The sequence below is a fragment of the Denticeps clupeoides genome, chromosome 17, assembly GCF_900700375.1.
Source record: "Denticeps clupeoides chromosome 17, fDenClu1.1, whole genome shotgun sequence".
NCBI lineage: Eukaryota > Metazoa > Chordata > Actinopteri > Clupeiformes > Denticipitidae > Denticeps > Denticeps clupeoides.
In genome coordinates this window covers 13,728,796-13,868,887 of record NC_041723.1, presented here as the reverse complement: position 1 = coordinate 13,868,887, position 140,092 = coordinate 13,728,796, and the positions used below count along the sequence as shown (strand labels likewise).

Here is a 140,092-nt window from a genome sequence, read left to right as displayed (position 1 = left end):
TATTTACACTCAGATCAGTGTTATATGAGAGAACACTTAATCAGGCCTGACAGTCCTTCCACTTAAACACATTTGTTCCTGTAAGAGTCTCATGTTGCCTGACTTCAAACAAAGAATTCACACACTTGAGACCTGATAGTTCCTTGTGATCCCGTTTGAAGTCCCCTATCGCTGCGGTGCAGCAAGTGAAGATATATACAGGTGCGATATCCACAGCGTTCGAGGAGAATGTGAGGAGGAACATGATGAAATAAGAGTGAAGTAGAAAATGGGAAATGATGTACTGTACTGGTAAGTGTGATGGCGCTGAGGACCTTTACGCCTGTAAGGTGGTAAATGTCACACAACAGTCTACATTATTTGAACATGATTGTTTTAAATGTGATTATTTCATCACATTTTGTTGTGAGATAATTAAGAACGGAAAATATAAATAAATGAAAATATCTTAAATGTCCCTTGCGTGAGGTCATGAAACCAAGGCTTGTCAATACGTTTTTTCCAGGGCTTTTAATCAAGCCACAGTGATGAGGACAGGGTGCAGCCATCTGAAATATCTCATAGGTATTGACTGGGAGATGTTCTCTTTCAGCTGCTAAAAGCAGCTCTCTTCTTCATTTCATGATCGGATTTCCTCACAGGAAACAGGGTCATGTAATCTTGCAATGAGGAAGATCTTTGCTTTGCGAGAGAGGATTGTGAATTGTGCACTTGTGATCAGATATATATTTGTATTCTTATCTAGGTTTCTGCTTTGAGGAGCTTTATGAGTGAATGTGAGTTAAGTATATTGGTTATTGCACAATATATATAAAATATATCGTCCATATGTTATAATTTTCTGCTTTGCAATTATGCAGAACTTACGTTTAAATATAACCTTAAACAGCTCTAGTGTGGTATAAAAAAAATGTTAACATATATATATATTTTAAAGTTAGTTGTAGTAATGAAAAATCAATATGGAAAAATGTCCTTGGACAGATAATCAATATAATTCAACAGTATTTTGGTCAAGTATGTTTGTGTATTTGTGTGTGTGTCACTTCCTCTTATTAGACCCATGTTTGAACCAGAAAAAGGAGATCTCACATGACCATGGCCAGGATTTGTGTGTTCCCGCAGGGTAGTGTGTGTGTGTGCGCTCAGTCAGTGGAGTGACCATGTAGGGCATGTGGTCCAGACTGGCAAACACTGCTTTATTCTGAGGTGTGAATTTTTTACTGGGGCGTTTGTCTCAGCAGTCCTGGCTCTGTGCTCTTTATTTTATTCCAGTTGTCTCAACTTCATCCTTGTAATGTTCATCTGTTCTCCCCTCCAATTTTGGCTCATTGCCATGGGAACCAACCATTTTCGCATGCCTCTCAACACATTCTGCAGGTGAGTGACATTCCAAGGGAAATGTCACACATGTACAGTCTTGGACAGAGGTTTTGTGAATGAAACAAATTCTAGTTTTCACAGTAAGTCTGCTGCTTCCATTTTTATTAGGGCAATTTGCATATACTTCAGAATGTCATGAAGAGTGATCAGATGAATGAAGTCCCTCTTTGCCATGAAAATGAACTTAATAATAATAATAAAAAAAATCATACTTATAACAAAATGATCCTTCTCATCACCTAAGGAAGTTCAGCAAGTGCCTGGATGATTCAGCTGCGGGATCGGGGTGCCACCAGTGCAGAGCTTGCTCAGGAATGGCAGCAGGCAGGTGTGAGTGCATCTGCACACACAATGAGGCGAAGAATTATGGAGGATGGCTTGGTGTCAAGAAGGGCAGCAAAGAAGCCACTTCTCTCCAAGAAAAACGACACTGTTATTCTGAAAAAATTACAGGGACTGCTGAGGACTGGGGTAAAGTCATTTTCTCTGATGAAGCCCCTTTCTGATTGTTTGGGGCATGTCTCCTGTCTTCTGCCAACAGCAAAACATCCTGAGACATTCATGTGTGGGACGGCTTCTCATCCAAAGGAGTAGACTCACTCACAATTATGCCTAAAAACACAGCCATTAATAAAGAATGGTACCAAAACTTCTTTCAACTATCCAGGAACAGTTTGGTGAAGAAAAACTGAACTAATATTCATTCCAGCAGATTCTTCACCACATCAGGATCTTGCTATTTACCTAGACAACTCGCAGCTCTCTCCTTCTGCAACAGCCCGCAACCTTGGCGTAACAATAGACAACCAACTCTCCTTCTCAACTCACATCAGCAATCTTTCCCGCTCATGTAGATTCCTTCTCTACAATATCAGACGAATCCGCCCTTACCTGTCAACCCAGGCCACCCAACTACTGGTTCAGTCCTTAGTAATCTCACGACTGGACTACTGCAACTCCCTTCTAGCTGGTCTACCACTATGTACCATCCGACCTCTACAACTACTACAAAATGCAGCAGCACGACTGATCTTCAACCTTCCCAAATTCTCCCACACCACCCCTCTGCTACGTTCCCTCCACTGGCTCCCAGTAGCTGCACGCATCAGGTTCAAAATACTGATGCTGGCCTACAAAGCCAAACATGGAGCAGCACCATCCTACCTCACAGCCCTTATTACACCTCGCACTGCACCTTGTTTACTCCGAGCCTCCAGTACTGCTCGCCTGGTCCCTCCATCTCTGAAGGTAAAAGGAAAACATTCATCTAGACTCTTCTCCGTCTTGGCCCCTCGGTGGTGGAATGAACTTCCCCTCGAGGTCAGAACAGCTCAGTCACTGAGCACCTTCAAACGACAGCTCAAGACCTTCCTCTTTAAAGAATATTTAGATTAAATTGTAATTTTCTTGTCAAACTTTGTGTACAGAATGTACAACAGAGTGAATTAAATAGATGTATTCATAGTTGGGGTCCTAGTGAACCGGAATTGATCTCTTCATCGATGGTAACTTGAAAGCACGTTGTAAGTCGCTCTGGATAAGGGCGTCTGCCAAATGCCGTAAATGTAAATGTAAATGTAAAAATGCCTTTTCCAGAATGATGGAGCACCGTGCCACAAGGCCAAACTGATAACTAAATGGCTCGGGGAACAAAACATTGAAATTTTGGGTCCCTGGTCAGGAAACTCCCTGGGCCTTAATCCAATTGAGAACTTGTGGTCAACCCTCAAGAGGCGGGTGAAAAATTCTGAAGAACTCCAAGCACTGATCATGAAGGAATGGGTCGCCGTCAGTCAGGATTTGGTCCAGAAGTTGATTGACAGCATGCGAATTGCACAGGTCTTGAAAAAAACTGCAACACCGCAAATGCAAATATTGATTCTTTGCATAAACTTGATGTGATTGTCAATAAGACCCTTTGAAACTTACAAAAATGCTTGAAATTTTACTTCAATACACAACTGACAAAAAGGTCTAAAAACACTGAAGCAGCCATTTGTGTCATTCTCAAATTTTTTGGCCATGACTGTACAAGACAGAGCAGTGATGTGCACACACAGCCTTATTCATGTGACTTCCGTGGCCCAGAGCATGCAGTGGCACTGCCACCAGTGTACCACAACACAGGAAACTGACACCACGAACCCCAAGTACCTCAAGGCTGTAAGGCAAGCAGCTTGGGACCTTCAGCGGTGTGGTTAGAGCGCCTGACTCTCCTAAAAAAAAACATAAAACATTTGCCATCGAGTCATGTCAAGTACACAAGTTCAGTTTTTTCTTTTACAGAAGCAAATTAAACGAGTCAAGTAACTTGCAAATCTACTGCTAAGTACCCAACATCAATTTCATTTCCCACTCGCATTTCATCCCAGTAACACAGAAGGTGTGCTGTGTGTATTTGAAGTGGTGTTGACATGTGGCCTGGTAGAATGAAACTTTTTTTCTTCAAATTGTCCCTGAGGAGGCCATCTGTCATCTTTACCATATGGTTCCTTATTTATAACATCTCTTTCTTGTTCTGAAAGTGGGTAGTCCTACTGGGTCAAAGATGGATTAACTATTTTTCCAAAGACTGCAGCACGATCTGCCATCAGACCCTGATGCTCTGCACGTCTGACCTTCCTGTGAGCAGTTTTACATTCTTTAAACCAAAAAAAACTATAATTGATAACTGTATCCACCCATAGTTGCATTCTTGGGAAATAAAATGTTCGATCTCCATCGAGTGTTTTTTAAATCTGCCTTGTCAGGCAACATTTGTCTGATATGATGACCCGGTGTAGTATGTTTAGCATATTTTCTCCGGCCTGGGGGCAGCCTGATATGAGGAGGTCCGAGGACGGGTATATGGGCACGCCTGGCACCTCGTCCAGCCAGATGGATTCTACCACGCCACCCGTCTGGTCCCACTCAAGCCTTGTGCCAGTCAGCCTGACTCAACTAACACACCCATCTGGGTAGCACCAGGCAGACTAACCACATGCAAATCTATGCAAAAAGACCCCCCAAAATAGAACCATGAAATGGGATTATGACGACGGGAGCTTGCTGGGTTCTGGATTTTGGAATATGCTGAAGCAAAGTCAGCATTTCATATGCTTTTCGTCATCTGGAAAGTGTTGTTTACATATAATCTTGAGTTTTCATCATGGAGATGTTTTTTTAAATGGAGGTTGCAGTTATACAGTCTTTCGTTCCTTCGTACTACAGAAAGACCAGCACACAGGGGGCAGTGGTGGCCTAGCGTTCGAATCTCGATCTGCCAAGGTGCCACTGAGAAAAACACCGTCCCCACACACTGCTCCCCACTGTCATAGCTGCCTACTGCTCACTAAGGGTGATGGTTAAAAGCAGGGGACACATTTCGTTGTGTCACCGTGTGCTGTGCTGCAGTGTTTCACAATGACAATCACTTCACTTTCACTTCACAGCCAGACCAGGTCTGCCTGTGGATAATGCAGGGAATCGTCTGCTCTGCTGATGTGGCAGACATCCCACGAGTGTGCCAGCCATCAGCCTAGCAGGGGTTGCCATGACAACGGGGCGTATGGTCCACGACAGGGAGGGGCATGGAGACGGGTGGCAGCTTGGTGCTGCCTCTTAACGCCTCCACCACCCCTACCTTCCCCCTCCTGGCAATGCAGAGTTGGGTGGAGCATTCCCAGGTGCCCCTGCAATGCCCAAGAGTTGCGTTTAATGCAGCTCCACATTAAAGGAGAGACTGGGGTCTTTACAAAGAAGCTGAAATAATAAAGATGCCTTACATTTTAAACCAATGCGTGAGAGCTGTGACTCGACAAAGCTAAGGGAAATCATGGAAATCAGAATAATGAAAACCACCCAAGTGTGCCGGCAAACCGACCAAGATGTTCTGGGGTAAATGCCACAACCCAGGACAGCTCAATGTCTTTAAAAGACCTTTATCACTTGCAATGTATTTTTGGAAGCAGTGACCTGATTTATTTGTGTGACTGTTTGCGTGGTGTGTGCGTCCATGCTTCTGAGTGTGTTATGTTGTGCATCCATCAGAGGATATTGATGAGAATGTGCGGCCATGTGAAGGCTGCTCGGAAAAAGGGCAGCTTTAGAATCGAGGGGGTACAGAAATGACTGCTGTCAGCAGCGGTTTTCAGACGCTGTACGTTTCACGCTGCCGTGACACAAGATTAATCTTCTCCATTCTGAGCAAGGCAGCATCTTAGAACCCTTGAAGCTCAGAAACAGCAGCACCGATTCCTCCCACTGCCTCCACCTACACTGGAGGTGTAGGGCTCCTAGGGTCCTGGGTGGTTTTAGGGCTGTATCAGTTGAGTGGCTGAAAGGTTCACGTTTCATATCTAGCTGACCAAATCTGTCCATTTTATTGTCACAATTTCTAGGTTACATTACATATTACATATTAAGATTTTCCTTTAATGCCTAAATAAATAAAATATTATAGATAAAAAAATCTTCTCCTGCCATATCAGTCAATATATATGCTACTCATTAAGCCATTTTTTTTTATGAATATTGGCCGAATGAATGTGAATATGATCACTGGCATACGGTGCATCTGGATTCTTTAAATTAGAAATGATTTCATTCTGACTGGCTGTTGAAGTGGCAAGACCACCATAATTTTATTCCCTGGCTATTAATTAAAAGTAACTGTTGGAATGACAAAAACAAGTGAAGATGAATACCTTTAGTAGCTCCAGTGTATATTAGAAGAATCCAGTAGAATGTAGTAGAATCCAGTGTATCTTAGCAACCGCTGTGTCCCTGAGGGAGAGGAGTAGCTTTTTTTTTAAAGTGTGTTTTATCATTTTAATTATAGAATTGTTTTCATTCGGTGACCTTAGGTAAACAACATTAGCATATGTTTCTGCTGATGTTCCCTGTCTATGACAAGTCACTTTGGCTTTGATATTCAAGGAGAAAGTTGATGGTAGTCAGTAAGAGAATGAATGCGCATTAATGTTGCATCATCTTATTTCACTCTCAGTATAGTTGATAATTACGTAGGTGTACCTTTTCCGTGTTGTCATTTTCAATGAGCATTGCCATTAAATCACAATCCTTTTTAATCTTTCTTAATGTATGAAATATGTATTTACTGCAGTTCATTGTCAGAGGTTCATCTGCCTAGCTTAGAGTGCATATTTATAGATTTTTTTCTATCATCGGTGTGTGGATGAGTTGGAACAAGGCATCCAAAGCCGACTCCAGAGCTTAACATTACTGTGACTTCAGGATTTTATAGCATAATGCCTGGGACTGGAAGGGGTGGCATTACTATTCTGACCCATGCTCACCAGCTTTGTCTGTATGCAAATCCCCATCCCATGTAAGGTGTCCTGAAATGAGCAGGCCTCATTAATGATATTTCTATTTTTCTTGCCTGTGCAGATCTGCCGTTGAATTGTTTGGAGGTTCACCCTTGTCCAGAGTTAATGGCGACCAGAGACACTGTCTGCGTACAAATGTTTTATAAATGTCAGAAAGGAGGATTGCTCGGCCTCCCTGGCCTGCCCTTGTCCAGACCCGGCGGTCTCCCAGAGATCATCGCCGTGCAGGACTTTAATTGGAGGCCAAAAATAAAGTGATCAGGGGAACAAACAGCATCTCAGCCAGATGGTTCCCCTCAGTGTGCCGGCAAGCCGCTCGCTTCTCACACACCACCAACCATTCATTAGAGCAGAAAACATCACTCATTCTCTCTCTCTCTCTCTCTCTCTCTCTCTCTCTTTCTCTGTGTTAGCGGACAGGTGTTGGATATCTTTACACAGGGAGTGAGAGAGATGGCGAGCGTGTGGACAACGCTCAGTAAAAGCTGCAGATGGCCTCTACCTTAAGTTGTTGCCATATTCCCTCCAGTCATCTCCCTCATCTTTACAGACTTGCCATCACCAGGCAACCACTTCTGCAGTCTTGAGCAGCCAATCAGAGAGGCACCCATAATTCACCTCGGTGCTCTGGGGTTAATGTAGATCCTTTGTGATTGAGTGGATAGCGGCAGAAGTGTTGTAAAAGTTGCATTCATTTCATTTAAAGCAGATCAAAATTTGTGAGGTGGGTTGTGGAGGAATAATTCTGACAACGTGGGGCTATATTCTGGATTCTTTATAAATTTCAAACAAGGGATTGAAAATTGGTAAACAAGACATCTTTTCATATTGTAGATGTATTACATACAGTGAAATCATGTTTTGTGTGTTTGTGTGTGTGTGTGTATATATACAATAATGTGTCTTAGATGCTTGAGAACCTTTTGCCATTACAGGAACACCCACCCGAGGGTGCAGCTGGAGTGGTCCTTTATTAACCTTAACCTTCAAGTGCACAATGAGATCACTCCAGGCGTTTTTCTCTGTTTGCCTGCATGTGCCGGAGCTTTTTCTGTGCCCGTCACCGAGGAGGTGGGCTGTGCTGATTTCAGTGCACCTCTCCAGGAACTGTGGGCTATGGCTCCCCATCCCCCGGCGTCTTGGCTGCTTTGTGCCTTTTAGTTAAAGAGGAACGTGGGCAGCAGCTGTGTGGGGCAGCTGGGCCTGGAAGCAAGAAGCAGGAGCACATTTGCAAATAATATGTGTCAAAAGTCCACTTTTGAAAAGGAACGAAATTTGTTAATCAGAAGAAAAAACAAACATCTGCTGTTCTGGACGTGTTTCAACAGCAATACTTTTTACTATTAGTGCAATAGATAAAGAAATCTCCCCCAATGTTGTCTTGTGATGGAAGAATGCACAGTTTCCAGATGAGATCTAAATTCAGAGCAGCCTCGCTTTTATTTTAAGCACGGGTGTCAGTCCCTGGTGAGCGGCCAGGGGAGGCATGTGGCGCGAGTCTTAGAGCATCACACGCCGTGGGGCAGGAACCCTGCAGGAGCTGCACAAGTTTGTAGGCTTCTTATCACATCCTGTTGGTATCCTCACGAGAGCACTGACTCAGAGACCAATCATCATGTGCTGATAACACTCGTGTTGCTTTTTTCAGAAGAAGGCCTTCACCGTGCTGTCAGCACACTAGCCTCATGTTTGGAGGATGTGCTTCGTTCGGTCACATGCACAGCAGCACGCACCTGCACTGGAGGGGCTGATACGACTATAAAATAGTTCAGACAATCAGCTTTATGCATCAAAACTAGATTAAATGAGGTAATAATCATCACATAGTGAAGCGTAGTGATTGGCCGCCATCGCTCCAGCACAGTGTCAGTTTCAACTGGTGACTCTGGTCCACCAAAGCAATGTGACACGAGTGTTTTGAGAATTCTGAGCTTGATTGTGTCCTTATGACAGTGATGGTCTTCAGATGTATACAATTTTGGAGTCTTAGAGAAATCCTGTGTAAGAGCAGTGGCTTTAGGCTGCACTGAGTTTGATTTAAATAGGCTTAGACTTGTTTTTGAGGATTTTTCCCTTTGTAACTTCCCTCAGAGACATCTTTGTCTTTGTTGCCAAGAATGACCATTTGCATCATGTGATCTGACTAGGAAAAGCACAGGCTTGTCCAGAATGGACATTCCAGCTAAAATAGGACCCATAGTTCCTATTCCCTGTCCCCCTTTGTTAAACAGGCCTAATCATACATTGGCAAGAATAGATGATGCTGAGAGGAGCGCTGGTGAAAGAGGGCGGTAGGTAGATGTGCTCCAAACCTCTCCTCGGTGACAGGAGCACCATGAGTAATATATGAGCAGTAGTTGTAAAAATACTCTTAATGAAACAAAGCAAGATTGGGGTTTCACGCTGTGTAGAAAATGAGCGCGCTTCGCTCCTACGGTGATGGCATTTAGAGCAGAGCCGTCGCCGTGACTTATATGGATGGAGAATTACCTCTCACACTCGCCGCAATAATGGCCAGGTTTGGAGGATTTAATTGCCACGGGCCAGAGATTTCATCCTTCGATTTACCGTTCATTCTGTTTTTTTTGCATATGCATATTCATCACATAGGCAATAAACTCGGCTCACGTCGGCTCAACCGTCCGGCTGCAGAAGCAGCAGATCACTTGGGAAAGCAGCTCCTGTCTTTAAATTAGGTTTCATTGATGATCTGTCATTAAAACTAATGACATTGAGGGGTCCAGTGAAGCACAGGCCTGTTTACAATACTAATCCACTACACATCACTAGTTACTCAAACTACCCGTTCCTTTTTAAGCCAAGTAAGTTATTATGAATTAATGGGTGCGATGTTTTTTAATTAAATTGGCCACCTACAGACAGATTTGATTATAATGATAAATCATAAATACATACATTAACCATATTGAAAGACTGAAATACATGTATGCAGGATAGATATGTATATGCACATGAAAGGTTATGAGAAGTGTCATGTACATGGGACAAATTGCAGAGAGAAATAGTCACGTCCTCATCTACTGGCTGCAATTAGCCCATGATTGAAACACACAAGCCAACGAATAACTGCTCTGAACATATGGAAACACACAGTAAAAGGCTGTAAAAATGTTGAGTGAAAAGCCACTTCACTTCCTGGAAGCAGCAGATGGCCTGATCTCGACCACTGAAACGCTGGTCACAAGCTGCTGAAATTGTCCATCCATCTGCGGGATGATTCTTCATGAAACCGCGAGTCCCCCAAGGCTTTTGGACCAAGACACTGAAAACACTGACAATTAGTCAATTTCTTTCATTCTTAGCCCTTGATTTGAGCTCATTTCTAAAAGCAGATTACTTTCTTTAGATTAGTTAGTTTAGTTACAAATAATTTTAGTGGTTAAAGCACAAAACGAGCCCATACTGCTCTGGGCTCCATTGTCCATCAGTCAGTGCCTGTCTGCTCACCCTCGGCCGCTTTACAGGAAGCGACGAACGCCAGACTTCGCCTTAAAAGGGTGAGAGGTGTGGCGGCCTCTCGCAAAACGAATCTCCCCTGCCGTAAATCAGCTCGCCGGACATAGCAGGAGAGATGGAGGCTGGGCGGCTGTAGGAGGGCTCTGTTTGAGTTTGATGTCAAACAGAAACGAGCGGCTGCTCTGGAAACCGGCCGAGGCCTGCTTTATTTTAACCCCGTTCCGTCTTTCTCATCATGCTTCTCTCATTTACTCCGAGGCGAGGCCAGCCTTAAATACACATTTACCTGAGAAAGTGGAGACGGACGTGGACATTTTACTGCAGACCAGCGGAGGCGTCCTCGCCCTTCCTGTTTCTAGAGGAAGTGAGGTTCCTGCTGAGCTTCTTACATTCGAGCGTTGACTTCTTCCTCATTTTAATCTGTTTTAGATACACCAACAGTCTGTGCGTTTGTGTGTGTGCTTGTGCACACATTCCCGTCATGCCCATCCGGCTCAAAAAGTCACGGGTTGAAACCCCACTTACAAACAGTGTGTCCCGGAGCAAGATGCTTGGTGTCTCCGGGGTGACTTGTCCCTGTAATTACTGATTGTAAGTCCCTCCGGATAAGGGCGCCTGATAAATGTAAATAAATGTAAACGTAAATGGGTTATGCCTCTCCGAGCCCTGGCCGGCGTGCCTGGAGGAAAAAGTCCCGGGCCCTATGAGGGAGGGTCAGAGGGAATTGGTGCGGTGTGCTGAACTGGATTAATCCTTTCAGAAAGCAGCTGAGCCTCCATCCGCTCCACGCCTAAAAAGAGCTCAAAGGACCAGGGGTTTGGGGCGGGGACATCGCCGCGCTCTCTGAACGGATCGGTACACTCTGTGGTCTTGTGTGGCGCCCTGACCTCATCAAAGGATGAAAAACGAGCGGGAGAAAGGGAGAATTCGTTTTGCATGACAGATAATAAAGAGATCTAGAGACAGATAAAAGGAAAGTAGCGTGTGCCCGTGTGATTTTGCCCGGGTACTAGTTGGCCCTGAGTGGGTTGTGTGAGTGTGCATCATGCCTCCCGTTCCCCGTCACTGCCCTGACCAATCAGGGAGGAGAAGAATAAAAAAACGACTTCTCTTCATGAATAATGCAGCGGCCCGTGGCCAGCTTGCACGTTCTAAAAATAAAACAAATGTGTCACTAAACCTCTGGTTTTAATTAACGATGCCTGCAGATAACCTGCTGTGGGATTACAGCATGACAGCCTCGCGTCAGCAGCTGCTTTTCTCGCCGCTTTCAGGCCACAGAAGTGGGTGGGCATGGTTATGAAAGCGGGGCGAAAGGCCCGGCTCCCCTGCTGAAGGCGACATCAGCGATTCCTTGTTTTGGGGGAAGTGGTGGAAGTGTCTGGCTATGAAAGAAGGAATCAAGCAGGAAAGTGGAGTGCGGTGGGGGGGGTGGGATGATGGGATTGCTCCATGCGCATGGAGGAGCATTCTGGCCCTGCTTGCATAGTTGCCCTAGTTTTTTTGTGCACAATACCCCCCTCCTACCCCCCTTTGCCTCAGAGCCGCCCAAGGAAGACCATGTTACTTGCAGCACTAAATAATACACAGTGTACGCATGTATAATTGATGGGCAGGTCTTAAATATAACTTGACTAACAGAATTGGCGTCACGGGCCGGCTCTGAGGGGTGGACTGGGACAGGAAGTGACAGAGGACGGGTGAAGAGGTCAGGCGTCCGCCTGGACAGAGCCACAGTGCGTGTGTGTTCCTGCGGCTCACTGATTCTGAGAACAAGCTAGGGTGACTTGTAATACTACATCTAATACTGTGTGTGTGTGTGTGTGTGTGTGTGTGTCTAGCAGTAGCCATAAGCCCTTCCCCCCTTTGTACCCTTTTTCCGCCTGTGCTTCCCCCAAATTATGCTTGGCTGCCAGCTTCCCCAGTGTGACAGCCCTGTAGAATATTTATGTATACTGCTTTCATTTGTGTGTGAGTGTGTGTGTGTGTGTGTGTGTGTGTGTGTGTATGTGGTTAGCGTGCAAGTCAGAGTTGGGCCGTCTGACTTTAGTTTAGTTCATCGCACTTTGCAAAATGATAGGTGGCAGCATCGTACTTCAATCTTCCTGTTCACACACAGGTTAACACCGCTGTGACCTTCACAGGGAGCATCGACTGATGGATGTGCGCCCTTCTCAAAGGCAAACAGATCCATCTTCGCACCATCACCCGTTCTGAGAGACAGCGTCCTGCTCCTCTTACGTTCCCTTTCCTCTCCGTACATTAGCCTCTACTTTTCCTACGTTTTTATTATTCCGCCACGACACCTCCAGACAGAGATTCTCTGTCTTTAGCTAAATGGCCTGTTCCATTGCCACATCCCCTCTGCAATTTTCTTCCTGCTTTATGGTCCTGCTTGTGTGAATTTTTTCGTATATCCGGTAAGTGCTGTACTTATGCAGAAGCAGGCTTAGGGCCTATGAAGAATTTATGTCCTTATAAGAAAGCATTTTCCTCCGCCCCAATGCTCTCTCAGGGCTGCGGGGGACATATTTCCCCCTGAACGGCCCTGTCTGATGTCAGATAAAGTTTATTCTGTTGACCTTTCACCCCTCTCCTGCACGCCCGCATTTCTAGTTTTAAGGAGAGGCTTTTAGATCGTCTTGGCTAGATTGGCGGCGTTATTAGGCGTTTGCAGCTAATTCAGAGATCCCAAATCATTACGTATCCCGGGTCTGCGCCCGTTTCGCAAGTTTACGTGCTGAGAACAGTGTTGGTCCTGTCGCACTTTGCGAAACCTTGTTTCCAGCGTGTGTCCGTGCGCGGGGGGGGTGGGGGGTGGGGGGGGGGGGTGGTGGGTGGACTTGAGTCTCTGTCTTTAGGGCGAGCGAGGAGTTGATTCAGCAGGATTTGCCGCTCGCCGAATGAACCCACTGACTCAGTGCTTTCCAGATCCCCGCGCTCAGGTCGAAATGAGATACGGCCCCGGCCCCGGCCCCGGCGCGCGTCCGCGGAGATTTACGGCCGTGCCGCTGGAAGCCGCTGCCTCGGACGGGCTGAGGGGGCTGTACCGTACCCGCCCGCATCGATGCGGCTTCAGGGCTCATAGGTCTTCAGATGGGCTTTTTAGTCTCGGTCTGTGTCCGTGTGCGTTCCAGGTAGTCGCCTCTTGTGATTGGCGTCTGCGTAACTAAGCAACGAATAGTGTGACGAGTGGCCGCCTAATTGGTCGTTAAATTTGTAAAGCTCTTCAAATTTCTTTATTAAAGAAAAGTTGCTGAGAGTCGCTGATGGTGTTGTTCGTTTCTTTCATTACACTCGCGTACGAATAAGGGACGAGCGGCGCCATGCGTCCATTTTAAAGCGAAGTGATGATTCCTGAAAGGAAGAACCGGGCGGAGCCGCGCGGGTTCCGTTCCTGCTGCCTCTGCAATTAGCGGCCGGCCTTCAATAATTCAGGTCCCGAGGAATACCCAGAGTGGCGGAGCGCTGGCATTTAGCGCTTAATCAATGCCCCGCGCTGCCTGCCGGCGCTAATTGAAGGTTAAGAGATAACAGCAGCGTGAGCCTGTGCTCGGCGCGGAACAGAGAGGCGCACCGGCATCTGGCCGTGCCCTTTTTAATAAAAAAAACAACAACAGCAGCCTGCTCAAATCGATTTTTTACTGCCCGTCAGACCCTGGCCACCCCGTGTCAGCGGCGTCGGGCGACATCACAGAACATCCGTTTCTGACGGGAGGAGCACCGAGGGCGGCTCTGTGGCCATGGCTGATGCTGGGGGGTGTCAGTGATGGCCTTAGTAGTATTGATGGAATCGGGAGCCATTTTTTTCTCTGGCAGCGGCCTCACCCGGCGACACGCTTCCTCTGATTCGGCTCACCGTTTTTACCCTAAATAAAACCAGCAAATTTAAAAGGATTGGGATTGTCGGGGCGATGAATCTTACTTACTTCGTGCTGGGAGTTGACTGCTAACTCTGCTGTATTTAGGTTTCATGTCACAGGTGGTTAAAGAGGTCCTGAAGCCAAGCGCGAGACGTGGGACAGACACCGCGGCTGAGATCGAGGGGGGGCCGCGCACGGAGCACTTATTTATCCCCGGGTTTCAATCGCAATACAAAAGAGCCACCGCTGGTGCAGGAGAAGCCCCGCCCGCGAACCGCTCATCCGCCCCGCACGACCCCTCCCCCCCTTCCACCGACAGAGTCAACACGCACCCTCCCACCCACGCACACTCGCGTGGCGCTGGCCTGTGTAAATACAATCGGCGCTTTTTACGGCCGGGCGTGGCCCCGACAGCCGTGAGCCCGTCCAGCACCACCGTTGCCATGTCGCCGTCCCGTGTGGGGGGTGCAGCACGAACGTGAAACTGCACAGAGTGGATATTATAGTACGAGCGTAGGTGAGTCATACGGCGCAAAACCCGCTGGGCTGACACACTTACACACACGAACCGAAATACACACACGCTCCAGTCAACATAAAAAAACAAGTGTAGCGTTGTGAAAAACTGATCAGTGACACGCTAGGTGTGGATATTTTAAGCAAGTTGTGTCAGCACATCAGCACAAGTTGATGTGAGCGACGTTGACAAGGACCTCCACACCAGCAGGTCTGTGGGGTCTCTCTCACCGCCGGCCCCCGGTGGCCAAGGATCGCTGCTCTGTGTGGGTCGGACACTGCTGACGAAGACGGGGCAGTATGGGTAACGGGACAGCCAGACAATGGTTTTGAACTGCGAATTCCACCGATTTCAATTCAGTCGATCGTCTGCAGGACGCACCGTCTCCGGACTTGCGGGTCTCATAAGGACCGACGTCTTAATATCAGATTCCACAGACAGCTTATTTTACCTTTCTTGTTGATCAGTGTATTTAATGGAGAGAAATCATGATCCCAGTGCTCGTCAGCTTTTTAATCTGAGTCGGAAGAGCAGAGAAAGCCACCAAGGTACAGAGCGGGCGGAGCCCACCTCGAGAGAGGGCGAGGAGGGGCCTTCTGAATCCAGAGATGGAGGGAGGAGGCGAGGGGTGCCGTTTTGAATTATTAACTCAATAAAAAGCTGCATCTGTCTGCGGATGAATTATTTAATGTTAAATTTGGGCTCCCTCTGGAGAGATGAGAGTGGGCTGGAGTGCGGGGCGTTCCGCAGGGATCAGGCCCACATATGTCTCCATGTGTAAACTCGCTCAGAACGTAGGATGGCGGCAGCCATGTTCCTTCCTTAATTAAGTTGAAGAAAAAAATATTTTGAATGTTTTGTCTTCTCAGCAAAATTCCACTGCTTTGTCCTAAACTGGTTGGGGTGATTAAAACTGTGACATAATAGACTTTATTTTGCGGAAATGTTAATGGCATGTGCTGCATGAGAACATCACGCCCCCCGTCTCCCCACCCTGTCCATTAGAAGTTTAATGACGGGACTCTCTATCTCCCTCTCCCAGCTCTTTGTGCCGGACCGCTAAGTGCTCGGCTATTGATTAGTAGGGAAAGTGCTGGTGGGTGGGGGTGGGGCTCTAGCCGGTGTGAGGTGACATAAGAAGACAACCCCGATGTGTCTGGACTCCTAATGGACTCCTCCTCTATAATCTCTCTCTCTCTCTCTCTCTCTCTCTCGGTCTCTGTCTCCATGTCTTTCTCCTCCCTGTGTTCCTGCTCATCACGTCCTCCTTCCTCCGTTCTCTCTTTCTCACGTTCCGGTCCTGACTCGGCTGCGCTGTGGCCGGTGGTGGGGGTCTGTCCGCCTCTGCCCCCGCCGACCCTGTTTCACTGCTGAGCTCCGTCTACGCAGCGGCCCATTCGCGGTTCAATTAAAAACGCGCTCTTCCTTGATGAAATTCAGACGGAGAAGTGAAGGGGACGTGTGTGGGGGGGGGATGGAGGGCTTTGTGTCTTTAAGCACGCGGCGTGAGGGACCCTGGGAGCCGCCGTTCACGTGGTTGCGGCAGCTGGTGATTTCTTGGCTTGAAAACGCCAGCGGGTGCACATGTACAGGCGCTGTCATGCACACGCTGATGCGCCGCACTTAGCATGCAAGCGCCGCGCCGTTCTTTGTGCGCCTGCAAGATGTCTTTGGCCTCCGCCGCCATTCTTCTAGAGTGTCGCATGTGTGTGTGCGCCTGCGTGCGTTTGTGTTTGCTCTCGCATTTATTGCTGATGAAATGCATGCAGGCGCTGGCCAGTGGCTGTGGGTTAATGTACTCTTCCTTGGCCTGCAGTGGCTGTGAGAGCGTGGAGATGGAGCAGCGCTGGGCCGAATGCCTGCGATGGGCTGCGAGGGGAAGGGGGAGGAGAGGAGGGGAGATGGAGACGTCGAGCGGGGGGGGGGGGGGGGATGGGTTTCAGGGAGCTGCTGCAGAGCGCACCGCTCTCTAACCACTCGCTGCAGAGATGCACTGGCAAGAGGCGCACACACACACACACACACACACACATGAAAATGTCTGTATTAGGCTTGTCACAATACTGACATTTCTAAATTGATACTGATATTTAGGATTGTACTCGATACGTAAAACAATTTGCAATACTACAGGGGGAGATAAAACAAATACAGGAACATTTTTAATACATTTTTTAGATCATTTGTATTATGGTAGATCACCATATGTGTGTGTGTGTGTGTGTGTACTACATAAAGAAATTATTAAATAAGTAAACATAGAGCACTCCTTATATGCACGCTGTTTAATTACATAATTGTAAAATGAGGGGAAAAGCAAAAACTTATTATTAACATTCTTATTAACTTACTTCAACAGTATTCTTGACAGAAGCAATTAAAATATTCATAATACATTTGAACAACTTCACTCCCCTCTCGAAACTCTGATTATTATTCTGAGGGATGTTGGTTCAAGTGATTTGCTAAATTTGTCCCACTGCTTGCTTTGATAATGACAACTTTGAAGCACTTCTTGCAAACGGACTTGTCCACATCTTTTGGTTTTCTCCGTTCATCTGAGGTCCTAAATACTTCCAGAAAGTCCTCTTTACTTTTTCAATTCTCTAGCAAGCTGGAGCGTTATGTCCAGCCATGTTTGAAGTGTCTCTCACGTAAACATTCGGTCCTCCTGGTAGCCGAAGGGCTGCCCACTGCAATGCCTGTTGAAAACTGCTGTAGTCTGCTGGACACTTCTGTCATCCGGCAGATGCAAAACTAGCATTTAAGTATCGATACCAATGCTAATTAATAGTGAAATAAAAGTAGTATCTGAGAATCGATTTTTTCTGAGAATTATTTTTAATTGATCATTTGTAATATTCTAACAGCATTCATGTTCTATCTGTCATAATCAACAAACATTTTTGATGTGTTAGTTGATCCAAACCCACACAAATGCTCGATTATGAATGGTAGTGAGTGGGATTAAAACACCATGCATTTTTAAGTGCAGCATTAGGTTGAATGAAATAATTGGATCCCATTGCTCTGAATGCTCCGGATTTTTGGGGGTGGCTGTGACAGAAATGAGATGGACGCATTAGGATTCAAGCCGATTATATCCTCGGTGGCGCGACTAGTCGGTGGCAGAAAACAGAAATCAGCAATCAATAACATTTGCCCAGATGAAAAGCCCCGAGTTTAAATAGCTTAATCCTGCCGGAATGTACCGACACCACACAGATTAGATTGCGCTCCACTGTTTAGTCTTAAAATAATCACAACTTTGCATAATTGTGATTGTTTACAGATTAAAACAAAACAAAATATCGACAAATATGCTTCACTTTAATCGTCCTAAACCATTAGGATTGGATTTTGAGTGATGTGTGATGATGGTGATGCGAGGAGGGCCTGCAGATGGCAGAGAGATCAGCTCTTCCAGACGAAATGGCCTTGTGCTCTATGTGTGTGTGTGTGTGTGTGTGTAATGCTAAGGAGCACACACACACCCACACTGAGTGGTTATGTTTAATTCAACCAGGTTGAGTGCTGCTCTCTCATTCCACACACTTTCTGCACAGCCACACACAAACACACATAGGCCGTTACACTCAAACACACACTCATTAACACACATTGGTTGATACACAACCCCGGCCCCGTCCAGCTGTTTTTTTCCTTTGGCCGTGTCGAGCGAGTTGTGTAGGCTCAGGCTGTAATCGAGTGCCCAGTTACTAGACTCGAGAGTCTAAATGCTTTACTCTTTTCCTGTGTTTGTGTTATTCTGTGTATCCTTCCCATCTCTGAAAGTTGCTTGTGTTTGTGTTGGGGATGGAGCCGTCTTCCTATGGTGCCATAGGCAGTGTTCACTGCTGTCACAACCAGGATTTACAGAAATAAACTGATACAAACAAGAAAGGACTTCTAGCTCTCTGTATCATGGAGAGGGGAGATTAACTTTCTTTTCATTAGAAATGGCTGCACCCTACTTCCTCATTCTGGATTATTCAAACATCCTCCCATGAACATGTAACACACACAAGTGTGGCGCAGCCTCCGTCTCTTCATTATATATGCTTTTTATACCCCTTGTACATGGAGGACATCATAAAAAATGATAGCTGCTGCAAAACATGCAGATAAACTATCAAGAATTCCCACTGGTGACCTATTAAATGTGACTTTTGCGAAGTCTACTGACACGGTCCTTCTTATATAGCATCTCGCTGTATCTCCTGTTGGGCAGAGGGACAGATCGTATTTCTCAGCTGCCTGAACTTTGCAGACATCTTGCTATTCTCACTTCCTCTGTCTCCCTCTCTCTCGCCCTCTCTCTCTCTGAGTGGATTTTCATTCATTTTTCCATAAGCTGTGTTGCGCTGCTAGGAGACTGTCGGTTGCCACAGAGACGCAGCTCATCGGACACTTGGAGAGCAGCAGTGTCTCAACATCAGAGTGATTTCGGCTTTCATTGGCTGGAGGGTCTCTCTGTGTGGTTTCTTCCTTACTCTCTGGGTTGGCTAATCCTGATGGATGCAGGACTGTTGGATGGGAATACACTGAATGCTAGACCACGCCCTGAGGCTTGAGTGTGTGTGTGTGTGTGTGTTATCTGTCTCGCTCTTCGACTTTGGGAAAGTGATGAATCATGTTGTGAGTCTGTTTGTCCTTTAATGAAACCCCTGCCTGCTCCCTGAGCACCTGAAGGGCGGCGCTGTCCTCCGGCCCCACCCCTCTTCCACCGAGCAGGGTTAATTAACGCGGCTGCCACCACCGCGCCGTCGTGACGCCTCTGCTGTTTGTTATTCGCAGACCTCTTTAATTTGATTTTGCCCTCACATCAGCTCCCCTGAGGGCTCCAGGAGCCGCGGTAGGACACTGAAGAGCGCAGGGAGGGGTACAGGTGCTGGGACTCCCAAATGGGAAGGGGGGACGCCGGCGAACAATAATGTGTTGTTTTCTGGTAAATCTCCTTTCCTGCCCTCTGCAGCACAGGTGGAGGTTTGAGGGCAGACAGGTGGCCGTGTTGCTTGCGTTCCCTGGGCTTCCATCACCCAGAAACAGCTGACCCTTCTGCCCCAGGGCTGCAGACTCCAGTTCCCACATGTGAGGCTGCTCAGACGGGGAGGGATGCTGCCGCGAGCTGGAGGGTGGTGGTGGATGGGGGCGCGGCGGGTGCCACCCTGCCAGAGTGCTGCTAAAAATAAAGGAGCAGATCTGAGGCAGGATGAGTCCAGCCATGCAGAGCTCTTCAGTAAATGCCAGGCCTCAGCAGACACAGCTCAACCTGCAGGCCACCGAGACAGAGAGAGAGAGAGAAGCTGGGTCTCTGGCAGCCCTCCATCAGTGTCGCAGTGTGGGAATCAAAAATATTATAAAATCATAAACCAAAATTAATAATACACTTACAACAAAATTATGTAAACTATTGTTTAGAATTAGACTTTTATTGTGACACTGAACACATTGTAAGAAAGGTCAAGTTTTCGTTGATTTTATCATAACGACTGTGTGTGTATCCATGCACATTAAGATGATCATTTTTTCACATCTGTATACAACATAATAGTAAATAAAATGCATGCATGTGCTGGCATTTATGCCCACCAGCAGCCCATTTCCCTCAGAATCGCTATAATCAAGTAATTGCTCAATGGGGGTGGGCTCATCACAGAAATTTTCTGAACCTTTGATCATCACCCCCCCCCCCAGCTCTGTAAATCCCAATCCTATTGGGATTTGAGGTCAGCCGGTTCGCCCGTGCAGCGTGTAGGGGAGAGACGTCTGACCCGGTTCTCGTGTTCGTCCTTGTCATTGGGGTCAGTGTGGCACTCATCCCCATCCTGACACACCTGTTTTTTTTTACGCTCTCCATGTTTTCACAGGTCAGACTGGCACCGCCAGCGACACACATGAAACCAGAAAACCCGAATTGCTTTATTGATTCAAGGAGAGTAAATACTGACCCACTGTGGTGTTGGCGCTGGGTGTCAGCAGGGTAAATTGTGTGGAATGTTGATTTGTCCTGCTGGGTGATGTAACAGAGGTTGGCCCTGATTGGCTAATATTGTCCTTGGGGCCCCCGGGCTCAGCTGAGGGAGGGTGTGGTCTCTGTTAACACCCGGCACGGTCGCCGAGGGGGACGGAGGCTGCGTTCGAGCCTGGGGCTTTAAGAAGCGCCGATGAGTGTTCAGCGGGAAAGCAGAACAAGAGTTAAATATTTCATCAGATCAATAATTCAGCAGCTGCCATGGGAAGGGGAGAGTGTGAGAATGACACTGAAAGAGCGAGTGAGAGAGAGCGCGCGCGCATCTGAACCAAGATTGCATTCTCCAGGAAAGAGCCAGTAACCATGGCAACTGGAGCTGAATGTCACATGATGCGGAGGAGTGGAGAGGGAGGGAGCAAGGGAGGGAAGGGAGCTGTGATGGAGCGACACAGAAAGAGACACGATAATGAAGTGCAGAGGAGGCAGGGCGTGTGTGTGTGTGTCATGTGTTTAGTTGTGTGTCGTTTTCAATGCGGGTCGCTTAAAGAACTGGAACCTCAGCGGTGAATTGAAGAGGCTTTTTTGAGTGTGCTGAGGCAAATGGAGAGAAGTGCCTATATATCTGTAGCCATCTATACACACATATATATTATGAGGTGGGGCGTGCAGGAAGGGAGGGGGGTGATAATGCAGTGTAGATAAAAAGTGAAAAATACTGCAGAATCTCTATTGTTTTTGGAAGCGAACCTTCCCGTCTCACCCCATGGTCCAGGCCAAGCCTTTAAAGTCCGGCGTTTGACACCGGGCTCTGGCCCTGATCAAAGGGTCACCTCTCTGCTGGAGGAAGACGACTGACTGGAGGGGGGCTTTTTGTAGATCAGCCTCAGGTTTTCACATCACTGACTCTGTGTGTGTGTGTGCGTGTGTGTGTGTGTGTGTGTGTGTGTGTGCATGTGTGTAGTTATGCACAGGAAGCCTGTGGATGTCAGCTGACCACTGCTCTCCTGACAGCATCCTGTCTATAGAACACCTGCTGAGTCGGAATGCTTGTGAACACTTTATGAAGGTTATAATGTAACAAAGTTGCATGAATCATTTAGGAATTTGTGAATTGATTTTTTTACCCACCTGCTCCAGTAGTGTGCCTGCCAGAAGCAATCCTACATCACAGTTTCATTTCTGTGAACTATTGGTTGTGAAATTGGGCAGGTTTCCACAGGGGAATACAGATATGGATCCTACCTGAGAGATTCCTTTTGTGAAGAAATCGCCCTGGTTTCTTTCAGCGGGTGGCTCCAGAGCCACTGGTTACATTAAAGGCAATTTCACAAGCACATTATAAGACTTCGGGCATTTCCTGTTTGGCCCAATGTTCGTCAGGCCTGGGGCTGGGCGATATGGCTGAGAAATTAGATCACAATATTAATATGGGCAGAAAAAATACTTTATAATTTAATGGAAATTATTCATGCATTCATGTTTCACAGTTATGTTTTGTGATCACAGTTGTGATCACAGTTTTGTTTTAATCATCGAACTGATACATCACAACCGCTTTGAAGATATAAATTTACGACTCTTGCGATGTGGTTTCTCCTTGATGTGGATTGCTTTGTTGACCACACAGCTACATCCATCCTATTAAGTGTTTCTTGGCTTCTTCTTTTTCTTCTACTTTTCTGCTGCTTTTGATCAACCATCTCCATTTAATCATCTAGTTGTTCTCATAATTGATATGTTAAAAGATGCCGTTCCTGAAATATCCCTCCCCATGAATGCAGGCTTGAGACTGGCACCAACAAATACAATGGCTGTCTTTCTCTTGCCCCTTGCCTACATTTTTTAGATATTGCCACACTATAATGAGACCTATATCTGACTAATGTCTTTAAGGTGACTTGATTGTAATATCAAATACAGCTGACTGTCCATACATGTGACCTTTTGGGAGCTCGGATCTCCAGCACAGTCCTTGACTGTTTATTGACAGCAAAGGTCTGTAAGCGTTACAGAAGTCCTTTCCTGCTCTCTTTTTTTTCTTAGAGAATCAGCCCTGCTTATGTATCTTGGATCTGCTACCCATTCCACTGTAGTTTCAGCTCATACATGTTCCTCAGTATAGTAATGGCAGATGCCTTCAATCCACCCATCACTTTGTTGCTGTAGTCAAGCTCAGCCTCTTTGGCATATTTTTCCCCCCAACAGCTGAGGTTTTACTATTCTCTTCGGAACATCAGAATGCCACAGAATTGTCGCAGGATGTTCCACTCTAGAAATGTCATCCTGTTAAATGTCTTGGGCTTCATTTTGGACAAGTGGAGGTTTGATAGACTAACTGTCAGAAAGTTGTCATTAATACAGCAGCTCAAAATGGCAATTGTCCTGGGGGCTCTTCATCTCCAGTCTGAGCCAGGATTAGTGCTACAGCAATAAACAGGGACTTAGTTGTCGTAATTCTCACCAAGAGATCCGTGATCTCAGGCTCCAAGGCCTAGGGAGTTTTTCTGGAGTGATGCTTACACAGACTACACATCTCAACGCTAACTAGAGAGTCTCCCATGGCCCTGGCCTAATTAGGGAAGAAAGGTTGCCTCTGTCATTGGTGCTAAATGAATGGGTGTTCACAGCCCATAGAGCTTTAAATGGACCACATTCTACACAGTGTCCGTGTTTCATGCAGAATCCACTGAGCAATGAAGATGAGACCTCTGGACTATGTTGGATTCAGTGGCCCAAAGTGAAGGGAGGGAATTGGGGTAAATATGACTCAATTACGGATGAGTTAACAAGGTCCATTTCAACAGACGACACACTGAAAATGCCCAGTATGGGATTCAGAAAGAGTTGGTCTCTTATTCACGTCCAGAGGCAGATCTGTAATTCAAATTCTGCTGTGTTATGCCTCTCCCAGCACCGTTTCCCCAACATAAAATGAATGCTGATTAAGACCCCTCCATTCTTTTCTGCCTGCACCGAGGCCATTATAAATGGTTATTATCTGTTTGTATGAAACTGATCAAAATTCAGTAGCAATCAGTTGCAAAATCACATGCTCTTCAGTTGCTGAAAAAACACAGATGAAAACAAAGGAATAGAGGCATGACAAGGGTCGTGATGAAATTAAGTCACGCTTGTCCTTGTCGGGCACAGCTGCATTATGGGAAGAGTCCTACTGTATGCCTTACCTTAATCATCTTGTTTAGTGGCAGGAGTGTGGTAAGAATACAATAGGGAACAATTTGATCACTTTTGATAGGTAAAATTACTGCGAGAATTTGAACGTGCATCACTTTCTGAGCTGTTCACTCATCCATATTCCCTGCCTTTAATCCATCAACATTAACACAACAGAAAAACTGGAAAATGAGCAGATAATCATATAATCACCTTTGTATAGACATCTCATTCAGAGATGCCATTGTCAAATATATATTTTGACAGAGATGCCATTGTCTCATATATGTGTGTGTGTGTGTGTGTGTATATATATATACACACACACACACACACACACACACATGGTGTGAGGGTGAGGCAGTCTTTTCCTGTGTCGGTTTACAGAAGTGGGCTCTGTGTGGGGGCTCTGGTGTGCTCTGGAAAGTTCCATCCAGCTGAGTTCAGAGAACCTGCTCATAAAGGTCAGGTCCCCAGGGGATTTAGCCAACACTTGCCAATGATACACCGCTCTGCTAATGACGCCACGCAATATATTATTGCCTCATAGTTGTCTTGAATACTATTGACTCATCATGTGAAAACATTAGTCTTTTAGATCATCCACAGAGAGCGTGCTTCACGCACTACTCCAGTAGCGTGATGTGTCATAAGTCACTGTAAATGTCACACTGAGCTTTTGTTTTTCGTGTTTGTCAGTGTAATGAATGCTGAGTGTGTCTGTCATTATCCTTGTATTAAGATTCTATCCTCTCAGCATCCATGGTCTTTTTCACCGCTTCGACAGGGAAAATGGAGAACTCTGCATCCCAGGTTCCCCTTTTTACCTCCTATATACAACCCGCTGACATGGAGGCCAGTGTGTTTTTTGCAGTGTGTAGTTGATCCTCCCAGGAGCCACTGGTGATGCTCATCTTCATGGCAACGCCCCTCGACCTTTACTCAGCAGATAACCAGGCCCCTGAGGGAGTGATTGACAGGTGGTGTAGGAAGTGTTAAACCTTTGTAGAGCCATGATGAGACAACTGCCACTGTGACCTAAATGATGATTGGGGGGCATAAGAATGGAGCTCATTTTCATTGCAGGAAATTACAAAACTCCAACCTTACCCGTTTTTTCTTTCTTCCCCTCTTGTCTTTTTGCGGCCTCTTCCTGTCAGCCCGACATTGTGATAAGGTATTCCAGAGTCCCACTGACGCATATTAAGATTAGTGTTGTGGGAACACTTGGATCTGGGGGGAACAACGTGGTGAGGGGAGCTGCCTGCTTGGACTCTCTTTCTTTTTAATTGGCCTAGTGTTCCTGGCACTGCCTGCTGGTTTTGTGTGAGGCGGGGGGCTTTGGATACCCCCGATGGCTGTAGATTCTGTCGCTCCTGACATGGCAGGCCTGAAAGGGTGGCAAACAGGCTGCTGGCATCAGCCTGTGGAATGGGGTGGGTGCTGTTCAGAATCCTTTACAACTACAAAATCAGTGTCTCTTTCTCTCTCTCTCTCTCTCTCTCTCTCACACACACACACACACACATGCACACAGCAGATTAGATCTTAATGCAGTTTAAGATTGGAGGAATGACTGGGAAGGCTATTTTGGTTGTTTGCGGTGCGCTGCCCAGTTCAGCTGTTCCCAGGCTCCTTTCTTATTCACTTCTCACTGCTTCTGTTTGTACCAACCACCTTAATATTTTCAGTGGAAAGGAATTATCATGAAGGCCCAATTCTGGGCAAGCAGGAGAATAGTCGGGCAGAGAGAGCTGGCAACGTCGAGGGTTGATGGGTCCGAGGGTTGATAGGTCCGAGGGCAAGGCAGAAGAACAACATCAAGGTCCGAACGAGCAACAGGCAGGTACAATCCGAAAGCGTAGTCAAAGCAAGGCAATCGATACGTGGCAGGGTCAATCAGGGACGAGCAATGTGGCCGCTGGATGTTTATTCTTGACGCGAACACGTCCTTATCTGCTTCCAGGTGGTCTGGCAGTGGAGCGACGGTCTTGACAAAAATGTCTTAAATGAATTTAAAAAAATGAATTAAAAGTGGATACCACTCAGGGGTGCCCGACATCCCATGGTACCAAGAATATCCCACCTTTGTCAGGAAGAAAAAAAATCAAGGGTTTTACCACAAAAAAATGCACGATTGTGCTTTGGTCAATATAAACAAGAATGAACATATTTTACAGATCGAAAAAAGTTTTTTGTGTGTCGCATACATATTAAATTGAAACGTTTCATTACCATGACATACAGAAAAAGCTAATTTCTCCTGCACTCGCACCAACACAGATTATCAAACTCTGCCTGTCAGACCCTGCCAAACCAATAACACTTGAAATATTAAAAAAACAGGCCTATTTAAGGGCAGTTTGTCCTGGAACAGTGGCGATGAAACCAGATTGTGGTGTGTGGGTGAAGATGTGTTTCTGCTGTTCTTAGATGCTCCGTTTGACCTTGTGCTCTACAAATTCAGTGTCTTTTGTTTCAGTTTGGTTTAAATGACTAAATGACTGTCATGTGACATTTCCATGTTGTGTGCTTATTTTAGGACTGGATATGGTTTTTTCAGTAATAATTATACACACTTGAACTTAGATAATTAGTCAGACAAGCAGCAATGGGTTTGTCAATAATTATGGGCAAATTGACAGGTGCCATGAAAAATTATGCCAACATTGGACTCCTGTTTTCATGTAATATTGAAAATAACTCCGTATCAGTACTACATCATGACACTCAAAATGTTCAGATCCATATGCATCATAATGTTTAATGCATTTACATGTTGTATGATATTAATGCATTAATATAATGTGAAAAAAATGGGTTGCAGTAACCTGTATTTTTCTCCACAGGCGGATGCTAAGATGGTGTGTGACGTGGTCAGCCGCATGGAAGACACCGAGCCGTACTCCCCTGAGCTGTTGGGGGCCATGATGCGTCTGTGGGCCGATTCTGGCATCCAGGAGTGCTTCAGCCGTGCCCGCGAGTACCAGCTCAATGACTCCGCCCAGTAGTGAGTACTGCCCCCTGCAGGGTTGGACATGATGTCCAAATGATGTTTTCTTTTTCATTTCCTTTTTATCAACATCTAGTATTTTCTTACTGTAGACAGTGTCAGTTAACTGCAGGAAACATCAGGTGGCCCTGTGCGCTTGTGGGCAGTGTGAGTCCCCACAAGAGCGTGTGTGTCGGAACTAAGAGACATTACTCAGCAGTATTTATGTATCTGACACTGTGGTTTATTTCAACAGGCCGTGAGGCTTGTCCTTGGGGAGGCCAATGTTTAGATGAAGACAAACGACTTCTTTCTGAAAATGGCTGTTGAGATTCTGTAGATAAGCAGGAAATAGAAAAAGAATAGAACTTGTTGCCATATAAGGACATGGTTGTTACAAGGCCGTGACAACCCCACCAGCACATACTTTTTCAGAGTGCACCTGGTATTGAGGCTGCATTTTTCTAAACACGATTCTCAATAACTGTCTAAACAAGTTATTCCTTTCCGTCTACTGTCATATTACTCATGTTAATTATCTTGATTGCGTTCAGTGTGTGTCTCATCAGGTTTTGCATTGTCTTAAGCGTACCTTGCGGTTCCAATGAAGAAATGGGTGCAAAAGATTGCGCTATAAAGATAAACATGATTGCAAGAAATAGCAAAGCTGCACTCAGGGTTGCATTTCAAGGATTCCTTTTAAACAGGAAGTGCACCACAAAAGTTTTGATTGTGTGTGCAATACTGACAATGCGGTGAATGGTACCTAAAATTTTGTTCATAAAAATAAAAGGCACTGCACTTACATTATGTTTTTATTATAGCTAATATATTTTTATATTATTTAGCTAAGAATATGTTGTATGAAGCAATTTCTGAAATGCAAAAAAGAAAAATATAATTTCTACTTTTAGAAAACTATAACTATAGTAGATTTTTTTATTCTAAATAAAGTAAGCAAAGGTAAAACGTGCAACTGTCCAACTTTCTTTTGGAATACTGGTATATCAGTAAGATGACATCCAGATGCATATACACACATACATACATACATACATACATACAGTACAGGACAAAAAGTTTGGACACACCTTCTCATTCAATGTGTTTTCTTTATTTTCATGACCATTTACGTTGGTAGATTCTCACTGAAGGCATCAAAACTATGAATGAACACATGTGGAGTTATGTACTTAACAAAAAGTGGAGACCTGACCTCCACAGTCACCGGACCTGAACCCAATCCAGATGGTTTGGGGTGAGCTGGACCGCAGAGTGAAGGCAAAGTGCTAAACAACAAGTGCTAAACACCTCTGGGAACTCCTTCAAGACTGTTGGAAAAGCATTTCAGGTGACAACCTCTTGAAGCTCATCGAGAGAATGCCAAGAGTGTGCAAAGCAGTAATCAGAGCAAAGAAACTAGAATATAAAACATGTTTTCAGTTATTTCACCTTTTTTTGTTAAGTACATAACTCCACACGTGTTCATTCATAGTTTTGATGCCTTCAGTGAGAATCTACCAATGTAAATGGTCATGAAAATAAAGAAAACACTTTGAATGAGAAGGTGTGTCCAAATTTTTGGCCTGTACTGTATAAACATACCCAAAAGCATTGTGAATCATTGCCCTTTCCATCGTAAACAAATTCATGAAGCATGGGAACATTCCCACCTCTGCCCGATAATACTTATTATTAGGGTATTTATGTGTACATATGTGATATGTGTGCATTTCTGTACTTCTGAGTGTCTGATTTGGGGCAGATGGACTCGGTATGTAACCAAGGCCAGTCCTGTTTAGCATTGTCATTATTTTAGTTGGCCCTTTGGGACACAGACTGTTAGCGGGGCCCTGTGACAGACCTGTTCCCCGTTCCAGCTCAGGAGAGTTCTAACAGGATTGTACTGGCTCGCGGCCCACCTCCACGTTTCTGTTTATCCTTTATGAAGCTCTTCCGTCCTTATCTGTTGCATCACTCACACCATCCCAGTCACCTCTACAACTTCCTCTCTTCCACACGCCTAGCCTCGAGCTCATCTCATTTTTCCACCTTTTCCGTATTCACCACACTCTTCTGCTCCTGTCTTTGGCCCTCGTCCCTCTTCAGCATTCTTTTCTCTCCCCAGCTCTCAGCCCCCCCTCTCTCTTTCTCTCTCCCTTTCTCTCGGCCTGTGGGTTGCTGAGAGGCATGGTGCTGAGAAGTGTTGCCAGGCAGAGCACTCAAGCATCGGTGGAGTGTGGTTGGTGTGTGTGTGTGTGTGTGTGTGTGGAGTTTAAATAAACTGTAGTTGGCTGAATTTGGTCACAGATCATGACACATATGTGCAATTATACACAGTCATCATGAAAAAAGACAGATTAGCAGGATTTCTTGAGCAGACAGAAACGGTTTCCAGAATCCAGAGGGAAATCTGACATCGGGTCCAGGATGTAAGAGCTGCACTGATGCAGTGTACAAGCAGGTTGGTGCATGTAAGCTGGAGGATGGTTGCACCTGCCAGGCAGTCTGCTTAGGGGCTAGCAGTCCTCTGAAAGAAATTGCCCAATAAACACCTCTAATCCCAGTAGACTGGTCGGTCCATACAGACCCGCCACCATTTATCAGAACACATTGTTGCTGGTCACTCTGGGTGTGTGTACCAGTTTCCTTACCAGTCATGATAAATACACACACCACACAATAAACTCAGGCAAATATAGTAATACACACATTAATAAAAAAAAAACGGCCAAGCCATTGACTCCCCCTGTAGCACCACACAAGTGCCATTAATCACATGTACAATACCAACTCCTGCTGTGTTGAGCATCTCCCGATTAGGGATCATCTGATTAAATAAACCTTGAGCTCAGATGACTCTGAGTCTGAAATTCACCTGATATGCAGTGTGCTGCAAATTGTGTTGTTGCTCAGAATTTTATAATCTCACAATAAACTCTCTATAATAAAGTCTAACAAGCTCTTTACATACCAAAAGGGATTTTAAGCCCTTTTATCTAAATTGTACATTTATTTTGTTAAATACATCCATGCCCGATTTTAGTCATTTTTGTTCTGTGGATGAAATTCTGCTCAGAATTACATTTGCATTTACCAGACGCCCTTATCCAGAGCGACTTACAATCAGTAGTTACAGGGACAGTCTCCCTGGAGCAACTTAGGGTTAAGTGTCTTGCTCAGGGACACAATGGTAGTAAGTGGGATTTGAACCTGGGTCTCCTGGTTCACAGGCGAGTGTCTTACCCACTAGGCTACTACTACCCCATTAAGGGTGAAGTTACAGTATAAACGAGGAGGCAGAAAAGGGTTGCATAAGAAATCCAGTGCTGAGGTTGACAGCAGCACTCGATGTATATATACACAGGTTCTTCTGTTTGGACGATTCATAGTTTTCCAATAGGCTGAAGAATACAAGCTGCTGATGTAGAGTCATGTGCTGCCAAGTTCCATTTATAGCAACATCTCCCCCTAGAGGCCAGAGGTGGGATTGCAGTGGGCAGGATTCAGTCGCAGCACCCTGAGAAAAAGCATTCCTCTCGCATTAAACACCTACCTCACTCCTCCTTTTGCTTCCTTTCTCCCTTCTGTCTCCATCCCCCACTTGGTTGCACTCACCCATTATCTCTCCGTCTCCATCCTTCTCACTCCATTTCTCTGAATGTTTTTTCTTCTCACATATCAGTAACAGCCTGTGTCCACAGAGCCAAATGTCTTCAGGCAGAGCTGCTAATAAGCTGCATTAGGGTTGGGCGCAGAGCCACTCGTACCGTGGCGTCTTGGCAAGGATCGCATGGCATTAACATACAACACCGGCCTCCATTAATGGTAAATTAATGACTGAGTCTAGAACAGCCACTCTCTTGTACTGTCCATGTCAGGGCCGGCAGGTTAAGGGTTTTTGCCTGCGATACATGGCAAGACCGATTTCCGCAGCTGTCAGAATCAGCCCTACACTGGCCTCAGACCAGTGATGGCCACCGAGGCACAGATGGAGAGAGCGAGAGAGATGCAGTGAGGAAGGGGGAGGTTTAGTTTTTAAATGTGTTCGTCAGTGGGCGGCCATCAGTGCATTCAGCAGCGCTGTGGCTGGGTCACGGCTGGACCTCTCAGTCTGTTAACACCTTTCATATTTTAGCAGGTTAATGGCAGGCATCTTGCTGTTACCTAGCATGCATATTAATAGATAGGAAATGGATGGGTGGTTTTAATTAACGCATCTACAGACTCACATGATTAGCACATTGTCGTGTCCCGCAGATCTTGATCAACACATTTGTTTTTTTTTTTTAATGTATTTTAGCTTACAAAAGCGTATTTTACTGGTCTCACTATATACATTGCTCCAAAAAATTAAGGAACACAAAAATAAGACATCCTAGATCTGAAAGAATGAAATATTCTTATTAAATACTTTGTTCTTTACATAACTGAATGTGTTGACAACAAAGTCACACAAAAAATATTGATGGATAAAATATATAATTTATCAATCCATGGGGATCTGGATTTGGAGTCACACTCAGAATAAAAGTGGAAAAACAAACCAGTCATGTAGGATGATGTAGCAGTACATTCTTTAAGCCGTTTCCAAACTCACATTTGTGCTCAGCATGGACCTGATTTCATCTGTGAAGACCACAGGCCACCAGTGGCAAATTTGTTGGTGTTCTCTGGCAAATGCCAAATGTGCTGCATGGTTTTGGGCTGTAAGCACAACCCCCACCTGTGGAGGTCAGGCCCTCATACCACCCTCATGGAATCTGTTTCTGACAGGCAGTGCTCCTCCTGTTCCTCCTTGCATAAAGGCGTCCTGCTGCTGGGTTGTTGCTCCTACGGCCTCCTCCACGTGTCCGGATGTACCGGCCTGTTTCCTGCCCCCATGCTCTGGACACTACGCTGAAAGACACAGCAAACCTTCTTGCCACAGCTCACATTGATGTGCCATCCTGGATGAGCTGCACTACCTGAGCCACTTGTGTGGGTTGTAGACTCCGTCTCCTGCTACCACTAGAGTGGAAGCACCGCCAGCATTCAAAAGTGACCAAAACATCAGCCATAAAGCATAAAGTGGTCTGTGGTCACCACCTGCAGAACCATGCCTTTATTGGGATGTCTTGCTAATTCCTATCATTTCTACCGCTTATCAATTCCATTTGCACAACAGCATGTGAAATCGATTGTCAATCAGTGTTGCTTCCTAAGTGGAGAGTTTGATCTCACAGACTTGGAGTTACATTGTGTTACATTGTATTCCCTTTGTTTTTTTAATAGTGTACACATATACAGTATATATATATATATTTCAAGTGAATGTTGGGGTTGTGTGGGTGTGACGATCTCTGATCGCTGCCTCCGTGGTAGCGCAGCATCATAACAACTTGAGACGCGTGTTTGTGTCAGTGCTGCACCGCATCAGGTGCTTAATAGCGTCTCTGCCTTCTACTGTCACCAGTGTGACTAATTACAAACCTCTTAGCTTTTGAAGTGCCAGTTAACAACATTGAGCCGTTAAGAAAGCCACGACCTTTTCTTGCCCTTTGAGTCAATTAAAATGTTCTTTTTTTTTTTTTTGGATGAGCTCGGGATATGGAACTAACCCTTTCATACATGATATCATTTGATGCATATTACTTTTTGGATATGCTATTTAGGGTGTTTCTTTCAAATCAGCAAAACTTCATCACCCATGAAGTGCAGAAACTGAACTGTAAAAGCAGAGAGAACTGGTGTGAACTATTACTATAAAAAACATCACATTTTGCGTGAAATCCTTTGGCCCCTTAGTTGATATTTGGAGTAAATTTGGCTGTGCCACGATTTAGTGTATCAGCAGAAGTGCTGTCTGCTTTAAAATATTTTAACCAGCAGGTGTATCTGAGCCCCCTCCCAGTCTTAATAGAAAATGTTTTTCATGTCCCTGCGGATTTTTTCTTTAATATGGTAGTAATGGTTTTGCTCTCTGCAGCATAAGCCATGTCCTCTACTGTGAGAATTCCTTCACTAAAGTAATTGACGGTAAAAACTGACATGAATTTGTAAAACATTAAAGGTCTAATAATGAGTTTTTCTTCATTGTATGCATATCATTTGCCTTAATGTGAGTGTATTGTTTCTAATAGGAATGTTTTCATGAGAAAGCTTAAGAAAGTGTAGTCTGGCTGAGCTCAGCATCTCAGACTGTGAGGTCTATACAAATGTTAAATTGCCTCTAATCCCTGTTCAAACTCCATCTCTGCCTCCAGCTACCTAGACAGTTTAGATCGGATTGGCGCTGCAGACTACCAACCCACAGAGCAGGACATCCTCAGAACCCGAGTGAAGACTACTGGGATTGTAGAAACCCATTTCACCTTCAAGAACCTGCACTTCAGGTGAGCCCCACCGGCAGTGATACCAGTACATCTCTGCGTTGGGGAGCATGTCAGAGGAAAAATGAAATAGATTTATTGGCGTTGTGACAGTGCTATGGATAGTCTTTTTACCACTGAAGTACAAGGTTGTGATCTCAGCTCTCTCTCTCACTACATTCTGTCTCTCTCAATCTCCCTCTCTCTCTCTCTCATTTGCACCCAGCTTTGAGACAAAAAAAGATGTGCCCAAAATAATGTGTTAATATATGTAAAGATGGGCGCGGTGCTTTTATAGCCACAATTTGGAGAGCTGCTGTCTGCAAGTGTCACAGCACATTAAAATGGCTGGAGCACAGTTGACATTAATCGCGTCTTTGATCAAGGGCTACGCATTTAAATTCGTTAAAAAAGTATATGAATTATAAGATGACCAACAATATGTCAGAACATTTATTGTTAAAACACATGGCCCAATTGTCAAGACATATGTTAAGTGTTCGTTAATAAATCAAGTATGTTTCCAATAATTTCTGAAATAAATCTATAAAAACAAAAAAGGAATGCTTGCTAATATTTTTCTATTTTTTGGAGAGAAGGAGCTAACTACCCAACCGGCCCTTTTTGTTGGTGTGTAACTTTTTTTGACACCCAAAGTTTAGATTGGCAGGAGCTCATTGCACTTTCACATTTTGGAAGACTCCATTTTCCTTCTGTCAGTGGACGTCACAAATATAACTACCATCCAAACCAAACATGCAGACATAGCGAACTAGTGAACGGGACTTTCCACACTGTCCTCTATAGTGTTGAACTGCGCCTGCTATGCTGCTTCTGTAGTGTATGTTTTATTAAGATTAAAGGATATGTCATAAGAAAAAATAGCAGCAAACAATGTCACAGTTCTAAGTCCTGTCTCTCAAAACAGTAGTGTATAATTATGGAATATGTATAACTATTGAATGCTACTTACTCTTGAACAAAGAATCATATTCCATGATTATTAATTGATAATTAGCTACTAATTAAGTTCCATGACCAATTTGGAACTATCCTGCCATTACGATGAGCTTTATTAATCCTGTTAGGCTGCCCTTTATTTGCCTCTTCTGAATATCTTTAGCACAGTTATGGACTCTGTGTGTCCTCAGGCTGTTTGATGTGGGAGGTCAGAGGTCAGAGAGGAAGAAGTGGATCCACTGCTTTGAGGATGTGACGGCCATTATCTTCTGCGTGGCTCTCAGTGGATACGATCAGGTGCTGCACGAAGATGAGACCACGGTGAGTGCCACCCTCTGACACCTCTTTTTAAAAAGCATTTATTACGCCACCAGCTGAGCCACGGAGATACGACGTTTGCAACACCGTTCTGCCCTCCCGCACTTCTGAAACCAACAGAACCCTTTAAATGAGTTTGCTTCTGTCTAAAAGCCATTTCTTTTTAACCCTGTGCAGTGCATGTGTTGTGTTGTACTTGGTTTTGCTGTGAAGTCACTCTGAATTTACAACCGTGTGTGCGTCCATCCTTTTCACTCACACACTCAGACAACAGACACATGTTAAATGGCACCATAAAAGGCACTTTACTACATCTTGACTTGTCCTAAAAACAATCCCAATTTGGTGATAACGTCAGCTAATACCCCTGTCTGCGCCCATGGTGAGATAACAGTGTGTTTTTTACGGGTAGAGCACATTACCAGAGCATTTTCTGGAAACAGCTCCTACTTCCTGGACAAAGTGCTAACAGGAAAAACTGAAGGGTGTTGTGTGAACCTAACAGCAGCAATCATTTTACCCAGTTTAATACAGTGTCTCACATTTGCCTGCATCCATTTTTTTGTATCCTGATATTGTTAACTTGTGGAAAAAAAACAAGACAAACAGTTTAGTTTTTCCTGAGTAACACCCACTCAACCACTGTTTTCACATCGGCTCTTGGGTTCGGCTGACTGGTTTCCAGTTGGTGAGTCGCTGCCACTTTGCACTGTGAAGACTCATCTGTTACCACTGGCATGAGGGATTAGTGCAGGGTGGCGGGTGCTTGATAAAACATTCACACACACTCACACACACACACAGACACACACCCTGTAAATATGCAGCCTGCTTTACAGAGCTGGTAGGCTCCACCATTTCTGTTACTAAAAGAAACACCTCACTGAAGGACATTCAGGTCTAATGTACACTAGCAGTCAAATGTTTGGATGCACCTACTCATTTATGGGTCTCGCATTTTTTACATTATGAAACAAAACTGAAGACACGGGACTATGAAATAATCCATGTGAGGTTATGTAATAAACAAAAAAACATTACAAAGAAGGCTAAAACGTGAACACTCCAAGCAGGGCGATTTTTCTGTGATGGTCTCATGGAAAAACAAAGAGCTGAAACTTGTTGAAGAAAACTAAGTCAAAGAAAAACCAGAGTCAAAGAAATGGGTCTTTTATAGGGAGTACAGCAGTCGTTGTTGCACGGACGCGGCGCACATCGCTCGTACCAGCACGGACCTAAAAAACAACATTAATTAGTGAAAGTGAATTTTATAGAATTATTATAGATACATCCTTCAGGGGGAATTTCCCCAAACATATAATATTTAGATCAATTGACTTGTCCCGGATCATCAGTTCAACCCTCGTTAGGCTGATATATTTAAAGTGTGACCGATGGAGGTTACCACCTAGGCCCTTCCTGCTCATGTGGACAAATGTGAAATCTGTCCCAAAATATGAAATATTTGTGTGTGTTCTTGCAAATCTGATTGACATCTTTGATTTATTCCTGTGATTTCATGTGAATGCTCTTTAAAAGAGCTATCTCACTGTTATCTTTTTAATTGGGAAAAAGCTACCTCGTACTGACAATTGTGCATTTGCTTACACAGCTGCAATAGCCAAGGACATGCCAAATTTCTCAATACTTCCCAATTAGTGGGACTTGTTGGGTCCTGGTCGTCCTTCGGGAAGTCTTAGGCCTGTGTGAAAGGACTGAAGCATTCACAGGCCACAGAGGCCACAGAAGCCTCTAAGGCTTAAAATATACAATAATGGCAGCATTTCACACTCTTGTCTTCTCTCTGCACCACCTTAATTTGGACAACGGGGATGGTTTCCAACAGTCCATTCTTTCCTGTTAATGAGCATCTCATCAAGCTACTTTTGCTGATGACAATAGGGGACAAAGCAGCCATGAAGGTAAAAAGAGAAGACTGAAAGCACAGATTTATCAAACATACTTCACTTTCTCCTGATATAACAAATATTAAATATGATATTTTTCATATCATATTTAGTGTCCATAACCACCACAGAGTAAGGGTGTCCAATCTTTTGACTGGTAGAGTATGTGCTGCAATGAATTCTGAAAATAATATGGTACCTGACCTCACCAAAGCCAAGTTCTCATTTAAGCACCTCTTGCATTCTATCTATCTGTGTGTCTGTCTATCATAATTTCAACAATCGAATGACAAACTGAACAAATTTTGGTGATAGTGAATTAAATTAATTGGCTACATGGCTGAGTCTTAATTAGATACTCTCTAGCTGTTTGCAAGTGTTTTACTCTGTGTGTGTGTGTGTGTGTGTGTGTGAGGGATTGTGGTGGAGTTACACATGTGTTAATTTTGTACGTGTGTGTGACTGATGGTAGTGCTTGAAGCAGGTGAACGTTTGTGTGAGTGTGTTTGCGACAGGAGTGTGAGAGTGTGTGCGCTCTTGGAAAACCTGAGTTGGGCTCTCGTGCATGCCCAGCTCCTCTGCACTACTCCTGCAGCCGCCAGCGGCTCAAACGTCTTCGCTCTTCTCCTGTCATCTCTCGCCACCGACTCTCCTCTCTAACCACTCGCTAAAACCCCGCCTGGTTCTGCAGACGGCCCACTCACCAATCATTTACCCAGGTATGGACACACCAAGAATAAAACCGTTCACACTGACACTTAACAGAGATGAAAGCAGCACTCCGTTCTGTTGTGTATTGCATGTGTACGTCTGCTCGTCGTTACGGCTATGTGGCCACGTACAGGATGTTTCTATTTGTCAGGTTTCCATAAAAAGCAGAAAGAAGCAGCATTTTGTGTTCCTGTTATCCCATGTTCCTTGCCCCGTTTTGCTGTTAATGCAGAATCAAATGCTGCTTAATTAAATATACAGAAATATAAGTACTCTACTTACAACTATACCCATTAGTATAAATATAATATTGTTATTAAATATAAAAATGGAGAACAATACAGTTAATTAAAAAGTTAATTGGATTTTTCTTTGCTTCCAATTGTGTTATTATGTTGTATGAAGCATTTAATTAATTTTTTCTTTTTGGCTTTTATTTGTGATTTCTAAAGCCTGCGTGCAGTCAGGAAATCAGTCAATAACCATTTAGCAGATCACAGTAACCTGTGTGAGTTTCCACTAGATGAATACAGTATCACATTAATCCCACATACTGTAGTTTTGTCAGAAATCCGTCCCGTTCTGTCCATGTCCACTCTGCAACATGACCTCCATTGCCACACACACCAGAGAGAGAGTGACTGCTTCCAACTCTGATTTCACTGTTGGGAAACATGATGACTTAACAATTATCCACCCCACAGACCCAAGGGCCTTCACACATCCATCCCACCTGCCCCTGCACACTCCTGATACTGCAGCAGCACATGGGCTTGCATTGGCTTCCATTAACCTTATGCATGAACTCTGACCTTTTGACTAATGGCCAGAATTGCTGCATTTATTTAATTCTCACTGCAATCACACACAGAGGTCAACATGATGAGCATGGGGGACTGGTTTACAGGCACTCTATAAGCCATAGTTTGTAGGGAAAGTAAAAGTGAACGTGCCTAGTTGTCACATGTGACACAGCACAGCACAGCACCCATGTGTAGAAATGAACAAACAGAAATAAGAAAGAACTATGTGCTAATTATCTGTTTATCTGTTTTAGAAACAGCATTGTCTGTGCTCTTATTCATGGTATGTCAGCGGACATCACATCCGCGACTAAACCAAGCATGCAAATAGATCAGTGCTTTATTTCAAGCATTCTGATTGACAAACGGGTGAATATGACATTAGTGAACACCCCTTCGTGCTGTGAAAATATCCTCATGACTTCACAACTGGGGTTGTTGGTCAGAAGTGAATGGGATTTTTCCTGACTTCTTTTCACATGTCGAGCATTTCCTGCTCCTCAGTTTTCCTCCTAGCTCTGATCCTTCATTGTAACCTGTGTGTGTGTATTGCTGTATGAGGTGGAGTATGAGCATGTAGGAGTCTAGTTATACTGTGTGCAGAGTAGTGTGTGGGTGTGTGTGCTTGCATGGCCCCATATCTTGGGTACATTTACTGATGAGCCACTGTTTGAAGGTATCTTATATGGTTTTACGTCTTAATCAGTTGGCTGATGGCTTGTTCTTTCACCCCACAGAACCGTTTGCATGAGTCCGTGAAGCTGTTCGACAGCATCTGTAACAACAAATGGTTCACAGAGACCTCCATCATTCTTTTCCTCAACAAGAAGGACATATTTGAGGAAAAAATAAAGAAATCTCCTCTAACAATCTGCTTCCCAGAGTACACAGGTAAATCACGATCCCAGCAGAGAGCAGTGAGGGGAATGGCGAAAGTGGACACACGTTTTCCTGTAAACCTGCTAGACGATCCAGAAGGGGTTGTCTGGTTTGCTAAAGCACCAAACAAGTGTTTTAGTATTCCTGATGCTGAATGTTATGTTAGGTTTGATATGAGGGAGATAAAACTACACAATAGCACATTGAACAGCATAACCATCATGAATCATTTAATTTTTTTTTTTTCTCATTTTACATCCATAATTTTTTACTGACTTTGTCCCCACCTTTTTTCATTCTTTGGTTTCCCATCTTTCTGGATCTTATCCTTTCATCTTGTCATCTTTTTTTTCTTCGTTTTTCACCTGCTCTGCCACCCCCCATACAGGCCCCAATACTTTCATGGAAGCGGTGAACTACATCCAGTCTCAATATAAGACCAAGAACAAGTCTGGCCATAAGGAGGTGTACGCCCACATTACCTGTGCCACAGACACCAACAACATCGAGTTTGTCTTTAGCGCCGTTACCGATGTCATCATCGCCAACAACCTGCGGAGCTGCGGTCTCTCCTGACCCCCACTGACCTGGGATAGAAACCATTCTCATTCATCACCTTTGCCCCTGCTGTGTTTACTGCTTTACCTATCAAGTAACCCTCTTATGCCACTGCAGAATCTACAAACCGCTTTTTCACTTATACACACACGCTTACAAACCCCACAATTCTCTGCTGCCTTAAGCCATTGGGATTGGAGGGACCTAAGCCAAAGCTCTGGAGCATACGTAGTCATGCGATAAAGCCAAAGACCTCGGTTCTCCCCGTAGGCTCACTTTAAATCACCCTCATAGCCAAAGTCCCTCTATGAGTCTCTGTCCTGATTACATTTGAATTATGGAGATGAGAGGACAGCCTTGTCCCCCTCTCTTATTGTTTTAATACATGAGATATATCACAGGGGTGCATCTGGTAACTACATAGCTCCTGAAAGAGTTTAAATACACTTAAAAAGAACTGTAGCTATTTTAATGGATGTCTTAAAGGAGTATTCCAGTGACAAATGCAATAAAATTGCTTCTGTCATTTATTTACCTTTTCAATCTATTTTTCAAGGATTATTTCATTTGAATGAGTTATGAATCAAAACCACAATTCAAATCTCCAGAAATTTCTATTCAGAGATTTCTGTCTCACATTTTCTTAACCTTGAATATTTGACTGTAAGTAAATGTCTGCTAAATGTCCACTGGAGAATTCCTTTTAAACTCACTTTATATACAACGAATAACACTTTTGCAGACCGTATCAGCTACATTTGCCCAGTCTGGAGTCTCATATTTTGGTGAAACTCTCTGGGTGACATTTAAATGTCATTAAAAGCTTTGCTGTGGTCTAATGCCCCTAAGCACTGCAACGCTGCAATTTAAATGAGCGTAAAATTGGCACAAGCTACTAAAAATCTTCACTGCGACTCATGGAGGGCTGGCTGTCAAATGTAGAGAACAGCTTCATTCCAGAGTTGAAAAAAACACTAATATGTTGAGAAGAATGACTTTTTTTTTATTTGGCTAGTAGATTGGAAAAACGTAAAACTTAAAATCCTTGATGAAACTAGTGGAATTAGTCGTTGAACTTGTATCGCACGCTTTTATCGTTTTTTTACGTCTCCTGCTGTTGCCAACTGCTGCCTGTTTGATTTCCTTCTCGGTTCAGTTCATGAACATCCAACTCATTCTGTTTGTTGGTGGCTTCCAGAGTTCCTTTCAGTGAGACATCTGCTATTTGTAGGGACTGCTTTTGTATTTCCACAGCAGCGAGTAGCGGTGGTGTAAATATTGATCTGAAAGTGTGGATTATTTTGGCAGTGCACATTTCTTGGTGGCAAGTTGAGTCTCATGAGTGGTGCTGCTCTCCATCTGGATCACTTGCTACACTTCACTCCAAGTGTCAGTCAAGATGCGATTGCTTTGGCCTGTTCAACTCGTATCTTGCCTTTTGGCTGCTACAAACAAAAATTCTGTTTTTTTCTTCAGGTCTTACAGTGCCACTTTATTGTGCCATATGAATTCTGAGAGGGAGGTAACAATGAACTGTTTGAACCTCAGTACTGAACCTCTTTGCTGTTTTTCATAAATAAAATGATGTAAAGGCTGGTTTACATGGCTGGCTGTGGCTGTGAGAGGAGAAACTAGATGCATAACCAGCACTTTCTTGTGGAATTGGCCTAAGTCCGAGCACTTGGTGAGATAATAGTTAAGTGCCCTATGAGCTCATATTTGTGCCAAGTCACATTAGCACCTCGAGTGCACAGGTCACAGCACGGCTTATTGTGTCTTAATGGAGTCCCTATAAAACCCAGAGAAAATGTTTCTTTGTAGATTGGCTGTAAGGATCCCGTGCCTCTGTGCGCGAGGCCGTGAGTGATGAGGTGTCTGTGGATTAATTATCCAGGAAACAGCTGTTCCTTCCCTCATTACATAAACCTTCTGGGAGGCAGGAAATGCCACAAAGCGTTCCCGCCTGCTCGCCAAATCGTGCCCGAGCACACCGAAGAGGCGCAGCTCTTCTGGTAAGAGGGTAATGGCCGGCGGATTAGCTGACTGGGCAGGCCTGTTAGTTAACATTAGCCTGATGAGGAGAGTGGCGAGGGATGCTTGATTCCTCTTTTCAGGTACCTCCCTCTCGCTCAGTGCCTTTATCTTTCCGAACTGTTAGGTGTTTGGAAAGATGGTGAAGACGTGCGTGGTAACTTTCTACCGGAATTTCTGTGTCGCTGTATCCAAGCGATAGCAGTTCCACCGCTTACTGGGTGTGTCTTCGAGCTTTATTTCGTGTGGCAGCACCCCTCTGCACACTGAGCTTTTCCGACTTGTAACTGGAGCATCATTATCGCTCACGTTTCAGATGACAGACATGCCAAGGGTGGCATAGCTTATCTACGTCAGATTCCCTCCTGCCTGCGCATGTGAGCGCTGGTCCATTGCTTGTGGCTAATTGAGTCTGTGCATTGCAGTGTGTCAGATAATGATGCTCTTCGGTGCTCTTCATCTGTCTGTCCTTACGCAACACGCCTTGTACTCACCTGCCTCATGCGCAATGTGTCACTTCTCGTGCAATATGTACATAATTCACTTTTTAAAACAGATACATGTTCGCATTCAACTGTGCAAATATGCTTATTGTGAATAAATGTTTTGAAATATCTGTAGATGGACTATATAAAACTAGAAATCAAGTAAACATTGCTACAATTTACAATATCTATATAGAAAAACAGAGATTTGGACTTCCTGTAAGCCAAAGTCTATGGATGTTAGTTTCGCCCAAAGGTCCTTTTGTAAAATTGCCAAAACAGCCCAGATAAATATTTCACTGTAGGTGCCTAAACATTTGCACATTACGGCATGGTACAGAACTGTGTCTGACTACACAGAAACTCTGTAGTTGTAATGAGGTGGAAGAACCCACCAAACAGAAGTAGTCCAGGTTCCCCTGACCATGGAGGCCTGCAGCCCTTCGTCACTCGGTGCCACCAGGCTGGCACAGCCACCATGAATAATGAAGGCGCCTCCCGGCAGGGGCCTTTTTAAATAAAGGATAAGCCACGCTTAAAAACAGTGACACTTCTCCTCCTTTCATGCTGGCATTTAACTAGGCGTTTTAGACAAGAACATCACCACAGTTTTTTTATCGTGTGCCTGAATTTGCTCAGAGAAGTGTGTGCCAGGTTTCTAGTGCCAACTGCAAATGCAGTGCCACGCCCTTTTTTTAGTGCATCTTGTCATTGGAAGTGCTCAGCGACTCAAGTCTCTTTTTTTTCCTCTGTAATTACTATTTTTCCTTCAATTGTCACTACTGTCATAATTTATTGAACATTGGATGTGTATTTACAGAAGATGATGCATTAAAGGATCCTCTGACACTTTGTGCAAATTTTTATTGTGTCTCAATTTTTTGCATTCTGAACGTGTGTGCGGTGAGTGTGTGTATGGGTGTGCTTGATGGTGGATAAATGTCATCTATATTGAACAGCTGCCCATGATAAAAGAGATAAAGGTGTTCGGTCGTGTGTAGATGTAGAATGTGTTTTTGAGCAGAACACAGCACACCCTCCATCTCTCGTTCCGTAGCTTCGTTGGCCTGCATTTTCAGGCAGCAATATACTTGCTGTGAGCTGCGTAAGTGTATCTGTGCACAGTTGCATTGTTAATGTTCGTGCGGATATAGTTTTATCCGTACCATGCTTTGTAATCTGTAGTATGTACTCCTAACCACCAGGGGTCAGTGTCCAAGCTGTAAAACAAATATTGGCACAACAGGTCCTCAAACGTGGACATCTTGACTGTTGAGTGCAGATCTCACAACACTGCCCCTATAAAATTATGCAAGTATTGCATCTCCTTATACGTTCTGTCCATTTTTGAGTAAAGAACGCAGGATACAGAATGCAGCAAGTATATTTCTGTCTTTACTCAATACACACAGACACAATTCAGCTCTTTGTTTTCCTCCTCTTCCTCTCTCTGTTTTATGCAGGCCTTGCTGTAAACTGCAGAGACGGCACGGACTCTCACTTGTTGTGTCGCATCACTCATCCAAAGAGAATTACAAGACCTAACCTGATTGATTCTGTGTCGTTCAGCCCAGTTCATTCCAATTGGTTTAACCTGATCACATGACAACGAGTCCCATCTTCCACACTCAGCCATCTGCATCCAGCAGCCCCCGGTCCTCCGCTGTCTTGTGGAGGTGATGCATGTACCGACTAACGCTTTCTCCACTGCAGAGCGCAACGAGACGGATGCCTGAGCTCAACCACCTGTGCAGTGTGTGTGTGTGTGTGTGTGTGTGTGTGTGTTTTATTTTTCCTAATGCTAATCTTTCCTCATTTTCTCTCTCTCTCTCTCTCTCTCATTTCCCCTCCTCTTCCTTGCTTTTGTTTCTTCTCGTTTTGTCTCCCTCTCCTCCCCACCTCTCTGTTTCTCCCCTCTGCAGAATCGCATGCACGAGTCTCTTATGCTGTTCGATTCCATCTGTAACAACAAATTCTTCATTGACACTTCCATCATTCTCTTCCTCAACAAGAAAGACCTGTTTGCTGAAAAGATTAAGAAATCTCCATTGAGTATCTGTTTCCCCGAGTACACAGGTAAGAGTCTCCTTACACCTGCACTGACGCATACAGTCGGCTCCCTCGTAGACACGTTGAACGTGATAAAGGCTGTGGACAGATTTTGGCGGGTGGACCACGGTCTATCATGATCCTGACCGTTCAGCTGTTGATAGATGACAGACGACAGCAGCAGCTGTCACAATTTTACACGTTTATACACCTTTATGCGGTTGATCCGGACCAGTCAATTTAAATACTGAAAACAAAACCTGATTTGAAGAGTGGCATGTTGTTGTGTGGCATGTGCAGCACCTGCGAGGTAACCTGACGCAGTTGCCTGACCCAGTTACCTCATGGGGGGGAAAAAAAGATTTGTGTCACATATTCTTTGCCAAGCTGACACTGTAGTGCATGTTGTACAAACAGAGAAAGGCCGTCCGGCTCTCTTGTAGAGGCGAGATTGTCACCCATGGCCTGGTCACCCACGCTTGAGCAGTGATGGGGAAGGGAAATGTGGTGTGGGGTTTCTGAAGTCCTGCCAGTGCACACACCACCCAACATGACACACAGCACCCAGACCCTGATAACACAATATTTCTTCTTTGTTTATTGCAGTATAAATTTTGGAAAGAAATTGAAATGTGTGGAAACATCGTGTGTAAAAATGGTGTATTCTGTTACAGTATATTTAAAAATGATCTATTAACAATACTTCTAGAATATGTAGTTTTTTTGTATGTGTTTTGTATGCATTTATTTTCTATTAAGTCACTGCATTCTGAAAACAAATGGATTACATCATGACATTTTGCTGACGATTCAGTAGTTACAGGGACATCTTGTTCATGGGAAAGTCTAGTATTTCTAAACGTTCGTTTTCTGAAAATAAACTGTAGTTGCATTGCATTTCATGTCCAACCTGGACTGTGGAAGCAGAAATGTAGGTCGGGCTGTCTGTGTGTGGTAGAACGTTTGAAAGAGGGCTGAGGCAGCGGGGTCTCTGGGTAGTGGTGTATGATAATGTTGTAATAACAGACTGTACGTGCGAAGGTCTGTGTAGCTGATGGCTCAGAGCCAGTGGCTTTCTGGGTATTGTAGCTATAGCAGCACGGATCACATGATAAGATAAACACAGGCTGTCACAGGCCCTCGGTTACCACGTTCCTCCACACTTCTCATGTAACCTGAGCTCTCTGCTTTCTCTCTGCCCCCTTTTCCCTGCCTCCCTCTCCTTTCCCTCTGCAGGCCCAAACACCTACGAGGATGCAGCCGCTTACATCCAAGCACAATTCGAGAGCAAGAACCGCTCACCCAATAAAGAGATCTACTGTCACATGACCTGTGCCACAGATACAGGGAACATCCAGGTTGTGTTTGACGCTGTGACCGACATCATCATCGCCAATAACCTGCGAGGCTGTGGCTTGTACTGAGGCCAATGCCTCACTGTCACCACTCCTTTGGTAATGATTATTATTGAAAATGCAAGTTGGTAAATAATAATGATAATTTTAAAAATAGGCATACATATATATATAAATATATATATAAAATGTTTTTAGTTTGTCTTCAAAGAGCTGCCAACAGAACTGATTTCTTATAGAAACCCAGCCTTCACAGTTGTAGAACAAAGTTGGGACCATTTTATTTTATTTTATTTTATTTTTATTTTCCTTTTCATTTTTTGAATGTTGGATGTTCTTTAAACCCTTTCTCACTGTGTCTTTTTGTTTAAACTAAGCAACCCTTATTGTTTTACAGAAATGTCTTTTTTCATAATTTTTTAATGTTTTCTGTTCCTTTTATGTTCTGTTTTCTGTATATTTATTATATGAATATCAGTCAGGGGGCTGACCTGTACACGTTTGCCTGAGTATACAACTGTACTTTAATAATGATGTACCGATGATTAAAACAATGATAGCTGTATACATGGCTTTGACAGTTATGGTAGTTGTGAGCACTATGATTAAGGTTTGTTAAAAGAGACTGATTTGTAGCAGGTTCCAGTTCTATGGGCTTTTCAGACTGGGTTTTCATGGTGATCCTTTTAGTTCTGTTCAGCTAGTTGATACTTCAGAGAATGGAGACACCCAGGATTGCACCCTGTAAGCTTTTTGGTTTCCTTTGAATTTTTTTGTCATGTTCTCACTCTCCCCTTCTGCACTCTGATAGGCCATCTCCATTGCCTGTGTGCATTTCGGAAAAGGCGGGCCAGCAGCTTCTGACCCCTGGCCAATTATGAGAATAATTGATGAAAAGTGTCATATCAGTGCCAACCTCCTGAGAATGACGGGTGTGGGAATAGTTCTAGCAACACTAGTTTTCCATAACGAGTACCTATTAACATTGTTATGTAAAGGAACTTTTTTTATTGTCATTTATTAATTTATTTATTTATCGCCTGTCCCGCACCTCACCTGTCTTCTTACCCAGTCCCTACCTAACCCACCTCATTAATCCTCCTGCCACTACTCTTCCTACTTCCCTTCATCCCTGGTCAACTTGCTGTTTTGTTTGTCTACAGGCTGGGTAACGGAGTCCCTTCTCACTGGTCCTGTCACAGATAGCATGACCCTTCAGTCTTTGTATAAAGAAACAGTTAAATGCTTCACATAGATAATATTGGGGGAAAAAAAAACATAAAACCCAGAAAAAAAGGAAAAAAACTTTAAAAAATCCTGGAAAAAAAGAACAGCAAAAAGAGAGAAACATCTAATGGGTGGGGTTGGGGAGGGAGGGGCGGGACCGTACGGGAATAGACAGTTGCCCTGATCCATGTCCAGATGTGAGGCAGGGGTGACGGACTGAGGTCACAGACTGCTTGTCTTCGTAGAACGCTGTAGATCCTCCGGTTATAGAATCTTTACACGTAGACTTATACAAAGAAAAATACGGAAAAAAACATGGATGATTATAACGACAATAACCATGATCTTGACAACGAAATGAATATAACAGTTACAATTCTGTAATATTATTAAAAAATATATTTCTTGTGCTTTGTAGCGACTGAACATTTTTTCTCTCCCCGCCCCTTTTTTTAAAAAAGAGGTTTTGCAAGGGTTCGTGTGTTCCACTCTTGAACCGTTCTTACTGACTTAACCCATGTTGATGTTGATGAACTGTACTGATTCTTTTTGCCTGTTCTCCCTGCATTGCAGTGTCTTTACTTAGCCTGCATTACTATGTATCAAATATATTTTGGTTTGATATCATTATTTTGGACGAATCACTTTGGAGAGCGTCCCGCCCCGGTGCTGGTGTGGGTGGGTTCATGCGCAGCTGTACAGATTCCATGCGCTTTCTCTTGTTTTTTTTTTTAATTATTATTATTATTATTTATTTCCGGGGGGAACTGTACTCAAATCACCTTCCAGGTCTGCATAGAAAAGCACAGCTCTCACTTCACACGTAGATTTGGAAAGATGTATCTCTCCTCCCTCTCTGTCTTCTCAGTTTGAATTAAAAGGAGAAAAAAAAATACTGTGTATAATTACATATACCAGGTTGGCTTTGATTTTCCATTAGCCCCTCTCTCTCTCTCTCTCTCTCTCTCTCTCTCCCTCTTTCTCTTTTTTTTTCTCCTTTATCCCAATCCCACCCCCACGACCCCCTCGCCCAGTGAATGCTTTCTGTGCTGCTTTTTTCTCCTTCTACTTTAGTGAATGGTTGTTCTTTCATGTGGGATGTTCGTGCTGGAAAACCAATCGAATGTAGTGTTTACATTAAAAGCCACAGTTTTCATGACTACAATTTGGCGCTTTCTGGATTTAATTGTTACTTCTTCTAACCATCCATGTCTGTTGTCGCTTGACCACCTGATGGAGCGTTCCTTCACAGCCCTGCCTTTATGAAATATACGTTGTTACAACATTTTCCTCAGTTAATCCAGCAGCCACGCCTTCTGGCTGAATTACCACCCATTCTGCTAAAGAAACGGGGGCAACTTCCTGATGCAGCAGAATACTGAGGGGTGCAGACTCGGTGGTCCGTTAGGTAATACCTTTTACTCAGTACCTCAATAAAATCAGCTTTCCCTCGGGAAATAACAGTTTAATTCATATCTAATGGTGTAATCTTTTGTTTGAAATGTTTTTCAGATGTTTTATATAGTACATTACATAAACATTGTGTGTGTGTGTGTGTGAGCTGAGTGCAAATGATCTCTGTTTTGTTTTGCATACAATGAGTGGGTGGCTTCGAACTCTTAGAATAATCTGTTTCAGGGAGGAGGAATTCTCCATAATGTTACCGAGTTACCTAAAAATACAATACTAAAGATTTTAAATGGCATTAGGGTAGGTTTAGGCATGGTGTGTTTTTTTTTACCTTCGCCATGGTGTATAAAGTGAAGTTTGCAACCTATGATATTGTGTAAATACTATACATTGCTATGTATGATGGAGTAGAAATAATCTAAAACCTCTTTGCATCTCATGTACGTATAGCTGCAAATGTATTATGTTTTTAATGTTTCTTTGTTTTTGTCAGATATGAGATGAGGCCCCTAAAATATATGAAAGGATCTGTGTTGCACCTCTAGCACAGGGACGTGATGGGAGAGGATGAGTGACAGGATACATTTAGCTTTCTTTTTACATTTAAAAAGAAATAAGTTGTACTTGCAGCAGCGGTTATCATGTCCTCCTCACCAGTGATGATGCAACTCTCACGCCGTGTCACTTGTAAAGGCTGTAGCTGCTCTTGGCCTGCCAATAGTCCTGATACTGATCCAGGACACGTTCCAGTTGATGCCAGTAGATTTTTGGCTTTTGTACTGCATGTACATGTCAAGAATCTGATGCATCCAGAGATACTCGCATGCTGAGAGAGAGAGAAGAAAAAAAACATTTTTTTTGTCAAGTGAAAAATAAATGTGGACATGAGGATGACTCACAGGTTCAGGAATGACAGATGAGAGCATGGTATGGAAGTGTGGAAACCAGGCACATATTTAAATACACACAGTACCATGTGACAAGGCTCTGAATCTGCCTTTTTATTATTTATTTATTTATTTTCTAAAGACCATCTCCTCTTTCCCACACATAGATTTAAATATGCATCATAGCAAACATTAGTCTTAGAAATGAATTGTAATTCTTTCTTTTTTTATCAATAAACAGCCTTAATAAATGACATCATATATGTACATAGTTCTATGTAAGATATGTGTGGGTTATGTGACTTTGACATTGCGTTCATATGAAAATAACTGTGTAACATTCTTTAGCACCAAACTAACCTGAACCTTGTTATCATTACATTCATGCACAAAACATTTACAGCCAAATAAAAACTCTGTCTTTGAATGAGCGCTGGGTTAACCTGACCTGCAGCACAATGGGGGAGGTCATACCCTTTTTAGCAATAAAAGGAACCTCTTAGAGGAACGGAAATAAATAAATACAGGAAAAGAGGAACGTTGACCCTACCTTCACCATATTCTGCCTTTTCTAGCCTTACCCACATGGGTGATCAGCCTTGTGTGAGGTTATGACCTACTATCATCTACATCATTCATAAACATCTGGTCAAGGAACTGATTCCGCCTCAAGGTCAAAGTTTGTGGAGTCAAGACACACCAGCCTAGACCTAGAGCGACTCCAGCAAACCGTTCATGTATTCATTTAACTATTCATCTTTTGTTATTTATAATAATTATTATCCTCCTCTGGAGGTTCTGCTGCTTGAAGATAAACTCTCCCATTTCCCATCTCACTAATGTGACCCTGCTCACGAAAAAAGTGCTAATTGCAGGAAATACTCGTCGTTCTCCACCAGGGTGAAGTGGAAAAGCAGGCCCGTCCGCGGCAGCCATGCCTCTGAGCTTCTGCCTCAGCCCTGGGAGCGTGAACGGCCCTCACAGCTCGCTGCCTCTCTGGCAGAAGTGCGGCCGGAGCAACATAATAAATCTTTGGGGACAGACGCGCGCCTCGGCAGCTGATGAATGTTCCATGAGCTGGCCTGTTCTTAGATAAGGTGCTGGTGTGAGAAGGAAGAAGGTTTGTGGGCGAGTCGGCCATTTTAAGTGAGGCTTTTGTATTCAGAGGACTATATATATATATATGTATATAAATATTTTTTTGCAGTGCGTATTTAATGCCTTCACTCCACACCCAACAATAATGCAGAAACAGACAAGAGCAAGCAGATGGATGCATCGTGCAGAGGAGAACATCTGAATCACCTTCATCTGGGTGCGAAGCAAGAGCCTGATAATGATGTGGAGAAACAAGCCTTTATTTAGAACTCCACATGATCATTATTTCTACAGTAAAAAGAGAAGCTGCTGAGCAGTCTGCACTACTAGTCTCGGCTCGGCTGAATAAGCAGTTTCATCACACGTAACCCGGTGGACTGGGAGATGAAACAGTGGGCCGGGCCGACTGTGGCAGAGACGGATCGGGCCGGCTTATCTCCTGGGCCATCTCTTAATGGCTTCTGAGTGGAGAAGACGTCCATTGCTCGGCGTGATGCACTGCTTCATCACAGCTGGGGAGCAGAAGCCGGGAAAAACGTGTGTCACTGCGCCACCTCCTGGCAGAAAGGGGAACCGTCCGGTGACGTCTGCTACCGCATGACACCATGAATATGAGCTTGTCTTTATAAGTGAGGAGAGAAATATATCATTCGGAGCAATCTGTTTTATAGCAAACTGGTCTTTTTTGCTGGTTTATTGGTTTTTATATCTGAGGTCTGGTTCATCTCGTAAAATTTGGCTGGTGCAGAAAATCTGCACAGAGGAGCATTTGGGCCACCGGGTGAATCAAATTAATGTCCAGGAACACCCCAAAGAATGTGTTGCCTGGTTTATGTCCGAACACGCCCCAGACGTACGGCACAGTGCAGCCCAACGCACTCAAATTGTTATTTATAGCACAGCAGCGCCGTCTGCTTGTTGCTAGGAGACGTAAAATTCTCCAGTAAGCACCTATTTCTGTTGCTTACATCATGAGTGCTTAACGCCACTTTGGACATGACTCTCCTTTCCAGGATGCTAATGATGACTGTTAATGTCACGCTGTAGAAGACCCACGACAACCTCCTGAGTTCAGGCTCCTGCGTCTGAACCGAATTCCTCCTGCTGTTCGGTGGCCACTCAGCATCACTGCTGTACTTTATCTGAGTGAAGGGTGCCACTCAACATCAGAAATAAAATGATGACTTGATTACATTGCAATAAAAACGGACATGTCCTTGCTTGAGATTTTATTATTAAAAAACATATCCTGCTTTCTTTTTTTTAGACTTTTTTGGAGCGGGTGAGGAAGCATGTCTGTCTTTGGGCTGGTGGGTGAAGGCTATGCCTTGCGCAGGAGTTGCATTGCTGTTTTAGATTATCTAGCAGAAGAAAGTGCTGTTCACATTTATCTCTCAAAGGTCAAGACTCAGAACCCATGGTTTCTATGGGAACGGCCACTTCTCATTCTCTGTCCCTTTAGTGAAGGAATGATATTTGGAGGTTCTGTTTGGAGGCCAGCCTGAAGAGACCTCAATATAATATGATTTTCTCTTGTGTAATATTCATACATACTAAACTACAGAAAATATGTAGGAAAGCACTTGGAAATTTTTAAGCAATGATAATATGACCATCAGGGGGGGAATTATCTGTAAAAATACCTTTAATTGCTGCATATAAATTTAGTAGGACGGCTTGTATGCAAAGAAAATGATCAATTCATCTTGAGCCTCACTCTCTTCTCTCACTGCGCTCACTCTCACATTCTTTTGTGCTGCTGTGCCTCTTGGAATTATTCATAACCTGCAAAAAATAAAATAATGCAGTTGAAAGCTGTTACATTATGAGCAGCCAACAGTGATGCATGCCCCAATGGACCAATTATATTAGTGCCTATGTCTAGCTCTGCCCTAATCTGTTGTGTGTCTGTGCGTGTTTGTGTGTGTGTGTGTGTGTGTGTGTACACATGTGTGCTCTTGTATGGATATCCTTGAGAAAAACCAAGAGAACGGATCTAGAAACCAGTCGGGAGTCTTATAACGAGCCATCTAGTTGTTGCTTAGCCCTTGAGCATTTATTTTCCTCATAAACCGGATCATTTCCTGTGACGAGTTTGTGACAATGAAAATTAGGGGACATGAACTAATGTTATTACACTAGTGAATGTCAGAGCTTGATAGAATATGTTGTACAAAGTACTGTATCTGATGCACATGAGAACCCTCTGCATTCCTTGTTCATACAGGATGAAAATCTACTGCCCTCTGGCGGACACAATCCGAATCATCTACAAACGATTCACGAACCCGATCATGATTCACTTTTCATGTTTTTAATGGAAATCACAGCTGCTCCTTTACAGTATGTTTCATTATGAAACTGTTCAGTAAATGTTATAAATTGTAAAGTTACAGTATCTACTAATAATACACTATTCTTTTGTGTATTATTGACAGTAATATTAATCCTTTGCTCACTAAAATACTTTTTGAATAAATTAATTCATCCACATGATGACATCGTGAAGTATTTTTAAATGTTGAGCTGAGCTCTGCTGCTCTGTTATTTGTTGTTATTTTGCCCTCTCTGATCGCCAGACTGACGGACACCACAGCCAAACTGGGTCCGTCTGGACGTCTGGCCCTGTCCTCTCGGTTTAGCCGGGAGCTCCTCAGAGCAACTGTCGTTGTTCCGTTCTGGTTTCTGTGTGTGTGTGTAGGTGTGTAGTGGGGGTATTCGGTGACACCATTAATCACGCTGCGATTCTCAGCCTCTGACGTCGTCCCTGTTGCTGAGTTTAATGGTTTGCACTGTCTGCGCCCCCCTTCAGCACCAGGCCTACTGCCTCCGTCACGCGAGGAGCACCTTCCAAGGATGGTCCCAAATAATGAGCTGAAAAAACAATGTGTAGTCCTCTACACAAAAATAATTGTCCCTCAGCCGCACGGTGGCGCGATCAGAGACCTGGCCTTACACCTCCATGGTTGCGGGTTCGAATCCCGTCTCGGACCTTGTGTGTGCAGTGTTGGTGTGGGATTTTCTGGGTTCTCCGGTTTTCTTCCAGCATCCAAAGGCTTCTACACGTGGAGAATGTGACTCCAAAAATTACCCGTAGGCGAGAGTGTGTGACAGAATACACTGGTGCCCTGCCCTGGGCTCTGGCAGCAGTGACACTGAGAACAGGACTAAGTGGTTAAGGACAGTGAGTTAGTGACAGAGTTGTCCTTCCATAAGGAAATAAATAAACTGTCTGTGAAATAATTATTCCGACTGCCGCACGTCTTCATATCAGTCAGTGGAGGTCTGCTGTATTCCAAAGGTTCGTACGATTTGCAGAACAGTCAAGCTCTACATCAAGTCTCAAGAATGGGAGACGTGTCTGTGTAAGTGGTCTCATTTAACCCCGATCTCCCACATTCCATTAACAGCAGAGGCTCAATGGGCTGCCGCTGGATCAAAAGCATTCTGGCAAATGTACCAGGAGAAAAACCATGTAAAGAATTATAATGTTCGGTAAGGTCCAGGGGGCATCCAGATTTGCCATTAAGCCACTTCTCCAATCTGTATGTTGCACTTTTTACTTATTTATTTTAATTTATTTAATCAGGCCAATAAGTCACCCAGCAAAGCTGAACTGAAAAGGCGCCCCGGCCCAAATTCAACGTCAGTGCGGCAGCAGCAGCAGATTCGGGTTTTTTTTTTTCTTTTACTGCAGCACATTTCCGTAGCAGGTACATGTTCCTGATGTGCTGATGTGAGGGAGGCATCTTCTAAAATCCCAGCCCCATACATTTTCCCATTGCACCTCAACACAACGTATTTGTGCCTAACAAGAGAAAAATGAGCCTAGTCAGGAATTTATGTTGCGAGGATGCCTGCTCGACATTATTTAATATTTAATGTCACACTTGAGCACAAACTTTTTTATGTGCTTTCACACGGAATAGGAGATACGCAACGATGCCATGCTCGAATCATAAAATATTACAGCAATGTCAAGATTAGATTCGGGGTGCGGGCTGAATGCGAGCGGATCCCTCTGATTGGACAAGGCACCCAGCCCCCGGACGGCAGGATGGGTCTCAGACGGTAACCACAGAATATTTCTTTAATTAATGAGCGTTTTGTGGTGCTATTAAGGCACCCCCACGCCCCATTTGCCCTGAAGCGCTGCCTTTTAACACATTTACTCACTACAGACCTGAATTCAACGTGTACAAGAGTGTGTATGTGTGTGTGTTGGGGGAACACTGAAGCCTGAGAATATGCTAAATTCTCTTTACATCGAAACACACACACATATAATGTTCCTTGTCAAGGTCCTTTTTTAAAATGCATTAAAGTTGGTTACATGCACAGATTTAGGGATAATAAACTATTTAGACACAATCTTCATTAATATATGATTTTTTTTCAGGGAAATTTAACATCATTATATTTCAGCTCACACACCTATTAACTGTAACAATTCTACATTGGACTGTTCATTTGTAATACAGTTAAATATACACTGAATATTTAAATACAGTTCCAATAGCAATATAGTAGTGTAAGTGGTAAAATAATAAAAAAAACTCTCATGTGTTTCTCTCTGCCTCCTCGTCTTCCTCTTTACTTCCTCAATTAGCACAAGGAGAGGAAACGCCTGTCACAACATTCTTCTGTTTGCTTCCCCCCTCCCCGATATCAAGATCATCTACAGATTTCCAAACGAGCTTTTTAACAAGGTCACGTGAAAGGTGCTGTGAGAAGGGGGAAGAAAGAGGGATGAGAGAGGGAGAGTTGGAACTGAGGAAAGGAAGAAAAGGGCATTCAGAGCTGCTTCACCCATCAGATAGACAGATAAATAGACAGACAGATTGACAGACAGACAGACAGACAGACAGATAGATAGACAGACAGATAGATAGATAGATAGATAGATAGATAGACAGACAGACAGACAGACAGACAGACAGACAGACAGACAGACAGACAGACAGACAGACAGATAGATAGATAGATAGATAGATAGATAGATAGATAGATAGATAGATAGATAGATAGATAGATAGATAGATAGATAGATAGATAGATCCCTGCTTAAAGGCCCACAGTTGCTCGTTTCCTCCTCAACTTGTGCGCAGTTGGTGCGCAGGCGCGCCGGAGAGAGTTGTGAATGGGGGGAGTGTGTCGGGCGGCCAGGAAGTGAAGGCGCGGGAGTCGCCAGTCGCCAAACTCGGTGCCGGTCGCTGCGGGCGCAGCGCGCGCTGTGGGTGAGACTCGGGACACGCACGCGCACAGGAGCGACCACGCAGCGAGTCGCGGAGACGCGGCGCGGCCACCCGGCAGACGGACGGACGGACGGACCGACGGAAGGCGGAAGGCGGGACGGACGCGCCCCCCACACCACTTGGAAGTCCGGCGAAAGTGCGCGCAGGGTCGGCCAGGATGCCGCGGGTGGTCCCGGACCAGCGGAGCAAGTTCGAGAACGAGGAGTTCTTCAGGAAGCTGAGCCGCGAGTGCGAGGCGAGTGGCGGAGAGCATCTTCCACACCTTTACTCCGTCCTCTCACCTACTTCCAACGAGCGCCTGCACGTTTTAGACACTTTTTCTAAACGTCTGTCAGTCGGACTGTACACAAGTGGTTGTTTTTTTGTGGGAAACCGGAGAGGGCGTGTGCGTCCGTAATTTCACGTACGCGACCTGTGTGTGTTTTGTCCCCCCAGATCAAGTACACCGGCTTCCGCGACAGACCGCACGACGAGAGGCAAGCCCGGTTCCAGAACGCGTGTCGGGACGGCCGCTCCGAGATAGTGAGTGTCACCCCCACCGGGCCCGAATGCGCGGAGTAAAGCCCCACGACCGCAGGTCGGCGGGGGAACGTGATGAGCGTGATGAACGTGGTGGAAAATGTCGACGTTCCTGAAAAACCGACTGCGTGTGTGTGCGATCCGTGTTATTAGTCGTCTCTCTCACGTCAAAATCACTTTTTCATCTTCTTCCAGCAATATTCCTGATTAACGATGCACGCCTCACAGCTCAATTGTGTAGAAATATTAAATTCCCTTATATTTTACAGCAAAGTCAAAATGGCAGCATATAAAATCATATAAGAAAGAAATTGCATTAAGTCGTCTGTGCCTTTTATTGTACTTATATGTAGACACGGAATATAAATTTGTGACGAAACATATATAACGTATAATAACAAGAGTTAATAAGCATGTGTAAACAGCCCTAATACACATAAGACGATTATGAACACGATTCATTCTTTAAAGAGTTTGTTTGATCTTTCTTTTTTATGCTTCTCATTCTTTCTTAGAAAAATATTTACCCTAAAGTGCATGTTTACATTTTTTATTTTGAGGAATGCAGTCTACATGCCTGAGGTTTTTTTTTTATTTTTTATATATATATATATATATATGGTCGGACTGATTAGGTTTGACATAGCAATTTCAGAATTTTGTCAACTATAGAGGCTTTGAAGAGAAATCCACAGCCTCTCACCAAAGCAGAGAGTCCAATTTATAAAGGCGGGTATCAGTTAAAATGGAGTGTTGAGGCCACACATTAATATTATAATTTAATATTTGAGCTGTAATGTAAAACATGCCATTCTGACCCTGCGCCGTTTTAAAACCGTACAGATGCTTTTCCAGCATCTTCTCATATTGTCATCTGTTTGTCACTCGTAGGCTCATTCCCTCGTTTCGCCTCCGTCTTTTATTCTGTCTCTCTTAAAAGTCAATGCTGCAGAGGCTGCACTCCCAGCACTGAGTGTTGGTAAAATAGAATCAGATGTGCGTAACTCAATACTTCAAATAGCGAAAATGATGACTGTTGTGCTTTTTTCCTGTCTCTCTCGCTCTCTCTTTTTTTTTTCTTTCACTCCTTCCCCCTTCTGGTGTAGCGAGTGCTGGCCATGGCTCCAGGCACTCCTCTTTCTGATGTGAAAAAGAAATGACGGGATGCATAATTTATGCTCGGGCCCAGCTTTCTGATCCTGTTTGTATTGATTTCCCTCTAAAAGGCTTTTGTGGCGACGGGCACCAACCTCTCGCTGCAGTTCTTCCCCGCCAACTTGCACGGGGAGCAGAGGCAGGCGCCCACCCGAGAGTACGTGGACTTCGAGCGTGAGTCAGGAAAGGTAATCCTGATCCACCTCCCCCTCCTGTCTCTTTTTCTCGATCCATCTATCTCTTTCTTCCTTTTTGCCCCTGAACACTCACTCCTGTCCTCAGTTCCGTGTCTGTGTGTAGAGATGTAACTCTGCCAGGCACAACTGTGACAATAGGATTACAAGCCTGATGTTCATGTAAGTTCATACCACATTCGGTATCTTCATGTGTTAAAAAGGGGTGGAGCTTGGACCGAGACACTCTTTCCTGGTCGTTTATAATCAGTGATTAAATTTTCCATAAAAAAAACAAAACAAAAAGCAGCATAACAAAAGACTCATCAATAAAACTCATCCAGACATGAACAAAATTGGATTTTGTTGTAATTTTTTTTTTTTTTTAATCAATTTGGTATCAAAAAAATTCTCAGGTCTTTTCTGGATATTACAGCCGAATTGAGTTTTTTTTGTTGTTGTTTGTTTGTTAAGTCCTGTCATTTACTGACCCCCTGTGATTCATGTACTGTTAATTAAAGGCTTGTTTAGATACTTTAGTAATGAGTCAAGTTGAATCATCACCAGATCGCATCCCACCAGACTTACTAAACCCATTCGATTTTTATCCGACCAAATCGCTGGCAGGAGCCAAGCAAGAAAGGCGATCTGAAAAATCTCCGTGTCCGTTTAGCCTCTTCGAGCACAAACACATTTTCTCTGGCCATTGTTTTTTGCAGCAGAGCGTGCTGTGGGTGCGGGAGGCGTTCGCCAGGCACTTGTTTGGTTTGTTTGTGCTTTTTATTCACGCTCTGGCAAGCTTCAGCCTGTTGGGGTGGCGTGTGGTGGGGTGGTAGAGGGTCTCTTCACGGACGCTGCCTTGCTGAGATGCGCTCATTAAAAATGCATCTGCAAAAAAAAAATCGATGGACCTTTCGGCCCGAGCCTGACGGACTAATCTTTGGCTGTTAATTATTTAAAAAGGCGTGACGGGGAGATGTCAGAGTCACCGAGTGCTTTACTGATGAGGCGCGCAGGGCGGGTCAGGGCAGGGCGGTAATCGTATCCCCTCCTCCATCACCTCCTCCGAGCACGGAGCCATGCAGCTTTAATGAGCCCCACACCGGGCGCTTCAGAAAGAAACCTCCGGATGGCTCTGTGGGGCGGCGGCACCTGCCTGGGCGGCGTGAGGGCGTGTGTGGCGCAGGTGCCCGCTGCGCCATCCCTCAGGTAGACCTTCGCTCTTTGTGCGTGCTCGCCGGCGCGGTTCCTAATTACAGCTCGGGCCCCGGTGGAGCAGCGCAGGGTTAAGTGTGTCGGGATCAGCAGTTCATCGGTGTGTTGTGTTCCCAGGTCTGCTGAAGTCATCCTGTAAGCAGAAGCCACGTAATGCTCTAGTAGTGATTAAAACCACTGATTTGCATCACAGGCTGAGCTTGCGATGCCAGGACTTCGCAGAATTGGCTTTAATGAAGGAAATAATAGGTAAAATAAGACTTTTTAAATCCAACTTTGGCACTCCACCTAACTTTCACAGAAAACCGTCAGCACTGAAAAACTCAATTACAGCTCCGACCTCTGATTTTTATTATTTTCATTGTCAACCTTTTACACAAATTTGACGAGGGCAGCATTTACACAGCATTTATCAGACGCCCTTATCCAGAGCGACTTACAATCAGTAGTTACAGGGACAGTCCCCCCGGAGACACTCAGGGTTAAGTGTCTTGCTCAGGGACACAATGGTAGCAAGTGGGGTTTGAACCTGGGTCTTCTGGTTCACAGGCGAGTGTGTTACCCGCTAGGCTACTACCACTCTAATTGGCAAGGAGCACGGAGAGAAAGGCCGGCGAGTGTCAAGAAAAACCGAGCAATGGACAGGAAGCGTGTTAAAAAGCCCGCCAAGGACGTATCGCGCTGGCGGATGAAAGCAGACCACTGTCTCCACGACGGCTGATCGGCGGCACCCCGTTAAACGGCTCCCAGTAAATCACTCAGCAGCGTTTCACGCCGGTCAGACTACGGCGGCTTAGGAGCTCGTCCGGTGCTAAACACCCATTTAAACGGAGGGCGTTTAGTGAAGTCGGGGGGGGGGACATCACACAGATACAGAAGACACAGTGTTGAAGGCATATTTTATATGGTGGGGATTTGCAACGGAGCGTGGGGAGAATATGGAACCAATAACACGAGCTGAAACCAGATCACACTGGAGCCGTTGTGAAGTTTTTCAGTGGACGTTTTATGAATTTAGACGAGCCGTATGGCGTCAGAAGGAGTTTCCCGAATGTTTTTGGGCAGCGTTCACACTTTCGAAAAACTCGCCTCGTGCACAACCCCGCCGGGCCGCCCGTAGCTTCCCATCTGAGGGCACTTAGCTGAGGGGAAGTGAAGAAGTGCGCGGGCTAGTTCCCTTTTCGACCTTCCCGACTACCACGTCGGGGGCCTTCGCCTGCACAGAAGCTGATCTGTAGTCTCTCTCTCTTTCTCTCTCTCTTCCTCTCTTTCTCCTCTGGTGAGGAGGGGGTGGAGCCCCCCCCACACGCTTTCCGCTCCACCCTCCCGGTTTAAAAACAGGGGTGGTGCCAGCGGAACGGGGCCAGTTTAAACTTGGCCGCTGGCGGGGGAGGGTAGTATCATCTGAGTGGGGTGGTGAGACGTGGACCCGCGGAGCCCCCGCAGCACAGCTTAAGTACAGGCTCCGAGTGTCACTGCAGGCTAATGGGAACCAGCTGTGCGGGAGGTTAATTTTAGCGGTAGCTAGCACGGACTTGGGAGGAGACGTTAACCCTGTCCCAGCCAGGGGCCACGTTTTAGCCTGGCTCCTCCGATCACTTCACTCGTCAATAATAATTTTGCAAAGAAAAAAAAAAAAAACTTCCTCTGCATCTGGTAATAAGAGAGTTTTTTTTTTTTTTTTTGTTCTGCTCCGTTTGCAATTTTCTTGTCCCATTACAAGGTCAGGGTCTTGGTCCTCGGGGCTCGGGTGTCTCTATGGGGATATCACACTTTGGTAATCTGGAGCTACTTGTATGTTGCACAGCGTCCGCTCTAATCCAGGACCCCTGGAGCAGATGTTAAGGTAGAGCGGAAGAGGCCTTCAGGGGCATTTTCATAAACTGCCCTGGTACTTACATATTCCTCCGAGGGCAGAAACCGACCCGTTCATACCCACTCTGTCTCCTCCACTTTGGCTCAAGATTGTTGAAACAGGGTCCCCTCTGAGATGCGGGGGGCCACGGCTCTGGCTGTATGAGTCGAAGAGATCCGATGTTTGGCCCCTTCCCTCCGTTCCCTGTTCATCCGCAGCGCGCGTGTGCGGTTTATCATCATGCAAAGCAGAAATCGTGGCCGTCTGCCGGGGAGGGGGTGCCAAGAACCCGGCCGTAGTTTGTTGTTCTGCTCAGAAGTGGAGAGCAGCGTGAATTTCAACCCACGTGTGGCGCATTTATCGATCAAGAGTACGAATTTGTGACCAGAGAGTAACCTAAACCACCGCTGCTCACCAGCCGACAGCGTAGGGCTGGAAGTTCGCTCATTAATAGTTTACAAGCCTTCATAAAATGGCGTATTAGGAGTTAGATTTTTTGGCAGAGGTGGTTGAACAATCATTATGAATGTGTAGTAAAACTTTATTTCTTCAAAGGTCAGGTATTAAAGCTGAAGGCATGACAAACAACATCAGGACGGGATTCCAATGGTTTTCAGAATCATCTCATTTTAGAAGAATTACATTATAGCTGAAGTAGATGGTTTATTTAAAGATCTGACTGTTAAATCTACGCGCCGGGGGTATTTCCAGCACGTTAAGCGTTTTTTTTTTTTTTTTGGGGGGGGGGGGGGCTTTCTCCGTTTGGAGATGAGTAATTCGCTTATGATTTCGCAGGTCACAGAGTGCAGGTGCTCTTCATCTTTCTCTGTCGCGCTGACGGGCGGCTACAACAGATAAAATTTCCTCTCGCGCTAATCTGATCCTGGCAACTCCGGCCTCTTGCGCGTTCCTGTTGAAAAACAGCAGTGTATTGTGTTTTTATTACACAACTTTTCTGTTTTGTGTGTGTGTGCACGTCTTGATGATAAGAGACCGGAGACAGGGGGCCTGGGGTGTTTTCGGGCCCTTTATGTGGAGCCGCACAGGCGGGCCCCGCTCTCCGAGCCAAGCCCATAAATCTGCACTCTGTCTGAGTGTGTAAGAATTTTCGCTCAGGGGCAGATATCGCAGAGACGACGCTGAGTAAATGAGTCCATTATGAGACGTGCTGCAGTCTGAGGCATTGCCACAGGAATTACAGTTGTGTGTGTGTGTGTGTGTGTGTGCGTGCTTGTGTTTGCATGTATAATATATTTTCTGTAATTTCACTTGTGTCTCTGTGGACGCGTGTTTGTTTGTGCCGCTGGCTGTGTGCTCGATGTGCCTGCGCATGTTTTTGTGTATGAATTTGTAGCCTGTGTGTGTGTGTGTGTGTGTGTGAAGCAATAAGTGTGGTTTTGTAAGTGCATGTGTGCACACACACATGTGTCTGCGCTCACAGAGCACATTTCCATATTCATGATTGGTCATGTGGCATGGAGCATGTTTGCGAGTGTGGCGCCGGCCTGACAGTCATCCCCGAGATGGCGTGAGGGAGAGGGGCGGGGCTCTCCAGAGGGGTCCAAATGCAGAGCAGATGAAGGCCTTTGTCACACAGGTCAGCCTTCTGGGAAGGGACTAGAGGCACGCAGTCTCTAGATCATAAACAGCAGAGCCCGCGGGGTGGATGGAGGGGGGGGGGGTGGGACCGTGGCGGGGCCGCGTGATGGACGATCGTCGCCGGGCGTGGAGACGACTGGCCGGCTGGCTGCCTCTGCGGCCTGGATTATCGTTTCCGCTGCGCTCGAATGTGAGCCATTTCTACTGGCAGATTACTTGTCAATGACATCATCAAAGCGGGCCTGCTAATTGATTCCTGCTGCTCCATCACACCCATTGTGCATTCAAACCCCCCCGTATGTTCCTCTGATCTGATTTAAATTGTTTGATGATTTGGGAGGGGGAAGGAAGAAATGGACCCTTTGTGTCCCTGGTCTCGCCACATCCTACTGTTAGGGGCTTTCCTCCCTCCCCGGGTGCCTCGTCAGGGACTAAACCGAGGTACGAGAATGAGGAACAGCTCCCTCACGTATCACGAGCGGCTCACACTGCTGCCTCCTCCCATAGGGTTTCAATTATGGCAGAGCGCTCATGTTTCCTTGTCCTGCGGCCCGGCACTGCAGTCAGTGACCTTGCTGAGGCGGCACAATATTCATAACAGGAACACGCTCTGAAAAAACCCTCAGAAGGAAACTTTCTTATCTTCAGTCCGATTCTTACTGAAAACTTGTTTGTGTGAAGATCACACTTGTCCTCGTAGAAGCTGGAATGTGTCTGTGTAAGGGTGGTAGTAGCCTAGTGGGTAACACACTCGCCTATGAACCAGAAGACCCAGGTTCAAATCCCACTTACTACCATTGTGTCCCTGAGCAAGTGGCTCCAGGGGGGGGACTGTCCATGTAACTACTGATTGTAAGTCGCTCTGAATAAGGGCGTCTGGTAAATGCCGTAAATGTAAAATAATCTGCAGAATGGCCTTGTTGGGGTCTCCACTGATAAAGGTCCACAATTCATATACAAGCAGTCAAGGCCAAGCTGAACGAGTGCAGTTACTGATGGACATGCATACACCTCTGCCAGTCCTCCAGGAAGTCATGGCTTTACTCAGCATGGCCAATTTCATGCCCAGACTGATGATGCTGCAGATAAATGTCATGGTCGAGCTCATGCCACTTTAAAGATTTCCTTTCTCCTCTTCGTTTTAATCAAGCCTTTAAAAGGCAACAATGGCAGCATGATGCATGAGGAGATCTGTGAAGTTAAATGAGAGCTATAGGGAGGCGGCGGTGGTGTGAGAGGATGCCGCGTTAAGATTTTATTCTGCTGGGCCATCAGGGTCCAGGTGAGAAATACAGCGCGTATGTGCAGACCGCATTCCTGCTGACGGATTCCAGGAAATGTTCTCTTTTCTGTCTGTGCGGTCACCTGGTCCAGAGGCTGTCATGTTGTGGCTGCGTCCATGTCCATCCTAGTATTTTGTGTGAGTGTGTGCGTGTGTTTGGCTGTGGGACATAAACTTTCTCAAGGTTGCTCACTTTAGTATTGCTGTGGAAAAAAATAAGAAGAAAGCAAGCAAGAAAAAAGTGTTTTATAGTGGTGTACATGTAATTATTTTATTTGTTATTTGATCACAGTGTATATTTTTATGTGTGCTGCCTATGAAAAAAAGATCGTGTGACCTGGTACTGAAATTACATACATCAGTATTATTAATATTATTGAAATGCACACCAGGCTGTTTGAATAAAAATGAAAAACGATTTTAATAAAAAATATTGATGTTTTTATTATTGCATTAATTATAAATAAAATGCAACAGAAAACATGTATAGAGTAGTCAAAGTGGCTCTATGTTACTATGATAATCTAGTTATTTTTTTGCAGCAAGAATTAATATACTGCTCATTTTCGGAACAGTATTTGTCAAGTATTATTATCTGTGGTGTGTTCTTAGAACTGGGTTAAAAAATAGTTTTTTTTTGCTATAAAATAGTAGTTTGAACATAAAGATAAATATAATTTAATTTGCAATAATGATATTTTACATTTTAGCACAGCTGAAAAATTTGAAAATTCCAGTAAGTGAAGACTGGTCTTTATTCACTGTGGCTCATTGTTCCAGTCACCGCCAACAACCATTCCCTCGGTAATTTTCGACAGTTTTAAAGTCGTCCATAGTTTCCATTGAAAGTGGTCAGAAGAGCAACTCTGAACCCCTCTCATTACCATCTGTCACTTGTGTAAATCAAAGTTCTTCCTCCAATACAGACACATCTCTGACAGAGCCATGGATACACTCCAGTCCGTACAGGAATGCTGCTTTCACATCAGGAAGTCTAGAATTGTCTTCATGGCAGGACTCTTCAGTCAAATATGGGCGGGATTTTGTGTGTGTGTGTGTGTGTGTGTATGTGTGGGTGGGTGTGCGTGTGTTGTATTGTGTCTGGTGTGGGTGCAGGGTTTGTTTAAGGGAGTAATTACAGGGCCGTGGGGCAAAAGTATAAGAATAAAGTGGGGGGGGGTACCCAGGGCACAGGCTAATACCTCCGTTTCTTTGTTTCCGTGGCAGGTGGTGTGGGTGGAGTGCTTTGAGTCCGCCGGGCTGTTGGGTGTGTGTGTGCGTGTGTGTAGGTGCGTGTGTGTAAAACAATAGTAGAGACGTTGGTCCCAGTACTCTGTGATTAGAGAGGGGAGCGTGCTCTATCACTCACTGCTTTGCTTAGACGTGCTTCACACCTGCACCTGGACGCACCTGTTCTCTTGGTGTGTGTGTGTGCGTGTGTGTGTGTGTGTGTGTGTGTTCAAACACTGAACCTAGAAAATATGTGTCTCCTTACAGCAGATCGGCTTTCAGGTCGGTGCTCAGTTGATGATGTAGTCTCTGGTCCCCAGACCCTGAGGTGATGTGGGGGGGCGGGAATAAACGACGAGCATCAAAAACGTCCCTCCCTCCCTGATCGCGCGTAACCCCCCCCGGATTCAGCTTTTCACACACATTTAAACACACTTACCCCGGTCACATACATAACCGTACCTCCTGCTTTCTCCTGCACACACACACACACACACACACACACCAAAGTGAGAGTCACTCATGAGTCAGCCTGTAACTCTTCTCCTCCCTCATGGCTGGTGGTGTGGTGGGTGGGGGGGTTAAGCAGCAGGCGGTTTACGGGCATGCTTGGCATTGGGGTGTGTGGCTGCCAGCGTTTTCTGGGTGAGTCGGATGGTGGGCGAATAGTAAGTGGGCGTTTGGGGGCAGGTGGGTGCTGAGTCACCAGCGGGTTGGGTACAAGACAGTGACAGCTGTCCAGGACAATGGCGTTTCCAGAATGGCCAACTCCAGCCCCAGGCATCGGTAATACGATCCCTCAAAGCTGCAGGTTACGTCCAGATGTTCCCCGCCTCTTCACAAGGACGGGATTGTGGGAATGCGGTGGGAAGTGCAGGTCATGCAGTGGGAGTGGGGGGGTCGAGGGAGGTGAGACAGGGGGAGACAGGGGTCATAACTGGGATGATGCAGCAGTGACGGGCGCTTCGCTTGGATCATGAGGGGGCTGACTCACACACGCACACACACACACACACACACGCAGTCTCACGGTCCCAGACAGTAAGATGGATTATGTCCCTGTGTGTGAAATACTGTAAGTTGTGTGATCATCAAACTGCTGTATAATTGGCACTTGTGTTGGATCACAGGGTTACACACACAAACACAGGCAGTGTTCCGCTCACGAGGTGACCATGGACACAAAGGCTCCTCTGTCTGAGAGTGTGTGTGTGTGTGTGTGTGTAAGTGCGTGAGCCCCCCGTGGAACAGACAGCAGGGCTGCTCCTCTCGTCTCCGGAGGTTCCGCGCTCTTTAAGTGTTTTTCTCTTTACTCGCTGAGCTGCAGATCTGCTGACGACTGGTTGGCACACATTTTAAACGAGCGGCAGCGCGCCAACGCGCCAGGCTGGGAGACACTCGCCCACTCCTGAGCCACCGACCCAAACCACACACAGTGAAAAGGGGGAGGGGGGGCAGAAAGACTCGGTTCTGTGTGCTGGTTCCGCGCAGCGCCGCCGTCGTCTACTGGGGGTGCTCGGTCTCCCCATTCGAAAAAAATATTACATAAAAACAACATCCCTCCCCCGGCTTCTGCTCCCATGATGAGTGATTTACTGGCAGGTTCTGGATTCCTGCATATGCTGCTTTTCAAATCAGATCTGTGCCGAAGCCACATTGTGCAATCACTGGAGGAAAGAGGGGAAAGAGACAGGCGCAATGTGCGAACCCGCTTCCACTGGTAGAGGGACGACAAATGATGGAAAAAATTGAAGGGAATGAGTGGAGAAAAATTCTTCTGTCTGTCATTTTTCGGGGGGGGGGGGGGGGGGGGTGCATCCACAACCTGAACACGTCCGTCACTAGATGGTGTCATATAAATGATTTGATCTCCAGATCTGCAGTCTCTGTATCTTAACATAAGATGCCTAAACATTTGAACACTGCTTTTTTTAAGATGAATTCTGAAATTCTTAATTAATGCAAAATAAAAAGCTGAAAATGTACATATAACAGTGCTCAACCAGGTACCATCGCAGTGATCAAAAGCAAGCAAAAGTAAGACTTCTTGGCGATATGTGAGAATCAGCAGGAAGATCTGTAACTGTCTGAAATTCATCTTCTAGTGAAGCTGCTGTATTACATGAATGTAAAGGTGCTCAGTGAAAATACACTATTGTGTATTAATATTTTTACACAATTGTTAATAAAGTCCGGGGGCCTACTTGCGCGTTGAGTGAGGGGGGTGCAGGGCAGTGTTCATTATGCATAGAGAGAGGAAGGGAGGGGGTGACCGGGGTGTAGGCGTAAGTAAGGACAGCAGGCGGGAGAATTGTCAGACGGTGTGGGTCATTCACATTGGTGGAATCTCCATCAGGGGTCGAGGCGTTAGAATCGCCCGAGGGCGTAGCAGCGGTTCGGCAGCATACATGGCAGCAGTCAGACGAGGGGGGCCAGTCGGTGATTTAAACGCAAGCAGCAGCGAGGGCAAAAACCAACAACGAGTGGGCAGTGTTCAAGATGGCCGACGGCTCCATAAATGGGAAGCTGACCCCGTTCCCGTCTACTGCCAGGTGACCTTCCCCTGGATATTGACAGAGACTGTGACGAGTAAACAGACTGTAACAAGTAATGCTGAAGTGGTTTCCTTTACCTTTTTTATTTGTCACCTATTTGTATCTGAAGTAAAACATTTTCTAGACATTTTCACCCTCCGCACATCTGTTTCGTGGCCCGTCCTGTAGGCTTCCTCACGTTCAGAGGGCCGTCAGCTTCCTTCGCTGTGGAGGTGGCTGGTCTGCCTGGCTGCTGTTCAGCTCCTGGCTCTGGTGGTTTCAGCTCGTTTCCTGTGTGTATGTGTGCGGACAATGTGCTGAGCTGGGTACTGCCAGTGGCCCTGACCGACTTGTGTATTTGTGTTTGTGTCACTGCAGCGGTGAAGCAGGATGGTCGCTAAGGTACGTTTGAAGTCACCGGGTTTCTTTGGGCCAAAGGTGACTGTTGCTTTCTGTGCAATTATGTCTGTGTGCAATTTCGCCCTTTATGGTGTGTGTCAGTCACAGGGGTGTGGGGGATGTGGGGGTTGACATTTCTTTCTGAAGAGGAAGTTTGTGGTTAGGCCGTTTCTGCACTCCCGTCCATATTTTCCCTCTCCATGTAGAGGCACTTAAAAAGCCATGTAGTCTGTGCAGATGTGGAAGTCATTTCGGAGGAGCTCGCATCAGGGCCTTGGGAGAGTTTATCCCCGTCTCTGGGCCATGGGATTTTGGTATGGGCGGGCCGTAAAGGTTCCTTCTTCCCCAGAGCTCCATGGGAAGGTCTGGGCCATCTCATAAATGAAGCCCCTGTTTGAGGCTGGCTAGAAATAGCAGGTTTACAAAAAAGAAATGTGGGATTGCCCCTGTATCTGACAGAAAAACAAACTCCACCAAATTCCGCATCTGACGGTCGGATCAGTGTTGTTTTCCTTTTCTAACTTTTGTGAGATTGTTTACCACAACTCAAAAATGGGTTACACACACACAAGACGCTCGGCATGTGAGTGTGTGATTACACATATAGACTGTCATGTGCTCAAATTTGAACACACCCTAAAAATAAATAAATAGCCTACATCTATTTCCACTAACACACACACACACACACACACACACACACACACTTCTCAGACTGAGAAGTGCTCATGTCTGTCGACTCTTGAGAGTGTCACTAATTGGTTGCATTGAGTGTTTCCACATGGCTGCTGGCAGCTACATCTGCCACTTGTGTGTGTGTATGTGTGTTTGTGTGTGTCCCCATGTCTCTAGAGAAGTGCATCGTGGGAAACAGGATGTCACCCCCTGGGTGGCATGTGTCTGTCCTCTACTTCCTGCTTTCAGTGGTGGGGGGAGGGGTGCATGCGCGCTTCTCCGCACATCCTGTTTAAGTTCTGTAGTCAGTTTGCTTACAGACAGTTCACTCGGGGCTGCAGTTTCTCCTCGAACCCCGTTTGCTGAGGCTGAGAATTGGATTTTGTAAAAAGTCAATAGCCATAATTTTTATGGGTCAATGGCATAACAATAACCTTCTTGTTGAGTCTGTAAGGTTAAGTTTCTAGATACATACATATTGTCTATAACTTGTTCTTAATACAATACAAATATGTCGTGCGTGATAATAAGAAATTTGCAACCAGTTGCACCAACTGAAATTTCAGTTTCAATTTTAATTTGACAGGCAGTATTATGTACAGGTTAGTGCAAAAATATGTTTTTAATTAAATTTCTTTTTCTTGTGGGGTCAGATTTTACAGTTTGACCACATTTTCAAATATTTTTTACCAAATATATATATATAAGAATACAAATATATGAAGTTTTTTATCTGAACTATTTCCTCATAAAATCATGTATGGAAGCCATTTGTAAGTTGTATTAAGTGGATATAAAACCTAGCAGCACACCATTGAACTTAATTCGTATAGCTTGCCCCTAATTACAGCAGTAATTTAATTTAATTACAGAGTTGTGGGGTTCTGGGTTTTGGCTGTTTGATGATCAAGTTCATTGATCACTCCATACTGGTACTCATTAGCTATCTTATGCTAATGACTTGCCCACAGACATTTATTTACAATTTCAAAATATATGAAGCTGCAGAGCAGCAGTCAGATGGTGCAATCTGAAACTGAGTGGTAAAGTAACGTAGTGTAGCGAGAGAGTTAATATGCTTCATTATGTCTGCATTTCTGTCTCATCTCTCAACATTGTGATGCATATGATCTTAACTGGTGGAAACAGACATGTTGAGACTCCCCTGTGTGGGCGTTGCATTATTCACTCTGTCTGTACTTGTGTTGTGTTATAGGCATTGTATGTGCCTTTGTGTTGTGTGGGTGTGGGTGTGTGTGTTTTAATAGGAGAAAGGTAACAACGGCATGCATAGTGAATCGGCAATTGCAAGTGAAAAAAATGTCAAACTTTTGATGACTTTTGTTCCCACTGTCTTTACCCGGAGTATCTAAACACGTCCAACTTGTTCAGTCCCTCGAGGCATAGACGGAAAAAAAAAAAAAAGCAAAGGAGCAATGGCGATTGTTTTGGCTGCCAGAATCAAAGGGTGCCCACTGGCTGAATCCAATCCCAGTGTTTACATGGCCTGCCCACCCCCTGCTCTGTGCTCCACAGACACACTGATCCTCTGTGCCTTATCCCTCCAACCTGCCCCACCCTGCAGCGCTCCGCCACCCACGCCCTCGGACCCACTCCTCCTCTCCCCCTCTCTTCGTTCCCCCACCCCACTTAACCTTCACTTACATTCACTCGCCTAGCAGAGCGAGACAGCAGAGCCGAGTGAGACAGCGCAGCGGCTCCCTGCAGGATTAGGACGTCTGATCTTTAGGGCGTATGATCTCTGCCTGAAGTCTTGTTAAGTTTAGCCCATGAACAGTAGTCCCAAATAACCTATGATCAATCAGAAACAAACAGAACAGAAATGTCCAACTTCTGAAAAATAGCAATATGTGGTTAGGGCTGCAAAACATAAAATAACCTTTTCAGGACATTTCAGGTGTATTATTCAACCCTGTTATTAAAATCAAAATCTCTCTCTTTTCACACACACACACACTAGACGCTTCATTTGCATTAGCATAACACGTGAGCTGACCAGTCACAAATGAACAAGGAACTCTCACATTTAAATACTTTATTTCAACTGATGGGCAAAATAATCAAACTACTTTTACACACAGAGCTCCTTTCCCCCGACGACAGAGCCGCGTGTGTTATCAGTGGCCAGGCGGCCCGCTCTGACTCCAGCACTCGCACACTCACTCAGAGCCTTGTAATCCGCCGGGTCCCGTCTCTAATCTGTTTCCATCCAATCCAGAAAGACTGCAGTGTGTGGCTCGGCATCGCTGACAGCACTCAGAAATAAATCAGACCTCATTACTTTTTTTTCCAAATAAATGAATACCTGCCACAAACAAATACATCTTTTAGACCTCCTCACAGGATTTTACATAAATACATTTAAATAGGCTATCAATCACAATTCTGTGGCGGAAATTTGAACCGTACGTAAAGGCTTTTTTTCTTTCGCTCTGAGTGATTGTTAATTATCAGTAAACAGGAAGCAGTGGTAATTGATGCCAGGGGTCGTGTGGAAGTGTCCCGTGTGCTGCATGAGCCGTTCTAGTCCACATCTCGCCCTCCCCAAAGCTAACCAGGGGAAGTGCGGGGCCGAGAGGAGCTGCTTCTCTGCTATGTCTGCATTGTTGGCCCGCCCCCAATGAAAACTGTGTGTTTTAGACTGATGGAGTTATGAATGTTCTCTCTGGAAGGTCCCCAGAAAAGACTTTTTAAATTTGTTATTAATGGCCAAAACGCCTGTATTGGTTGGGAGTGCCGGCTGTTTAAGTTGGTCAGGAGCGAGGAAAAGTAGTCCAGAATGATAAAAATATACGTATCCATATTCATACTCACATATTCAGCATTTATTTCAGATGGATTGATCGCTGTGCTTTCCCTGCTTCTCAGAACCGCAGGCGATTTTTATTTTAGACTCTGGAAGGATCGCGTTGCAAGCAAATGTTTTTGTTACAGGACAGTATTTTGTCATTAGCATGTCTGTGTTTATTTTTGAGAAATATTTCTGCGGAAAGGGCGAGTGTCACTTCAAATTACGCTTCAGCTGCCTGTTATTTAGGCGAAGGGATTTGAGCTTTGGGTGTAAAGGGTTTCTGTTTCTGATAGTTGCAGCTCTGATTTCCACACTGGCCTGGAACTCTTCTCTTTTTTGGATTCGTTAGACTGACGTGTGGATGCTGGAGCCGGTCGATTACGGCCTAAAGACTTCCTGAAACGGAGACTCCACAGGCAGACACGGGCGGAGCAGATTAGGTGCGGGTGGCAGGATAGCTGGGTCTCAAAAAGGGGAGGGAGGAAGAGGAGAGGATCAAACGGGACAGAGGGAGGAGGGAGGGAGGTGGAGAGGTATGATAATGCAGAGGTGGTGCAAGAACAGAGACACACAGAATGGGGTGTGGTCAGAAAAAGATGTATTAACTGATGCTGTTATCCAGAATTTTGGGATGATTTGATTTGTGGGGAAACATTTATGAATGAATTCAGTTGAGGCTTCAGGTGAGAAAACAGCACAAAAGCCACCTTCAGCCCCACCAGAAAGTTTTATATCAAACCAAACACCGCTCCGCTAGAGTGTTTTCACACCTGATGCCGACACTGAGGGCCTCATAGATGCGGGTGGCTTCCGTGCGAATGGGAAGCTATTAGCAGAGATTAAATTTACTGCAGCGTTCATTGCACCACGTGGCCTTCAAACCATCACTGAGGGCAAAGTTGACTTCTGCAATTCTATCATTGAGAGATTTTATTTATGCACTTATCCAGTTAGGTGGCTGCGCTGAGATCAAAGGTCATCTGTATAACAATATTCATGACATAAATAAAATACAAATAAATTTGTGGCAGATTTGTGTAATGAATGGATTCTTGCTATCTGCAGGTGGCTTCCAGCAGGTTCCAAAATCAATCTAGTGTCAGCTTCTAGAAATTCTGTAAATAACTGCACTGGCATGTCCAGTGCGCAGCCCGTTCTGTTCGGTCTTGCTTCGAGTGGGCTGCCTGTGCCAGTTACCCACGTTAGCAAGATGACAAAAAAATGATCAGCCTGCTAATATTGTGAGTTTCTGCTCTGTGGTGAAACTGTGCAATTAATTTGTGCAAGTATTATTTAATTACCTCCACCACTATTTATTATTAATGGTTGTTTTTATGTGATTGTTAATCTTTTCAATATATTTATTTTTTACATTGCTTTATAATCCTCTTATATTCTATGCTAGACAATACATTTATTGCAGGAACCTTCCCAAGGGATTAATAAAGTTCTATATACCTACTTACCTTGATTTTGTATATTTCTCTATAGATTTCTTTGAATCATGATCATTTTCTATGGCATTCTAACTGCATAATGATTTCAGAAGCAGCCTTGTGCTGGAATGTAAAAATAACCTTTTATGACAGATTAAATTAAAAATAGTCATTTCTACCTTTTACATATTTAAATTCATATCGTGGTGCACGGTATGATAAAACAAATTTTTGGTCATTTTACCCACTGATCTGTTACTGTTTGTTGGCTGCATCTCTGTATGGTTACAGTAACCACGTTCTGCCACTCGTTTTGAGGTGAGATGTTGCCGTTTTCCACCATGCGCCCCCACCTCCCACACCTGCCTACTGCTCAAGTGGCTCACAGAGCAGAGCGTGCTTCCAAACATAAACCAGAGACAAAGCCGGTGTTGTGTGTCTAATGGCCGTGGCTTTTGGCTGCCATCTTTGCGAACACCGGCCAGAGCTCGGCGGCAGGATTCCATTCTCGCTGCAGTCTGCATTAGCCCCTGTGTCGTACGAGGCGGTCGTTACGCGCTCGCATGTCTCTCTCTCGCTCCCTCTCGCGCCCCGGTCCTGGCTCACGGCTACAGAAATAAACATCACCCACAGACTGACAGACTGCACGCTTTTGTCTCAGCCTAAATTCCTCAGCCTCAGAGATGTGATATTTCTGTGGCTTCGGGCCAGGCAGACAGTATATACCCACATCTCCACCATCGCTCTCTCTCTCCTCCTCTATCCCCCGGCCTCGGTGTCTCCTACAGACAGATATAATCATCTTTCGCATGAGTGTGTCCGTCTGCACATGTGCTCCCACTCATATAAATAAATTTAGACGGGGCCTCCTTGTCCACCAGAAGAGCCCATTGGTGTACTCTTACTCTCTACTACACCAGCCCCTATAAATAAAGCCCGCATCACAGGAGGCAGACGTCTCCGCGTGTCCAGCGTCTGCCTCTGGACCCAGTCCGGAGGTGAGGCAGGAAGAGTGGGAGGGCCCAAACGCGGAATGCACACGTGCGTTTGTTCGTGGGGTCCGGAGAACGACTTCCTTGTTTAGGTTTTTCATCGGCCGTTTCAATAGTCCTTTATCTCTGCCTGCCCCGAATGACTTGAATGTGTTTTACAATTCAAATGGCCGGTTGTACGGGCGGGTGTGACGTACAAGGCCTGGGAGGCGGGGGTCGGGGCACTTCTGCTGTGAGCTTTCACCTGCACTTCACACGTGAGGGCTGAAAATCTGTGCATTTCAAATGCTGTCTTGTGGTTCACATATTTAGGACGTGGGTTCAGAAAATACACACCCTTCCGAGCTCGCTGTTCCAGTCATCTGCTTTCACTAATTAGCACGTTCTTCAACCAGAACCTAGAACCAATTAGCGAGGTCGGATGGCTTTGGGTGTAGTTGCTAGTCTAATTTTACAACATTACACAACGTAACCTGTGCAAAGAAAGTCATGAGTCGTGTGTGTTTTTTGTGTCAGGTGTACCTGAAGGCCCCCATGATCCTGAATGGGGTGTGTGTGATTTGGAGGGGCTGGATCGACCTAGTGCGGCTGGATGGGATGGGCTGTCTGGAATACGATGAAGAAAGAGCTCAGGTACGCCACTGCCCGGGGGAGATCTGGGTTGGGCAACAACTCAGTTTAATTAAAAGTGGTTGCCATGAATGTGTTATAGTAATAAACATACACCAATATAAACAATATGTGTAATTTTTTTATTTTTTTATTTCCGCTTTGTGTGTGAAGCATGAGGATGCTCTGGCCCAGGCAGCCTTTGAGGAGGCTCGCAGGAGGACTCGTGACTTTGAGGACAGGGACCGGTCACATCGCGAGGACCTGGAGGTGAGCGAGGGGGGCGGGGCAGGATCACCCGCCTGGGCATGCTGGAGGCTCAGGTGCACTGGGTCCTGAGTTTGGGTTTCAGAAGACTGCTGTGTGTGTGCGTGAGTGTGTTTGTGTGTGTGAGTCAGTGTGAGTGCAGAAGTTTGTAGAGGTACTTGTTTTAGGTTAGTTGAGGTTAGTTGAGATTTCTGAAATCTTTTGTTTGTCTCCTAATCTTTGCTTGTTCCCTATTAAACACCACCATATATAGAATCCAAATTATTTTACGACATTTTTAAAATGATTTTTTTACTATATTTGCTTCAGCCCAAATAGAAACCAAAATGCTTTTATTTTTTTCTCTATGTTTTTGCTTTTGCACGGAGTGTATGTTGCTAGTACGGCTTAGTGCATGAAGAGACATCTCACAGTTTCAGCGCAAATGAACGTGCTCAGTGATTCTCCAGTCAATCCAAAATGCATTCCTAAGATGAAAACCAAATTGTGTTTTTTAGGACCCTGTGGCATCAAAAATCTGGGACTGATGACATTCCAGGACCAGGGTCTGTCTCCGCTTTCACTCTCACTGTCATGCACTAAACCGGGTGTGTGTGTGCCTGTGTGAGAGTATGTATGTGTGTGTGTGTGTGTGTGCTTGTCTGCATGTGTGTAACGCTGGATGCCCGATAGATGTGTGTAGTTGTCCACGATAGACTTGCATGTAATAGACCCATAGTACTCTGCATGCTGTAGTTTGCACGTTAGCATTAGCGCATGCGTGTCTGTGCATATAACTCTTAAATATGATGCGGGACCCTGATTGGTGAATGTAGGTTCCGTAATTCAGATTAATGCATTGTGAGACACAAGGGAATGAGCGTAGGACAGCACGACCCCCCCAGCCTCTCCCCTTCAGTCACTAATGGAGACCAGACCTTCCCAGGCAGGACTTCTCCCAACCCCGCCCACTCTTACTTCGCCTGCAAAGCCCTCTGGGAGTTTTAAGCCACAGCTTGGCAGCACATGATGAGAGATAGAACGTTCCCGCAGAGCGGCTCCATTATATTTACTTTTTCGAGAAGAAATCCCCTGAAGCGGCCACATTAAAGTGTCAGATAGTACGTCTTGAAAGGGCCTTTTGAATTCTTAAAATATCTTAATATTTGCTCACTCACTGATTGGTGGCAGAGTGCCACTCATTCTGTGGGAATTTTGCATTTAAACTATTTATGAAGTGTCATACTTTTCTTTATTTTTTTCTTTCTTACTTTCCATGAGCCATGTGTTTCATTCAACATAGCGAAGTGGAAAATGAAACCCTGTAATTATTCCATAATTAATGCGTTCCCATTTCAGCTCGGCTGAAGTACAGTAAAAGCTTTAGACGTTTTTTCTTTCTTCCTCTTCTTTTTACTATGGAGAATTCCCCAGCCTTAATACACACGGAGGGAGGGCGGTGCGGCGCGGCACTGTTTTATTTTAGATACAGAATAATATTTGAATTTGGACAGGACTCTGTTTTTTATATGATGTGGGCGCCTGGCTCCAGAGTGCATTCAGCCATCGCATATCTGTGGTCAGAGCCTGCTATCCAATGCTCAGTCCACAATAACTCAATAACTCCACTGACTGATGCCACTTTGGTGAGCTTTGCGGCAGCCATTTTGCTCACTTGGGGCAAACTTGAGTCGTTGCGCAGGCTGAGAAGGTAGTCAAGGTCATCTGTGAGTAAGATGATCACAGTTCGAGGACAAGGCCACACAGGGATAGAGTTTTTGTTAGTCCACGAGACGCATTTGACGGTTGTTTACAGTGGAATATGCGTGCACTATTTGGGTGTGTGTGTACGTGTACGTTGTATGTGTGTGTCTGTGTGTGTGTGGTCTGCCGTCTTATTTGTGCGTCTGGAAGAAAAAGGGAGGTTAAACGAAATCCAAGGCAGTAATGGCCTTCGCTATGATGGATGTGGAAGAGATGGATGAAGAATAGATGGCGCATTTTTCATCAGACTTTGGGAACCATACAGCAGGTGGGATTAGGGGATGAATTATGTGCTGGCAGTGAAAGTATTAATATATCATTAGTATTGATCTTTTTCATTAGGATCCCCTGTCTGCCCAGCCTAATATAAGCGCTATTGACTTGCGGTACAGGGCGAGTGCTGCTGCCTGGCTCCATATGATCGATACAGCGTCCTCCCTGCCCAGCACCCCAGCCCTCTGAGTTCAGCGCTGAACATATAGTCATGTCTCTTCATTTTCAGATTTCGTTTTGCTTTTTATTGTTAAAGCGGTGTTTTTTAGTGTGCAATCTATAACCATATCAAATATATATATATGTTCACTGATGCGTTAATAATTGGTTGGATCAAATGTTTAGGTTAATTTACCTTAAAAAGGGTAATTAATTGTTGGTTTAAATTTATGGACTCATGGTGTCCATGATGATTGAAGGTTGAGGTATGCTCTTTGCCTGTTAGTGGTGATGGTGGTGTTGGTACGAGTTTAGAGAGGCCTTTAACAGCTGATTAGATGGACAATGACTTCATGCTATGTCACTTGAGTAATATGTGACCATGAATGGGTGCCTTTATCTTACTGTCTGCCTGTCTGTCTGCCTACCTCACTAAGCTTTTGACATAAAAATATACATATATGTGGCAGACAAGTCATCGTTTTACTTTTAAAATTAGAAATGTTGAAGATTTATCCCTGACTGATGACTGTCTGCTACTCACACCAATTTAGTCTATAGACGAAGTTCTCTGGTGCCCTCTAGTGGTAAAACATAAAACTGGCATCAGCCTGCTTTTTGGCTGGTCTCACACCCGACAGGTATCCCAGGCACTCAGCTGGTGGCAACCAGGCTAAATCTGCTCTCTGTGTTTCTCTCTCTCTTCTTCTCCATGCTGGCGTAGTCCAGGCGACAGCAGGATCCCAGCCCTGGCTCCAACATGGGCAACGCTGATGATCACAAGATGCGCTAACTGCGATGGATGCAGGGGGGTGGGGGCAGGGTCACACTGCCCTCGTACCATGCCAGTCTCACACTCTGACATCACTCGGTTCACAGGAGAGACCAAAGTCTACATATATAGGGAGGGTTCTGGGGTGGGTGTTGAGAGGTGGCCACAAAGTTCCCTCTCTTCTTGGGGTATGTTCAGGGTTGGGTTGGAATTGATATGGGAGGTTATTTCACTGACCCCTCCCCTTTGTTCCTTTTGGGGTTTTTGCACTATGTGATACATTAAATTTCATCCCCACATTGCCTTCTGTATGCATGGAGCTCCTGCCTACATTTCTAATGTTTCCCTATGCAAGCTATGCCTTATTTTAGCACTATTTTAATGAAATGTATGTTTTTGTATTATTTTATTTTAATTTTTCATTATTTGTGTGAAAGTCAGTATGTTTACTTTTTGTATTTTTTTTTCTGTCAATATGCAAGTGTGTGTCTTTAGGCTTTATATGAGAAACTGGCTTAGTAGCTGAGTAGAACGGATGATGTTAGGAAAAAATGCTGATACTGGTTTTGTAAAGGAGGAAGGCTTTTCATCTCACTCATCCTCTGATGAGCTCTGTGTTTATCAGTATATAGGGAAACACTCTGAACTAGCAGCAGGATGCCCATATTGAGGTTAATGTTGCTCTGAGCAACAGACAGGGAGTCAGAGGGGCTGTTCCTTCATTCTTCTGACTTTTTATAGATGTATTAATCTCTTTATGTCTGTCAGTTAAGACTCTTTCTTTGTCCAATTTTCTTTGTTTAATGGTACCAGAGAATTTTATGCCTCATCATCGGCCCTTTTAACATAGTTCACATTGTCATTTTAAGTCTTTTAAAACTCACTTGGCCCAGCGTGTACGTCTAGTCTGCAGGGCTCCTGATCCTTGAAGCAGTTGAAACGGTTAACTTTTTCACAACAAAGTACCTCTTGTATAATACAGTGCACACAGTTATATATATTATATAATAATACAAAGAATTCTTAACACCATCTGACCATCCTCCACCAATGTAACCGTTTCCCACTTGGTGCTGATTTAATTCGGCTTGCATTGTGAGCTTCAACATCCACTGCTGCAAGCGAGTTCAGTTCAGCCCAGTCCAAGTTGATAATAACCCAGAAATGTTTTCAACCTGTTGTTTCCATCATTGCTCTTTTAAAAACAACATGTCACATTTTATCCTTGTTAATTTATGTATGTCAGCAGTAATTTATTTCCTGGGGCTAGTACAATAGCCCTGCTGTACATGGTGTGTTTTAAGTGTTTGGCGCAGGGGATCAGGTTAATTGGGATGAAGCATGTTGTTGGAAAAGATGTGCATTGAGGGGTTAGGAATTTACATTGAGGGAATCAGGAGTGTGTTGCTCAAGTTTACATTGGTATGATTTGGTTTAAACTGTAATGGAAGTGCTTTGTAAATTATTTTCAGGTCAGATCTTATCAACGTATGTACCAGCTGTCGGGTTTATGTATGGCCATTAGCCCATATGTTCTGTGTTTTCTTCATTTTAAAGATCAGCGATAATCGGGAATGAAAGGGCGAACTCACTGCTGTGTTCGGTACGGTGCAGCCGGCAGTGTGATAAAAGCCCAGTTATTTCTCCTGATATCTTCTCGTTTCTTCAAAGTGAACATTCTCGTCCTGTGTGCTCTGGGTCGAATATGTCAGACATGTCTGCTGCCTTTGCTCAGCAGCTGGCTGAGTGTAGGGGAAGAGGGACACGGCGCGAGGACTACACAACTCCCCGCTCAGTGCTCTCTCATTCAGGTGTGTCCTCTATGTCCACAGCCTTTACTGGTGCATGTGAGATTGTTAATCATCCCTTCACTTAATGCTGGCATTAAGGCAAGCGACACACCAGGGACTGGATTGCTCACGGTTTTCATCCTTCTTCTTTTTTTTTTTATTATTATTATTATAAATGGTTTATTTTCTTATTTGTTTTAAGTTATTGGTGCAGCCATGTACAACTTTTATTTCATTTTCAGGATACGCTATGAAGAATATGCATTTCTGTGTTAATCTTATAGAAGTTCCTTTGAGAACCAAGATTGCTTTTATATGTTTTCATGTTTAGCTTGTTTCGTTTCAGTTTGTTGGGGGAGAAACCATAAGATGTTTGAACTGTTTCTTAATAAACTTGCAAAAAAAAAAAAAAGGTCCACGTTGTCCACGTTTCTCTTTTTATTTTTCAAAAACACATTTCGGGTTTGAGGTAAGACTTGCTATAATTATTCCTACAACTTCATAATGTTGCATCATCATTACAAAAGCAATTAAAAAGGGCATCGTTATTAACCATGTAAAATGACGCCGTTCCGCCGGAGTCGGTATTTGCACGCTGGCCTTAAGTAATACAGTTCGGGGAAAACATGTTGCGCAACTGGTAAAACATAAAAATAGTCCCCGCCAGCTGACCACCTGTAGCACGTTTATATAGGCAGCGAAGCTAAAAACACACACACACACACACACACACGAAATAAACGAATTAGTCGGCCGGACAAATTCCTGATTTAGACCCGACGCTGACACGCGCTGCGAAAACATTACATTTACAGTATTTACCAGACGCCCTTATCCAGATTTACAACCAGTATTTACAGGGACAGTCCCCCCCGCGGAGACACTCAGGGTTAAGTGTCCTGCTGAGGGTCACGATGGTTGTAACTGGGCTTTGGTTCACAGGCGAGTGTGTTACGCACTAGGCTACAAACCTCCACAGCCGTGACCCGGAAACACTCCCCCAGCTCACACGGAAGCGCTCGCGTCAGCTGATCGGGGTGTTTTTGATGGAAGTTGCTGTTGGCGGAGTGACCGTGGTCTCTCTCTCTCTCTCTCTCTCTCTTTATTGTCCCGCGACGCGACAGAGCCCCGTTACGACGCGACGTGGCGCCGCAGCTCTGCCTGAATTAACGAAGGGAGACGCTCAGAAAACCCGCGGCTGACTTTGTCGGGAAGGGAGGCGACGTCGACGCTGCTTTGTGTCGCGGCCGCGTCACAGGAAAAGACACTTTTATTTACATTAACATTTCTGTTCCGCCCGCGGACGTCGTGTGTTAGCGGCGTTCTGCTGCTAACTAGCTGGTTTGGAGAGCGGGGCGACCGGTTAAGGCGCCCGGTGACCCGCCGGGGCGCGACTGTGGCTTTGCTCCATTTTTCAGGGCTCGACTCGGTCTTGGTGGCGGATTTTAAACCGGACCGACGCTCCCGGTTGAGCAACAACCTGTTAGCAGCGGCGTTGTACTTTACCCGGCCCGGTTTTAATCTGTGTTTGTCCAATTGAAAACTTTGACGTGGAGGTTTATTTATGCAAATGTATGTTATTTTATCTTATTTATAAGCATGATAACGATCCGAAGCTTCGCCAAGTTCCATAGCAGATTGAGTAGTTAAGTTTTTAATGTATTTTATGAAGGTTTGGTGTGAATTTTGTAAATAATTAGTAAATTAAGGTGTTTTTTTTTTTTTAAATAAATGTGCAGTTGAACTAAATTAATAAAAAAGAACAACCGCTAGGGAGACAGGAAAGCTGCAGATCTGGCAAAGTCAGAAAGTCTTGTTGAAAACTCCACTTCCAACCCGCCAATGCTGGATCTGGAAGTCGTTCCTGAGAGATCTTTGGGAAATGAACAATGGGAATTTGCATTAGGTAAAGTACTTGGAAATTCATATGTTTCTGATATATGTTACCTCAGGTTTTATCATAATGTTTCATAAATGTAATAATTTCCACCCGCAGGGATGCCATTGGCCCAGGCCATCTCCATTCTGCAGAAACACTGCCGTATCATCAAGAATGTCCAGGTCCTCTACAGCGAACAAGTAAGGCCGGCAGGATCTGTGGGTTGTTCCATATTTTTGGTAGTTTCTATCAGCCGACCCGTTATTCCGTTCTCTCAGACACCACTCAGCCATGACCTCATTCTCAACTTGACTCAGGATGGAATAAAACTGCTGTTTGATGCCTGGAATCAGAGACTAAAGGTGTGTGAGAAGTGCTATTTAAAGTGTTAATAAACGAGTGGTTTGCTTATTTGTTTACATCATGGACACTAATAGAAGCACTCTTTGTTCTAAGGTGATTGAAGTATATGACTTGAGTAAAGTGAAATTGAAATACTGGTGAGTTGTTTTTTTCTTCTTTGGAGGGGGGTACGTTTCATTTTGTCCCTTTCTGTTCTGGTAACAGTAATGTGTGACATCTCCTTTTATCCCCACAGTGGAGTACATTTCAACTCTCAGGCTATCGCACCTACCATTGAGCAGATTGACCAGTCCTTTGGTGCCACACATCCAGGAGGTGCGATTTATTACTCAAATACCCATTCCAAACACTACCTTTCAACAATAATCATAACCATGAACATTTAGCAGCTAATGTGTGTAATTTATGTTTAAGAAAATCTGCTCATGTTTGTTTTATGGCCTATATTCAGTGTACAATGCTGCAGAGCAACTTTTCCATCTGAACTTCCGAGGCCTCTCCTTCTCCTTCCAGCTGGACTCGTGGAATGAAGCTCCCAAGTATGAGGTAAGATGCACCCGCGCTTATACCAGAATCCCACTGTGATAAGATTGTTTTAGTGACAGTTGTCTGAAGTGTTTTACTCTAGAAACGTGCACAGTTTAGTTTTATATTAAGCGATTACAAAAGAGGTACTGGTACTGCTTACACGGTATTTTGAACAATAAAGTATGCACTTGTTGATGTTCCATGCATTTGGAATATATCATACCGAGTTTGCCTGTGACAAGCACCAAAAGATCTTATAATAAGAATGTTTCTAAATCATTAGATCAGCTGGCTTGGACCAGGCCGAAAACTTATTTCAGAAAATGTGTCTTTGAGGGCAAAGTCAAATCCATCCTGTGAAATGCTGCCTCAGCCTGTTGTACACACGGTGGGGACTAAAATGTCATTAACCTATTAGAACCATACGCCACGGGGAAGTTGTTGGCCTAGCGGGTAAGGAAACAGACCAGTAATCGGTATGTTGCCGGTTCAAATCCCAATTCAGTGAGGTGCCACTGAGCGAAGCACCGTCCCCACACACTGCTCCCCGGGCGCCTGTCATGGTGCCCACTGCAAGGTTAAAAAGAGGGGATTTTGTCATGCCACCGTGTGCTGTGCTGCAGTGTTTCACAATGACAATCACTTCACTTTCTATTCACTTTTTATTTTTTTAACATGAATGCTCAGACAGTCAGCCTTGAATTACACCTTAAAGTGAAACTACTTTGGAAATTGGATCTGTAGATTGCAGAGTGTCCAGTTTACTAAGAGACTGAGTGTCTGGGATGGTTATCATTTCCATGAAAAATTGCTTATTCAGGTTCAGTATGCTTTGCTTTTTATTTAACGAGACTGTGTAAGTGTTGAAATCTTCCCTTACATGCACACCAATCTACTCCCAGTTATTTTGCCTTGACAGCCTAACTTTGCCCATGGCTTGGCCTCCCTGCAGATTCCCCATGGAGCTACAGTAAAACGGATGTACATCTACACTGGGAACAACCTCCAGGACACCAAGTAAGAGCACCATCGCTTGTGTGATGCCCTGTTTGTGTTTGTCAGTCACAAAACAATGTTTAATTGCTTAGGGCCCCGTCAATGCCCCTCGCCTGTTTCCTGGGGAATGTGTATGCGGAGTGTGTGGACGTGTTGAGGGATGGGACGGGTCCCCAGGGCCTGAGACTCCGGCTCCTCACAGCGGGTAAGGCTGAGCCCACTGGGCTAGAGGGGAGGACATCTCAACTCCAAGAGCTTTCCCTTCTACTCCAAGCCTGAAAGTGAAATCTGTCCATCTCTGTTCATCTCTCTGCTTCTTTCTGTCAATCCACCCATCCATTCAGATGCATATGACTGACTGACCTCTGCTCTGGCAGAACAACAAAGCAGTGCAGGGACAGTGGTGGCCAAGCGATTAAGGAACTGGCCCTGTAATCAGAAGGTTGCAGGTTCGAATCCCGATCCGCCAAGGTTCGAAAGCACCGTCCCCGGGCGCCTGTCATGGCTGCCCACTGCTCATTTGAAGCAGTGGGCAATGAAGAGACATTTCGCTGTCACAATGACAATCACTTCACTTTCACTTCAACCACCTCTACCAATTATGAAAGAAAGCTTTCTGCTTCTAAACAAACGTAAAGGCTCGTGTCTGATTAGTAGCTAGCCGGTTCTTTCCTTATTTTCTCTACGATAAATTTTGATACGAATTAAAAGGCTGAATGAGTTCAGACAGAGGCCACAGTAAAGGCCTGGGTTTGCTTAAACCACTAAATGAGATTGAGAAGGTTTTCTTTGGTTTAGCAAAGGACAGAATGTTTCACAGTGTGACCAGCACCTCAATATAGAATGGATCAGATGTTATGCACTGGGCTTGTTTTGACATAAAATACCAGCAAAAATTTTATGTAATGCATACAAATTGTTCGTTTACTAAAATGGAGTGCGACTTTTCCAATCTTAACCTTCTGAAACTTGTTGTGTGGGTAATTCCTCCCCAGGGTGTGGCCCGGGGGTGATGGCTGATGCCAAGGTACGGGCTCTGGAGAGGAACATCTACTTTGGAGACTCCTGTCAGGATGTGCTGAGTGCTCTTGGTTCACCACACAAGGTCTTCTACAAGTCAGAGGATAAGGTGGGTTTTTTGTCTGTAGACCACTTTGGTGGAATTGAGATTGAATGTGTTCACTGGATATAACCTTTCTTTCTCTCTCTCTCTTTTTTTTTTTAATGACCTTTATGTCTTCAGATGAAGATCCATTCTCCCTCCCCTCACAAACAGGTGCCGTCCAAGTGCAATGACTACTTCTTCAACTACTTCACATTGGGCGTGGTGAGTTGCTGGTGAATCAGTATGGTTAATGTCAAGTTGAGGGGTATGATGAGCGTTATGCAGTTCTAGTTTATAATGCTTTCCGATTCTGAATTTCATAAGTTAATCTAAAGGAGTCTTGTGTATAAATCATATTGTGGATTCTGTAATATAACAGGTCTTTTATCTCAATTAAAAACGTTTTATTTTCTGAAATTCTAACAAAATAATTAGGGCATTATCAATGTATTGTTGGCACAGTTCTGAAAGTGACTTTCCATCTTGTGTAGGACATACTGTTTGATTCCACCACACACCTGGTGAAGAAGTTCGTTCTGCACACAAACTATCCCGGCCATTACAATTTCAACATGTAAGGCTGTTCTCAAATTAATTTTTTTATAATACATGCAGCTGCTTTTGTTTGTAAAAATCTAACATGATTTGTCTTATGAATTTTTCTCTCTTGAAGATATCACAGGTGTGATTTTAAGATCCCACTCATCATTAAAAAAGGTTTGTGGCAGCAATATGGCTGAGTTTCATTCACTTCAACTGTATACTACTTCCACCTTCTTTTTTCCATTCTGAAGTGTTACAATTTTGTTGAAATCTAAAAATGGGCAAGGGTAGGTTACGGGATGTGGAGTTGCTAAGGAAAGGGTTTAGATGTATGGGTGTGGATGTGAGACAGGATTTGTTTAGTGTTCATAACAATATGGTTGTGATAAAGTTTAAAAAACCTGTTTATGGTGTATATTTATTATAGGTGTGGTTTTCTTTTTCTTCAGATGGAGCAGATGCTCAGGGGGAGGACTGCATCCTCACCACCTACAGCAAGGTAACACATGGCACTGCAACTACCCCTGCAGATAATTATACTGTGACACTGGAAGAATTAGAAATATTGCATTGATGACTCACAAATTACTGTGCTTTAACGCATGATTTGCACAAAGTATTGTCTTTTTGTGGACTCAACTGCTACTCTCAATCCAGTAGATGGCGCCTTCTGATTTGCTGTCTGTGAAACACTCATTTTATGCCTGACTGCCAACCACAGATTTATAAATATTGTCTCTATTGTATATGGTCCAGTTCACATTAATGTGAAAATGTGCAAAAAAGCTGCCTGTTATATAATACAGCTGTGACCTCCCTCTCTCTCTCATATATTTATAATATAGCAACAGGCTTAATGTACATAATTTATGTGGTATCTCTATATAAATTCATATTGCTGAACTATAGAAATATATGATGTGTGTAGTCCTTTGTATGGCTGTAGCCTTTCCTCTATGGTTTTTGTGATTATGATTATAATGGTGACTCTACCTCCATTTCAGTGGGATCAGATCCAGGAGTTACTTGGTCACCCCATGGAGAAACCAGTAGTGCTACACAGGTTTGTGTAACTGGTTTGGACAAAGTTGATTATGGATGTCACATGAGATGTGGATGAGTGCAGAATCTACATTTCTTGTTGTTTTGCAGGTCATCTTCTGCAAACAACACAAACCCCTTTGGTTCAACATTTTGTTTTGGACTGCAAAGGATGATTTTTGAGGTGAGAAAAAGAAATACTTATGTGTATATATTATTGATAGTTTATTAAATTAAATGATCTGTTTCTGTAAGTTAATCTTATATAACCAATATATAATATATAATTCATTTGCTTTTGTAATTTTTTTTTATTTTCCTTTGTGTGCCTAGGTGATGCAGAACAACCACATAGCATCTGTGACCCTGTACGGAGCCCCTCGGTCTGGCAGCCATCCTCGTGCTGAGCCCCCTGCCCACTGAGCTGCCCCTGGCCTGGTGCATGGCCTGTCCAGTCCTTCACTCAGCAGCGGTCCTGTGCCTTCACCAACTGCCGCTACCATATGACAGAAGCCTGCCGAGAGCTCCTGTGGACTCTTGGAACGTCATTCTGGGACCGTCAGAGCCCCAAGGCACCAGTCCACTTTTAATCCCCCTTCCCATCTACTGGCTGCTTACCTCATTCCAAGCCCCGCCCTTACCTGCACGTCCTTCCACTGAAGTGTGTTTGTGTCTGCGTCATCACCATATTTGTTGATGCACAGATGTGTCTTCACACACAATCACACGTCATTTTATTCATCTTCAAACAAACGTTTCATAGCAAAAGTCAGCTACATTTTTCAACATTTCTCTTCCAATACTTCAATCTAGGTGCAGCAATCATCTTACTATAGTTTCAGAAAGCATATCCTAGAGCGCACATATTCTCTATCATGTCTGATTTGCTTCAGTACTCATACTTGCAAAGGAGGGAGTTCTTGCAGGTTCATTGACGCTTGCGCTTTTGTGAGCATCCAGGCAGCGGAAAAACAAAGTGCTCCTCCTGTAGAGGAGCGGTTAAAGAAAACAAGCACAATGGCTGTTTGCTGTGGAAGTACCACCTTCTGTTGAGTGCCGTGGTGCACTTGGTGTTCGAGCAAAAACTCCTGAACACACACACACAGACACGCATGCATACACACCCGTGCCACGGCAACAGCACAGACTAATCTCCAGTTGCAAGGCAGTCTTGAGTTGACGTGTGTTTTGAACATTTTGTCATAATGAATTTTTTTTGTGAAACATTTGCACTAAAATTCACTTTATTTACTTGATTATTATCTCCGGTTCCTGGAGGAAATTATATTACCTGACCGCTGAGGATTGGGGGGGGTGTGACCCTCAAATGGCAGCATGTGGGTCGTGTCACCCACCGGAGAATCGAGCCATGCATCCCAGAGTGTATGGGACGTTTTCTCGCTGTCCCATTTTTTGCCTTCTGTCTTCTCCCTGCTTTCCGCCCATCAGTCTTCTGCTATGTTTTGCAGAGTTTTTTCCGTTATCATTTCAATTCTGTTACTTTTTTCTCTTAAATTGCCAAAATTTTAGCCAAAGAAGTTTCAGCAGTTCACTTTATAAATCTTGTCGTTGACACTTGACCTCTTGACCCATGAGAACAACATTCCCTTGTAACTCTTGTCCCGTTCTCTCCTTTTACCAACTCTGATCTTACACTGTTCACACCAGTACTTTAAAAAAATATATATTCTATATTATCATTTAATGCTTTTTAATTTCTTTTTACTTAATATCATTGTTTTACATGAAACCGATATCTGTAGCAGGTAGTTTGGGGCTGTGGGTTCTGCCGCCCCACTGTTGTTTCAGTGTGTGTATGGACTTGTATATAGTGACTTTTTTTTTGTGTGTGTGGGGGGGGGCTTTAGTTTAACACAGTGGTACATTGTGGGTGTGTCTGTGTTGAAGGTGAGCATGAACCACACTGAATTCTTGAAGTCCTCCAAGGCCCTCTTACCCCAAACTATTCATCCTGGCCTGCGTCTGACCACTAAGGCAACTGCTGATCGGTGTGTTGCCAGATCTCAGTGAAGCAGTATTTATGCGTGAGCCCCTTAAAGTGCTCACTGGACTGGTCACTTTAAAAGGTCCAGAGTGGTCACTGTCGTCCTCTCGGAGCTGTGCCCCTTCTCCACAGTTCTGCTTTCCACCAACATGAACTTCCTAGGCATTGTTTGTTATCTCTTATGTTTACTTTGTTTGATGATTTTTCGTGTTTATGTGTACAAGATATGTTTCCCCCCCTTGCTTTTTAATAAGGTAGTAATTGAAAGAGGAAAAAAAAAAAAAGCCTAACCGCTGTTAAAAGTTGTGCCTCATCTCCCACCGAGCCTGTCTTGATATCTCTGTACATAAAATGTTTGAGCTGCATTGGGTTTGACTGAGCATGTAATACGTGACTGTGTTAATAGTCCCGGCACAGTCGTCCTGCTCCGTTTAGAAAGAAACAAACAAAAAAATGAGTATGAAAATAAAGATGGTAGGTGCAGAACTCGTGTCATGAGGAGCTGGAACAGGTCCCCAGTTACGGATTTACAGGAACATCTGCTAACAGTTACGCTGTTGGTTGCAAGTTTCTTTTTGGTGCTGAGCACATCAAGGACCTATGAAATTACACCTAAATGAGAAGAGTGTTTAGTGTAATATCAGTCCCGATAGCCAGCTCCGCATGATCTGAGACCCCAAAAAAGGCGCCCAAGAACAGATTTAAGAAGCAAAAAAAAAAAAAAAAAGTTAATGCTTGATTCTGTTGCATGAAATAGAGGAGACATTGTGTTATACAGTACAATATGATGGGCTTAACGCCTGCCCAATCTCAGGTGGACATTTTTTTAATGCCAGGAGCAAGGAAAATTTAGTTTAGACCAGATGGACTTTGCTTGTTTTTATGTTTTATTTTGTCCTTTTTGAATTTATCCTATTTTTGCATTGGAAATGAACGAACGAATGAATGAATGATTGTCCTTAAGATTGTAATTAGTGATGGACAACTTCAGTTTAGTGTAATGCGCATTAATGCTATGTATTGTATTCCTATATATTGTACGTTTTCTCCATCCTTCTAAGTAATTATATATATATATTTTGTGGATTCAGTCCATTATACCCATTTCTGGAAATGGGGGCTATCCAAAATTAAACAGTTGTGAATTAAAATTTATTGGTGGTGTTTTTATATTTCAAATCTTTTTATTTGTGTAGATATATGTACATCACGTACTTGGAAGTATAATATGAACAGGCATGTCAAAGCAATAACAATAACTGTGATTAATGCAAATGGCCTGCTAAAGCTTGCACAAGACTGAAACGATGCAGGAATGCTGTGACCATCGGGATTAGCTTCTTTCATTAAATCTACTGAAACCACAATGTTTGAAATTTTATAAACTTCTTGTTTGTTCAAAAAGAATCCTGCTACAGTGTGTGAAGGATTATATTTAAAACTGGATGTAATAAACCTGAAAAGAAATAAGTCTGAGGCCTTTGGTTTGTTTTTGTAATTTATTTGTGATTTTGAGAACATTTCTGCTTTACATGCATGTTTTACATGGTTTTCTTGGTTTTAATTTACAGTGTACACATGAAGAATGGCCTAGCCACCCAGCATACCTCCAGAGGTCTAGTGCGGTCCATGCTTGAGAAAATGAGTAAACTGTTCTGACTTAACATTTGGCAGATGGTCATAATATATTGATTTATGTGTATGACAATTAACTTTTCATCTCTAAAGAAAAAAGATCAAATTTCGCTACGTGCAAAGAAATCCAGAAGCAGCTAAAGCACCAAGTGCTGATCTTCAGGCATTATGTAGCACTCACAAATACTTTCATGTTATAATCGTCCTCAACGTCATCTGTGTTTGAGTGGGAGGTTGAAGGGCCTCTCCATTTGAAGGGCCACGGTGTAGGCGCCTGCTTGGTGTGGCACCGGAGCTGAGGGTCGTGCAGCAGGTTCCACATCAGCCAGATCTGTGGGACTTTGAGACTGTGCACCACCATCAGCTCCCGGTAAAAGCAGGGGTTGAACACCTGGAGAGTAGGAGCTGCCGACGGACGCGCGATGCCGAAGGTACGGAAGCCCTCGTGTCTGGTTGGCTGCAGGCCGATCCTCAGTAAACACATTCCCAGGAAGACGTCATCGATCGGGAAGAGCTCAACTTCCTGACACGCCCTGTTCAGTCTCAGTGCTGTGTGGCCCGACATGACGAAGCCACCACCGCCCGCGTAGGAGGGGTAAATACTCTGTCCGTACACTGACTCTGGGACAAAGTACTTGCTGTTGCGCCGACGTATGGGACGGGCATGGACGATTATGTCTCCCACAAACAGGTCCTTGTCAGGGTCTTGACTCTGTAGCATCTCCAAGATGTTGTCAATATTGACATAGACATCAGCGTCCCCCTTGAAGATGAACTTGACCCTGGAGCAGCTCGCATTCACCCACTGCAAGAAGTGGGTCTCTTTCAGTGTTAAATTGAAAAAAGTGTCTTCAAAGTCCCACAGCAGGATGTCCCTGAAGTTTTGGCTCTCGTAGGCCAGGAGCTTGTCCCACAGTGGAAGCACTGTCTGGTTCTTGGGCAACCCTAGTAGAAAGACCGTCTTTACACTGATTCCATGGCGTAGCATGCCCTCTTGTCCCCATGTGCGGCGCACTACCTGCCGCTTGTCAAAGTCTTCCGCCACCGACTTCACAGCAACGAGCAGAAAGGGGGACCCGTCTGGAACCCTGCACTTATCTGGCTGATCCAGTAGTGCGCGGAAATGTCTGTTGTCCTTTTTACGTATATAGTCTTCAAAGTCAAAGGGGACAAGTGGGGTCGGCCCAACAGTAGTCTCAGACGTTTTCTTGACCGCTGCATTAGTCTTGGCCTTAGACTGGACTTTCACCTTCCTTTTCTGTTTGGATTTGGACCCGGGATTGTTTTTCGGTCGATTCTGAGACTCTTTCTGAGACGATTTGCACTGGACTGGGTCTGGCGGTTTAGAAGGCTGGTGGACGAAGGTCTCTTGGTTTGTGACCAGGAGAGTCTCAGAGCCAGTGTCACCTTCCTGCAGGCGCCAGGACTCCCAGATTGGGGCGAGACCGTGATGGGCGTACAACAGTAGGCAGAACAGCAACAATAAGATGAGGCTGCATAGCACATCGCCTTTCATGTGGACCCTTCTCATGGCGTCCGTCTGAAGAAGATCTCCTCGACGGACAATTAGGCTGCTTCAGCTACCAGTCCGTTTGAGATTTTCTGTCTGCCAGAATGCTGATGACCCATCCAGGGCAACATTTTAGAAGAATGTTAAGAATGGCCTTGCTTGTTTTCCCTCGAGGTTTATATTTCCCATCCACTGCATAACTACGTCTCCAGGGGTCTTGAGGAAAGCAGCACTGAGCTGCAGCCATCTAATGTTTTCTTCACTGGGTGCCTTCAGTCCAGCCCCTGCAACACAAACATGTATGCATGTAACAGAAGGTCATGTGAGCTCTCAATGCACTGCCAGAACACTGTTAAACTCAACATCAATACACTTCCAGCCTTATGCACCTGATCTTTGCACATCTCAACTCTTTTTGCACATTCCTGCACATTTTCAAGCATCCACTTACAAGCATCCAACACAATGTTGTCCATTGTTATGTCCTGTTTGACCTGTTCATTGTACAGAACAGTTCTACTTTTCTCCTATAGAGAAACCTGTACAGTATTTAGGTTTTAGTTTTAGTTAGTATAGTTTAGTGTGTATATACATATATATTTTTCTTTTATGATTGCATTATGAGGGGTTCTGTGTGAAACATTTTGGCTCTATAAAGGGTCATCTTGGGTGGCTTGTTGAAGGTAAACTGATTGGCCCGGATCTTTCTGTCTGAGTCAACATGGTATTCACTCTGCGTTTCGGATCATTGCCATGATGCACAACTCGTCACCTGTTGCCCTTTTTCTGCAAGGATCCGGACGCTTCAGCAGCAAAACCCGAGCTTTTTCCAGCATGTGTTTACCAAGCTGTGTCGTCTCAGAACATTGCTGCTTGCTGATCGCTGAGCCTTAGAACCCCAAACAGAACGCAGAACCATCAGTTTATAATATCATCCAGCTTTGGTGTAGCTGTGCAAGTTGACAACCACCAGGAAACCTCCCAGATCTACATTTCATTGCACACACACACACCTTCTGCACGAGCACACATCATGAGGATAAAAGTGTCATGTTATTTTACTTCATTTTTTTTCTTTTGATAAGTAGTTGATAAGTAGTTATTAGTTATAAAAATACATCTCGGGAGGAGATGTTAATCCTTTTTAGGGTTCAGCCAGTTTTGCACAGCAGGACACTGCGCTGCAGTAAAGTTTACAAGCTTCTTACCTGAAATGACCCGAAAGCTGCAACCATATAAGAAGAAACTTGGACCAGCAGATCATTCCGCGGCAAAAGGTTCTTTCCTTTAATAATAACCGCGTCGGGTGAGTTTTGCAGAATGTGCGTCTGCAGCGCGTACCAGGAGCGGCCGCAGCTGGATTCCCCCGCAGGGTCGCAACATCTGCTTTCTGTCTGTGGAAAGCGGAAAGAAACGGAATCCGCGGGAATCACGAGTCTCTGCCGTGACTCGTTCTCGAGATTCGACTCGCGCAAATGAACGGGGGCGGGGCTGTTCAGGTCACGTGGTGGCGAGGAGTCTTCTCACGTCCTCGCCGCCCATCTGCTCTCCATTTCCCGCGCTATCTCTGGACATTGCAGGTCTGTTCATTAAAGTCCAGATTTTCATTCCGGATTTTATTATGGGGCCAGAGTAAGCAAAGACATTTAATGATACAAAAAGGAAAATAGCCACCGAGGGGGAGACACTGCTCTGTTTTTTTTTTTAATAGTTTATTAAGATTCATGTTCTCATACATTTTTTGGTCAGTGGCAATATAAATAAATCATTTGCACAATTGATGGATTTTTTTCCTCAGAAACACACCCGGGGTATCCCACCTCTCTATGTACAAGCTATACATTTTCAACACGTGCAGAACTCACCGCTCCTCAGTAAACAATGAAAACTCTCAAATGGCTTTGGCTACCACACGTGTACACTTTTACCACAATAAAACACCCACCTAACTATGCCTAGAAACACCTCTGCCATGTCAGCGGCTGCGGACCTTCCCATCTCTGCAGGCATTTGCACCAAGGAGCATCAGGAGGACGCCGTTCCTGCCTTCATGATTTTGAAGAGAGCGTTAATGTTGTTGTTTTTGATGGCATCTCTGCAGGCGGAGATGACCTGATTCTTTGGCTTCCCCACTGCGTGGAAAGAAAATAGAATGTCACTCATTTACATTTACGGCATTTACCAGACGCCCTTATCCAGAGCGACTTACAATCAGTAGTTACAGGGACAGTCCCCCCCTGGAGCAACTTAGGGTTAAGTGTCTTGCTCAGGGACACAATGGTAGTAAGTGGGATTTGAACCTGGGTCTTCTGGTTCATAGGTTACTACCACACACTCTGTGTTAACAATACTTAATAATGGTGTCTGCCAACCCGGCCCCCCCAAAAAATCTGACCTACCTCTCAAGCGCCCTGCTCTTTGAATTGCCTGGTTGACAGATTTCAGACACACCAGTAGAGCATTGTGGTTGTTGGAGCGGATTTTGTACTCGTTAATGAGGTCCCGGTTAAGGTCATACAGCTCAATGTAACGCCTCTTCATGTTTACTCTGAAATTTCCAACAAAATATGTCAGTAAAAAAAATAAATCATCATTACAACTTCTTCAATCACAAATCACTAAAGAAAAGAGCCCCCACATGTCACCCATGAGCCTGGCATCTTCTGCCTGAACCAGCATGTTGCGGATGTGGTTGGAGTGATCGGCCATCGCGGCTGTGAGCTTCTGGTGAACTGAGTGGAATTCATCAACCTGCCAAAGGTACATTGCATTTTTAAAATATGTCCAAAAATATGTCCAAAGTCACGATGTTACTCCATTCATTATTTGGAGTAAAGAACTTCAGTGAAATTAATACGTCGATTAATTATTTTAGACTTTTTTTTCTTTCTCGCACTGTTCCAAAACAATTTTCATTGAAATTATAGGCTGATCCAAACTCTTTTTTTCCCCCCCTGACTGTGTGCGTTTGTGTGTATACACACACACACACACGGCTCAAAAAATAAAGGGAACACAAACTCCTAGATCTGAATTAATGAAATATTCTTATTAAATACAAAATCACACCAAAATTATTTATGGAAATCAAATTTATCAACCCATGGAGATCTGGATTTGGAGTCACACTCAAAATGAAAGTGAAAGTGATGTGATTCTCACTGTTGCCAGATCAAATCCTGAGGTGCCACTGAGTAAAGCACCATCCCCACACACTGCTCCCCGTTCGCCTGTCATGGCCACCCACTGCTCACCAAGTGTGATGAGTTAAAAGCAGAGGACACATTCTGTTGTGTCACTGTGTGCTGTGCTGCAGTGTATCACAATGACAATCACTTTCACTTCACTCACGTAGATAATAAATTCAGAGGTGAACCACAAAGAAGCATATAATAAGAGATTAAAGGAATACAGAGATGTATTCTCACCTCTGTAAGCGTAACCCTGAGCTCCTGGAAGTAGGCTGGGAAATCTGCTTCAGCCTGCAGGTCATCAATGGCCAGAAATGAAGCAAGCGACTGGACCAGATCTCCTGCCAGGTCAATGTCATCTGTATTAAATGTAATCTGAAGGGAACAAAAGCTTCGTAAGCATTCAGCCGACTGTATTACTTCTTAAATAATTAATAATACCATATTTTTTTTATACCTCACCACTGGACTGCATACTAATAGTTAAAAGTCCTCCAGCACGTAGACAAGTGAAAGTCACATCAGGAGAATCCATCCCCTCAGGTAGCAAGAAGTTTTGGTTCAACCACATAACTACCTGGGGACCAAATTTGGTGTTCAAGTGAACCCCTGGGTTTCTGGGAAACAACTTTGTGTCTTTACACTTAAATACAAAAAATAAGCATTACTGCATGAGCCCCACATTCAGTTCAGTTAACGGATGAGAGTGTTTGTGTGTGTGTGTGTGTGTGTGTGTGTGTGTGTGTGTGTGTGTTACTCTTTGAGGTCTGTCGTTGATGCTGAAGGTGACTCTTCCTGTGGGTCTTGTGGCTGTCGGGTCAACATTAAGGTCATACATGGAAAACCGAGGCAACTGGCGGGTGATCTCAAATACATGAAATTGTGCGCTGAAAGAACAAGGGAAGAGTAAGAGGGGCAAAAATCTACATTATGCCAATATTTACAAAACTTTTTTCCTGCACAGGTTATTGTTTGAAGGCAAAATCTTATATGAACTTCTGATGGAGCATTTGAAATAGAGATATTACATGAGAATGACAGTCAGGTTTCTATTACTCCAATCAATCCAAAAAAATGTATCAATCAAAAGTTCACCAAATTCATGTATTTGCCTAACAATCAGTGTGGTTATGTTATTATATTAACAAATGTTTCAGCATATATAAGACAAACTATAGAAAATGATTGGATATGACATGATTGGATTCTGTATAAGAACACCAACCAACACAACTAAATCAAACTTATGATTTCTTCTCATAGGTCAACAAATGTTCCATCACAACCATTACGTCCTTACCTGGTCCTCCCACCCACAAAGGCTTTTATGTGTAGGTCCACAGGAATGTCTTTTGGTGGGATGATAGGAACCCGGATGCATCCAGAGAGATTTTGGGCACTTGGGTGCACCACATGGCTCTCTCCCTCAAATATTCCCTCAGCAAAGATAAGCACGGCTCGAATTATAGTTTCTGATAGAAAAAAAAAAAAAAATCAAGCAAATAACTTCACACCTCCACCACCTGAGGGGTGGTTTCTAGTCCGGTGGCTTTAACCCGCTGCACATCCTGTCTGGGAACTGACGCAGAAGTGAATGGGACTGTCCTTACCGTTGGGGGTGGAGATGCTGAGCTCTATATGAGCCCTCTGGCTCTCCGTAGCTGCTCGGACTGACAGTGCGGTCTGGAGCTGAGTGTTGGCTGGTATGACGCCCATCTGAGAGTCCACTTCTGACACTCCTGGAGATGCCTTTAAATAAGCATATGAACTATCACACCAAAAAGAAAGCGGCACGACTGTAGGTTCTGTAAAACCCACGCATATGAATAAATCATCAGAAAGTGGTCATGCGTTTACCTTGGCATTTTCCTCATAGTTTCGGAGCTCTAGTAAGAGGTTCTGTTTCCGCTGGCTCAATTCTCGAATCAGATCCTGCTCCACGCTGGAATCCATCAGATTACCCTTCATCTCTTTACTGGCTGGCAGGTAGCCACGTACTAGAAACAAACGCACATAATTCTGATCAATTTGAACCCATGTTAAAAGCTTCAGTAGATTACAGCCACCTTACCCTCCCCTTCCACAGAGGTACAAATGAGCTGAATCTGTCCGTCCATGCGATAGTCCCCTTCCACCACTCCAGCAATTGAAGACGAAAAGTTGTCTTTGAAGATGACTTCACCTGTGCGGTCACTGCGGGCATCGATCTTAACAAGAGGTTTATTAGCGAGGTCATTAGGGCACAGTGACTGGGATTTTTGTATAATATTAATGAAAATACAAAAAAAATACATTTTTCAAATGAATACTCACCTTCCCGTTCGACCATCCAGTGATAAGCTCAACAACTCCATCAGCGTTGAGGTCGAATGCGTGGATGCTCATTGCATGATTTTTGGACTGCAAGTAAGTAGGGGAAATTATTACACACCATAAATAAAAAATGAAACACAATTAAAGCAAACATCAGAAACTATAGAACCATACCTTTATTCTCCAGTACCTGGCAGTACGGTCGTATACCCCTACCGTGCCATTTGCCAAAGCATAACCAAACCTGCTGCCATGCATGTGACAGAGAGATGTGACTGTCTGTAAAGTAGAGGTGAAAGAGTCAGCATTTAATTGTATAAAGATTTTTTTTTATGAATTCTTCATATATTAGTTCTAGACTGTACCTCATTTTCAGCCATCTCAGTCACCAACTCATCCTCTTTAAAGACCCTAATATCAAAATCCTCAGAGCCAACCAGAAGCTGTAATGGCAAGACAGCCCTGAACATTACAGGTAAACAATGACTTGGATAATGCATGACATTTGGAAAATAGTGTTTACATTACAGTAGTGATTACATTTTCATTGTTATCATGCATTGTTATCTCAGAAAACAGACCTCATTTTTGCCATCCCCAGTGAAGTCACAGAGCACCAATGACCGTACGTTATCCCCAGTAACCTACAGACATTGCAAAAAGAAATACTGATGATATTATATACTAAGATGCTAAACTATTATTGATGGATATTTCGTGTATTATTAATTTGACATTAAATGTCATCAAAATAATATTGCTGAATTAATATGCACTGTGTAAATAATGGGATATATGCAGACACTACCGTCCAGAACTGGTCATTTCCCTCATAATCAAAGCCTTGCAGGGCACAATTCCCTCCAATTATGGCAAGAGGATACTGGATGTCGCCCAGTTTCCCCAAGACAATAGCATTCGCTCCATCTGTCACCTATAAAACAAGGCACAAATATATATATTTATATGAAAATATGATGAGGGTCGTGATTTTCTAACTGGGATTAATCAACAACATCATGTATACATACATGTATACAGTGCAAATGTACCTCTCTGTAGAAGATGTCAGCATTATCATGAACATCGTAGGCCAACAAGCTGGTCTGAGACCCCACAAGCAGGGTATCGCCGGTGGTGTTGGGCCCTAGTGTGCCCGCTGTCAGGCAGCTGACAGCCTGGTTGATGTTGAGTAGCGTGATGTCGGAGTCCTGGGCACTCTGGCTCAACCGATGGGCGACATTTCTCTGGGCACGCGTGTGAGGATTGTGGATGAAAACCTACAGCGGGCGAGAGAGAAACTGTTTTAGCCATTATTCCTTATTTATATTGTCTATGAGCATATTTTATTGCTGATTGCTACATACATGTGACAACTTCTTAAAAAGACAAGTGCGACTTTACCTTCCCCGCTTGCGTAGCTGCTGTGAGGCATGGATGAACTCCATCGAACTTTCCAACCGTAACCATGCGCGGGTTAATTTTATGGTTCAATTTGAGGGTGAAGATTGGCACCAACATGGTGGCTAGAACACAAAATGAGGTTTATGCCCATTTATCCTAAATGACATTTTAATAAATATATAGTCCTAGTGTTTTATTCGACTTCAGGTTAGGCACTATTGTACTGGCACATGCAGAATTGTGGAGAGAAACATCACTAAAACTGATCACACCTTCATCACATAATGTGCTTACTGTCGCCTAGCAACAGGGCAGCTTTTCAAGCTTCCAGTCTAATCCCTGTTCTTTGCTTTTCCTGTCTGCCTTTTAAAGCAAAATCAGACAACGCGCCTGACAGCAGAAAATATATACACGCACACATATATATATTTATACCTAACACGGATAACACGGATCTGTCTTACAACTTTACCATAAACAGCCATACAGAATAAATGAGTTGTACGCGATGCTAAAGTAAACTAGTTTGCTTGGCGTGTTAGCTCCCTAGCATGCTAGCTAACTCTACATTTCGCTCTTTGGTTCCAATGAGTGAAGTAACTGCGCTGCACATGTATGACATGTCAGGCATTTGCTGCTGCTTTTTTATATGTATAAAAGCGCATCTTACGGGTTTTCCAGATTTGTTAGCACGCCCGACGTGTTCTAGGAGGTATGATGCTTCGCAGGAGCATGTTCACTAAGACAGGCGCGGCGCGGCGATGTCAACAAATTGCGTCTTCGCGATCTTTAAAAAAAAGGGTTAAAAAAACAGTTGAGAACCACATTCGTTCTCTATTGTACAGATATATACACGTATTGCTGAGTATTAAATATTTTCCACGCTTGTATGTGTCAAAACACTCATAGTTCCAAAATGTGCCCGCGTGATGAATAGATTTCATACAAATAAATCAAAGTAAATTTGAGATACAAGGTAAGATATTATTAAAACTCAGATGCATACATCACTTCCAACCACGCGTGATGGTTAAACCATGTTGTACAACAAAGTGGTCAGTCATTAGGGAACTGCACTTGGAACGCCGGACTGTGTGAACATGCCCAAAGAAAGGGGCGTGGCGTTGAAGCAGTGACGTGGCAATAAACGTCACGGTCGCCGTGTGCACCGTGCACGAGGTGAAGTGCCGAGCGCGACTTTGTGTCCGTCAATGAGATTACGTCACCGACAGTAATATATTAATTCACGGTGCAATAGTTATAATATACGAGTCTGTTGTTCTATTTGATTACATCTTTACAGCGTTCCAAGCCAAATAACAGCTGACTTTTATACTGTGAGCTGTAGTGACATCTACATTTCCTCGAATTTGGTTTTGTCCCTCCGTGCACACGACAACAGAGCAAATGTGACGCTGCGTGCTCTTCATCACCTTCGTCTGAATGGCTGTCCAGATTATATTATATTATTTAGATTTAGTGACCCACACGTCACGAGGATTAAAAAAAACACCCCAGTAAACACCGCGACCGGGCGCAAAAGGCGCCTGGCTGATGAATGGCGTGTTCATTCTGCTCCGCTTTCACAACAACGCCGTGTGCAGCGGCGGGGTTACCGAGGGGAGCTCACTTCAGCTTCCAGAGGCTCGATTACCTTTAATTACTTATTTACGTGTATTTACAACATACGAAAGTTTGCATCCTATTACAGAGTCCCACATATTTACTGTATTAATATAATTAGTGTGACTGTAATATCATTCTTTGTAGGCTTCACTGTGGCCTCGGCCTTGAAATACAGGTTTTATGTACAGAAGTTTATTGTTATTTAGTGGGACCGAGCCAGTACACTTCTATAAGCCGCAGACCCCGGCCCGGTTCCGCGTCTCACTGCCCGGCGCGCTGCTTCTTACCGCGGACACCGTGTGCAACCAGGGGGCGTGTTCGCGTCGCGGGTATAAATCAGGCGCGGCGAGGCCAAGCGTGCAGTTCGCGGACTGACGTGGGCAGGAGAAAGAAGGACGCGGCTTCCAAATCCTCCAGGAGGCGCCTGAATCTAAGAAGGGAAAAGAAAATGGATCCTTGCGATTGCTCCAAGAGTACGTAGTCCACGCCGTTCTTCCTCTACCGATTTAATGTCGCTGTTCCGTGGTTGGGACTAACGAGCTCCTTCTGTCGCAGGTGGATCATGCAACTGCGGCACCAGCTGCAAATGCACAAACTGCAAGTGTACTACTTGTAAGAAAAGTGAGTTTCCTTCTTTTTAATCTACATGATGTGTGTGTTGTAATATTAATGAGGCGTTAACGAGTCTGCCCGGTTAACCCCCCTCTACAGGCTGCTGCTCCTGCTGTCCTTCTGGCTGCAGCAAGTGTGCATCTGGCTGCGTGTGCAAGGGCGACTCGTGTGGCTCGAGTTGCTGCCAGTGAAGGGAGGAGACCAGATGATGGCAGCTACGCTTCTACAAGTGGAGTCCCGTGTTTGTTTTCTAGTGCTGTCTTATGCTTTTTGTACCCTTTTTATGTGACGTTAATAAATAAGTATTCCTGACTGCATACCGCCTCTGGAATTCTGTTCGCCTAAAACTGTTGGCTAATTTGCTAAATCCAATGTATGGAAGCAGATCTCTGTGACTAATTTAAGAATTGAGCCTTTATCAAACCCTCTGGGGCCAACACAGCATGTGCCAGGGAGGCCACATCTAGCTGGTTAAATTGCACAAATCAAATGGACTGACCCTCCATGCATTACAGCCCAGGAACATGCAATGCTCCGTGTAGAACGTGCCCTCAAGCTCTTGGGGGCTTGCACCTTTGAATCCATACGCCAGGCATATCGCTTTAACGATCCAATTGGATAACCTATGGTCTGAAGATTCTCCGTCATCCAGGTGAATTTGTCTGAAAGTTGAGTCGTGGCAACTGGACTTGTTAATGTAGAGACATTTCATTCTGCATCCACAGAACTTTGCTTAAATTTATCCTCCAGGTTGGTTTCACCTCACCCCTGGCTTGAAAACGCTCGTTAAGTGAAACAAAAGCAGCGGAGGGGGGTGGGTAGATGGGTGAATTGTCATTGTGAAACACAACGAAATGTGTCCTCTGCTTTTAACCATCACTCTTAGTGAGCAGTAGGGAGCCATGAAAGGCACCCATGGAACCTGCTGATTGTGGGTCTGTTTCCTTACTCGCTAGGCCACCACTGCCGTTGATTGTGGTTGTGTCTCCCAAAACTTGCTGGGCTCAAACTGGACATAATAAATTCAGCCTTTGATTCTTCCATGAGGCAAGTGGAGGGGGATGAAAAGCCACCTACACATGTTGGAGTAGAAGGGTCACCTTGGTATAATTCTTCTGACTTTATTAGTGGAATTGCTATGAATGTTCTAATTTCATCATTTTGCATAATTAAGTATTAAGTGGTTTATTTGAGTGAATATCAATACTTGGGACTACACTCACAATTCCATCATTGCAAGGGGTTGAATGTACATTCATCAGTATTTTTGGTGATAGCCACAGTGCTTTCTGACAAAAAAATACAATGTGATTTTGTGGAGAAAAAAAACACAATTGGATGATTATAGAGAACTAATTGAATCCTTTAAAGCAGAACTTGTGTTGAGTGACCAGTCAAAATCTCAGCTTGATGATGTTGAAAAGGGGAATATAGAGTCCTCCATCGGTGACATGCATGATCAGTGGGGTTTCTAGGGGCGGGGCCACAGGGGCATTGGCCCAAGCTGAAATCTGATTGATCCTGTCAATCAGATGGAGGCAAGTTAAAGCCCAGTGGTGCTAATGAAACACATTGGAAACTCAAGTGTCAAACAAAGGTTACAGAAAAGAAGATTTTTTTCATCCGATAAACCAGGGTGTTATCCAGCACAAATTTGATTTGTCCAAAAAAAAAAAATTCTTCCAATCATATATAGTAGATGTTATATGGTTTTGGCTGCCAGCTGCAGAACAACAGACAACACACAATAAAAACACACACACAATCTGTTACCAACCCCCTGCACTGATAAATTTCACATCACACCCTGAACAAAAAGCTCAGGACAGAGCTATCAGCTGGACTAATGTTCTGTTCTCTCACACACACACACACAGTCTCTCCATTTATCAAAGTATGTGGCCTTGATGGCCACAAGCTCGCTGGAGCGGCGCTTCAAAAAAGCATCAGCTGCTGTTCAACACAAAAAACACAAAAGCAAAACATCGACTCATAGAAATTACATTGGAATAAGCTCATTGTTTTCTCTACATTGTTTGTGAATTGCTTTAATCATAAATCACCTTTACTAAGTTTTTGGCCACATTCACCATAAAAAGAACATGTGGGGTGCATGAGGGTCTTAATCTGCCAGAACTGCCGCTCGTTTGTTGCGGGTGATCAAGATCCTTTATATATTAGACTGTGTGCAGTGTTGGGTTGTTTAGATGTTGGTTTTCCAGGCATGTGCACCATTGTTTTTATTTATTAAAACCATTTGAGGTTTATTAGGATCTAAACTATACAACCCATGTGTTTCACTTTAGCCGTTTTTCACATCATATATTACAGCTGATTTGGGAATTATAATAGAATAATTAAAATAAAAAATATATAATAAAAATGATATTATAGATTATTTCCGGTTATGGCCATCACTTAAGCAGATGGTTCTCACTGCTCCTCTACTTTCCTACTAAATCCCTTGATACAGCTGTGGAGGGCGCACCGAATCAGGCTGAGGAGTGATGTCATAGCACCACCGAAAACTTAATAATATTTCTCAACTACAATGACAAGCTGCCAGTCATCATCTGGACCAAGAAAGAAGTTTGAAGTGCGGTTCTACCCAGACTTCACTGCTGGAGACCATCAATGTAGAAAGAAATTTGACCCGGTCTACCAAGAACTACAAAACCTTAGAATCCGAAATGGGCTGATTAACCCTTCAAGATAAAGACCAAATTTACATATTTAAAATGGCACTAAATTGCACTAAAGTGCAAGAGATTGTGCAGAGGATACAGGAAGAAGCTGAAGAGAGTTAGGTACAGTCTACAGCAGCAGCAAATGATGGGATTATGTCAATGTGTAAGATATATAGACACATTTTACATTTAATTAATTACTCAGACTTGTCAGTGAGGTTGCCAGTGGGAGTCTATCGCAAAGAGTTGACAAGATACTTCTATTTTGTATATTCTGCCATAATAGTGTGAAGCCACAGTGCTCCTGGCTTACCAGGTCCCGATCCGTTCATTGCCTGGCACCCTGGGCAATATTCTCGCGTGTCCCGTGTCTTTTAAAACCTGTATTGTTATAAATGCTCCTGTATGTTGCTAGTCTGCCTGCTCGCATTATTTCTGTCACCCGGTTGCGTGAGGAGCTCTATGCACTTTTGTCACGTTACATGCAGGGACAGTCCCAGCCTGGTTGTATGATGCTCACAAAACTTTGGTCATAATTTTTCTGTGTATTTTGAGTTTTTGAGTCTCTTTTGAATAAAAGTGGAAGTGAAGTGATTATCATTGTGAAACCCTGCAGCACAGCACACGCTGACACAATGAAATGTGTCCTCTGTAGCGCTGAAACGATTATTCGAATAACTCGAATGATTCGATTACAAAAAATGTTCGAGGAAAATTCTTTGCCTCGAGGCTTCGTTTAAGTCCATCTATTATCGTATCGCTCCCGCGGAGCTACGCAGTGCAGAGCTGCGCAGCCCCAGAATCATTGTTTTACATGGACTGTGTTAACTGACGCACATTTCAAAGATTTAAGGAGCCGCGATTTATTGCCGGAAAATGAAGATACCGGTGTGCGTAAAAGGCATAAAATGTCTTAAGTGTGGGACCATTTTACGCTGCGTGGACAACGTAGTGGAGTGTACGCACTGTAAAACGGACCTGGCTTACCATAATAGTACTTCGTCAAAACTATAGCACCTTAACCGAACAAGTCCTCACGTAAACCGCACTTCTCCAAGAGAACTCGGAGCTTCTACAAGGTATCGTATTTTTATGATTGCTAACTAACATTAGTGCTTCTTAGAACGTACATTATTTGTAATTATTTGTGTTATGAGTCGATAGCAACGAGGCATGATAAGTAGCAAGAGAGCAAATACACCAAGATCTCACTCATGTAATTCACCCCTCCTGCACGCCACACACACACACTGATAGGTTACATCTTAAAACACGCCTTCCCCAGACAGAAGGTAGTAATAATAAATGCAACAGATGGACAAATGTACATTCATTAGCATATAGATTTACTTTTGGCCGAGTTCATAGCATTTGTTGCACAAATCAATGTTTTTTTTTTTCTTCCCCACAGTACATCACAGCGGCGCAGGCTTGCACATGCATTGCACACATTACACACGCACTAAGACAAATTCTCTGTGGGGACGGTGCTTTGCTCAGTGGAACCTCAGTGGCACCTTGGGATTCGAACCGGAAACCTTCTGATTATGGGGCCGCTTCCTTAACCGCTAGGCCAATACTGCCCCAAAATGCACTCAGGGAAGAGCCATCACCAGATAGCTCTTTATGACGATGTTAAAATTATCATAAATCCCTATGTGCTCAAAGCTGTCATAGACATTAAATTAGGAAACAAAACAAATCAGTCTCAAGCGGCGTTAAGCGCCCTTATGGCGTCATAAGTGGACAAATTCCAGATCCGACCATCTGAGCTGCTGCTCTCTGAACGGCGAAGCAGAACGGCCTAAGCGCTCTTTACACCTGTCACCATTTCTAGCCACTGCAGGACCATAGACAGTCTGGGGAACTCATATTAATGAGTGAAATTTTCTTAAAAAGAGAATGTGCCCAATCAATGTTTGAGACCTCGGTTTCACAAACATTTGTATATAATTACTCAAGTAGTTCATCTTTGCAGCAAAAAAAATAGAGTTGAAATAGAGTTGAAATAGAGATGGAAGAGGCTATTGTTGTAAAAGTGAGTGCAGTGAGGTAAATAACTGTACTTCATTAATGCACAAGGAAATTAATGAAGAAAAAAACATACTATAGCAAACCAAACACTAACAGTGAGGCATCAAGCCCAGCAGGACACGTTTTCAGGCTCCTGAACCTTCAGTTTTCTCAGGGGATCCATTGAAGTTCATTGAATGGTGCACAAGCTTCGAGGTGTTGCTAGATCAGCGGGGTAAACATGTAGCTGACAGGCTGTTTTACCTGCAAAAGTACATCAGCTACACGGTTTGTAGTGGAAGGAAGCTTTTATAGAAAGGTTGGAGTCTACGATCAATCTTGGGAGAGCTTGACTGCTTGTTATGGTCATTCCTTCATAATCCATCATGCTTTCATAGAAATACATAACGATAAATTTGGGATTCGCGAGATGCATAACTACGCATGAAGGTTAAACCGTGTTCTGGAACAAACGGGGAACTGTGGGAACTGAATTAAGGGAACTGTGTGAACGTGCCCAAGAAAGGGGCGTGACCACCGACGTCACGGTCGCCGTGTGCACCGTGCACGAGGTGAAGAGCCGAGCGCGACTTTGTGTCCGTCAAAGAGATTACGTCACCGACAGTAATATATTAATTCACGGTGCAATAGTTATAATATACGAGTCTGTTGTTCTATTTGATTACATCTTTACAGCGTTCCAAGCCAAATAACAGCTGACTTTTATACTGTGAGCTGTAGTGACATCTACATTTCCTCGAATTTGGTTTTGTCCCTCCGTGCACACGACAACAGAGCAAATGTGACGCTGCGTGCTCTTCATCACCTTCGTCTGAATGGCTGTCCAGATTATATTATATTAATTAGATTTTGTGACCCACACGTCACGAGGATTAAAAAAAACACCCCAGTAAACACCGCGACCGGGCGCAAAAGGCGCCTGGCTGATGAATGGCGTGTTCATTCTGCTCCGCTTTCACAACAACGCCGTGTGCAGCGGCGGGGTTACCGAGGGGAGCTCACTTCAGCTTCCAGAGGCTCGATTACCTGTAATTACTTATTTACGTGTATTTACAACATACGAAAGTTTGCATCCTATTACAGAGTCCCACATATTTACTGTATTAATATAATTAGTGTGACTGTAATATCATTCTTTGTAGGCTTCACTGTGGCCTCGGCCTTGAAATACAGGTTTTATGTACAGAAGTTTATTGTTATTTAGTGGGACCGAGCCAGTACACTTCTATAAGCCGCAGACCCCGGCCCGGTTCCGCGTCTCACTGCCCGGCGCGCTGCTTCTTACCGCGGACACCGTGTGCAACCAGGGGGCGTGTTCGCGTCGCGGGTATAAATCAGGCGCGGCGAGGCCAAGCGTGCAGTTCGCGGACTGACGTCGGCAGGAGAGAGAGAGAGAGAAAAGGACGCGGCTTCCAAATCCTCCAGGAGGCGCCTGAATCTAAGAAGGGAAAAGAAAATGGATCCTTGCGATTGCTCCAAGAGTACGTAGTCCACGCCGTTCTTCCTCTACCGATTTAATGTCGCTGTTCCGTGGTTGGGACTAACGAGCTCCTTCTGTCGCAGGTGGATCATGCAACTGCGGCACCAGCTGCAAATGCACAAACTGCAAGTGTACTACTTGTAAGAAAAGTGAGTTTCGTTCTTTTTCATCTACATGATGTGTGTGTTGTAATATTAATAAGGCGTTAACGAGTCTGCCCGGTTAACCCCCCTCTACAGGCTGCTGCTCCTGCTGTCCTTCTGGCTGCAGCAAGTGTGCATCTGGCTGCGTGTGCAAGGGCGACTCGTGTGGCTCGAGTTGCTGCCAGTGAAGGGAGGAGACCAGATGATGGCAGCTACGCTTCTACAAGTGGAGTCCCGTGTTTGTTTTCTAGTGCTGTCTTATGCTTTTTGTACCCTTTTTATGTGACCTTAATAAATAAGGATTCCTGACTGCATACCGCCTCTGGAATTCTGTTCGCCTAAAACTGTTGGCTAATTTGCTAATTGACCAAGTTCTTACTCGCAAATTGAAACTACAGAAGCCGTGGTTTCACCTTGTATCTCGCATTCTCCAACTGGTCCCCATAACCGCTGAAGGTACGAGGAAGACCCTCGTCTAGACTCTTCTGTCTTGGTCCCTCGGTGGTGGAATGAACTCCCCCCCCCCCCCCCTCGAGGACAAAGCTGCACAGTATTTCTGAACTGCAGCTAAGACTTCATTCTTTAGTGATCGTGCGTCTCGGCAAGGATCTCGCGATACGAACTAATGTTGTACTTTACACATTTAAATATTCTACGGTTCACTGACGTGATGTTTTGAGAGTTCACGCTGGCTGAAATGGCCAGGCGTTAATTCAGAGCACCCAGTTGTACAGCGCCACCCACAGGAGCCGCACGCTCACTGAAGAAAGCGCTCGACAGCACCACCTGGTGGACTAAATGTGTACACAGACGGACACTGGAGGATACAACTTCCCTCAGATTGACAGTTTTGTTAATGCAGAATGAAATGTCTCTACATTAAGGAAAGTCTAGTTGCCATGACTCAACTTTCAGACAAATTCACCTGGATGACTGAGAATCTTCACAAACATATTTGTATACAGATATACCGATTTTTGTCCCTTTATTGATACAATATCACCACGTCAAATATCATGATATGTTGCTGTATTGATATTTTCTAACACCCCTACTTTTTAGACAATACTTATAATTGACTGACTTATAACTTTCTTATAGTCTGACTTATATAAGTACAGCTACAACCAAGAAAATAAAATGGTTTGTATTCATGAAAGTGAAACACTGCAGCACAGCACACGGTGACATGGTAAAATGTGTCCTCTGCTTTTAACCTTCACCCATGGTGAGCAGTGGGCAGCAATGACAGGTGCCCGGGGAGCAGTGTGTTTGTCCCAGAACTGATTTCTTCATTGATGGTAACACAGAAGCACTCTCTGGATAAAGGCTTCTGCCAAATGTCACAAATGTAAATGATCAGTTGTGTTAACATTTATAACTCAAGCTGACGTCACACAATGAACTGGTGTTAAAGGAACAGAATATTATATTGACTCAACATTTAATGCAATCTTATATAAACCCTTGTGTTGTCTTCAGTGATATTTTCATGTCTTTCAGAAGTTAATACGTCATAACTTTTTTCATATAATTGCCTGAAAATGACATGGGTTTTGTTAAATTATGTGTGTTTTAATTAAATGTATACCACCTGTGGTCTTCCTGGTGACAATTACAACACTGCCAGTTTCAGTGTTGCAATGGGTCAAAGTATTGCATTTTCCACACACAAAAGGACTTCAAAAACACACATGTACATGCTTCAAAGCAACAAGTATTCCAATTCTCAGACATACATTGGGCCAAACACAGGCTAGACATTTGTAAATACTGTTCATTTCCTCTCTGACTCACTCCTTCCCAGGGTTACTCCCCTTTTTTTACTTTTTAGTACATATTTTCCTTGTGTGCAGATTGGGTTTGTGGGGGGTGTCAACTCTGGGGCCTGTCAAAGCCCATTGAGCCATACTGTACGTGATTTTTATAAAAGAAATAAATGTTGTTGTTGTATGTTGGCCATCAGAGAGAGAGGAGCCCTCACATGCTAATAGAATAAAGTCTACGCTTGAGTTATTTATGACACAGGAAATTTAAAAGGTACTGAAGGAAATGACCAATAAGGAAGGCCATTGTGTTGGAAAGAAGAAGATGGATAAAACAGATCTACAGGGATACCTGGGTCTTTTGATTTTTTTTAAAGGAATTCCATGTCTAGAGTCATCTATTTTAATGATTATGACACCATACCATGCCCTACAACAGATGTAGGATAAGTGGGTATGTTGCCTGCAGTTCTCTACAATATCAGACGAATTAGAAACGACTTCACAAAAAAGTGAAACCAAAAAATGGATTTCATTTCACCCCTTGTGCTTTATAAGCAGTCAAACCCACCAAGTAAAATGTGACCAGGAGGACAAAAGGTGTGACTATTTATACTGTCATCCAAAAATGTCATTGGTTTCAAAACAATATCTTGACTAAACTTTAATAAATACCAGTCCAGCAATATTCTGGACTGTGCCTATACTGTGTATTCTGGACTGTGCCTATACTGTGTATTTGTGCATCTTTTCATAACCATAGTGAAAATAATTTATATAGTTACTGCTGTTTTTTATGTAACAGAAACACCCACGTACAATAGATTGTCTTCTGTCGCCTCCACATAAACGGGGTTTAAATAAAGTTTCGCTGAAATCTCGCGCGCTCTCGCGGGACAACGTCAGCCAATGAGGTCGCACCTGCTCTGGAACCGGGAGAAGCGCACGGGATTGTAGGAAGAATCCACTGAAACCGCCGATACTTTAAACACCGGACGGGACGCGCTCGTAAGTTGGCGTGCGACCGGTTTCAACCTTCCAGACAGGCAACGTTTTGCTGCCGTTCCAGTTCTGTGGCGCTCTGACGTCGTGGTCGCCTCATGGCAGCGGCGTTAGCCCGAGTGCTAACAGTATCGAGCAGACTGGAAGTTGTTGCTAGCTGTCATGCGAGACATATTCACAGTATTCCCGACACACGGAAGCATTTTCCATGTTAACATGTCTAAACTAAGTTATGTTAAGTTGACTTTTAACGATGCTCTGTGAACTTTGTCCTGGCTCAGTTTTTTTAAGTAACCGCGCCAGTCGTAGTAACACGCGGCGTTCTCTCCCGCAGTTTTGTCCATGGACGCGGAGGGATTCGGGGAGCTCCTGCAGCAGGCGGAGCAGCTTGCGGCGGAGACCGAGGCCATCTCCGAGCTGCCGCATGTGGAGCGAAACCTGCAGGAGATCCAGCAGGCTGGAGAGAGGCTCAGGTCCCGGACTCTGACCCGGACATCTCAAGACACAGCAGATGTCAAAGCGTGAGTGATGCACATCCATTATCCTCGACGAGGGGGCTACAATATTACAGCACAATTATAACATGTTAACGAATCTCGTAGATAAGATGAAACTTCAGTGTGACAAACACATTTTTATTTGAATGCGTATGTATATAGGCATAGTTTGTTAGATAACTAAGCATGTATTAGGGTGGGTGACACTTGCCTATGAACCAGAAGAGCACAGTCACAAGTTTAAACCCCACTTACTACCATTGTGACCCTGAGCAAGACACTTAACCCAGAGTTGCTTCATTGCTGCTCTGGAAAAGGGCGTCTGCTAAATGCCATATAAATGTAAATGTATAGAGAAGCAGATATTTAACTTGCTCCATATTTACATTTATTGACTGAATACTGATACCTTATACTGGCCACAAGGTTTAATATGCAGCTGGAAGTCTTAATTTTCTGACCAACACTGTTAACCACAAAAAGACAGAAATGTCAACACTGTATGTAATTGTAAAAATCTTCTTTTTATTTTCAAACCAAAGTCAGAGTATTGAAGTATTTTCACCTTATTGTGTTTGAACTTTAGCTCCATTTTACTCGGCTCCAGAGGGCTTGACATCTTCCATATTTCCCAGCGTCTGGAGAGCTTAAGCGCTGCAACTACCTTTGAACCACTGGAGCCAGTGAAGGACACTGACATACAGGTGGGTCACCTCTGTGTGCACACCACTGATTATTCCGATTTTCTGTGTGCTTTGGTATTAACGCTGCTTTCATCAGATTCCCTCGCATATGTTGAAAAACGCTACATCTTAACTGATCAAAAGAAAGGCATCTTGACAAGGAGCTATGTAGAGCCCATCGATTATTCATAGTGTATATCCCAAAACATCATATGGAATTTAGCCAAGCCCATAAAATTGTTGGGATGCAACTTTCAGTCAACCTGGCATTCAGGGACAATAACCTACTGTAGCCACAAGGTAGCAGTAAAGACAAAGTTTTAGGGTTATTCTGTAATGGATCCATGTTGCAATTAATTCATACTTAAGCTTTGATTGTGCTCTGTGCTTTAATACATTTGGATGTAGTCTACTGACTACTAGTAATTCAGCAATTAAAACATGCTCCAAAAGTATAGCAGTCTAGCATACTCATGTCCCAATATTGCAAGTTTTAAGGAAAGATCCTTCAAGGTCAAAAAAAAAAGTCTAATTTGCTATGTGCATTGTAATATATGATATAATGTATAAAGTTAGCACTCCTTATTAACAAAGCAAGATTTTGTATGGTGAGAGGTACTTTGTGCTTGATTGTTTGTGAAGTGATTGTCAATGTGTCCTGCATTTTATACAATCACCTTAGTGAGCAGTGTGTGGGGACGGGCAACATTCCAAATACGGGTCTGTTCTCCTTACCCGCTAGGCCAACCACTGGCCCGGATGCTTTAATAGGATGTAGTGTCTTTGTCATAATTCAGGTGTAAAGGATCTCTGTTTCTGATTATTGCATATTTTGACCAGAATATTCCATTAGAACATTATTCGTTATTCTGTCTGTAAGCACATGGTGGCAGTGTAGCCCCTTCCCACTGAGGATTTGCTGTCAGTGGATAATAAGAAGAGACTAGTGGTTTCCTCGTTTTAATAGAGGTGTGATGTAAATGGTTATTCCAACATCTGGATTTAATCTTCTATGATGAAGTATTATGGGTGATGGTTAATGTTGAAATACTGTTTAACTGAGTTTAAGCTGTAAATAAAACCATTCTTTTAAATCAATGATTTCAATATATGGGTGGTTCTCACAAGAATAAGTTTGTGTTTCATTATTGTTTTTTTTGTTTTTTTTAGAATTACATAACAATAGATATAAATGTTTTTTTCCTGTACAAGTACAAACGTTCCTTCCCATCCCTGAGCATGAAGAGCAGGGCTGCGGTTGGTGGACCCATCTCAGTTGCTGGGGATGGCCTGTTCTCCACACTGGTTCCATTCTGCTGGAGCGCTGCACCTGGCCTGATGCATTTTGTCCAGGCGGTCGGTGGGGGATGGGTCAGCACAGTTAATAAGTAAATGCTGCTGCCAGTCTAGATAAGTGATTTTTTTTTTACTTTTCTGCAGCGAGGCAGTGCCCATCCTAAAATGCTGAATGGATTCAGAGAGCAAATGAGTGACAGAACGGGCACAGATTGGATGGGAAATGGCATTTCTTATTTAAATTCAGCTTTCTTCTCAGTCTTTACTACTCATTCTATTTGAGATCTTTTTCTTCCTACCTAACCTTATCTACTAAAAATATATTGAAAACAATGATTGTCATTCAGTTATTATCAGGGTATTATTAGAGTAGGCTTTACTCTGAGAGGGTCTATTGTACTTGTACAGTGCAAAAATACACATAAATTGCCAAAGTAGTCAATATAATTGTTAAACATCCTAGGTTTGAGTTTTGCTCATAGCTTGTGAAAAGCATGTTGCCATCTTCCTACACTCTATTCAGAACTGATGCGTGTCTCATTCAATGTTGAAACAGCCAATCACCACACCCATGATGCAGATAAATGCTTCACTCTAAACACCACCCAATCTTCCATGGAAATGGCCAGCTTGCCCGCCATTGGTGGTTCAGTCTGCTGTGCAGAAGATTGCCAGCGGCGTGCAGTGTGGCTGGATAAGTAGATGTGCTGGTCATATTTCATAACTGCGTTGTGTGCTGTGTTGTGTATGTGGGGATGGGCCCTGTCGACTCATCAGAACAGCATATCGATTCCCCGCCCCCCACGCACCCTCATCATCTTGTTTTCTGATGGCCACTACTCCCTCTCCTCGGCCTGCCAGAGCTGCCCTCTTACGGGAAGTGCACTTATCGCCTGGCAGGAAAGGCCCTTTTTTTCTGGCTTTGTTTGAGTGCTGAGGCTGAGCTAAATAGTCACCAGTCATCTGATCCGACTCCGCTGCACCTTCAGACAGTCTCCGGCTGTAATGGCTGAACGCGAGGCTCTGCTGTTGGTACAGATTCCTGTTCTCAAATTCTTCTTTCTCCATGCTGTCTCCCAGTGATGGCTATATTTGTCTTTGTAATTGGCACAAGCTTCTAAAACGCAGCTGAAATGTCCCTCCCTGTGCTTTGAAACCCTGCATTGAGGTGAAAATGTAGGATAACCTGGCGAAAGTCATGATAATGCTGGGTAGTGCTGCCACACTGCTGAGCAATTCCATTAATCGAGCAAATGTTTTATTTTGAAGAGCGTCTGTTGAACATCTAAAACATTTTTAACCATACATTATACCAGAAAGTCATTAGAGAAAAAAAAATTTTTTAAGCACAGACTCATAAGCATGAACGTATGCTTATGAAACGTATAGAATAGGACAAGGACGGCGAATGTAAAAATGCTCACAATTGACTGATTTTCTGAACATTATCTACAAAGCCATTGTCTTGTCACTTGTCAGATTGAACTGTGTAGAATACTGAGCACCCTGTGTGTGTCTTCTGAAGGTGATTTTGCGACAGTGTGCTTTTTTTCTGGACAGTTCTTTGTGCATCTGTATGTGACGTTGAACAAGAGCATTATTGATCGTGTTGTACACAGTTTTTCAGAATACATCATGCTTTTTCTTCATCAGAGGATGCTTTGGATAGGTTATGTCTGGTCTGTACATGTGTAGTTTATGCAGAAAGAATGGACGGGCCAAGCATGGGTGGGGGTAGATAGTAGACTAAGAAAAGGAGAAGATAGACGTAGAACAAAGGGAGAAAAGATAAACATGCAGACAAAGATGGAGAAACAGGAACAAATGGATGTCAATAGGCAGGGGTTGGCTTTTTTTTCTCTTTTTCTGTCCCGCTTTCTTCCATCTTTCTTGCTCCCCCATCTCCCCTCGTGGATGAATGCAGCATGGGGTGGAATAGCTGTGCATGTGCTGCCTCTGGCTGCGCAGCTGACTGCACGCCCCTGCATAGCCCTGCACTCCTCTCATTAACTAAACATGACTCTTAAGAGGATTATTAGCCCAATTTCTGGACAGGATGTCGGAAGCCATCAAGGGGAGGGGGGGGGATCCATTACCATAATTGCATTGGCCTAGGGGAGGGGGCGAATGGAAGGATGCAGAGAAGTATTAAGAAAGGAGTGAGTCTGAAAGAGGAGGATGTTGGGAATGTGTGGGTGGGGGGCAGGGTGATGGAGAGCAGCAGTGGCTGAATAATCGACGACTCCTCGTCCCTCATCCCCCCCCTTGTCTCAGGAAGGAGATGGTACGCTCCCCGTCCTACAATAAAAACGGCTGCTAGTCACACTTCTTCTGGCACATATCTGGTTCAGATACTTGCTCACTCAGGGTGGGAGTGGGCAGCAGACAGGCCGACCGAGTACGGCCCGTGCCAGGTGCGAGTCTGAAAATGGTTGGAATCGGGGATGGCCCGGCTTTGCGCTCCTGTTGGGAGCATCTCCCTGCTTTAGATGCCGGGTAAATCCACAGCATGAGTGAGTATCGGCTCCACATACATTCTACTACTTACACACACACACACACACACACACACACACACACACACACTATACTCTCACTTATGTATGCACACACACACACACACACGTTCATATGCACACATTCTTCAGACGCCTCTGTAACCCATTTAATGCATGTTCTCTACTATCTCTACAGTCATGTGTGCATGTTGTGGGAATATGTGGGCAGCGATGGTCATGTATGACTGTCCCACATACAGGAAGTGGAGAGGTTAGGGTGGGGTTCCTTGTCCCTGACTCATTGTAAGAAAGAAAAAAAAAAGCCAGATCTCTGGATCTATAAGAGTCAGTCTTTTGTTACCTCTGTGAAGATTTCTGAAAGGATTTGTGCAGGTTGCTTTCTGGATCATCTGCTGCATATAACAGTCTATGCAATAATCATCAATGTGCTTAAAAAAATGAAACATGCATGTTGATATATGGTATTCAAGCTTCATGACTGTGGGAAGGCATATATAATGTGTAATATATTTTTATCTGAAATATACTGCATTTTATAATCTGTCTATTGGTGTAATGATTTCTAATAATACCTAATGCCAAATTAAACTGTGTAATACATAATGTACTTTTTTTCTAAACTGCATGACATCTGGAGTATGGACCGGGCACATGTATGTTCCCTGAAACATGTATGTTCGCCCGCTTCAGCAGTGACGAGGAGTGCCCCCCCTCCCCCCCTCCTCCCCCGAAAAGAAAACCCTCTCTCTGTCTCATCAAATGCATTTAGCGGCATGTAACCTGCCGCATGTAGCAGCATGCTGTGAATGTTCCAGAAAACGAGAGACCAGCTATATTATAGTCATCCATGGGGCTTGTTCTTTATTTCAAAAGCTGCCATGTTTTTTTTTTTTTTTTTTTTTCTGCGTTACTTTTGATCCTTTAATCAATTTAAAATTAATGAGGATGTATAACATGATGTAAATTTTCTTTAGCAAAAAAATAAATTAATAATGAGGGCGGGATGCGTCAGACAAGCACATTTTCCTTTTAATCGTGTTGGGGTGCTCTGGAGTGCAACTCATACACTCACATTGTTCTGCTAATTATTATCCTCTATATGTTTGGAACGTCTCTGCTGAGTTGTTATCTGACTTTTTATACTTTTAAAATAGCCAGATTGCCATTTCCTGTGGCACAAACTGGGTTGACGCTGCTGTAGTGGCACCTGCTGGCCCTGAGGGGGGCGCTCTTCCCACCTCCAACCAAAGGAATGGGAACGAGCACAGTGACTGAGCAATAAATGAAATGGACAGAAAGCAGAAAGACTGGCCTCCATCTCCATCTTTTTTTCCCCCCCGATGAACAGAATGCAGCCGAATCTCCGGCGAGGGCGGCCGTGGCCCGCTGCTTCACCGCGCCTTATTTCCAATCACAGTTACCATTGTCCTGTGAATGAATCCTGATTTCCAGCTGTCCATCAAAGTCAGATGACGCGTGGGCTGGTGGCGTGATGTAACGAATCGGGCGAGGGTTTCAGCCGTTTCTGAGTGGGGGAGGGCTTCGAGAAATCTGCGTTGTCATTTTGCACTGCCTGGGTCTTGTAAAGTGTGTGACGGTGAGATTTGGGCGTGGTGTGAGGAGGATGGGGGTGAGACCCTGAAAGGCGGAACCGGTCTGTGGCGAGGGGTGGCAGTGACATCTCCATTCTTTTGGCTCAGCACACACAGGTTTACTGGGGGCACTGATCTATGTGTGGTTAGCTTTTTGTGCAGTTGTGCGTGTGTGTATGCTAGACGCACTGAGCCAAGTCAGCCCCACCCAGTTACATGTTACCCTCCTCAAGTACAAACCACCCCCACCCTCTTGTCAGACATGTCTGTCAGAGCCTTACCCAGACTGTGTGTGGTGTGTGTATATGTGTATTCCTGTCCACCGACCCACACTGGCAGTTCATGCCAGTGTGCGGCTGTCTCTGAGGGTGGTTGTGCTCTTTTTCATGGTGAAGCGTTTTCCCTTTTTCTTCAGGCAGTAGCAGCAACTCGCACGCCTGCACTCGCTGTGTGAGCTTATTGCTCCTATATTCATACTTTACCCTGTAAAGGAGCATTTTCACTTCATCAGCTGTATATAAAACCAAATATGTGTAGCCTGCAGTGCAGTGACCTCAAACACAAAATACAAGCATTTAGAAGACCTTCTGTATTGCGTATTTCTTGCTACGCAGTTAGACTCCTCCGGTTTCTGCGGTGGCTCTATGTGAACGTTTTGGAGCCGAGGATAATCTGAAGCTGAAGGGCGTTGTTGCCCCTCAGAAATGTGTTCCTTTTGATGGGAAATAAAAATGTGAAGGATGAATTGGTTATGCCCAGGATATGTTTCCGTTATGTTTTCATTAAATTGTGAAATTTGCAGCTGACTGGTGCTTTTGCATCATGCAAGGTTTGTATGCAGCAAAGGGCGTGTCTCAAATGCAAATAATTCCAGCAAAACCATTTGGAACGTTCTGGAAGTCTCTTGCACAGACCTGGACCTTCCTTGGTGAAATAAGCATAGTGCCGCCATCTTGGCTCAGCCCAGGTTGCTGTGTGGGGAGTGGGAGTGAGCGTTTTTCAGCAGCGCTGGTGATAATGATAGTAATTCTGCACTGATTGCCTGTGGGGGCAGGAGTGATCCTGCAGGAGGGGGAGAGCTGCGTGGGTGCTGGGGTGGAAAGTAGGTTGCAGTGAGACTCAACCTTCGGCCATCTTCCCCTCACAGGGCTTTCTGAAGAACGAGAGGGACAATGCCCTGCTTTCGGCCATCGAGGAGTCGCGTCGCAGGGTGAGTCCATCTCTTCTTCTCTCTCTCTCGCACATGTGCTCTCTCCATCTCTTATATATTTATATATGCAGCCTTACTTGATATCAAGTATTTTTTTAATTTATTTATCTCATTTATAAACATCCATTACCCTTAAAGGGGTCCTCAGCCTTATCTTTCACGCCCTTATCGCACCCTTTTTCTCCGGTCCTTAACCCCCTCCCTCAGTTCAATACCCATTAGACCCTGGTTCCTCTCCAGCACCATCACGGGGGTAAGAATAGAAAGGCCTCCCTTGTTATCTTGCTCTTAGGGCAGCATGGAGCCCAGGTGGGTCAATACCATCCCGTCCCTCGTTTTATCTCTGATTACAGCTCTAATTCCCAATTCCGCCATCCAACTTCCTGACCCAGTGCTGTGGCGTCTGCCCCACCCATCCAGAATGACCAATCAGGCAGAATGCAATCTTTCAGACAGGATAATGGCTTCTTATTGGGTGGGTTGAGCTAAACTGACCCAGCGAAAGCGCTTGAGAAATTCTGAGAAGTCTTTTGAAATGAGAACTACAATAAAATTTAACTGAACAACTTGACCATTAGATATTGCACTAGTTTTTCTGTTCCTCCGACTCTCTCTCCTTGTGCTAATATTACCCTTGCTCAGCCTTTGCTGAGACCCTTTCCTCTGCTGAGGCTCAGAACGGGTTTAATTAGGAACACTTTCAATTATCGCTTCCTCCTCCATGGGGACAGGGGAAAATAGACAATGGTCTCTAGATTCAATTGTGTGCTAAATTGGTAGCAGCCAAGACTGCAGACCCACTTAGTGTCACACTTTCATCTGGGCCGAAGCTGCAGTTGGCCAGACCCACTTTTGATGGGTGGTCCCAGAGAGCCCCTCACTGTGTGGTTTCAACTGGGAGGTTGACAGGGTCTGAAACCTAATTATTAGCTGTTTTATCCCCTCATTGTTACTCCTGTATCCTTGCATCACCTTTATTAATCCGGGCTCTGAATATGCAAATAAACCCCCCCATCACCAATGAACCTCTTCCTCTCGCAGACGTTCCTGCTGGCGGAGGAATACCACCGGGAGTCCATGCTGGTGCAGTGGGAGCAGGTGAAGCAGAGAGTGCTGCACACTCTGCTGGGAGCTGGGGAAGATGCCCTGGACTTCAGCCAGGATGTGGAGGTCTGAGGCACTGCCAAGCACATGCAGCACTGCACACCTACACACCGTACCACCGACATCTTAGAACCTTCTTTTTCTAGCTCAAAGAGAGACGTTAGAAGGGGAAAAAATGAAGAAAGAGAAACTTAATTTATGTTAAAGGTGCAGCGTATTAAAGTCCCTTCAGTTTTTAATAATGCAGAGGGAAACCGAACACTGCTCTCTTTGGTCCCATGGTATCATAAGCCTCCCTGCTTCTCATGCTGTAGAATTAGAATGTAAACCTGCATCATGGCTGAGCCGAAAGTTACTCTGAACACATGAGACCATTTTGAATACATAAATAGTGAACAAGTCCACGCTGGATATGGGTTTTTCACCTTTTAATTATTAAGCAGCAGTTAAATTTTCCATGTGTGACCTGCTGTTCACTCCACATGCCGGGAGCATCCCCCATTGCCCCGCCCTTGCGGCTCAGTCTGTCACTCTTTTTCTTCTTCATACTCTCTTTTTCTTCTTCATTTCTGTCCATTGCTCTCTTTGTCTTGATCTCCTTAATTACTCGGTCTCTCATTACTTACAAATTCTATTCAAATAAAAATTGTGTCTGAATGTCACTGCTGTATGTTGAACAATAAAGCGTATTTTTTTCCTTTTTTTTAACTCCCATTTTACATAAAGGTTTGGTTTCTTCAGCTTATCATTAGCAGAACGCCATGTTTTTTCTCCAAGTAAATTCTCCCAGTAAATGTGTTTTTGCCCAGGGGTTTGTGTACACAATATACAATAGAAGGTGCGCATTCAAGCGAGCACGCCATTCTGCACAATAGATTTTATGCTACATTAGCTATTACATTTGAATTACTTTGACTGGATTAAGGAGCTGAGATTCGCCACACTGCTACAAGCGGACATTTCGATGCTCACAAAGAAGAGTTTAACCTTTAGAAATAATTTTGCAATGAATGAAATGAGAGTGAATATTTAAATGGAAAAACTGTGTATGAATCCACTCCTTCCTCTTCAACTATACTGTCTTCAATCTTCTTCGACCTTTTGGGCCACTTTTGCCCCGGCAATGCTTCCTCAGTTATATGCACCTATACCAGGTTTTAGCAGTTAACTTTTACCAGTTCATACTACACTATTCTGTCCCATTTTGGTATAAGCTCCCTACATGCCTTTTGGCAAACTGAAATATGCCCCCCGGACCTTACCCCCCTGCATCGGTTCTGCTGTGATTCACAGATTTGTGAAGCTCCAGGGCTGCTGATGTCCTAATAAGTCTGAGCTATCTTGGTGGCTTTCCTGGAAACAGACTTTCTTCTAAAATGGCTCTTGATGCTTAATCAAATCATTCAACATAATTTTTTTTCCCATCATTCTTAACTTAAAATGTCCTAGATCAGCAGGACCAGTTATTCTCTGAATTATCAGTCGGAATGAAATGAATTTTGTTTTGCAGCCCAGCTTTGTGAGTGATGTTGGTGCTCCTGGACGCAGTGCCCTGGACAGTGTGGAGGTAGCCTACGGCAGACAGGTGGGTGTCCTGGTTTAGTGGTATAAACAGACTGCATATCCCGTGAGGCCAGTCAACCGATAATAAAGGCTCCTCCTATAGTGTCCATTAAAAGGTCGCCCCAAAAACCTGCACACACACACACTATCCATAGATGAGGGACCCTCTGTACTGTCTCGCTGCTCAAGGTTACTTTCACTGTTAGTAATTGGAGGATTTAAATAAACCAGGTTGCTCTGGTTCAACCAAAATTCATTTGTGCTCTTGACCAGTGGGTGGTGTAATTGGGTCATGTTATGCAATTCTCAAATTGATCTACAGATTGATTGGATGCCAGAGTGCACACTGGGATATTTGTCCTGCTGCCTTTGTGCTGAGTAGCAGTTGCGCCTCGTTTGCTCTCTTTAGCTCTAAAAGTAAAATAAAAAAAAATTATTTCCTCTATCTCAGCACCATGTGTCGCCATATCGCATGTGGTGTCTTCTTCCTGGTCTTTGTCCTCTTCTTTGAAGACCTCTTCAGCATTTTGATTGTTTTTGTTTTGTTTTTTATCTTCCATTATTTTAATTCCTGGTCGTAGCGTGTCATGGGGGACCTAGAGCCCTCATGGCTTAGCTGCTGCCAGTGACTTTCTGCCCCTCCCCCACAATGATCCCAGCTTCCTTTCTATAACAGATCTATGTGTTTAATGAGAAAATTGTCAACGGACACATCCAGCCCAACCTCGGGGACTTGTGCGCTTCTGTGGCCGACAGTCTGGATGATAAGGTAGGATGTGCTCTTCAGCAGTAAGTTCTTACCGTGTGTCTGTCTGTAACCTGTGTGTGTTTGTGTGTAGAATGTATCAGACATGTGGCTGATGGTGAAACAGATGACTGACGTCCTGCTAGTCCCAGCAAAGGACACGCTGAAGAGCCGGGTGTCCGTGGACATGCAGATGGCCTTTGTTCGGCGGGCACTGCAGTTCCTGGAGAACAGGTGAGAGGAGCAGGAGTGTAGGGGGGGCACTGAGATTTTTGCAAAATCCGTTAAGCAACATGGCTGAGCCTTTTTTGTTTTTGTCCCCCCAGCTATAAGAACTACACCATGGTGACTGTGTTTGGGAACCTGCATCAGGCCCAGCTGGGTGGAGTCCCAGGCACCTATCAGCTTGTGCACAGCTTCCTCAACATCAAGCTGCCCGGCCCTCTGCCAGGCATGCAGGTACCCATAGCTCACCGAACCTAAATTGTGAGAAGCACAGCACTCGCCATATGGCAAGTAGGAGTAGATGATTTCGAAAAGTGAACTCATGCTACACAGTTACATTAATGTAGGTTCAGTGGCCATTCACAGCACGTGTTTACCTGCAGGATGGCGAGGTGGAGGGTCACTCTGTCTGGGCTTTGATCTACTATTGCCTGCGCTGCGGGGACCTGTCTGCCGCCATGCAGGTTGTGAATAGAGCCCAGCATCAGCTCGGAGACTTTAAGATCTGGTTCCAGGAGTACATGAACAGCCCGGACCGGCGGTGAGAAAACCAGAACACACCATTGCACTTTCAGTTCGATTTACTTTGCTGCGATTACACCATGACGGCTAGACAATAAAACAAGTGTACAATATTTAATCCAAAATGTAACGGTTTTGATATATAAAATGGCTGTACTGAAACAAAAGTAGAAGTCTGTATTCTTTTACACAAACAAAATATATTATTATAAAATATTATATATAGGCTCATAGAATTATTAGTTACGTTATGTCTCTATGTGCTGTAGTCTGGCACCAGCCACTGAGAACAAACTGCGGCTACACTACCGGCGCGTGTTGAGGAACAGCGCAGACCCCTACAAGCGTGCAGTCTACTGCCTCATCGGCAAGTGTGACATCGCCGACAACCACGGAGAGGTGGCCGACAAGACGGAAGATTACCTGTGGCTGAAAGTAAGGAGACACCTGTGCTTTTGAGTGCACTGATTTTGTATGGTCTGTGTGTTTGGTGGCATGACTCTGACCCTGTAATGCTGTCACTTCAGCTCAACCAGGTCTGTTTCGACGATGACTGCGGCAGCAGCAGTTCCCCACAGGACCGGCTGACTCTAGCCCAATTGCAGAAGCAGTTGCTAGAAGACTACGGTGAGCTGACGGTTTGAGCTGTTGGTCAGGGTTAAGTTTAGGAAGGGATGAGGAGAGCTATAATGAAACAGGCCTACAACAAGCCCATAGAGCTTGGCAGCAAATGAGTTGATGTTGCAAAAGCCCTCATGCCCCCCTTTCAAATCTGCCAGTGAGAGATAAGTGACTGACTGTGCGGTCTGAGGGGCTTAAGGTTTCTGCCTTTTTAATTTATAATTTTTTTAATAATACTTAAATTATTTTAATTTGTCTTTTGTACCTGAGTGATGAGTCACAGTCTTATCTCAGTCCTGCTTTTAACAGCCTGGTTCAGAGATTTAAGGGGGGGGTCACAGGGGGAAAAAAGCTTTTTAGAGCAGCTGAGCCATTAACTTTTATGCAAAAGTCTTTTTTTGCTGCCTGTATGAGCACAGTTTTAAACTTTCATCTTAAAGCAGAGCGGATTATTTAAACCAGACCTTTTAATCACTTCACAGTCGAGAGAATTCAGTTTTGTAGGTCCTATTTCTCTGTTGTAATGTGGCTTGTTAAATATGTAGAGGGTGGAATTTTTTTTTTTATCCTTTGCTACTGCTCTACTTTCCAATATTTAAATGCAGTTTAATGCTCTGCTGTTTATATATAGGAGCTTTTTTATGTTTTATTATGTATTAACATTTGGTATTTTTATTTCTTCGTTCTGTTTCCCATCAGGTGAGTCTCATTTCTCTGCAAGCCAGCAGCCCTTCTTGTACTTCCAAGTACTGTTCCTCACGTCTCAGTTTGAGGCTGCCATAGCGTTCCTATTCCGAGTGGAACGTCTGCGCAGCCACGCCGTGCACGTGGCCCTGGTGCTGTATCAACTGAAGCTGCTGCTCAAGTCATCGGGACAAAGTGCACAGCTGTGTGAGTGTATGATGCGGTTGTTAACTTGGCCGAGGAGAGATGCACGAATTTTGCATTTTGCCCTATCAAGTTTTATTCATCTCTGGTCTGTGGCATTCATATGGATTAGGATAAATTTGTGTTTGTTTCTAGTGAGTCAGGAGGCAGGAGACCCTCCGATGGTCCGGAGGCTGAACTTCATCCGGCTGCTTATGCTCTATACTCGAAAGTTTGAGTCCACTGACCCTCGAGAGGCTCTCCAGTACTTCTACTTCCTCAGGCAAGACCCTATACTGGTCACTTGTGATCTTTAAATGGTGGAAACACTTGGACTAATGTGGCAATCATATGCATTCATAAGCATCCATTCAATGCACCATGCATTATTTTCAGTCTTTTTCATGTGAACTTATATGTTTTCAAGAAAACTAACCCTAATAATAATAAAAAATTAGATTTTCAAGTTTACAATCTCTAGAATGTCCTATTCTAATAATTTTTTTAATATCCACTTGCAGGAATGAAAAGGACAGTCAAGGCGAGAACATGTTCATGCGCTGCGTCAGTGAACTAGTCATTGACAGTCGAGAGGTGTGTACAAACATTTCAAAATATTCACTTTGTGTGCTTTAATTAATCTATTTCTGCGGCTGTGTTTTATCTCCCTCTGTCAACAGTTTGATATGCTGCTGGGAAGGCTGGAGAAGGACGGCAGTAGAAAGGTAGCGTTGGGGGCCTTTTGTGCCCATCCCTGTTATCTACCTACTTCCCTCAGCAGTACCCGCAGTGTTTTTTCTGCCAGTTCCATCCCATCTAAAGCTTAACACATTTCATTTATCGCCATTGTACTCCCTTCAATTCACTATTGTCAGTTGGATTTGAAAAAATTGCACTGTTCTTTTTGAGCGTGACCCAGGTAAAGAATGTTCCTTTGTCAGGAACCAATCAAAGAAACCAGAATGCTGGATTAATAAGCATTTTGTATGGGTTCCACAGCCTGGAGTGATTGACAAGTTTGCCGGGGACACGCGGGCTATTATCACGAAGGTGGCCTCCGAAGCAGAGAACAAGGGGCTCTTTGAAGAGTCTGTGAAACTCTATGAACTTGCAAAGGTACAGGAGGGGATTTGAATTAATCATCCTGAGAGAAAATGGTCTGAACCTGTGGAGGAAGCTGGCTGGTTGTCAATTATGTTATGTTATTTACTTATTTATTGCCAGAACCCAGACAAGGTTTTGGAGTTGATTAACAAGCTGCTAAGTCCCGTCATCTCCCAGATCAGCGCTCCACAGTCTAACAAGGAACGTCTAAAGAACATGGCCTTGGCTATTGCAGAAAGGTGAGATTTTTTTGTTGCTCATCGTTAAGAATCGTAGCAGTTCACAGTTCCAAAGCTTGTTAAAAATTAAAACTGTTAAAATCCCACATTTTTTTATGACCGCAGGTATCGAGCCAATGGCATTGCAGGAGAAAAGTCTGTGGACAGCACCTTCTACCTTTTGTTGGACCTCATGACTTTCTTTGATGAGTACCATGCTGGCCACATTGACCAGGCCTATGATGTAACTATCTTGTGGGCTTTTCCATAGTGTCTCTGCAGAGCAAATGTTAATTAGATCATTAACATTTGCCCTTTTTAATCCTGTGTCAGCTCATCCCTTGGTCTTGTTATCACTCATTCTCAGGTGATTGAGAGGTTGAAGCTGGTTCCGCTTAGTCAGGACAGTGTGGAGGAAAGGGTAGCAGCATTCCGTAACTTCAGCGATGAGGTTAGAATTCATTTTTTCATTTTGACTAATTTCTGTGGTTTGCTTTGGTGCCTATGTTTGTGTTAATTTAATGATAATAATCAATACTTCCAAGATTATTTAACCCATTTTCACCTTATGTCCTTTTTATAGGTGCGCCACAATTTGTCAGAGGTGCTTCTGGCCACCATGAACATCTTGTTCACGCAGTACAAGCGCCTGAAGGGGGCGCCAGCAGGAACACCTGGCAGGCCACACCGGCCCCCGGAGGACCGAGATTCGGTGAGGGGAGGGGCAAGTGTGACGCAGATGGTTTGATCAGGAAGAGATCATAATGATTATAAAGGCAGCATGTACATTGAACATGTGGTTGTTTGGGTGATATTGCAATGATGTCTGCTAATGATAATAATTATGTATTACTAGAGCCATTGTACAACATAAGTGCCATAAATGCCAAAGTCTATCCTTTTAACCTTCATGTAACAGTAGGTAAGTGGTGGTTGTGTTGTGGTGCCTGGTTTTGATTCATTCCTTGATCTTTCTGTGCTTTGCAGCAGCTGCGCAGTCAGGCCAGGGCATTGATCACATTCGCAGGCATGATTCCATACCGCATGGCAGGGGACACCAATGCCAGGCTGGTGCAGATGGAGGTCCTGATGAATTGATCCCAGAATGCACTGCTTCATTCTCAGAGACTTATCATGGTCACCCTCCTTAGCTTTCCTCCCCTTCCTTCCCACTCCATTAATCGTTCTGTTCATCATTAATTAAAACATTGTCTTACTTTATATTTGTATTTTTTTTCATATTTTGAAATAAAACAATTTCAGTTAATGTTTGTTTTTTTGTTTCTGTTTATTCATTTAAACCATAAACCCAGTTACTTCCATTGTCCCTTTGTTCCTTGTTGCTTTATGTTGATTCTTGCCGTTTAAGATTTTTCATCATACTGTGTTATTTTAAATAGGCTATCGGACACATTTCAGTAAATGAAATGTAATTGTTTGGTGTGTAGAGGTCTTTCCTAAAGTGTGTGTGGTCAGACATCATGCCCTTCATACGGAACACAAGCTGATTTTTAATGTGGCTGATCTCTGTTGCCGAAAACAAGTTAAATGAAGTTTCACAGTTGAGAAGACGGTGAGATTGTGCCTCGGTGTGACATTGATCCTGGCAGCAGATGGCTGTTATGGGGAAGATGCCCGTAGAGCACACAGATGGAGACATTGTCGCTGTTTTGCCTCACTGCATTTTCTCTACCCCCCCACCGCCACATCTCCTCAAATGCAGTGACTTTGCATTTTTAACTGTTTGGCTCTGGATATTTTTTTACCTAAGCCTTGCTGCTCGATTCAGCTGTACCTGTAATGCTGGTAGTTTTGCATCCTGTCCATGTTGCATGCACTTACATGCTCAGCTCTAATCTTGAGGAGAAGCGAACCAGAAGGTATCTCAACTTTGGACCATGTGTGAGGTGTGTGTGCTGCAGCTGGTGTTGTGAATCAGGCCGACGCCACACATCCACGATAACCCGGCTATTTCACAACACCAGGGTGGCACCACACCACTGCCAGCGAGACCAGGAGGTGATGACTGCAGGTTCACTGTATACAAACAGTGGTACTCAACTTCTGAATAATGAAATAAATACTTTTTGGATGACAGGTGACTGAGTTATGTCTGAATTTTTCTGAACAATATCAAAGTGGAACTCCCTTAATCCTTTAAACTAAATCGGTCTTGAATGTAAATGTCTAAAAGTTGTTCTAGGTAGACTTCCAGATGGTAAATGAGTTTTCTGTCTGACAGACTGGCTCATTATGCATGATGCAGACCCCGTCTCTGTTTAAAGGCTCATTAACCTGGTTTTTAGAGAACTGATCATGATAATTCCTTTCTTCTCCCATATAGTCATGTGAAAGGTGAAGGGTTGTGTGAATAAAACCGGAATAGTGTCACAAAGAGGAACACCCTGCTTACCAAATGGAATTCTAAGAGTGGTTCCAGCGCGGTCTTAGGTGCGTCACAGCTCTGTTTGCTTTGGCTGCAGCTGTGGTCAAAGCCCATGAAGTGCCGAGCTTCTATGCAAAATAGAACATGGACCACTATGGGCGCCCAAGGACTGGGTTCAGTCTCGATATAAATAGATCCAAAGTAGAAGCACCTTTTGGGTGTTTGTTCAATCAAGGACTTTGCGGGGCATCATGTGTATTACTGGAAATGAGTTAATGAGGAACTCTGAACGGCAATGGCCGCAGGCAGAGAAGTCTCTCAACTGACTCACTTATTTGTTTTACACAGTGTTACAACAAGCTGAGGCTAAGGTCACCATTCTGCCCTGAGGCCATTATGAAAAGGCAGCTTTCTCCAAGACAAATAACTCCAAGATGTTTCTGGTCAACTTAAACATGACGTGTTCACTTCATAATGCCACATCTGTTTTTTTTTCATGGGAGTTTGCTTTTTCCCCCCTGGGAGATGCCCAAGAATCCCATGATGTTCATTCCAATGTCTGAACTGGTAGCATGATGTCAGTGAGATGACAAGTAGGCATGGCACTGGCTTGGTTAATAATCACAAACTAAGGTCAGGTCACCTGAAGAGTGATTAAGCCCGGAAAGCCACTGGTGTCCTTGAGATATTTTAGTAGAGGTCATCTGCTCTCTGATCTTAATGGGTCATGCATCTTAGAAGCTTTGGCCTCACCCACAGGGGATAATTAAGACATGTTACCTAACCTTAAAAAGTTTTAAGGAAGGACCAATAACCATGTTCCTAATCTCATTACATGGACAGGATAGCTGTTTCCTGAGTTGGGGGACATATATAACCTGCCTTCCCAAACAGTTTTTTTCCCAGTTGTCCCCTTCCCTCTGTGCTAGCATGGAGGAGCCACAGAAACCGAATGAGGGGCTCAATCTCAGCACCTTGTCGGGTCAATATGCAGCTTCCTTAGGCATGAATGGGGAACTTGAAGGCAAGTTTCACTTTACGGACACCGACAATTACAGCTACCCCAATGCCAGGGCTTCCAGCGGATCTGCTGTTCTGAATGGATACGACACACTGGATGCCCCACCAAACTATGACTTCTACTCCAACACGGAGGTCTTTGGGAGAGTCCGTCGCTCCAGACCATCCTTGTTCCAGCTTCATTCAAACATTGAGGTGTGACCAAATGGAGCCATTCTGGTTTTATTCTTAGTTTTAGAGATTTGTTTAACACTTATATCAAGCAGTGAACACTGAACTGGAAATGTTACAGGTTTTTATTATGCACCAGAAACAAAATTCTGGAAATATGCTCTTCCATTTTCCCTCATCTTCAGGATGATGCTTTCCCTCCACCTCTGTATGAGGAGGCTAACGGAGAAGGTCAAGGGAGCCCACAAGGCCCAGAAGATGAGGAAAAGTCTGCGGAACCAGCAGCTGAGCCAACCCGTTTTGGATGGGTGCAAGGAGTCATGGTAGGAATTTGGTGAAGTGAGAAAGTATCGATAAAAATATTAAAAGTGGCTTTCACCTGGATTTTCATTTTTTGGCTTTAGATCCGTTGTATGCTAAACATCTGGGGTGTAATTCTGTACCTACGGCTACCATGGATCACAGCTCAAGCAGGGATTGGTACATCACTTATTCATTATTTATACAATTTTTTATGTACTGTATGTATACTCATCTATTTCTTTTGATCATATCTTGATACCCAGGTCTCACATGGGTGATCATCCTGATTTCATCCTGCATTACTGGAATCACAGGACTTTCCACATCAGCAATAGCAACCAATGGCAAGGTCAAAGGAGGTACATTACCTTACGAACAACAGCAGTAGTACATTCGGTAGCAATTAACATGAACTGTGCACAATTTCCATTAAATAAGTAGTCATTTATTTGGTTAGAGTTAGCCAAACACATGGTTGTATATATTTTGACCTCAAACTGACCTCAAGCTCAATTTCTATTTTATGTAAATAGGTGGAACCTACTTCCTGATATCACGCAGCCTAGGACCCGAATTGGGTGGCTCAATTGGACTTATCTTTGCTTTTGCCAATGCTGTGGCGGTTGCCATGCACACTGTGGGCTTCGCTGAAACTGTGCAGAATTTAATGCAGGTGAGAACCGACAAGATTTTACCTATATTGTTTCAGTTGAGACACCTGCATTAGACACCTGCTTTGGTATAAATCAATTGCTTTTAAACAAAAGCTATGGTCAACTAATGCAACAAAGTACAATTATATGGCAATGCTAAATTATTTAAAACAAATAACTATCCTTCAGCCTTAAAATTAAATAAATGTTTAAAATATTATGCTAGTTCATAGCGATTGTGTCATTGGCAGAACTTTATCTCCAACAGGAGAATGGAACCAGCATGGTTGATCCCATTAATGACATTCGAATTATTGGAGTGATCACTGTCACTTGTCTGCTGGCCATCTCTCTGGCAGGAATGGAGTGGGAGTCAAAGGTTAGCTTCCTCTCACCAAACTTTACAAGACACAAAGCAGACTTGTCACAAAAAAAATAAAAATCACGTCTGTTCAATTCTCAGGCTCAGGTCCTGTTCTTCTTGGTTATTATGATCTCCTTCGCCAGCTACATCATTGGAACTATTATTCCCGCCACTCCCCAGAAGCAAGCCAAGGGCTTCTACAGCTATAGAGGTAATCAATCATATCGAGGTTAATAAGGCTGAAGTGGCCTTTGTTTTCTTCATTAAGTTAGGTTAGCCACTCACATCGAGCTGAATTTGCTTCTGACTAAACAGTAATATGTCTCATGCTGTGCCTTGACTTGTGCCCAACAGCATCTATTTTCGCTGCAAACTTCGTGCCCAGTTGGCGTGGTCCGGAGGGCAGCTTTTTTGGCATGTTTTCCATCTTCTTCCCATCTGCAACAGGAATTCTCGCTGGTGCCAATATTTCTGGTGACCTTAGGGCAAGTTTTTGTTCTTCTTATCCATTGCTTTCTCATAGTAAACAATCTTAAAACGTCACAAATGTACTCATAAAAATATTTGTATTCATTTAATTTATATACAGGATCCCAACATAGCCATACCTAGAGGAACGTTGATGGCTATTTTCTGGACTACACTGTCTTACCTCGTCATTTCAGCTACCATTGGTAAGCTTCCCACATTGATTGTGTGTGTGTGTGTGTGTGTGTGTGTGTGTGTGTGTGTGTGTGCGTGCGCACGGGGTGGGGTCTGGGTGGGCTCTTGAGATTTTTGGAGCACCAGACTGCAGTGTTCTGCTGATATAACAGGGTCGTGTGTGGTGCGAGACGCATCTGGAAACATCAACGACACCATGGCCTTCCCTACTACTGTGGACTGCCAAGGCACGGCTTGCATCTATGGCTGGAACTTCAGCGAATGCATTAATAACAGAACATGCACCTATGGCATCACCAACTATTATCAGGTACTTCCTGTAATGCATCTTAATGTGTCAACATTTGCAGTTTGCAGTTTGTTTACACAGAAATGTTGAACGTGCTCAGAGTATGAGCATGGTGTCTGCAGTTGCGCCACTGATCACGGCTGGAATATTCGGGGCCACTCTGTCCTCAGCCTTGGCCTGTCTGGTGTCAGCTCCCAAAGTGTTCCAGGTGAGGATTTACATTTACATTTACAACATTTATCAGACGCCCTTACAATCAATAGTTACAGAGACAATCCCCCCCTGGAGACACTGGAGACAGGGTTAAGTGTCTTGCTCAGGGACACAATGGTAGTAAGTGGGGTTTGATCCTGGGACTTTGTGATCAACTGGTTCATAGGCAAGTGTCTTGCCCACTCGGCTAGTACCACATTTCTCATGGTGACGCTGTTCTCTCTTTCAAAATGCAGTGTCTCTGCAAAGACAGACTCTATCCACTCATCGGATTCTTTGGGAAAGGTTACGGGAAGAATGACGAGCCATACAGAAGCTACCTTTTGGCCTATTTTATTGCAGTGTGTTTTATTCTCATTGGTAAGACTGAGCAGGGTTTAACCTTCTTTTTTGGACTCATGTGTTGGAATGCACAGTTAAGGACTGTTCTTTTTTTTTTTACACAGCTGAACTGAACACCATTGCTCCAATCATCTCGAACTTTTTCCTGTGTTCCTACGCCCTCATCAACTTCAGCTGCTTCCATGCCTCCATCACTAATTCTCCGGGTAAACGCTGACACAACAATCCCACAGTACCAAAGTGTCACCTAATGCAGTACTTAATGCGTAATGCAGAGATGAACATATCTACGTATGCAACCTTGTTTGTCTGCAGGCTGGCGGCCCTCGTTTCGGTATTACAGTAAGTGGTTGTCTCTGCTGGGTGCGGTGGTGTCCGTGGTGATCATGTTCCTGTTTACCTGGTGGGCAGCTCTCATTGCCCTGGGTGTTGTCCTCTTCCTACTGGGTTATGTGCTCTACAAGAAACCAAGTAAGGAACTAACAATATCATGATTCTCTTACTGTTCTGTAGCCCTTAACACTGCATGTGTCATTATAACTTGTGGTTATAATTCTCTATGATGGGGTCACTGAATGAGGATGAGATCAAAAATGTGCAGATTAACCAGGGTTGGTGGACCCCTGATCTTTGGTCTGTATCATCAAATACTCCACATGCTATTCATGTTGCAGCTGTGAACTGGGGCTCCTCAGTGCAGGCCAGTTCCTACAACGTGGCTCTGTCACAAGCTGTGGGTCTGAACCATGTTGGAGACCACATAAAGAACTACCGGTAAGCAGTTAATCCCTCTGTCCTGTCCTGTTGTTGGTGAAGAACTCCTTCTTTCACCATTCCCTTTCACCATTCCCTATTTTGTGTTCTTTTCTTTGTTGCTCAGTGCATAATTGTGCCTCTCGGTCTTTCCCATGCTGATATCATCTTCTCACCTTTCTTCCTTTTCTCATTTTTTTGTGTTGTTGTTAGACCACAGTGTCTTGTTCTCAGTGGTCCTCCTGGGTTCCGACCTGCCCTTGTGGATTTTGTTGGCACTTTCACCAAGAACTTTAGCATGATGATGTGTGGAAATGTTGTGATTGTAAGTTCTTCCAAGATGTATTTATTGTATTTATTACTCTGTTTCTGTACTACAACCAAAATTCATATGTTCTTCTGCTGTACCCAACTATAGGGATGCCCTTCTCCAAGTGCTATTGAATCTGCTTCCAGTGAAAGTCATGTGGCCTGGCTCAACAAGAGGGGGATTAAGTCCTTCTACAATGGTGTTGTGGCTGACAACCTGCGCACTGGAGTGCAGATGCTGCTACAAGTCAGATGCAATGCGTTTTCATATGAAAAGTATAATTCCACCATAAACCTGAAGTATTTTTAACCCCATTTTGGTTTTGTTCCCGTGTCTAGGGAGCTGGTTTGGGTCGTATACGCCCCAATGTCCTGGTGATGGGTTTCAAAACTACCTGGCGCAAGGACCAACCAAGCCTTGTGGATAATTACGTTGGGATCATACAGTAAGAAAAAAGTATAAAACTTCCTATAAACTTACTGGGTTTAAAATAGACAAAGCGTGGATTACTAGTCTGGTTACTTTTTCAGTGATGCGTTTGACCTTCAATACGGCGTGTGTGTGCTTCGATTGAGAGATGGCCTGGACATGTCTCGACGGATGCAAGCCCACAGTAAGTATGTCAAGAAAAAAAATTCTGCCAATGATTTTATTCAAATTTGGCCACTAACAGATTTCCCACTCTGTTCAGCCAACCCTGTCTTTGAGGCCTGCTCTGAACTGGGTCTACAAGAAGGGGCACCACCAGCTAATGCCTCATGTATGTAGAGAATTACTGCTCATGGTGTTGTAAGGTTGAACAGAGCCTCACACATATTCCATGATATAAATAGTGTGGGTCACAGGAACTCTACTTATTACAGTGCGCTGTCATTTTGGTTTCAGTGGACCCTGATGCAGTTTTGGCTGTGACACAGCCCCATACAGTCTTCAGATCTAGGCAGGAGAAAAAGACTATTGATGTTTACTGGATTTCAGATGATGGAGGTATTAATAATTGATAAATGTTGTTTGTTTGTTTTTTATCCAAAGATGCTTTTTTTCCTCAAATAACGTGTCAAAAAGATGAATCCATATTGATTTTTAGTATTTTTTTTAGCAAATTGACAGTTATATTTTCATGATTGATGGAATGTGAGTATTTTAGGTCACTACTGTTCTACTCGGCAGGCCTTGCCTTGCTCATTCCCTACCTCCTCACCCGAAAGAAGCGCTGGGCAAGGTGTAAGGTGCGCGTGTTTGTGGGAGGAGAGATTCAGAACATGGAGGAGCAAAGAGCTGCGTGAGTACTGGCTGCCACCTTGCTTTGGTGGATTTTGAACCTGCCTTCTACCGTGTGATGAAACCTTGAATCAGCAGTGTGTGGGTTGAGTCTAAGGTGGTTCTGTGTCCTTTCCAGGGTCATGGCCCTCATCAAGAAATTCCGCCTTCGCTTCCACGATGTGCAAGTTCTGCCTGAAATCAATGAGGACCCTCAGCCGGAACAGTACAGTTCCCTCACACCTTTAACTACCCCACATCTGTTGTTGTAAAAATGAAAGAAATGAGCACTATAAGATTCTTCTTTATTATTGCAGCATAAAAAAATTTGAAGATCTGATAGCGCCATACAGAAAGAATGCAATTAACAAGGATGGAGAAGCGCATGAAGACACAATCAAAGAATGCCCTTGGATGGTGTCTAACGAGGAGATGGAGAAAAATAAGACCAAGGTAAACCATTCATTGCATCTGCATTTCCCGTAAAGATAGGGATTTTGCTGTATCATCTTAAAATATTTCACACGAAAAAAAAAACATTTGTCTCTGTTTATGTGGACTGCAGTCGCACAGGCAGATCCGTCTGAATGAGATCCTGCTGGATTATTCTAGAGACGCTGCCCTGATTGTTGTGTAAGTGTACTGGTATAGAATGACCCAAATGAAGGATGTTGAGAAATGTCCCACATTTTAACCATGGTCTCTGTCCGACAGGAGCTTGCCAGTGGGCCGTAGAGGCGTTTGCCCAAGCCCTCTTTATATGGCTTGGCTGGAGACACTGTCACGTGACCTTCGACCCCCTGTCTTGCTTGTGAGGGGAAACCAGGAAAACGTGTTGACGTTTTACTGCCAGTGATCCCACAGTACACCTTGTGATGAGATTACCTGTGTTGTCTTGCTGAAGCTGCTTGATGAAATTCTGCTGATTTGTGATTAATCGACAATTGTTTGTACATTTTAAATTGCACTTTAACGTACACATCAAGATTTTGAATTACTTAGTAAGTAATATTTATGTATGTCATGTTGGCTTATTTTGACCTGGCAAAACAATAATAACAACAGTTAATGTTGTGATAATTTATTTTTACAGTGTTTTCAATGTGTAGTGACTTTGCACTAAATAAACAGTAATATACAAATAAAAATGAAAACACCAGCATTTTAATGATTAAAATCAGATCTGCAGATCTATATGGCCATTATGACTACTTGACCAGGAATTAACATATTAGATAAGCATACACCTATATACTGTTTTTATGTGAGTTGCGTTTATACATACAGGTTAGACAGTACAAAGTGAGAAAGTTAATCTGGAAACATATAACATGCTACATATAACATTTAAACAACGCACATGTGCGATGTAAACAAACCGGTTTACATAAAAAGCGTAAAAAATAGGACAATGCTTTCTGGATGCAGCATGTGGTAAACGTCTGCTGTATGGTCTTGCGGTCCGATGTGGTGCAGTTTCTAAACCATACAGTGGTGCAGCTGGTCAGAATGCTCTCAATAATCCCTCTTTAGAAGGTGATGATGATGGGTGGTGGGAGATGGGCTTTCCTCAACCTCCGCAGGAAGTAATCAGATGCTGCTGGGCTTTCTTGTCTACTGAGCTGGTGTCGAGAACCCAGGAGAAGTTCTCTTTAAGATGAGCACCAAGGAACTTTGTGTTTTTGACGATCTCCACACAAGATCCATCAATATTCAGTAGATTGTCAACAATCATCTTATTTTTATCCACATTCAGAAACAGATTGTTGACCCGATAACCTTAGCTCCTCTCTGTATGTTGACTCATCATTCTTGCTGATGAGATCCACCACGGGGTCATCAGCGAAGTCTATAAAGTGACTGGATCTGTTCATCGCTGCACAGTCGTGAGTCAGCATTGGACTGACCACACAGACCACACACGAGGAGCTCCAGTGCTCAGTGTGGTGGTGCTGAGAAGCTAAGGTTTCTCAGTCAGGAGGTCTGAGGTTTATTTGCAGGGATTTGCAGTGGGTCCAGGGTGGAGGGCAGAAGGGTCTTTCATTACAAGCCGCTCAAAGATGAACACATGTAACCACAGCTTACTACGCAGACATGAAGACATTCTAGAAACAAGTAAAGCAGTAGAAGCAGAAATAATAATTTAAATAAACGCTATGCTTAGTTAGGGTATGTAGCATCACATAAACACACGAATTCGTCAGTGTACTGTAAAACTGCTGAAAGAGCCCATGCTCTGCTCTTTGTGATGAACTGACCGGCCTCCGTATTGAAGCGGGGAGGCGGCGGGTTCGCGCACTGCGCATGCGCACTACGCGGCGCTCGCTCTCACGTTCCACGTCTCCGCGCGGCCGACGGCAGCCAATCGCGCGCGGCCACCGTGCGTAGGAACGCGCCGCTGCGGTTCCTCATTAGACGGTCGCTGTTGCTCCGACAGAATGGAGGAGAACTAGCCGCGTTCCGGGCGTGTTATTTTACTTCCACGGTCGCAGAAACGCCGCGGTAATATTCTTGTGACGGATTGTGCGGAGGCCGAATCGTAAAGCCCGTCATGGACGGCGGAGAGGCTTCAGCTGGGAAACCAGCCATGACGCTGGTGGTGAAGACACCAAACGGTCTCCAGGAAGATCAGATTGTAGTCGGAGTTGATCTGAGCTGGACGGTGGCTGATCTGAAGGCGCATTTGTCCAGAGTCTATCCGACCCACCCGGTACGTCACCTCACTTTAGACCGATGGAATTCGTGTTGTGCTGTTAGCTGTTTCCCGTGACAGCTTGTCATTTCTTTATTCGTATTAAAATGAAATAATGAAAAACACCCCTGCAACTTTAAACAAACCTTTAAACAACCTCCAGTCTAATCAGCTGATTTTAAACACGTGACCTTTTTCTTTTTCTCACGTTCTTTCCAGGCTGCAAAAGATCAGCGACTTATTTACTGCGGCAAGTTGCTTCCAGACCATCTGCCTGTGAGAGATGCCTTCAGAAAGGTAGCTGTCCTGTCTGGCTTCATTCGAACCTGCGGCCCGGGGCGGCTTCACTTTGAGACGAAGTAGCAAGTTGTGTAAACATTGACGCAGTTTTCTTGCGGAAACAATAGTTACAGGGAGTGTTCAGTTTGCATTTCCACCAGCTTTCCGAAGATTTCCAATAGACATTCGGTTTTGATAAAGGGCGTGCTTTTTACGTTTGGTGGTGCACTATTTATTCTAACAGTATGTGTGATCAACAGGAGGACTCCATGCCTACTCTTCACTTGGTCTATGCGGTCAGAGCTCATCCTGAGGCCCAGCAAGGAGTCAGATCTAAGGTACCATCTTTCATCTTGCTACCACGAGTGCGATGCAACATTAACTGGCATTGTACGTTTGTAGACTACAATCATAAAAAATGTCATTTAATATGTGTTTCATTTTGGGTACTTTTCTCACTCAACCAGAATTTCCTGTTTTTCTTGGTATTTTTGCACTGAAGACAAAGGAAGGGAGTTTCAGGACCTCCGAACGTATTCTTCATGTGTTTTTTTCTTTCAAATTAGTACTGCTTAGTTTCATGGCTCGTTCGTTTCACTCTCAGCCCATTTAAACTCTTCGGCACCATCAGTGTGGCAGCTGTGGAGATCCACACATCGCCTCAACGGGTGGCGGGGACATTGCCACACAGCTGTTGTCATTAAAATCTCTGGGGGAAAATGGAGGGGGGGCAAAATTTGCTTCTGAAAACTTTATTGGGTGTGAGGGTTGTCTGCAGTTTCAGTCGAATGTGGGGCTTTCCATGCCTGTCCATGAGTTTGCATTGTGTGTTTTTTTTTTTGTCTCTCCCCAGTCTGAATTTGGTTGTTTCACTTCTTCTCTAGGTTAAAGTGACAGAGCAGAAACCATCTTCTGCATCCCTGCAGAATACTGAAAGGCCCGTCCAACCCTCACCCGTAGCCACAGCGCCCTCGGGGCTTTCAGAAGATGGTCTGAGGGATCGTGGACATCCTGTTGCTTCTTGGATGGCCGCTGCCATGTGAGTAGCTCTCTTTACTCTGTCTACATGCAGGGCAAAGCTCTGCATGAAGTCTGAACAAATGACAGATTTCATTATATCCTCTTTGGAGAATGCATTAATGAGGGTAGTAGCCTAGTGGGTAACACGCTCGCCAATGAACCAGAAGACCCAGGACCCACTTACTACCATTGTGTCCCTGAGCAAGACAGGGGGGACTGTCCCTGTAACTACTGATTGTAAGTCGCTCTGGATAAGGACGTCTGGTAAATGCTGTAAATGTAATTATGGTCAAGTTAGTGAACAGTTTTTAGTGTGTGAAGCATTATAGCCCATATAACCAGTGGTGCATGCAAGCATTTAGTCTTTTTATATAGAACAAGGAAATGTTGTCTGTGTGATGAGAATATGCACATATGTGCATGTAGATATCCTTCCTGTGTGCAGCTGTTTACCGGAACGTACCTGTGGTGTATGGAATGATACGGTCTGTGTGCATGTTTGCGTCCCGAAGCGATATGGTGAACACGCTGCATGCACCTGCAAACTTCACACATCTGATGTTTCCTGTGCTTCTACTGTTGTAATGCGGTTATATGACATTTTGTGGTATTAACACCTGCAGCACGACAGGAACGTCTTGTCATCTTAACCTTCGCCCAACAATTCTAAGTATAAATGTGACTGACTGCAGGATATAACAGGAGAGTACAGTTGATAGCACATTGCTTCTTCTGAACTGTATTCAGTGGCAAGTTGTCCAGGTGCTTTGAGACTGAAGTGAAGAGGCTGTTCCCAGGAATGTCTCTCTGGTGCAGAAGAGAAAACAGAAATTTCCCAGAAACCAACTGTATCTTTAAAGCTTTAAAGCTTAATCAAAACCCTACTTACTGCTTTGGTACCTTTTTACTTTCTTTTCCTACTTGAATATGGTTATTTATGTATTTAACAAAATAAAAAGAAAGAATTGTAATTGCATATCTATTCAGATACCCATTGACCAGACCTTCCTCATTTCAACAATCTGCAGAAGTCTGGTAAACCTGATAGGGAATTAATCCAGGTTTTGTGCTGAGTAGTTTTGGAGTCTAATCTGTTGGTGCCATTAAGTAAAGTAAAGGGTGTTATTTTTGTCCGTCTCTCTCCAGGCCTGGAACAGCGGGGGTGACCCACCCATCCTTCCCCAGCTACTCACTCTATAGCCCCCAGCAGCTGCTGTGGCTGCAGCACATGTATGCGCGCCAGTGCTACATGCATTAGTGAGTACTAGTTCAGTCGTACAAACATACACACACATACATTAAAAAGACAGTCCTGTATTTGATTGGATTTTTTTTCCACTCTTTTGACTTCCAGCCATGCATCCCTAGCAGCTGCGTCTTCAGCATCTGTGGCCCCTGTGCCTGGCACGTCCCTGCCTGTGTCTCCTCACCAAGCTGCGGTCCCGCCAGCCTTACCCAACCAAGCAGTGGTGGACAACCCAGCACCCAATCAGAATGCTCCAGAGCCCGCGTTCATCAACCCAGAGGAGGCCAATCAGAACTTGCGCATGAACGCTCAAGGCGGGCCGGTGATGGAAGATGAGGAGGGGTTGGAACGCGACTGGTTGGACTGGGTGTACACCATCGCCCGCTTTGGCGTGTTCTTGAGCATCGTGTACTTCTACTCAAACCTGAGCCGCTTCATCCTCGTCATGAGCAGCCTGCTTCTGATGTACCTGTGAGTACCACTTAATCTTCTTGTTGTCTGTATTCTGAAGCCCCACCTGTGTGTGTGTGTGTGTGTGTGAGAGAGAGAGAGAGAGAGAGAGATCCAGTTCAATTGGAAGTGTGTTCACAGCAATGCAGGAGATGTCCTTTGCTGTGTCTGGCAAAGGTGCCACACAGCGGTTGCATAACTCACGGTTTGACTCAGCACTCTGAAGTGTGAAAAGAGGTAGAGCAGCCTGGGAGAGAGGAAACGGGCGAGGAAAAGAGAGAAGAATGAGGGTTAGTGAAAGAAGCAGGACATCCATTTGCACGTCGTTGCGTCTTTCCGGAACCCTTGTGAATGCCGTGCATTTAGGACCCGGCTCTTTGTGGAAGCTGCGTGGGACGGAGTTCCTTAGTCGGCAGCTGCACTGGGTAGATTATGGCTGGATGTCCGCTCAATGACTTTCGGCATTCGCTGATAAAGGAATCGGTGCTGACGTGGCACTGTGTGCACGCTGCTTAGCCAGTTGTGAAATTGTACTGAATCAGACTCATTTTCTATAATCTTCCAAAAAGTTAACCCTGCTTCTTCCACCTGGCCAGATATGTCTGTCCCCATGAATGATGGTGTACATCCTGTGCATGTGCAATAGACTGTTGTAAATATGGTCATCTAATAACCTTGGAAATAAAACTTTGAGTTAAATTACTTTATTCCATTTTTTTCAGTCACACAGCTGGCTGGTTTCCCTTCAGACAGAGGCCTGTAGGCAGAGGTCCGAATGTGCCAGCTGCAGTTGTGAACCAGGATGCCCTTGCAAACCCCCAACCAGTAAGTTGTTCTCTTGTTGTGCAGTAGGAAGCCCTAACAACATGGGATCCTGGTTACAACCTGCAAGAACACTTAGTTCCCCCACCTCTCACTACACCAGATCTCTATCAGTGGTGGAAAACAGGAAGTTTGAGTTTCAGTTACTGACAGGAAACATGATTGTTGACTTGTGTGCACTGACAACAAAACCCCCTCCTGTGCACAGGTCGCGCCCCATGGTGGAGGAGACGGTGCAGAGCCTGCGGCAGGCCATGATGAGCAGCCGCCACTCGCTGCAGTGCTGGTTCCCCCTCACCGGGTGTCGGTCGTGTGGACGGCCTGGGTCTTCTTTAAAGCCTTCTTTGCCTCTCTCATCCCTGAGCTGCCTCAGGGCGTGGCCGACTGACCACGCTGGACGTCCTGAGAGAATTTCTGAACTAATGATAAAGTCTGTAGGGACTGTGGAGCTAGTATGATGTCTGTAATGGACGTCCTTGTGTCTCCTTTATGCTTTTTTTTTTGTTTTGTTTTTTTTAAACCAGGATACATGATACATGTCCATACATGAATGACTTTCTAACCTTGGGGCTTGCGACCAAAAATTAAATTAGTCCACATGGCTTTTTGCCAAACATTTGTATATAAACTGAATATATGTGCTATATAAATATTTCTGTACAGTCCATGCACAGCACTTTAGACCTTTCATTTTTAAATATGTATAATTTATGTTCATCTCTTACTTAATCCTTTATCTGCGTTTCCTCTGAGCTTTAGGACTGGTTTAATAAATCATTAAATCCATAATTTCTTTTTCAGACAAGGAGAAAGTTAACTATGCAATTGTTGTCAAGATGGGCACAGCTTCTGGGTGTTGAAAAGTAATGCATTGAAGTACATGTTAGAAGGTTCTGTTCACATAAGTACCTACAAAATTGGTAGGGGTTTCTGCAAAATAGACTTAATAAAACATAACTGTCCAGTAAACCTTTATTGGACACTAATCACTGAAATCCCCTGCTTTGTAGAACACCATAAGTTATACAAACACAGCAGTGTAAAAAATAATATTCTTCCTACAAGATATTTCAACAATTAAAACTCATTTTGTAAATCTGTGTTTCTGTATGGTCATTTCATGGCCTGGTATATGGTGTGTGTGTGTGTGTGTGTGTGTGATTATGTATATGGCGTCTTGGCATTTGAATTACACCACAGGCTGAGGCAGGGATACCAAATGGCAGGAAACCTGAGCAAACACTGAACTGTGTTCACAGCAGTCGGTGAAACGAAGGACAAATGGGCTTCAACAGGATCACCACTCAGGAATAATTAGGAGACATCAGCCAAAATAAACAGTATTAACATTTGGCCACTCTGTGGATGGTCCTTGCTCAGTGTTCTTTATACCTGAAAGCATATTGTAGTGTAGGAGACTGCAGGAGACTGAAAATGATTTTCTTAAATAAGGGGAAGGGGTATATGGGGTGGTGGTAGCTTAGTGGGTAACATACCCGCCTATGAACCAGAAGGCCCAGGTTCAAACCGCCTAGCGGTTAAGGAAGCAGCCTCGTAATCAGAAGGTTGCCGGTTCGAATCCTGATCCGCCAAGGTGTCACTGAGCCAAGTACCGTCCCCACACACTGCTCCCATTGTGTCCCTGAGCAAGACACTTAACCCTGAGTTGCTCCGGGCGGTGACTGTCCCTGTAACTACTGATTGTAAGTCGCTCTGAATAAGAGCCTCTAATAAATGCCGTAAAT

At 44.3% G+C, this 140,092-nt stretch overlaps 10 protein-coding genes across 20 annotated transcripts in view; 8 read left to right on the top strand and 2 right to left on the bottom strand.

Moving 5' to 3' along the window:
- The window catches only part of gnao1a (guanine nucleotide binding protein (G protein), alpha activating activity polypeptide O, a), a 62,846-nt gene extending 15,338 nt beyond the window's left edge, over positions 1 to 47,508 (top strand). The window contains exons 4-8 of one of the 3 annotated variants that reach the window (XM_028957308.1): positions 26,568 to 26,728; positions 32,956 to 33,084; positions 34,212 to 34,341; positions 43,635 to 43,788; positions 44,998 to 47,508. In XM_028957308.1, coding sequence (XP_028813141.1) covers positions 26,568 to 26,728; positions 32,956 to 33,084; positions 34,212 to 34,341; positions 43,635 to 43,788; positions 44,998 to 45,185 — 762 coding nt within the window. In that variant the 3' untranslated portion in view covers positions 45,186 to 47,508. Of the gene's footprint in view, positions 1 to 26,567; positions 26,729 to 32,955; positions 33,085 to 34,211; positions 34,342 to 38,496; positions 38,651 to 39,026; positions 42,573 to 43,634; positions 43,789 to 44,997 lie in introns of those variants that run through there. The other 2 variants (XM_028957310.1, XM_028957309.1) reach the window with 2 other exon arrangements.
- A 7,342-nt stretch (positions 47,509 to 54,850) lies between these two features.
- cbfb (core-binding factor subunit beta) lies at positions 54,851 to 78,861 on the top strand. Of its 4 annotated transcripts, none has more exons than XM_028957675.1 (7): positions 54,851 to 55,228; positions 55,429 to 55,515; positions 56,739 to 56,855; positions 73,386 to 73,502; positions 73,653 to 73,748; positions 74,243 to 74,290; positions 76,650 to 78,861. In XM_028957675.1, exons 1-6 carry the CDS (start codon positions 55,151 to 55,153, stop codon positions 74,270 to 74,272), a joined length of 525 nt encoding a protein of 174 aa, XP_028813508.1. In that variant the 5' UTR covers positions 54,851 to 55,150; the 3' UTR covers positions 74,273 to 74,290; positions 76,650 to 78,861. The 4 variants fall into 4 exon arrangements, with proteins under 4 accessions (XP_028813508.1, XP_028813509.1, XP_028813507.1 ...); XM_028957676.1 differs by having other exon boundaries at positions 76,645 to 78,861; XM_028957674.1 differs by lacking the exon at positions 74,243 to 74,290.
- Positions 78,862 to 79,510: 649 nt separating this feature from the next.
- phaf1 (phagosome assembly factor 1) lies at positions 79,511 to 88,097 on the top strand. Of its 3 annotated transcripts, none has more exons than XM_028957672.1 (16): positions 79,511 to 80,388; positions 80,479 to 80,561; positions 80,679 to 80,723; positions 80,818 to 80,861; positions 80,960 to 81,039; positions 81,176 to 81,270; positions 82,172 to 82,269; positions 82,341 to 82,453; positions 83,244 to 83,377; positions 83,492 to 83,575; positions 83,845 to 83,927; positions 84,027 to 84,070; positions 84,346 to 84,395; positions 84,901 to 84,959; positions 85,049 to 85,121; positions 85,271 to 88,097. In XM_028957672.1, exons 1-16 carry the CDS (start codon positions 80,325 to 80,327, stop codon positions 85,358 to 85,360), a joined length of 1,239 nt encoding a protein of 412 aa, XP_028813505.1. In that variant the 5' UTR covers positions 79,511 to 80,324; the 3' UTR covers positions 85,361 to 88,097. The 3 variants fall into 3 exon arrangements, with proteins under 3 accessions (XP_028813505.1, XP_028813503.1, XP_028813504.1); XM_028957670.1 differs by having other exon boundaries at positions 79,512 to 80,388; positions 80,640 to 80,723; XM_028957671.1 differs by having other exon boundaries at positions 79,515 to 80,388; positions 80,640 to 80,723; positions 82,205 to 82,269.
- Positions 88,098 to 88,427: 330 nt separating this feature from the next.
- b3gnt9 (UDP-GlcNAc:betaGal beta-1,3-N-acetylglucosaminyltransferase 9) lies at positions 88,428 to 91,480 on the bottom strand. Of its 2 annotated transcripts, none has more exons than XM_028957668.1 (2): positions 91,296 to 91,480; positions 88,428 to 90,371 (listed from the first exon to the last, which is right to left on the bottom strand). In XM_028957668.1, exon 2 carries the CDS (start codon positions 90,106 to 90,108, stop codon positions 88,744 to 88,746), a length of 1,365 nt encoding a protein of 454 aa, XP_028813501.1. In that variant the 5' UTR covers positions 90,109 to 90,371; positions 91,296 to 91,480; the 3' UTR covers positions 88,428 to 88,743. The 2 variants fall into 2 exon arrangements, with proteins under 2 accessions (XP_028813501.1, XP_028813502.1); XM_028957669.1 differs by having other exon boundaries at positions 91,429 to 91,479.
- A 298-nt stretch (positions 91,481 to 91,778) lies between these two features.
- Positions 91,779 to 99,299, bottom strand: bbs2 (Bardet-Biedl syndrome 2). Of its 2 annotated transcripts, XM_028958611.1 has the most exons (19): positions 98,909 to 99,295; positions 97,666 to 97,782; positions 96,996 to 97,117; positions 96,644 to 96,871; positions 96,400 to 96,525; positions 96,173 to 96,235; positions 95,957 to 96,034; positions 95,766 to 95,870; positions 95,592 to 95,678; positions 95,350 to 95,485; positions 95,136 to 95,275; positions 94,889 to 95,027; positions 94,579 to 94,750; positions 94,036 to 94,165; positions 93,736 to 93,855; positions 93,516 to 93,653; positions 92,726 to 92,838; positions 92,487 to 92,635; positions 91,779 to 92,219 (listed from the first exon to the last, which is right to left on the bottom strand). In XM_028958611.1, the coding sequence occupies exons 3-19, from the start codon at positions 97,110 to 97,112 to the stop codon at positions 92,113 to 92,115; spliced, it is 2,148 nt and encodes a 715-aa protein (XP_028814444.1). In that variant the 5' UTR covers positions 97,113 to 97,117; positions 97,666 to 97,782; positions 98,909 to 99,295; the 3' UTR covers positions 91,779 to 92,112. The 2 variants fall into 2 exon arrangements, with proteins under 2 accessions (XP_028814444.1, XP_028814445.1); XM_028958612.1 differs by lacking the exon at positions 97,666 to 97,782 and having other exon boundaries at positions 98,909 to 99,299.
- Positions 98,966 to 99,550, top strand: LOC114767085 (metallothionein). The gene is made up of 3 exons (XM_028958613.1): positions 98,966 to 99,094; positions 99,177 to 99,242; positions 99,333 to 99,550. Exons 1-3 carry the CDS (start codon positions 99,070 to 99,072, stop codon positions 99,422 to 99,424), a joined length of 183 nt encoding a protein of 60 aa, XP_028814446.1. The 5' UTR covers positions 98,966 to 99,069; the 3' UTR covers positions 99,425 to 99,550.
- A 5,741-nt stretch (positions 99,551 to 105,291) lies between these two features.
- mt2 (metallothionein 2) lies at positions 105,292 to 105,891 on the top strand. Its single transcript, XM_028958216.1, has 3 exons — positions 105,292 to 105,435; positions 105,518 to 105,583; positions 105,674 to 105,891. Exons 1-3 carry the CDS (start codon positions 105,411 to 105,413, stop codon positions 105,763 to 105,765), a joined length of 183 nt encoding a protein of 60 aa, XP_028814049.1. The 5' UTR covers positions 105,292 to 105,410; the 3' UTR covers positions 105,766 to 105,891.
- A 2,347-nt stretch (positions 105,892 to 108,238) lies between these two features.
- On the top strand, positions 108,239 to 124,378 carry nup93 (nucleoporin 93). Of its 2 annotated transcripts, XM_028958324.1 has the most exons (22): positions 108,239 to 108,351; positions 108,680 to 108,866; positions 109,429 to 109,546; positions 116,080 to 116,142; positions 117,184 to 117,312; positions 118,757 to 118,831; positions 119,486 to 119,578; positions 119,649 to 119,788; positions 119,881 to 120,013; positions 120,163 to 120,320; positions 120,571 to 120,736; positions 120,829 to 120,928; positions 121,622 to 121,813; positions 121,946 to 122,072; positions 122,311 to 122,383; positions 122,470 to 122,514; positions 122,789 to 122,905; positions 123,014 to 123,132; positions 123,238 to 123,355; positions 123,479 to 123,562; positions 123,695 to 123,823; positions 124,099 to 124,378. In XM_028958324.1, exons 2-22 carry the CDS (start codon positions 108,688 to 108,690, stop codon positions 124,207 to 124,209), a joined length of 2,469 nt encoding a protein of 822 aa, XP_028814157.1. In that variant the 5' UTR covers positions 108,239 to 108,351; positions 108,680 to 108,687; the 3' UTR covers positions 124,210 to 124,378. The 2 variants fall into 2 exon arrangements, with proteins under 2 accessions (XP_028814157.1, XP_028814158.1); XM_028958325.1 differs by lacking the exons at positions 108,239 to 108,351; positions 108,680 to 108,866; positions 109,429 to 109,546 and adding an exon at positions 113,173 to 113,334.
- A 2,049-nt stretch (positions 124,379 to 126,427) lies between these two features.
- slc12a3 (solute carrier family 12 member 3) lies at positions 126,428 to 133,000 on the top strand. Its single transcript, XM_028959423.1, has 26 exons — positions 126,428 to 126,712; positions 126,874 to 127,011; positions 127,093 to 127,168; positions 127,255 to 127,350; positions 127,525 to 127,664; positions 127,913 to 128,023; positions 128,108 to 128,219; positions 128,363 to 128,493; positions 128,598 to 128,682; positions 128,824 to 128,981; positions 129,061 to 129,168; positions 129,410 to 129,533; positions 129,620 to 129,721; positions 129,831 to 129,986; positions 130,190 to 130,289; positions 130,482 to 130,593; positions 130,687 to 130,824; positions 130,917 to 131,023; positions 131,109 to 131,191; positions 131,270 to 131,338; positions 131,464 to 131,565; positions 131,749 to 131,860; positions 131,978 to 132,064; positions 132,156 to 132,291; positions 132,404 to 132,471; positions 132,553 to 133,000. The coding sequence occupies exons 1-26, from the start codon at positions 126,428 to 126,430 to the stop codon at positions 132,692 to 132,694; spliced, it is 3,078 nt and encodes a 1,025-aa protein (XP_028815256.1). The 3' UTR covers positions 132,695 to 133,000.
- Positions 133,001 to 134,182: 1,182 nt separating this feature from the next.
- herpud1 (homocysteine-inducible, endoplasmic reticulum stress-inducible, ubiquitin-like domain member 1) lies at positions 134,183 to 139,443 on the top strand. The gene is made up of 8 exons (XM_028958618.1): positions 134,183 to 134,548; positions 134,750 to 134,827; positions 135,070 to 135,147; positions 135,694 to 135,848; positions 136,976 to 137,086; positions 137,184 to 137,546; positions 138,248 to 138,350; positions 138,556 to 139,443. The coding sequence occupies exons 1-8, from the start codon at positions 134,390 to 134,392 to the stop codon at positions 138,733 to 138,735; spliced, it is 1,227 nt and encodes a 408-aa protein (XP_028814451.1). The 5' UTR covers positions 134,183 to 134,389; the 3' UTR covers positions 138,736 to 139,443.
- The last annotated feature ends 649 nt before the right edge of the window (positions 139,444 to 140,092 follow it).

Coding starts and splice junctions, on each gene's coding strand:
- nup93 (XM_028958324.1), top strand. CDS start 108,688: ATGGACGCGGAGGGATTCGGGGAGCTCCTGCAGCAGGCGGAGCAGCTT. Junction 120,321..120,570: donor ATGAACAGCCCGGACCGGCG/GTGAGAAAACCA, acceptor TATGTGCTGTAG/TCTGGCACCAGCCACTGAGA. Junction 121,814..121,945: donor GGGACAAAGTGCACAGCTGT/GTGAGTGTATGA, acceptor GTTTGTTTCTAG/TGAGTCAGGAGGCAGGAGAC.
- LOC114767085 (XM_028958613.1), top strand. CDS start 99,070: ATGGATCCTTGCGATTGCTCCAAGA. Junction 99,095..99,176: donor TCCTTGCGATTGCTCCAAGA/GTACGTAGTCCA, acceptor CTTCTGTCGCAG/GTGGATCATGCAACTGCGGC. Junction 99,243..99,332: donor GTGTACTACTTGTAAGAAAA/GTGAGTTTCCTT, acceptor CCCCCTCTACAG/GCTGCTGCTCCTGCTGTCCT.
- bbs2 (XM_028958612.1), bottom strand. CDS start 97,112: ATGTTGGTGCCAATCTTCACCCTCAAATTGAACCATAAAATTAACCCG. Junction 93,856..94,035: donor TCAACGACAGACCTCAAAGA/GTAACACACACA, acceptor TTTGGTCCCCAG/GTAGTTATGTGGTTGAACCA. Junction 92,220..92,486: donor AAGAGCAGGGCGCTTGAGAG/GTAGGTCAGATT, acceptor CTTTCCACGCAG/TGGGGAAGCCAAAGAATCAG.
- slc12a3 (XM_028959423.1), top strand. CDS start 126,428: ATGGAGGAGCCACAGAAACCGAATGAGGGGCTCAATCTCAGCACCTTG. Junction 128,494..128,597: donor ATATTTCTGGTGACCTTAGG/GCAAGTTTTTGT, acceptor ATTTATATACAG/GATCCCAACATAGCCATACC. Junction 129,534..129,619: donor AGTGTGTTTTATTCTCATTG/GTAAGACTGAGC, acceptor TTTTTTACACAG/CTGAACTGAACACCATTGCT.
- b3gnt9 (XM_028957668.1), bottom strand. CDS start 90,108: ATGAGAAGGGTCCACATGAAAGGCGATGTGCTATGCAGCCTCATCTTA.
- mt2 (XM_028958216.1), top strand. CDS start 105,411: ATGGATCCTTGCGATTGCTCCAAGA. Junction 105,436..105,517: donor TCCTTGCGATTGCTCCAAGA/GTACGTAGTCCA, acceptor CTTCTGTCGCAG/GTGGATCATGCAACTGCGGC. Junction 105,584..105,673: donor GTGTACTACTTGTAAGAAAA/GTGAGTTTCGTT, acceptor CCCCCTCTACAG/GCTGCTGCTCCTGCTGTCCT.
- herpud1 (XM_028958618.1), top strand. CDS start 134,390: ATGGACGGCGGAGAGGCTTCAGCTGGGAAACCAGCCATGACGCTGGTG. Junction 135,148..135,693: donor AGCAAGGAGTCAGATCTAAG/GTACCATCTTTC, acceptor CTTCTTCTCTAG/GTTAAAGTGACAGAGCAGAA. Junction 137,087..137,183: donor CGCCAGTGCTACATGCATTA/GTGAGTACTAGT, acceptor TTTGACTTCCAG/CCATGCATCCCTAGCAGCTG.
- phaf1 (XM_028957670.1), top strand. CDS start 80,325: ATGCTGGATCTGGAAGTCGTTCCTGAGAGATCTTTGGGAAATGAACAA. Junction 80,562..80,639: donor AGGTCCTCTACAGCGAACAA/GTAAGGCCGGCA, acceptor CCGTTCTCTCAG/ACACCACTCAGCCATGACCT. Junction 84,396..84,900: donor TCCTCACCACCTACAGCAAG/GTAACACATGGC, acceptor CCTCCATTTCAG/TGGGATCAGATCCAGGAGTT.
- cbfb (XM_028957673.1), top strand. CDS start 55,151: ATGCCGCGGGTGGTCCCGGACCAGCGGAGCAAGTTCGAGAACGAGGAG. Junction 55,516..56,738: donor GGGACGGCCGCTCCGAGATA/GTGAGTGTCACC, acceptor TCCCTCTAAAAG/GCTTTTGTGGCGACGGGCAC. Junction 73,749..76,644: donor CACATCGCGAGGACCTGGAG/GTGAGCGAGGGG, acceptor ATGCTGGCGTAG/TCCAGGCGACAGCAGGATCC.